The sequence below is a fragment of the Alexandromys fortis genome, unplaced genomic scaffold, assembly GCF_014885135.2.
Source record: "Alexandromys fortis isolate MF-2015 unplaced genomic scaffold, M_Fortis_MF-2015_v1.1 scaffold_38, whole genome shotgun sequence".
NCBI lineage: Eukaryota > Metazoa > Chordata > Mammalia > Rodentia > Cricetidae > Alexandromys > Alexandromys fortis.
In genome coordinates this window covers 8471133-8610640 of record NW_026067916.1, presented here as the reverse complement: position 1 = coordinate 8610640, position 139508 = coordinate 8471133, and the positions used below count along the sequence as shown (strand labels likewise).

Here is a 139508-nt window from a genome sequence, read left to right as displayed (position 1 = left end):
TTTTCAATTGACAGGTTTTTCTCAGTCTCAGGGAAGGATTAACAGTATTACCTCCATTTATAACCTCCAGCTGTCCTGAGCCGAATCTGCCTTTGGTGGTGTCTTCCCTGTATTCCTTCTTTAAGGTGGGAGTGGAACAGAGCCTTGGTCTCTGACTGTCCAAAAACCACCCAGTCCATTTGACCTCCAAACCTGGGAAGGTGTGCTGCCACCAGGGTGTCGGTGTCTGGGACCTGTCTCTGCTTCTACCCTTTGCTTCCTGGTTTGGTCCTACCCTACCCTTCTTTTTTGTGTTGAACTTGGCTGCTTTTTTTTTCATATTGAAAAGATGACATTGCCCCAAGGGCCAACAAATAAATAGGAGTTGGAAAAAAAATAACTACAGATGATCATAATCTTTTGAAACAAAGGCATGGTTGCTATTTCCTGGAACAGGCACTAGAGAGCCATTTGTAGTGAGGGCTACAGGCTGGACATAGCCCAGTCCCGGAGACACATAGATTTAATCCTAACCAGGAATGAGCCTAGTTTGTGTACTACAAGATGGCTTTCAAGCCTAAAATGAAAAGAGATTGGCTCCTCACTGACATAATTGGAGGAATGTTGCTGCCGTGGCAGGGGCAGCAGCAGCAGCAGCAGTGGCTTCAACAAGAGGGCGAACTTAGAATGAAGGCAAAGGTGCCTCCCACCACCACCTGGCCAGAGACATCCCTCCCGGGTACACGCAGCAGCTTGCCTTCAGCTGGTTCAAGTTGATTCCAGATCTAGCAAGTTGATATTCAAGATTAACCTCCGCAGTTGTGAAAGAGTGGAAAAATATTTTCAATCTTTTGTTTTGGCGGAGGATGCTATGAGGTTTTTTTTGTTTGTTTGTTTGTTTGTTTGTTTTTTACTTTTTAACTTAACAAAATTAGCATTGTCTTTTTTTTTTACGTTCTGAGAATTTTATTAATTCATAGACCTTTCCTTTGTTGTTCCAGGGATTCAGGCTTTGCTCAATATTTGCAAATCAATAAAGAGCTTAAACTGAGGACAGAAGTCACATGATCATCTCAACAGAGGAGAAAAGGTCCCTGACAAGCTCACCACCATCCCACTAGGACAAAAGCTTCAAAGACACCAGGAGTGCAAGAATGGTAGGAATACCTCACACACACACACACACACACACACACACACAAGAAAAGATGTGTAGGGGCTGGAGAGATGGCTCAGCGGTTAAGAGCATTGCGTGCTCTTCCAAAGGACCCAAGTCGATTCCCAGCAACCACATGGTGGCTCACAACCATCTGTAATAAGGTCTGGTGCCCTCTTCTAGCCTGCAGGCATACATGTAAACAGAATATTGTGTCCATAATAAATAAATATTTAAAAAAAAGAAAAGAAGTGTATGACTGTTTTAGTTAGACTTTCTATTGCTAACAAGACACCACAACCAAAAGCCAGTTGGGGAGGAAAGGGTTTCTTTGACTTTCACTTCCACATCGATGTTCATCACTGAAGGAAGTCAGGACAGGAACTCAAACAGGGCAGGATCCTGGAGGCAGAGCTGAGGCAGAGGTCATGGAGGGGTGCTGATTACCGACTTGCTTCTCATGGACGTGCTCTACCCACCTTCTTAGAGAACCCAGGGCCAGCAGCAGTCCAGGGATGGCACCACCCACCATGGACTGGGCCCTCCCCCATTGATAACTAAATGAGAAAATGCCTTAGAGATCGAGCTCATGGAGGCATTTCCTCAGCTGAGGCTCCTCCTTCTTTGATGACTCTAGCTTGAGTCAAGCGGACTCACAAAACCAGTCAGCACAATGACCTACCCAAAGCCAACATTATGCTAAGTAGGAAACACCTGGTAGTATTGTCTCACTAATCAGGAATGAGTTCCCCACTCAGGCCACCCTCACCACAGTCTCTTCCTACTTTCTAGCGTCTTCAGTTACTTCAGGTTATATACTCAGGAGGAAAGATCCAGAGCTAGGAACCTCAAAACAAGGAGCATGAAGGGTTGTTTTGGGAAGACCTTCTTTAATGATTATTGTTTTACACACACACACACACACACACACACACACACACACACACACACACACTTCTGTTGGGACTAATGAATGAGTCCTGGCCTCCAGCTGGTTTTCCCTGCTAGAACCTGCTAATTGAAGTCACTAGAAGCTGTGCCTATCTTAGAGGATCAGAGGATGGGATTTTCACCTGTTGGCCATTAAGCCTCCATGGTGCTATTAAAGAGGAGCTTTTGGTACTAGTGTTGGAAGGTCTGTGTGTTGGTCTGTCTCAGCGTGTGTTTCCTCAACCTTCAGCCCCTTGCCTGAAGCTCGTAAACTGGGTTCTAGCGCATAGAGCGCAGAGGAGGGCCACGGTGCGCTGCACACTTCCTGTATATATGTAGCCTATGAGTCCATTTAGAGCTGGTTATAATTTCCTGTGTTTGCAGAGCTGATCTCTTGGGATTGGATAACCCATTAGGGACTCTGGCCCGGAGGAAAACTGATTCTCCCTCTCTCAGCAGCTATGGATTGCCTGGAGCCCTGTCATCAAGGGGTGGGGCCTCATGAAACACACTCCAGCTGTGTGATCCTATCGACTGCTGCGGTTATTATCCAAGTCTTGTTCAGACAACCATATTGTTAAGATGTCATGGGTTCAGGTCTTCGACCTTTTAAAAACTACATTTCTAGCAAGAGCAAAGCTAAACAGCAAAAACAAAAATTGATAAGGTCATTTTAGCTGTGCAGTAGTCCTTAGGTCAAATATTCTTCTTTGAACGAGGATGAAGGAAACAGTTCTTACTTCATAGCTTCTGCTAAGATTTAACAAAATCACGGTAGAAAGCGTTGAACTCAGCAAACATGGCAGCTCTCCTATAAAATTACATATTTATCTTCTGATCTTTCTGTAGTTTTGTTTGTTCGTTGTTGTTTTTCCTTTATTCATGTTTGGAAGCAATACACACTTTTTTTTTAGCACAACTTGTAAAAACGTAAGTGAGGCTCCTAAGTATTCTAAAGGGGAATCTCAGTTTATCCTCGAAAACTTAGCTCTCTCTGTGCCCCACGTCCCCAGTGTCAACAGTATTCCATTGTCTGCTCAAAAATCTCTGCCTTCATTAGTCGCTTTTAGGAATTTAAGATAAATATTTGCATAAGAAAGAGTTTTTATTGAAATGATCCCAAGTCAACATATGCTGTCTCATTTTCAGTATTTCCCCCTAGGAAGCGGAGTGAATAATAAATGGCCAGCCAGATGTTGGGCTGATTTAACTGCTTAAGAGAGAGTTTGTATTCCAGGCAGCTAGCCGTAACCAAACCTCAGCTGTGTTTTGATCTCAACACACATACTTTCTCTACCTTCATGAATTCAGAGAACTTCACACATCAACTTCGGCTCTTTCTTTTTTTGGCTCAAATAGCATTCAGTAGTAAGAGTGTACGTAGTTAAAGCAGAGGAAAGAAAACTCAATAAATTTCGCTTGAATCTGACATGATAAATGGCAGGGCTCACATGGAACTACCTGTAGGTCAAGGGTTGGCTTATTATAAATACAGAAGCCCAGGGAACTGAAAAACTATATACCTCCAGGGACATTTTGCTGACCTTAAGCATAAAATACTTTACTTTTAAATATTATAACTATGCAGGTAATTTTAAACAAATATCTTTTAATGGTAATTTCAGTATTTAGTGTGTGCCAGACTGTCTTTCCAGAAATTTTGAAGTATTAATTCATTAATATGTTGTAAAGGATTGCTGGAAAATGTTCTAATGCAGGTCTTACATTTATAGAAACAGATTCTAAGGCCAGAAAGATCGCAGATTCCTCAAGGTTATTTAGTATGTGACGAGCAGCGGCTGACACACATGGAACATGGGTTCTCAAGTGTCTGTGTGGCTCTCCATGTCTACCAGGAAGCAGGTGAGTGCTGACTTCTTCAGAAGCAAAGCTGGCTTTAGACATCCCTGGTATTTCTGAGTTGGCTTTTTCTAACAGTAGTTAATGTATTCTAAAGCAATTTATGTTTCTGGTCATTGTCATATGATCTACTAAGTTACTGAACTCAGCATGGTGCTGTCGAAAGCAACAAATTGTTACGTTCTAGGGACCAAAAATACGTAACTACGTTAATTTACATAGATGACAAAAATTAGATGTATGTTTAGTAACAATTTCAAAATTGTGAGAAATTCTGAATTTACCCTAAACCAATTTTTTTGGATTTTTTTTTTTTTACAATAAAACTCATGTTAGCAATTGAAATAGAAATGTTTAATAGCAAGAACTAGATGATACAGCCCAAAGATCTAATAACTTGAGTTATACTAAGGACTGGTTATAGAACAATGTTGAAAACCTTTGTTTTCCATAATAAAACCACTAAGTTTCTAAGGTGGGATGTCCTTCAGGATGCTGTGAATATACGTTGTTCCTATTGGTTGATCATTAAAACTGTTTTGGCCTATGGAAAGACAGAATATAGCTAGAACCAAACAGGAGAAGGGCGGGGTTGAGAGGAATGTGAACCAGCCGCCTAAGAAGAGAGAAGCTGACGAACCGCCTAGAACACCTAAGGTAAGGCGACGGCCAACAACATTCAGACTTCAGGAAAAGTGGTAAATTTACTAACGAGTACTAGTCGGTAATAGCTTAAGCCATCGGCCAGGCAATTATGTCTAATATTTGTCTCTGAGTGATTGTTTCATAAACGGGTGTGGGAACCGACAGTAAGGAAAGAAACCAGTCTCGCGGGACTAGGCGAGACAGAAAGTTCCAGGGACCTGTTTCTGCCTGGGCAGTAAAACCATAGCGGTTCTGAACCCAAGGGTTTAGGTGGTGAAGGTGTGGATCGTGCAGCCAAGAAGAGTGTATCGTGTGTGTTCAGTACGAAGGTCTCAGTGAACTCTCGTGGTCTAACACGGGTGAGTACACCTCGAAATGCCTTGGATCTGTTGCGTCCTTGAACTAAGCTTTGGTCTTTGCATTTTCAGAACCCGTTTGCTGATTTTAAGTTTTGTCACTCCACCTGACCCTGTGCAGACCTTTGAACCACCGTTATTATCTTTATTTTCCTCTGGATTTTTTTCTTACTGACTTCTCATTTATCTTGCGATGCTTCTCCTAGAGTTCTCACACGAAGCTTCGTACACTGACTGATCTATCCGGGCTTATTTCTCACCTCTCTTCAGCAAGTTTTCTTCTGTTTTCAGCCAGAAGGGGTACGGCTACAAGGTAGGGGTTCAGTCTGGAGATGCAGTCGGCAACTGCATCTTCCTGCAGCCCCTTCTTCATTATCCCCAGACCTGTATTGTATTCACGTGGCCCCAGAATGTTAAGCCTTCGGTCCCAGGACAGCAGCTGCTCCCTAATGCTGCCTCTGTGATCTGGCTGCCTTTCTTTCGCCTGTGAAACCAAACTTCGCTGTTAAAGTGCTTTTGATTAAACATGATCAATGCGGTTTCCGTTTTGCCGATTAGGTTCCGTCAGTTGTCCTGCTTAAATTAAATCGATGTACTTATAAAATATCTAAATTCCTTTCCCAAGGAATCCGATGAATGAGACATGGGAGAGGAAGATAAAAGATGAGAAAAACACACACACACACACACACACACATACAAGGCAGTAAAAAGACTATGTGAATGCTATGACTATAATGATCAGAAATAGATAGCTGAAGCTTACTAGCCTTCAGAATTGTATTTGTTAGAGCCTTTCTGCTTCATCTCGTTTAAAATTCGTTTAGCTCTATTGTATTCCTTATCAGATTATTATGAAGGAATGTTAAGGAATTAAATTTATGGATAGAAGTGATGAGCGGGTTTTTCTATGGCCATAAAAGTGGCCACCGTATTTTAAAACTTTGTACTTTTCGTCTGAGTTTCTTTCAAGGCCATTACTTAGCACTGCCTCGAATCTCACTTGCATCCTCCCACAGTTCTGAGTCAGTTCAGGAACTGCTTGCCAACACCGCCTCTTTTTCCAAAAAGACACACTTGTTTTCTTCTTTTTAATGTCATTCTTCTTAATCACTTCTAGAAGACCTGATATTAGCATGCGGGGGGGGGGGGGGGGTAGCACACTGAAGGTGCCACAAACCTGGTTAACCTCACGTCCAAGATAGCAGCTGTCTTGTTCCATGTTTTCCAGACATGTTCCCAGCGTCCTGTAACGGGATATTCTTTTATTATGTACACACCGTTTTAATGTCGGTTAGTAGTTTGCGTTTTCTTGTTCTTTAATGTTTTAAACATTTCTTCCTGTGTGCCATGTGTTAGGAAAAGTACGTGGGTAGGAGCTCTTCGGTAGCAGTTGTATGGAGAGACCTTGGGTTTCCTGTTCCTAAATATTTATGTCACATACATACACATACACTGCAGAAGACAACCAAGGCAGAGAAACTGAATTTGTCTTTCCACATGAAATTTAGCAAACAGTTATTCAACAAATATATTGGTAAATGCAATGCTTCTTCATTTTGCCAAATATTATAAAGATAAAAACAATAACTAGTACTAACGATATATACTTTTAACTTCTTGAGTCGAAAGCTTTCACCATTCTCAAAAAAGAGAGCAGTAGCTTCACTGATCGGTGTTGTATGTACTGGTAATAATTATAGTAAATATTTTATCATGACTCAATTCCTCTCCTGTTTCATTGTTCGCTAACTTCTCTTAACTTTTAAGATGTACACTTCACTGTCTTCCCATACGGGTTTGGGCATACAAAAGTTAAGCATACAAAAATAGGAGAAAATGTTACAAAATGTAACATTGAAGCTGCCGTGGTGGCTCAGTGGTGGGTAGAGCGTTTGCTATACAGGCCTAATCGTCAGAATTCTCCAAGTTCAGAACCCATGGTAACACATGTCCACGAGAGCAGTACGCTCACAGCAAGATAAAAGTGGAAACAGGAGAATCCTGGCAAGTGTCACCTGGGACACCCAACAGTCAACAAGAGAGGAGATGTCTCAAAGAAGAGTTCAAACTAACGCTTGGCGCTGTCTTCTGACTTGACACATCCCCTTAAGTTTGCATGGTCTAAATTAATATTGGCCTTGTTCCATAGTACTTGGTGTCGATTTCAGTCCCGACTGATAAATCTGCAATCCAGCTTGGGCATCTAAGGCTCATAGAGCACCATGGAAGAGAGGACAGAGGAGGTTGCTGTGGGAGTATGATTCTAGAGAGGCCAGGGGACCTACATGCCTGTGAGATCTCACCTTCATGGCTGTATAAACATGAAGTGAACAAGGGTGACATGCTAAGGTGGAAGGCGGAGAGATCAGGAGACGTCAAGACATACGGCAGCTAAAGAATGCTGCAAGGAGGAAGAATAGTCTTCCCTAGGGACGAGCCCACCAATTAGCTATTCAGTACCAAATGCTCACCCTTGAGAACGTATATACAAATATCATTTCACAGACTAAGCTGCTGGTATTTGTGTGGTAAGGGACACACACACACTCAAAGTAACAAACAAAAAGAAGTCATGGATTTAAAAGGGACTAAGGGACTGGGTCCATGACAGTGTGCGTTTAGTATATTAAAATCTGAACATATTAAACATTATTTTTAAAACATGTTTTAAATAAACGCACGCATATTTTAAGGTAACTTGTTTGTGGAGGCCAATAATGTTTGTTCAACTCGAAAGCTGTCTTTTCTGTTGTAAAAGGGAAGAAGGGAAGAAAGAAAAGGAAGGGAAAGCGCAGGATAACTTCAAATTGGTGTGTATTTTAATACTTACCAGCAGAGTGTTTGTGCAGATGAAAACGTTAGTAACATTCCCAAGGTTAGATGTTAAGGAAAGGAAAGTATTTGACCTGTTTGAGCATTTCATACTGAATCACTACTACGGGAAGCTAGCAAGGCTCACATTAAGGAGATGGCATTCCGATTTAAAATACAGATTCTACCCCTCATCATATAAAACCATTTGATAGCTGCTGACTTTTTCACTAGTAATATTTGTTCTTTTTCTTTCTTGGATGATCGATTTTCCTACTCTCTTCTAAAAGGGAGTGGGGACTTTAGAATTGCCCTCTTCTCCTTCCACCCTGAGATCTTTCCGGAGAAACCTGAAAGCTAGGGCAAGTTCAAATCTTGTAGATTGACTTATTAATAAAAACACAATAGAGATATCCCCAAGCTAAGTAACCTGAGCTTTGTTAACACCAGTGCGCTGACCTTGCCAGTGGGATAGAATGGGCATCAGCTCGCTAGTCACTTTAGTTACGAAAGCAAAAGAACCTGATTTGCAAAGGTCTACCTTCATCACAGATAAATGTCCGCGACGGTTATGTTTGCACTTGACTAAAAGCTATCTTGTCATCCTTTGGGGAGAATTTGACTTTTAGATTTATTTTTCAGAGAGAAAAATCAAACAGCTGCTTTTAGTTTCAATAGTTTACTCTTGTTACAGCGTGGCAGCCCAGAGACATTCTCTACCAAGGTTTATCTGCACTTGTGAAAGCTCAGATAAGAGGCTGCCAGATATTTGGCTTCAAAAGAGATAAGTACAAATGTAACCGCAGACTTTATTCATTTGTCACTGGCGTGGATGTCGCTACAGAACAAAGCAAGGGCTCTGTCTCTCCTGAGGAAGAGGGTACATTAGCAGGAGACAAGAGAGGAAACACCAGACATTTAATTTCAAAGACAGTGATCCATGTTCCCAGAAGGAGTACAAAATTCACAATGGAGTCAATACTGCTTTTTGAAATTCACTTCATAAATTAGCTTTCTACTTCACTAGACTTGGGTGTTTTAGGAACTTGGGATTAAAGACTCATGACTTTAAAATGTTCAGTCACCATTATTCTCCTGTTTAGGGTTGAAATAGTGATTTTTGTTTGTTTAAGACAAGAAAAATATTTTTAAAATTGTTGTAAAATTTTGCATAATTGGCAACTGATTGACAGTTCAACATATAACCAGTATGTCACACTCAAAAATGTTACCATTTCTCTGCAACAACAACATTCAAAATTAGTTTCTCAGCTTGAAAAGGAAGGAAGGAGGAAATTGTATTGTGCAAACACTGTATAGGCATGGTGCCCACGGATAGGTAAAGGACAGAAGGAGGAGCTCAGAGGGGACTGTAGCAAGGTGCAGGTGAGGTGAATACATGCAGCAGTTCGGGACCATGGGGGAGAAATGGGCCCAGATAAGATGGAGAGAGCCGGTGTGTTAAAGCAAGGATTTCACACAGGGCTCCTGAAGAGCAGCCAGGAGCCAAGGATCACTCTCTGTAGACGGAGAATGAGACGTGGAAAACGCATTAGGTTAAAAGGCGCGGTCAAGGGTACTTAATCCTAAAATGACGCTAGGGCTCGGGAGTGATATACAGTATGACTTCATCGCCTGCCATTACTTATTAGAAAGATCTATTGACTAGCAACATGGCAGACAGATTAAGCCGAATTAATACAGAAACATCACTGAAGCTTTTGGGGGGCAAGTGGCATGGACATCTGCATCATAAAAAATAGTTCACTATGTTCAAACTATGTGGCTTGCTTTGGATAATCAAGGAAAAGAGAGATAGAATAAAACCTTGAAAGAAAGATTCATATATATGTAACATACTGAGAAGAGGTGTGTGTGTGTGTGTGTGTGTGTGTGTGTGTGTGTGTTGTGTGTGTGTGCTACTCCCTTATGTTTAACTGCAGCCCATGAGGGAACGCTGAAGGCTTTTAGCTAGCAGATGTTATGACGGGCTCTGTCATTTGGAATAACTGCAGTGATCAAACCAGAAAACTGAAGGAACGGAGCTAGCTGAAGCCCGTGTGCTTCTTCTCCCTTCCCGTCAGGCTCCTTCCAGATCCAGTAAAAGATCACACGTTTGCCATGTTTACCTTGCTTTGCCCTTCTTGAAACAAGGGCGTCATATGTGGGCTGCCTTGCTGCTCTGGCTTTGATGTGACCTGTTCTCACCAAAGCACATTTTACAGTTGGTTGCTAAGGGGCATTATTGGAAAGCATTGCATTTGAGTGGGATTCGTGCATTCCTCGGGAAACTGGGTTAGAACTCATGGGAATGGGTTTGCTCTTCCAAGACTGTGTTGTTGGAAAGTTTCTATCTTGTCTCCTCCTCTCCTTCACAGGGTCCCTTGCTTTCCTGCATTGCTGTTGTGTATTGAAGGCAGTGTATGAGGTCACTTGATCATAGTCTTCTAGCCTACAGAACTGTGTACTAAATAAGTCTGCTTTCTTTATAAATTACCAAGTTTTGGGCATTCTGTTACAGAAATGGAAAATGAACTAAGATGGTTATCTATCAAATTATAATATTATCAATCTCTGATAACATTGAAATGGCTATGTATATGTATATGTGTATGTGTATGTATATGTATATATATATATATCCTTAGAAGAGACAAATTAAGATCAAATTAGGATTATTCTCTTTTTTTAAATGTTTATTTATTTATTATGTATACAATATTCTCTCTCTGTGTGTGTGTGTGTGTGTGTGTGTGTGTGTGTGTGCAGGCCAGAAGAGGGCACCAGACCTCATTACAGATGGTTGTGAGCCACCATGTGGTTGCCGGGAATTGAACTCAGGACCTTTGGAAGAGCAGGCAATGCTCTTAACCACTGAGCCATCTCTCCAGCCCGATTATTCTCATTTTTTATAGGTATCCCTGCTAAGAAGAGTTTATGTTCGTTGAAAGTGGAGTGCCACTTAAACATTCACACTCGTCTGGTGGAATAGCCAATTCAGAATGTACAGATTATAAATAAGGAAAGAAGAGAGACTGATTTCCAATAAAACCGTATCTCTGTATTAAGGGTTCAGTTCCAGTATCTAAATTCAGTTCTTGTTCTAGTAATCTGACTATGAAAATAACCCCAGTTCTTGGCTTGATGCTTCCCATGAGTTCTGAACGTTTCCTCCCAAGAGGTGAGCATCTTGTCATCTCTTGGGTCTAGGATAACATTGTGGCATGCTTTCTTCAACAGCGTGATTCACTGCAGAGAATCCTTATTGTAGAGAAGCTTCCTGAAAGATAATATATGATTGGCATTTTTAAACACGAGTCTAGATTCTTCGTTTGCATAAACAAACGCATGACTGCCTGAAATGCATAGACACGAAAGGCTACCGGGCGGATTTTAACGGCTTGATTCTGATGGGACACAGGAAGGCACAGCACTGTCTCTGGTCTGCTGGCCCTGGCCATTGGTCGAGCCTTAATGGCAGCAATTCTGTAGCTCATGAGATGAGGCGCTGCACGGGGCTTGTCATTTAAAGACGGAGCTGGGTGGAATAAATGAAGCTTCAACATCTTTGCACTAAGATAACGTTAATTTTGCAATAGGATTTTCATAGAGTTTGATATCATACGTCAAGGGAAAGAAAAATAATCACAGCCTTTTTCAATTAACTATGAATCAAAACTAACTTCTTTCTCTAGACAGCACATGAATTTCCTGCTGGGATTATTCTTTACAGAACAGAAGCAAATTAAGGATTAAAAACTGAGGCACTATTACAGATTCCGAGAGAGAACTATGTTCAAAGTGATTTTTTTTAATGTATGGTGCGGGCATCCCCCGTCTGTCTGTCTGTTTTTGTCAGTGCTCTGGGAAGTGCATGCTGAGTGGTGACTCTATTGCAAGTACTGCTTGTAGAATTGTGCACACTCTTCTCTCCTTTCGTGGAACTAATTAGATATTGAAAAATGGGACATGATCCCCAAATAAACTGTATTTTTAGTGTACTGGATGGTCAAGCTGGCGTGGAGAAATAAATGACAATCAAAAATTGATAGGAGTGGGCTGGAGAGATGGCTCACTGGTTAAGAGCATTGCCTGCTCTTCCAAAAGTCCTGAGTTCAATTCCCGGCAACCACATGGTGGCTCACAACCATTTGTAATGAGGTCTGATGCCCTCTTCTGGCCAGCAGACATAAACACACACAGAATATTGTATACATAGCAAATAAATAAATAGATAAATAAATAAATAAATTGATAGGAGTAACCAGAAATTTGCAACGCTGTGGACCAGATCAGGTTTCATTGAACCTTTGCACTGTGACAGTGATGTGAATTAAATTAATCACAAGATAGAGTACAGAAGCAACAACAGTTTATGAGGAAGTAGCATCAGTATACTTCAGACGTGGGAGAAACAGATTCTACTGGAGAGAGAGAGAGAGAGAGAGAGAGAGAGAGAGAGAGAGAGAGAGAGATCTGTTGGTGTCTACAAAGAAGAAACAAAAGAACTAGCCAAGGCAGGCTCCCTTTAAACAATACTCACTCTATTGACTGGCTATTTTAGTTGTAATAGATTTTGGCTATCTGGCAGATTACAAACTAGATCAAACTGGAAGAAACACTAGGAATGGGTTTAGCACCATCAGGTATGAAATTAAGAAAAGGAAAAAGTGATTCTGCCCAACTTATCGTCTAAAGTTACAGATCAGTGAATGAGTAATCTTTCACTGGGCAACACTAGTCCAGGCCTGATTATGTTAGAAGGATTACATTTCCAGGTAGTTCTATTTGTTTGCACAGTGTATGCATCCATGTTGGTCCCTTTACTGCTGAAAGAAAGCCCACACTATGCTTCCAGGCAACAGTGAGTTTCTATTACATTATGGAGTAACTGAACATCTGAAGTTTAAACAGCATACTAATCAGTTAATAATGAAGTTCAAATTCTCTCACTTAAACATAATCTTATTTTTAATCAAGTATTAAGTTTCTACGTATAGGAACTGTGTCATTTGAAAGGAATTTCATGACAATGTAACTGGGTGCACACCAGTAGAATTAAGAAAAACAACTTTCAAATCTGGGCCGTTTTTAAAATGGATTTCTGGATTCTCTTGTTGGAAAGATTCTGTTTTAGAAATCATAAAGGAAAATAGTTTGAACCAAAAATAGCTTAAACAACAAAAAAATCCAGTAAGAGAGACACGAGGTTTCTAATGTCAGATTTCTCATAACTGGAGGGGTAAATGGACGTAGCATAGATACATGAAGCTATGCCAGGCTCTGGATCCTTTAAAAGCCAGGAGACTTTTGTCTGGGTCTATTTGAACACAACAAAACACCATGCTTCATTTCAAGCTAAGGTTATGGTACATTCTGTCCATGTATGTTGAGTTCTCTAGATTGTTCTTTGGTAGAAAGAGACACTATCCCGTAATGCCACTTTTTCCCCCAAAATAACTCTGAGATTCAAAGAAGGCAGTTAGTAGATAAAGCTTAGTAGTTGGTATTATCCATGCAAACTCCTTTCCATAAAGATGAAGATGCATTTAGATCAAAGCCAATGGCCATTCTGTTTCTAGAGGCAGCGACTTCTTACTCCGCTGAGTCAGAAACTAGCCTCCAGGTACTGTATCAATTCATCTATCCTATTTTGGTTATTGACTATTTGCAGATCAAACCGAATGATTGGCAAAGACAAGCAGAAGCCTCAACTATGAATCTTACTTTCCAGGTGTTTGTATTGTAGTGGAAACAGGTATGATTACATCACGTGATGATATGTAAAACGATAAAGGAATGTTCAAATGGCTCTTGTGGATCCCAGACGAAAATGGTTTTGCTCTCTTGAGGTCTAGACGAGATTCCCAAAGGTGATGACAATTTAATTAGATGTAACATATTAATACCAGCTCCCTGCATGGGGGAGGGAGGGAGAGTGGCATTTGAGAAAGCGTATGCAGACTTGTGAAAGTCTGTCATGTTTAAGGAATGAAAATTACTTCTGCATGATGACAGTGGAGCCTAGCAGGCACGTGAGTCACACAGTTTCTAAACACTGTTGGGGATTTAAGACTCAACTACTTTAGAGAACTGGAAGTTGTTACATGCTTGATTAAATTGTCTATTCAGAAAGACAAAGTGCTGGCCAATAAGAAGCAAGTATTATTCCTAATAAAGGGCATAGTACAAAAGTTATATATACCCCAAAAAGCTATATATCCACAAGCATATTCAAATTCCTCATGATTTGATATTGCTCTTAGTTTTCAATTCTTGGGAATAATTTTTTCCTTCTTTTTTGTGAAATTTTCATAATTTATAAGTTTTCATGACAGCTGGATAATGACACAGTTGGAGCACATAAGAGGTGTTCAAGAAATATTTTACTACTGATGAATTATTAAAAAGAAAAATAATTTATACTTTATATATATAATTTATATATAAAATTTAGTACACAATAAGAACAATGGTTAATTTCTTTTTCTTTTGATGTTTAACTGCAAATAAATGAAGGAGTGGATGTTTGCTTTTTTATAAAAAAAAAAAGAAAGAATATTTAGTTTCAAATTGTCATAAGAAAGTCTTGGGAGTTAAGAAATGATTTTTTCCCCTGGGGCAATAATAAGGTATGCTAAACCAATCTGCAGAAAATAAAAACATTGACGGTGATGTTGTCTCTCTAGCCAGTGAACCTTTATAACTATTTCAGATAGAAGGGATGAAATAGTCTGTCAATGTGACCTTGGAAACATGATCTCGACCTGCTATGAGGAGTCTGAAAAACCTGCAGCACTGTGTGGGGGGGCCGTCACGTTTAGAAAATAGCGATTATTACATCAATAGAACACTATGTAAAGGCTAGATACAAACTGTTAGATGATATCTGTGATGATCAGTACTTTCGGTTGCTCTGTGTTCTCTGTAGTTTTCATTGTCATGGGCATGTATCACATTTTTATTATAAGTGTAAGATGCTAATACATACATGCACACCTCTTACCAAGAAATGCATTTGTCTTACATTGATAATACACAAAACACAGCCCTAGCTAACATTAGCAGACATAAATGCAAGGCGAAAGTGGTGGCTTTGTCTTAATGAAGACCAAGTCGGCCTTGAGGAGGTCCATGAGGGTAACTGAAGAATCATATGCCTCTCCTCACTCATGCTCCCTGTCTCTGTCTCTGCTGCCTCTGCACAGCACAGGCAATCTGTGCGGCTCAACATTACGTAGATGAAGATAAATGTCTCCCTTTGTTCCACACAGCATCAGAAGCCAAGGGGTTCCGGAGCTGTGCTGATGAATGGCATCCAATTAAACCCAATCTATTGCATCTACAGCTCCAGGGGATTTACTTTTAAGACTCAAAAATGGGAGAGAAATGCTGCGCCTTGTTTAAATGATAAATCAAATGTTTGAGATTATGCAATGGATTAACATGGAGTCACACAGTGTCTCCGTCTGGATTGTGCAAAGATGCGTTGCAGTATTAAGGGAGAAGCAATTCTTCCTGTGCGTGTGAGCTCACATATTCTGTTTTTTTAAAAAGTCACGAAAGCTCTATTTGTCTATATTATATTTTCTGCTTAGATAATCCCACAGCTGATAGGAAAAATTTGGAAAAACACAAATTTAAATTTTCTGCTAGTCCAATACGTCATGATTGATTTCTATTCTCTCTCAGTTAAATCCTATTTTTCTACAAGAGACCTTACAATTTTTTCTAACAAACCTTAGAGGTCCTCTGTGTTTCTACACTAAGTATGCTTTTGCCCACATCATATGGTGGTATTTATGCTGGACAGCAAGAGTGATTTCAAATCCTCCTTTCGCAGTGTCCTGTGGCTATAGATTCTGTGTTGGTTTCTTGCCACTTCGAAGTTTTCGTGTTCATTCTTACTGTTGTGTTTTAAACATATGTTATGTATTTATACATTTATATACAATATACCAAATAGTTCCACATGTATCCTCTGCAGTATAAAATATTTTTATAGAACAAAATTTATTTTTTTTACCATTTATTAAATCACTCTGAAGTTGGATACTTAATCTATTTTTCTCTGTTTGTGCCTTATAAATGTGTTATGGTAGACATATTTGAATACTTTTCTTCTGGGCTTGCTTCCATAGTCTACAGAAGTTAGTGTCTTTGCTTGTCCTCTCCAAAATAGTAACACTTTAAATAAATTCCCCTCCTGACACACCCTGGCCTAATTCAGAGTTGCTGATAAATGGCAGGACAATTCAAGAATTAATATATTTTCTTTTAGTGTTTTTGTCTCTGTGCATTTTAATTTATTCTCATATGTAAAATATTTTATTTTTCACTTCATAGAATCTTAAAGCTTATTGTGTGCTATGGCTGGTTGAAAGGCATGTTAGAGCTTTTGCGTGTCTTGGAAATACATCAATCAAAATAGGGAGCCATGGTGCTACATAGCATGAATATCACAGTGTTTATGTTTGTCTTTTCTCATTTTTTAGGACATGGAGTAGGGATATCAAACCTAGATTTCTGAATAAGCTAGCAAAGTTCTATACCTCTTAGATCCATCCTAGTGTTTTTAATACAAAAGCTTACTTCTTTCTGTACCACACACATAACGTATATGTAGACATGCGAAGAAAGAAACCATTTCCAGTGGTAGCTGGACACACATAAATACTAAGACATGCTTAGAAGTAAAGCAGAGAAAAGCGCCCTGTACTGTGTGAAAAAAAAAAAAAAAAAAAAACAGAACAGAAGACTTTGCTGCAAAGCCACTGCAGAAACTGCAGTGTGCTGACAGAGATTAGAATGAACAGCTTGCTGCTAAGACAGTTGGTTCTGTGCAAAGATCTTCAAAACATGGCCACGGCCTTAGCTTTCACCCAGTGAATATATTTTTTTCTCTTGAGTAAAGTCAGACGAGATTCCTTCTCTCTGGCTGATCTGATAGTTTCAGTGAAAAAGTAGTTTTAGTTAAGCTTAAATATATTTGGAATGGTAACATTTAAACTTGATTATAAGAAGTATATGAAACATAAAACTGGAGTTATCACTTATGATTGTTCTATTTTATGTATGTTCAAATGGGTAAGAATGTGTGTGTGTTAAAATGCGAGATTGACATCTCAACAAATAGATAATATAAATAAACAGATATAAAGTATAAAAGATAAGAAAACACTGATGACAGCTTATGCTGGAGAGGTTGTGGGGTAAAGGGAACACTCCTGCATTGCCAGTGGGAATGCAAGCTGGAATAGCCCCTTCGGATGTCATTATGGCAATTTCTCAGAAAATTAGGAAACAACCTTCCTCAAGACCCAGTAATACCACTTTGGGGTATATATCCAAAGGATGCTCAACTGTGCCATAAGGACATGTGCTCAACTATGTTTATAGCAGCATTGTTTTCATAGCCAGAACCTGGAAACAACCTAAATGCCCTTTGACAGAAGAATGGATAAGGAAAATGTGGTGCATTTACACAATGGAGTACTACACAGCAGAAAAAATTCAATTAAAAAAAACGATGTCTCAGTGGATACAAACATTTGCCCCTAAGCCTAAGGCAGGAGTTCCATCCTGAGAACCTACTTAAGTAGAAAGAAAATCAACACCAGGAGGCTGCCCTCCGCTGATGCACATAAAAATTCAGACTGTAGTAAAAAGTGAGGCTCCTATCACTGAGAAGGACATGGGTCCCTGATTCTGCTGCAGTTGGGGTCTGGGTTGATGTGTGTGGCCGCTGTTAACATAGGCCATCATAGGAACCATGCCTGTTGAAATCACAGGGCCATGCTGAGCTGACCCTGCCCTTTCCTGACTCTGGGAAAGCTGGCCCTGCCCCTCATTAGACATCCCAGGAGAGCTGCCTGTCTCCCACTATAGAAAGATGACACCAACCCCTCCCCATGGCCTGGGAGAACTGATGGTTGGAGAGCTGGCTCCGCCCCTCCCGTGAGGGTGGCAGCCCCAGTGGCTCCAACTGACCCGCTCAGCCGCCACCCAGGTCCACATCCAGGGCATTGGGTTGGCCTTCCCTAACATCTTCCCCTTGTGTGTGCTACTGGAGCGCATGAGGGGACGGGTCCTGTAAAATGGTAACCACGGGATCTCCATGACTGTGACGGGCACGGGTATTGGAGAGGAGTTTTGGTGAGGATCCAGTGATGATGGTGTACCAGAAACCACAGGTCAGTCCAATGATTCATTGCAATGAACATTTGCTGGTAAAGCTGATTGAACAAAAGGGCACACGGTGAGGTGCCATGCTGCGAGTGCCGCGCCCGCACCGGGAGAGCCGCACTGTACCGCGAATGCCTCACCTGCACCGCGAATGCCGCACCTGCGGCGCCTTGCACTCAGCACCGCCTTGCACTCAGCACCGCCTTGCACTCAGCACCGCCTTGCACTCAGCACCGCCTTGCACTCAGCACCGCCTTGCACTCAGCACCGCCTTGCACTCAGCACCGCCTTGCACTCAGCACCGCCTTGCACTCAGCACCCCAAGTGCCGCTCCACCAGCGCCGCACGGCACCGTGAAAGCAAAGAAAGCCAGCCTACAAACCACAATTCCAGAGTCCTTAGACCACAATGAGGACACTAAGAGAGACTTACATAGATCTAATCAACACGGGAAGTAGACAGTAGAAAAAGACAAAATCTCCTGAGTAAATTGGGAGCGTGGGGACATTAAGAGAGGGTTAACGGGGAGGGGAAAGGTAGGGAGAGGAGCGGAGAAAAATGTAGAGCTCAATAACTATCAAAGAAAAAAAAGAAAAAAGAGCGTGCAGGGCCAGGGGTGCCGCACCACACGCCGCCGGTGCTGCACTGGCGTAGTCGCACTGCGGAGTCCCACACCGCAGAGTGCCGCACTGTGTCATTGCAGCAGAACTGCGAGGTGCCGTGCCACAGCTCGAGGCGCAATACCACAAGGTGTAAGGCCCTTCACTGGGAAAAAGGGAGGTGAGACACTGCAGGGTGCGACCCTGAACACAGGGAGTCCGCAAGGTAAAAAAACACCAAGAACCGGAAGATTGGGAAGCCAAAGACCTCAACTCAGACCAAAAAGATGGGGGAATGAGGTGATGTGTTTTGTAGGTTTGGCTTGATTTTATTCATTCATTTATTTGTTTTTGCATTTACGGGAGGGACACTGCATGGGTCAGGGCCAGATGTTGGGGGACTGGGAAATGAGGAGAATTGGTGTGCTTGATGTGAAATTCCCAAAAAATCAAGAAAGCCCGGCCATTGGAAACAAAACTCTTCATGAATATACGGAATCTGTAGAGAACATTTCGATAATTCTTATAAATGAAGAGCAATATGATTTAGTGATAGTATTCTAAAATTGTGCCTTTTAAGTGGCAGTTTATAAGTGTAAATTGTTAATGTAAAGTGTAAAGTGTTAATGTAAATTGAAATCACTGTAAGGAAACACACTAAAAGTATTATTTCAAGCTTTCTTCCTCTCTAAACTCCATCTCTTTTTCTTTCTTTTTTTTTTTTGCTTGCCACATCTAAGTTTTGCAGAAGTTTTATTTTTTTTACAAGACTTCAGTTCCAGCTCTTTTTCTAGAATTGTTCAGTGCACCATCACATCGTGTGTGTGTGTGTGCGCGCGCGCGTGTGTGTGTGTGTGTGTGTGTGTGTGTGTAAATGAAGTTGAGACTATCATCGGATGAGGACAATAGAAAATGAAGATAGGAGGAGAGCTGTGGCAGAATGTACGTTCCTAGCTTTCTGGAACATGGGCTTATAATGGAAACCTGGAAAGTCAGTTTGAGGATGTAGGAGAGCAGCCTGCTTACAGTAGTCTCTTGACAAAGTCGGATCAAAGTCCCTGTGGTTCCTAGAATTAATATATGCCCACTCTGGATGGCCTCTTGCAAACTGCTATTAAATAAGAATGCAGTCAAATTACTGTTCTGAAATTCTTGTCACTAACAGCTAAATCTATTTCAGATGGATAAGTCCATGTATAAGAAGTTTTCTATCACTAAGAAAATGATTAATATATAAACACGAAACTTTGCAAACAGTAAAAGCTAACAAAAGTATATGTGGATTTCATTAACACATACGTGATGTCAATCTCAATTACAGCTCATTAATCGTAAGCTAACTATTTTTAGAGTCATTTATCTGTGCACCGTCCTGAGCTGCACACTCTGGAAGAAGAGGCTACGGTATCAGGACCTGTTGTTTATGGGCAACACTCCTTGCAGGTAGTGAGCATTTTCAGCAAACGAGGAGGCAAAAGCTGGAGCTGCAAGCTAGGTGAGATCTTGCCCAAAGAGCCTTGTACCAACAGTGTCCAAGCACAAAGTGAGGAAATCAAGTATCAACCGGAGAGCGGATTACGTTTGCTTCAGCTGTTTTTCTATAGATATCTTTAAAGAACTTACTTCCGTGGCCATAGGACTTCAGCTGTAGGCAATGGTCTGTCTTCAGAGAGGGGTTGTTAATCCTGGCCGTGAAAGTTCAGACCCAGTCAGACAGCTGGCTGGGGTAAAGGCCAAGGGAAAGCTATGCCGAGGATCAGGATGAAAACCCAAGTTGGATTAAGCAGTGAGTGGAGGAGATGGTAGGCAGACTGTTTCAGGAAGACAGAATACTCAGAAAGTTATTGAGGCAAAAAAAAAAAAAAATCAAAGGCACAGATCAAAACAAACATCAGGCGAAGCTATCCAAGTTCTCGCAAGGAAGTGGAAGACTCTATCTGCAGCCCCCAACATGAAATAAGAAACAAGGTCAGGGTGAGATCTGGAGTCACTGAGATTATACCCTGCAGGCAGGCTGATGATGAACCCCAGGATTGCAGAATTGGAGACTTCTCTTCACATGCTCTTTAAAGAGACCATTCTTACAGCAGGGATCAGGGTTGGAGAGAAGCAACTTGGACAATTGCCTTTTAGGATACCAAGGCAATGAGCAAACTAAAGAGGTTTTCAACCAAAGTGAGGAGGCAAATAAGAATAAGAATGGTTGTTTTCCAGGTTTAGTTAGGAAGGGCGAAGAGAGTTGAGCTAATAATGGACAGTAGGAAAAGAATTAAATAAGGCCAAGACTGTGAGGCTTTAACCCCAACCTCCTGGTGTTGGTGATTTCCAAAGACGGTACACACTGGGAAATAGGACATAATCGAGCAAACTTCAATTAGAGGAAGAAACCTCTGGTCCAGGTTTGGAATAAACTATCAGAATGAAGTACTAGGTAGAAAGATATGTAGAAAGCAATAGTTCTAAGGCAACTTCATAAGATTTTGAGCTCCCAAATCTCTTAATTCCAGGCATAATAAATAGAGGGATTTAAAAATGTAGCTTGTTAATATGAAGTTCACTTTATTATGATAGTAATGAAAACAGCATTTCACTATTTACTAAGGAGCAACAACAATGCAACAAAACACTCAAGTTAATGTGACTCTATATTGTGGATAACACAATGACATGGTCATACTTCAGATTGTCAGGATACCTAATTTTATGGAGAGATGAAGAGAGGGGGATGGATGGATGATTGATAATAGATAGATAGATAAATACATATATACATATATGATGGATGGATAGATAGATAGATGATAGATAGATAGATAGATAGATAGATAGATGATTGATAGATAGATAGATGATAGATAGATAGATGATTGATAGATAGATAGATGATTGATAGATAGATAGATAGATAGATAGATAGATAGATAGATAGATAGATACTACAGTTCAATGGTATCATTAGAAAAAGGAAGATTTGTTTTTTTGGCATGTGAAACTGGCGTGCCTAGAGACTGACGTGAAGGTTCAGATTGGGCTCTAAGGTGGGTGAGGAATATGTAAAGCAAGTGCATGACATCATAATAGGTAAGTACCATTTCAGATCTTTACTCCTAATATATAACCTTTCATGTGTGAAAAGAAGATCCCGAGTTTCAAATGGTTCTATTAAAAACAAATCATCTAAACTTTCACAGTCAACCAGTTTCGAAAGCTCTTTTAAAGTACAAAATAATCAATCTCTCCCCATCAGTCAGGTGCTCCTGCAGCTTTCTAAGTTAATTAACCAAACAGGATGAGTTCCCTGGGAACCAGAGAGGAGGGCCCTGTGTTCATTACTCTTCTCTGTTACTTCTCCTTAGCTTGGGCTCTATCACGTTCTGCGCTCTGTATTTCAGCTAGACTTCTGTGAAGGAATCAGTCTTCCAGGTTCGCCTCCTCAGTCAGAGAGGAAAACAGATGAGAAACTGAGCTAAGAAGAGAACCAAACACAGATGAGCATTGGCTTGCTCCTAATGTGAAGTCTGCTAAAACTGCACCTGGGTTGGCGCTCCACATAGGGTTGACGAAGATTAAGGCGCTCCATCTGGTAAGAACCTTTCATTGTATGTTACAACATGGCAGAAGGCATCCAAAGGGATAACGAGGGATGAGAAAAGGGGAGAAAGAGTGACAGAAAGAGGAAGAGGGAGAGAGAGGGAGGGACTAGTTCCATATAAGATCAGCATTCTACTAATACACTTATAAGGGCAGAAATTTCTTATTAGCTAGTGATTGCATAAAGCTCCGACCTCCCAACATCTCCATTAAGGATTCAGTCTCTAAGACTCTAAGAGAGGCAAGCATGGTGTTCTACACCTGTAATCCTAGCTTGTAAGAGGCTGAGGTAAAAGGATCTTGCACATATTGAGCCCTAGCTAAAGTAAATGAAGTAATAAATAGATTTGTAAGATATGAACTTTCTAGGACTTGGTCAAGATATCACTCTGTAAGATAGACTCCTTCATTTCTTTCCTTAGAAAATATTTTATATTTGTGTTAACTATTTAATTTTGTTATATAAAGCATAAAAGTCATTTAGCTAGATTTTAGTGTAATATGGTTTATGAATATAATCTCAGTTACAGAATAAGTAAATAAAAAGACCAAAGAATTGCATTTAAGAAATCATAGATTTTATTTTTAGTACTGGCTCTCTGACTGTATGATGCTGGCCAAGACACAATTTTCAGTTGCTTCATTTTTTTCTTTGAAACACAAAGAACATGCATTTTCAGTTGTCAAAAGTCATCATTTCTAGCAATAAAAACATTGGGTAATGACTCTATGTAAAAGACTTGAATATCTTTGGAAGGTATCTTTTGTGTATAACATCCTGTAGCATCTGGGGTGACAATAGGAACCATTACTGCTTTTCATGGCTTCAGAATTCTGAGTTTTGTTTCCAGTGGGGCCATTAAGAATATGACCTTTTGTTTCTGCACAATTCTTTTTTTCTTAAACAGATGAATTTTAGTTTGAAGTCTATTTTGTTAGCTATTAGGATAGCTACACCAGCTTGTTTCTTAGGTCCATTTGATTGGAAAAATTTTTCCCAACCCTTTCCTCTGAGGCAATGTCTGTCTTTGAGGTTGAGGTGTGTTTCTTGCTTGCAATAGAAGGATGGATTCTGTTTTTGCATTCAATCTGTTAGCCTGTGTCTTTTTATAGGTGAGTGGAGTCCATTTATATTAAGGGATGTTAGTGAACAGTTATTGTTATCTCTTGTTAATTTAGTTTTCATTGTTGGTGATGTTATTTTGTGTGTTTTTCCCTTCTTTGGGATTTGCTACTGTCAAATCAAGTCTCTGTGTTTTTGTGAATGTAGTCAACTTCCTTGGGTTGGAGTTTTCCTTGTAGTACTTTGTGTAGGGCTGAGTTTGTGGTTAGGTATTGGTTAAATCTGGTCTTGGAATATCTTTTTTTGGTTGTTTTTCTATGGTGATTGAAAGTTTCTCTGGGTATAGAAGTCTGGGCTGGCATCCATGGTCTCTTAATGTCTGCTAAATTCTGGTCCAGGACCTTCTGGCTTTCATTGTTTCCATTGAGAGGTCAGGTGTAATTCTGATAGGTCTGCCTTTATTTGTTAATTGGCCTTTTTACTTTGCAGCTCTTAATATTATTTCTTTACTCTGTATGTTTAGTGTTTTTATTATTAGGTGGTGAGGGGTCTTTTTTTTCTCCAGTCTATTTGGTGTTCTGTATGCTTTTGTATCTTCAGAGGCATATCTTAACTTTAGTTTGGGAAAGTTTTCTTTAGGATTTTGTTAAATATATTTTCTGTGCTTTTGAGTTGAACTTATTCTCCTTCTTCTATACCTATTAGTCATAGGTTTGGCCTTTTCATGGTGTCCCATATTTCCTGGATGTTTTGTGTTAAGCTTTTGTTAGATTTAATGTTTTCTTTTACTCATGAGTCTATTTCCTCTATTGTATCTTCAGCGCTTGAGATTCTCTATTCTATCTCTTGTATTCTGCTGTTTATGCTTGCCTTTATGGTTCCTGATTGTTTTCTTATGATTTCTGTTTTTATAATTTCCTCAGCTTGTGTTTTCTTTATTGTCTCTATTTCAGTTTTCAAGTCTTGAATAGTTTCTTTCAAATGTTTGATTGCTTTTTTTTTTTTGGTTTTTATTTAAGGAATTTGTTAATGCCTTCCAATTTTTTGTTTGTCTTTTCCTCCATTTCTTTGATGGAATTTTTCATTTCCTCTTTAAGGGCCTCAAACATTCTAAAGTAATTTTTTAAGTTGTTTTCTTCTGCTTCATTTATAGTTGGTCATGCAAGTCTTGCTGTTGTATGGTCACTAATTTTTTTTTTAACTGTTGTGTTACTCTTTGTGGTATTGCATGTATTCTTACCTTATCTACCCATCTTTTCCTCTGATTGGTGTAATTGGGGCTGTCTGTGACTCTGGTGATTAATCTTCCATGTGCCAGTGGATCCAAGGCTCAGATGGTTGCTCCTCGTGGTACAGTCTGGGCAACAGTTCCAGGCACTCTGTTGGCCACTTCCTGTTAGGAGGTCACTCATTTGGTGTTCCTGGGGTTTCTCCTGCAATACCAGGGATCATTCGGGCCTGCATCGACAGAGATTGCTTGCTTGGGGCTCTTTCTGCTGAGGTTGCTGCCTTGGGCCTGCTCTGGCAGAGGTCCTGACTCAGGCCTATTCCCTTGGTGGTCCCATTCTCACACTGGGACCCACAGAAGTCTCTGTTTCCTGCCTACTCCCTCAGAGATCCCAGAGTCATGCCTGGACCCTCAGAGCTCCTGGCTCAGGCCTACTTCCTTGGAGGTCCCAGACTCACACCCAGACCTGCACGGGTCTCTGGTTCCAGCCTACTCCCTCAGTGATTGTTCCCTTGTACCTGGTCCTGTGGAGTTTGCTGGCTCTGTCCTGTTTCAGTAAATTTCCCTGGTCTGAGTCCATCCACTCGTGCATAGATCCCTGGCTTGGGGTTGGTCCTGCAAAGGTCTCTGGCTCTGGTCTAGGAGGTCCCAGACTCACACCTGGACTCTTGGAAGTCTCTGGTTCCCGCCTTCCCTTCAGAAGTCCCAGACTCACACCCGGACTTGCGGAGGTCCTGGCCCAGACCTACTTCCTTGGAGCTCAAGTGGGCTCTTTTAAGAGGGCTTGCTGTACAGCCAATCACTCAAGCAACTGACACTGGGTACACACTCCCGCTTCAACCAGACACAACAAATTCCCGGAACTGGGGTAGATAAATGTGGCTCCAGAGCTGGTACTCACTGACATGAGACTAGGCTGTCATGGAAACAAGGCAGGCAAAGTCATCTGCGAGTGCAACAATGCTAAATAGAGTCATGTGGCTCTTGCCCAGTGTTTAAGATTTGACTCATGTGATCAGAGGAGGTTGCTGATGCACATACACAATAAAAGCCACATCCAGACTGACCAAACCTCTGAACAGATTACAGTGTTTTTAAAAGGCACTCACATACTAAATGAAAAGAAAATGGATAATGGATATAGACAGTTCTAGAAAAAAATACAAAATGTAATAAAGCCTTTAGAGAAACAGTAAAGAAATATAAAACGACTAAGTCATGTAAGGTTGGGAAATACATAGGGCATCTGGTCCTGTATGGTGCTTTGTTGACTTTGAACTTTTTAAATGCTAATGTACAAAAAAAATAGCTGCTGAGAGACACTGAATTATAGAAACCTGTATGTTTTAAGAATGTCTTAATTTCAAAATTGAAGTTAGAAAATACGTTGAGTTGGGGAGAGGTTATGCCTTTGTTTACACAGGAAACAAAAAGTTATAGTTCTTTTCAAAATTATAATGATCTGATTTGATTGGGGGAGAATTTCTGAAGGTCTTGGATACAGACATGAAAATGAAACCAAGAAAGAATAACAGACAGGTGATATATATGCTTATCCCTTGACATGGGAACAGCTCTGAGATTGGATGAAACATGATAAATCTGTTTGGGTCCAGAGTCCTCTTGACTTATTATTATGCCATAATAGGTTTGCCTATACAGTCCAAACAAACATATAAAATTAATAAATGTCTTTTGCCTGCTCAAACATAAAACACAACATCATCTTTAACTGACTTATGCACACTGCACATTCCATACTTGCATTAATACAGATATATATGTTATCTTTAAAAGTGTATATGTTTTCAGTGAAAAGAACCGAACACCGATAAAGACAAATATCCTAAGTAATCCAGCCTCTAGGAATGCCTCTGTAAAGTTTCCTCAAAATTCTGCATCCAGAACAACTTGAAAGCTGCTAGCTGATGTGGTGCAGCCTCTCAGACTGCCCAGCAAGAGTTCAGATAAGCTATACGCTTTCCCATCACACGGAGAATAAACAAAGAATGATATAGCTAGCTTTCCCAGGACTTGACCTTTATTCCAATTTTCTCAGGGTCCCCTAAAAATGCCAACACTTCCAGACAACAGGAAGCAATCTAGAAACACTACGCTCACTTTCCCAAGAGGTGGATATGAGTTTTTAGTCATTTAGGAGGCTTGGTTACAAGTTGTTATTGGTAATTATCAGAAAAAAAAAGCTGAACGAAGGAGACTAGGGTCACAGATTTCTTTCTGAATGGAAAAGGGGGGATATAGGATAGAAATGATAGAATAAAAGGATAGGTATTGAATCTACTTTTAAACTAAAAAGCAACTACTAGTCTCAAATATTTTATATTGGTATGGATTTTAGTATATTAATACAAATTTAAGGTTATTTTGTTGCAATGTACTATATATGTGTTTCTACCCTTGTTTAAGGTATTATACCTATAATATAAAGGTTTAGAAATGGAAAGCTATTTAGGTTACTAGAGAAAGAAATGTTAGTAGTTAATTATCTCTAACAATCAAACTTATAGTAATGTTAGGTACGTTTTCAAGGTCAAGCAGATATATTTTAAATAGATGGTCTTCAAACACTTCAAGGGTTTACAGATTATGGCACTTAACATGTTTTAATAACAGGACTTTTCATCACAGTGAGGAAGGTCTGCTCTTGCCAGTACCAATTTACTTCAAAAAATGATGGTGGGCAGCAAAGAACCTCTATATGGAGTTTATTTTCAATGAGACAAAGCTAGCCACATTAATAACACACTACCCTTGCCTTTACTTCTGGCAGAATGTTGTGTAAACTGGACAATCAGGACACAAAAGAAAGTGATTGACAAACAGTTGTCCTTAAAAATTCTTGCTTCAGAAAAAGTCTGCCAGATATTCTAGTACTATAGGCCAAAGATGGATTCTTTAACATTATAGAGGAACCTTTAGTTGACTGTTCAGGCAGTCAGAAGTCTCTGTCATTTTTTTTTTTTTTTTTTTAGTTTTAGAAATTGCTTGTGCTACACTTTCTATGTGCTCAGGTAATATTTTATACTTCTTAGGTCTCTGATGGGGACTGAAAATTCAGAAATAAACGTACATAAGAGATATAAAGTTTAGAAGGTTGAGGAACATAAAAACTTAAGTTGTTTACCAAGGAAGATATTTTTATGTCTAAAAAATAGTTTTAGGATAATAATATAAATTATGACAGAAAATGGTTTAGGTATAAAATCTTAAATTTATCAAAATAAGATAGATAATAGAGGATTTTCTCCAAATATGCCAAATACAAAGGGACTGGCCATTGTGAATGTAATTGTTACCTGATGATTGTGCTTATTGTATAGTTTTACTATGTTAGAGTTAAAACCTTTCCTTTTTATTTAGACAAAAAGTGGGAAGTGTTATGGGATATTTGTACACTGTGAGAAGATATATTGTTGTGATTGGTTTAATAAAGAGCTAAACAGGCAGTAGCTGGGCAGGAGGTAGAGGTAGGGCTTCCGAGCAGGGATAAAAAGAAGCAGGAGATAATCAAGACTTGGAGGAGATGTCAACAAGACATGGAAGATAAGACATACAGAGTCAAAGAAAGATAAAAAGCCACATGCTAAACATATTTTAATAAAAATTGGTTTATTTAAGTTATGAAAGCTAGTTTAGAACAATTCTAAGCCATAGGCCAAATGTTCATAAATTAAATGGTGTCTGTGTCATTGTTTGAGAGGGAACTGGTGGTCGAAAGGAAAGTCCAATTACAATGGCAGTCTTCAAAAGTTAAAGAAGAAGCAGTTCAAAACAATCAGTGAAAATATTTTCAAATCCTTAAAATCTTCCAACATATGCCATATGCTATTTGCAGTTGTTTGTTAAATCACCCACATTCCTGTCCTATCTCTGTCGTCCAGGCTTTTATGTTTTATGAGCCTAAGAGCACAGACTTGTTTGCTTACAGCTGTGTCGCCAGAGCCTTACAATGTCACAGTAGTAGACCAATGCTTGTTTGCTGATGTAAAACAGAAGCCTGTGACAGAAGTCAGTACAAATCACATCTCCAGGAAGCACCAAGGGAACTTGGAGATGTCACTTTTTAACCAGTAAATATGGTTAAGATGCATTAATATGATGGTATTTAAGAAGTAAATGAAACATCACTGCAAATATTGATATGTGTTACAGTCCTGAGTCAGTAATGAAAAACAAATGGAAGCAAATACAGGCTTAGCCCTTGTTTGTAGGGAACGTAGGGTCTAATAGAAGATACCTCGTGAGAGTGTGGTGTATGTGCAAATTACAACAAAATGTGTATCTATAAACAATACATAAGCTGACCGAGGGAAGTGTTCTGAAATAGAAATGCATCATACTTTGGAATGTGTAATTGGGTCAGCAAGGTGGGTGGGGGGATATTTGGTGATTTTTAAGCTGGGTGAACTCAATATTAGTCAGGCAAAAACTGTGGGCGGAGGGATGACTCCCAACAGAAAGATGAGCAGATGCAGAGGTTTTATGGAAAGGAGTGCACTCAGTTTTCAGAGCTGAAAGTGCCCACAGAAACTGTAATGTAGGCAAAAGGAGAAGTGCCTGATGAATTGGATATTCAGAGACAATCGATTTAAACATCAATCAACCAATGAGGAGCTATTCAAGGATTTTTAGTTAGAGAATTACAGTTATATTTTTTAATTGTGTATTTTGTACTTAATTTGGATAGAACATGGAGTTTAGGTGCAGAAACAGGTCTCAGAATTTGGTCTAGTTAAATTAAAGAAATACCATGGCTTGGAAAAGGTGAGCCCATTGGGGATGAAGACATGTGGGTGATTAAAGACAAAGGGCAGGAGGTGTGAGTGACACCTGGACCTGAATGTCCAAAGGGGACAGGTATAGAGGAAAGTACTCTTCTGGATTCTGCTTTGGGCACTATAAGGACAAAATTTGGATTGGGAAAGTTGAAAAAAAAGTAAAAATTGAGGTTCAGTTTTGGATATACTCAGTTCACAACCTAAGAGAGCATCCCAACAAGAAGGTCCTGTGGACAGCGGAGCAGCCTTGAGCAAGTTCTAGGCTCCTTTGCCTCTGTGGTGTGGCTTTAGGGAGATGCTGAGTTCTTTAAAGGTGGAAACACTGTAAAGGAAAACTTACCTTCTTCTCTGTTTTGCTCAAAGCATACAAACTTATGGTTATAAACTGAATAAGCACTGGAGACTTAGTTGAAGCATGGTAATTGTAGTTTAAATACTCTGTTAGTAAGCACAGAAGACAAGTGTTCTCACGATCATCTCCCACAACCTCCCAGATGTTAACAGTGTAAGGTGATAATTATGCTAATGGCTTATTATAATTACTTTATGGTGTATGCGTATGTCAGCCATCAAGTTTACTCCTTAAATATGTATGTTTGTCAACAATACCTCAATAAAGTTGCAAGAATATCATTGACAAATTTAAAAGGTTTTTAAAACACATCAAAACAGAGATTAAAGAATAAATTAAAACATTGTGATTTAAGAGGTGAGTCACATGGCAGGACCCCCCACTCACTAGGACCACCACAGTGGGACAAAACCCTGGGCCCCTCTCCTTGGCTTCTCTAGTCAGCCATCAGGAGAGTTTCCTGCAGGTAGATTGTTCCAATACCCAACCCCATGCACCAGACCCTGGAAGCTACTAGCCCCATTCCACTCACAAACTCACCTATACTTCTGCAACCTCAGTGAAACTCTGAAACAGAGCTGGCTGCAATACTGAGGGGACCAAGAGCTTGCTACAACACTGAGAGAACCAAGAGAGAAGACCAAGAGAGCGAACCAGGAGAGAAGACCAAGAAAGCAGGCTTGGAGAGACCTCAGTGGCTCCCTGAGACACAGACATTGACAGTACAGAGCAGACCAAGAATAATTGCCAAAGCCTCAGACAGCCACTGCAAGAATTAGACCAAAATGCAAAACACTGCTGACCTCATTTGAAGAAAGAGATGGGTAGGCGCCAATGCAAGAATTCACCCTACAACCTAAAAAGCAACAACAGTGTTCACACAACAGGAAGATTTGATCATCCTAACCCAGAAGAAGCAGAAGAAAATGACTTTAAATATAACCTTATGAAGATGATGGAGACCTTTAAAGAGGAATTGTAAAACTTCCTTAAATAAATGGAAGAAAAGACAAATAAAAAATTGGAAGAAGTTAATAAAGCCCTCAAAGAAACCCAAGAAAAAAACAAACAGGTGAAGCAAACACTTAAGGAGTTGAAGATTGAAATAGAGGCAGTAAAGAAAACACAAACTGAGGGAATTCTGGATATGAGAAATCTGGGTAAATGAACAGGAGGCAAGGATAACCCACAAAATACAAGAGATGGAAGAAAGAATCTCAGGTGTTGAAGATAGTATAGAGGAAATAGATTCATTGGTCAAAGAAAACATTAAATCCAACAAATTCTTAACACAAAACATCCAGGAAATCTGGGACACCATGAAAAGACCAAGCCCAAGAATATTAAGGATAGAAAAAGAACTCCTGCTCAAGGGCACATAATATATATTCAACAAAACCATAGAAAAAAACTTTCCTAACCTAAAGAAGGATATTCCTATGAAGGTACAAGAAACTTATAGAACACCAAATAGATAAGAACAAAAAAAAGTCTTCATGCCATATAATTATCAAAACACAAAATATAGAAAATAAAGGATATTAAGAGCTGCAAAGGAAAATGGACAAGTAACATATGAAGGTAGACTTATTCCTGACTTTTCAATGGAAACCATGAAAGCCAGAAGGTCCTGGGCAGATGTACTGCAGATACTAAGACACGATGGATGCAAGCCTAGACTACTATACCCAGTAAAACTTTCAATCACCATCAATGGAGAAAATAAGATATTCCATAACAAAACCAGATTTAAACAATATGAATCCAGCAATTCAGCCCTATAAAGAGTACTAGAAAGAAAACCCTAACCCAAGGAAGCTAACTGTACCCACAAAAACATAGGCAACAGATGACCTCCCACAAGCAAAACCCATAGAATGTAAACACAAAAACACTACTATCAAAAAATAACAGGAATTAACAACCACTGGTCATTAATATCACTTAATATCAATGGACTCAATTCACTTATAATAAGACACAGGCTAAGAGAATGGCTATGAAAACAGGATCCAGCCATCTGCTGCATATAAGAAACACATCTCAACTTCATAGATAGACATTACCTCAAACTAAAGGGTTGGAATTGGTTTTCCAATCAAATGGACCTAAGAAACAAGCAGGTGTAGCTATCTTAATATTTAACAAATTAGATTTCAAACTAAAATCAATCAGAGAAGATGGAGGACACTTTATACTCATAACAGGAAAATCCACCAAGATGAAGTCTCAATCCTGAATATCTATGCTCCTAATACAAGAGCACTCACATATGTAAAAGAAACATTACTAAAGATTAAATCACACATTAAACACCACATACTAATAGTAAGAGAGACTTCAGCATTCCACTCACACCATTGGACAGGTCAACAAGACAGAAAAAATAGCAGAGAAATAAGAGAACTAAAGATGTAATGAATCAAATAGATTTAACAGATATTTTTGAACATTACACCCAAACAAAAAAGAATATACCTTCTTCTCAGCACCTCATGGAACCTTCTATAAAGTAGATCACATACTCGGTAACAAAGAAAACATCTACAGATACAATATAAGTTGGGCTAACCCCTGTTTCTCATCAGATCACCATGGTTTAAAGTTAAAATTTAACAACACTACTCCCAGAAAGCCTACAAACTCATGGAAATCGAACAGTGCTCAATTGAACCACTCCTAGGTTAAGGAAGAAATAAAGAAATTAAAGACTTCCTAGAATTCAGTGAAAATGAAGGCACAATGTCCCCAAACCTATGGGACACTATGAAAGCAGCGCTAAGAGGAAAGTTCATAGCACTAAGTGCCTACATAAGGAAAATGGAGAAAGCTCACATTAGAGACTTAACAGCACACGTGAAAGCTCTAGAACAAAAAGAAGCAGACTCACCTGGGGAGAGTAGAAGACAGGAAATAATAAAACTGAGGCCTGAAATCAACAAAATAGAAACAAAGAAAACAATACAAAGAATCAAGGAGACAGCTGGTTCTATGAGAAAATCAACAAGATAGACAAACCCTCATCCAAACTAAACAAAAGGCAGAGAGAGAACATACAAATTAACAAAATCATAAATGAAAAGCAAGACATAACAAAAGAAACTGAGGAAATTCAGAAAATTATGAGGTCACACTACAAAAACCTCCTCCCCTCCTCCCATTTACCTCCCGCTCCTCCACTTACCCTTCTCCCTCCCCCTCCAGTCCTAAGAGAGGGCAGGGTACCCTGCCCTGTGGGAAGTCCAAGGCCCTCCCCCCTCCATCTAGGCCTAGGAAGGTGTGCACCCAAACTAACTAGGATCCCCAAAAGCCAGTACATGCAGTAGAAACAAGTCCCGTTGCCATTATCATTAGCTTCTCAGTCAGCCCCCATTGTCAGCCATAATCAGAGAGTTCAGTTTGATCATATGCTCGTTCAGTCCCAGTCCAGCTGGCCTTGATGAGCTCCCATTAGATCAGTCACACCATCTCAGCGGGTGGAGGAACCCCTAGTGGTCCTGACTTTCTTACTCATGTTCTCCCTCCTTCTGATTTTCAACTGGACCTTGGGAGCTCAGTCCAATGCTCCAGTGTGGGTCTCTGTCTCTATCTCCATCCATTGCCAGATGAAGGTTCTATGGTGATATTCAAGATATTCATCAGTGTGGCTATGGGACAAGGCCAGTTCAAGCACCCTCTTTTCTACTGCCCAAGGACCTAGCTGGGGACATCCCCTTGGACACCTGGGAATCCCTCTAGAGCCAAGTCTCTTGCCAACCCTAAAATGGCTCCTTTAATTAAGATCTCTTCTTCCCTGCTCCCAAATCCGCTCTTCCTCCATCTCAACCATCCCATTCCCCCAAGCTCTCCAAAATCCTTCCCTTCTCTCTCCCCCTCTCCTCTTCCTCCCACCTCACCCCATGCTCCCAACTTTTGCGATCTTGTCTGAGACTGGGCCCCCACAAGGCCCTAACCTGGCCCTCCTGGAGAGGGGAGGTGAGTTCCCAGAGAGCAGGGCAGACCGGGCAGGAGAGGCCCGGGCAGGCAGATGCCCCCCTCACCGGAGCTTGGGACAATTTTCTAGGTAGATTCCATACATCAAAATTAAATCAAGACCAGGTAAACAATTTAAATACACCAATAAATTGCAAGGAAATAGAAGCTGTCATCAAAAACTTCCCAACCAAAAAAAGCCCAGGGCCGAATGGTTTTAGTGCAGAATTCTACCAGAACTTCCAAGAAGAGCAAATACCTATACTCCCTAAAGTGTTCCATATAATAGAAACAGAGGGAACTTTGCCAAACTCTTTTTATGAGGCTGCAATTACCCTGATACCAAAACCACACAAAGATTCAACCAAGAAAGAGAATTAAAGACCAGTCTTACTCATGAACGTGGTTGCAAAAATACTCAATAAAATACTGGTAAGCCAAATCCAAGAACACATCAAAAAAATCATCCACCATGATCATGTTGGTTTCATCCCAGAAATGCAGGGATGGTTCAACATACAAAAATCTATCAATATAATCCATCATATAAATAAACTGAAAGAAAAAAAAATACGATCATCTTATTAGATGCTGAAAAAGCATTCGACAAAAGCCAACACCCCTTCATGATAAAGGTCTTGGAGAGATCAAAAATACAAGGAACATATCTAAACATAATAAAAGTAATAAACAGAAGCTGACAGCCAACATCAAATTAAATGGAGAGAAACTCAAAGTGATTCCAATAAATCAGGAATAAGACAGGCTGTTCACTCTCTCCATATCCCTTCAATATAGTTCTTGAAGTTCTGGCTATAGCAATAAGGCAACAATAGGGTATTAAGGGGATTCAAATTAGAAAGGAAGAAGTCAAACTTTTGTTATTTTCAGATGATATGATAGTATATATGTCACCCCAAAAACTCTACCAGGGAACTCCTACAGGTGATAAATACCTTCAGTAATGTGGCAAGATACAAAATCAACTCCAAAAATATCATTAGCCCTCCTATATACAAATGATAAAGAAGTTGAGAAAGAAACCAGAGAAACATCACCTTTCACAATAGCCACAAAAAGCATAAAATATCTTGGGGTAACACTAACCAAAGATGTGAAAGACCTACTCTTTACGTCTTTGAAAAAAGAAATCAAAGAAGATACCACAAAGTAGAAATGTCTCTCATGCTATTGGTTAGGTAGGATCAACATAACAAAAATGTCAATCCTACCAAAAGCAATCTATATATTCAATGCAATCCCCATCATAATCCCAACACAAATCTTCACAGACCTTGAAAGAAAAACAATCAACTTAATTTGGAAAAACAAAAAACCCAGGATAACCAAAACAATCCTGTACAATAAAGGAACTTCCAGAGGCATCACCATCCCTGACATCAAGCTCTATTACAGAGCTGCAGTAATGAAAACAACTTGGTGTTGGCATAAAAACAGAGAGTTTGATCAATGGAATTGAATTGAAGACCTGAATATTAATCCTATGAAACCTGATTTTTGACAAAGAAGCTAAAATTATACAATGGAAAAAAGGAAGCATTTTCAACAAATGGTGCTGGCATAACTGGATGTCAACATGTAGAAGAATGCAAATACATTTATATCTATCCCCACGCACAAAACTCAAATTCAAATGGATTAAAGACCTCAATATAAATCTGACCTCACTGAACCTGATAGAAGAGAGAGTGGGAAGTAGCTTTTAATGCATGGGCACAGAAGACCACTTCCTAAATATAACCCAGCAGCACAGACACTGAGAGCACCAATAAATAAATGAAACCTCCTGAAACTGAGAAGCTTCTTTAAAGCAAAGGACAAAGTCAATAAGACAAAACAGCAGCTTACTGAATGGGAAAAGATCTTCAGCAACCCCACATCAGACAAAGGTCTGATCTCCAATATATATATATGGAACTAAAGAAATTAGACATCAAAATTCCAAATTACCTAATTAAAGATGGGGCTCAGAACTAAACAGGGAACTCTTATTAGAAGAATCTCAAATGGCAGAAAGACACTTAAGGAAATGTTCCACATCCTTAGCCATCAGGAAAATGCAAATCAAAACAACTCTGAGATTCCATCTTTTACCTGTCAGATGGCTAAGATTAAAAACACCAATGATAATTTATGCTGGAAAGGATGTAGAGTAAGAGGAACAGTCTTCCATTGCTGGTGGGAATGCAAACTTGTGCAATCATTTTGGAAATTAGTATGGCAGTTTCTTAGAAAATTTCTCAGGATCACTCTTGGGCATATACCAATAAGATGCTCAATCATACTACAAAGACATTTGTTCAGTTATGTTCATAGCAGCTTTATTTGTAATAGTCAGAAGCTGGAAACAACCTAGATACCCCTCAACCGAAGAATGGATAAAGAAAATGTGGCAATTTGCACATTAGAGTACTACTCAGTGGTTAAAAAAAAATCAATGACATCCTGAATTTTTTATACAAATGGATGGATCTAGAAAACACTATACTGAGTGAAGTAATGCAGACCCAAAAAGATGAATATGGGAATACTAGCTATAAAGAAAGGATATTGAGCCTATAATTCATGATCCTAGAGAAGCTAAGTAATAAGGTGAACCTAAGGAAAATGTATATAGATCCACCACAAGGATAAAATAGAGAAGATCGCCTGACCATGTTGGGAGCATGGGGGTGGGGCAGAAAGGAGGGTGGAAATGAAAGAGAGGCGAAGAGGAGCAGTGAGGAGAACTTGAGGGAATGGAATAGTTGAGATGGAGGAGGGCCAGAGATGAGAACAAAAAAAGCGATATCTTGATTGGGGGAGCCATTATGGGGTTAGCTAGAAACTTGGTTCTAGAGAAATTCCCAGTAATCCACAAGGATGACCCCAGCTAAGACCCTAAGCAATAGAGGAGAGGGGGTCTGAACTTGCCTTGCCCTTTAGTCAGACTGATCAATATCTTAAATGTCACCATAGAATCTTTGTCCAGCAACTGATGGAAGCAGAGGCAGAGACCTGCTTCGGAGGACTGGATTGAACTCCCAAAGTCCAGTTGAAGAGTGGAAGGAATCAGAATATGAGCAAAGAGGTCAAGATCAGCATGGGTTCACCTACTGAAACAGTCTACCTGAGCTAATGGGAGCTCACCAAGATCAGCCCGACTGGAAAGGAACAAGTATAAGACTAAACTAGTCCCTCTGAATATGGTTGACAGTTGTATGGCTGGGGCAGACTGAGGGGCCACTGGCAGTGGCACCAGGATTTATCCTTACTGCATGTACTGGCTTTTTGGGAACCTTTTCTCTTTGGATGGATAGCTTACTCAGCTTAGATATAGAAAACCTTGGACCTTCCCAAAAGCAATGTGTCTCACCCTCTCTGAGGAGAGGATGGGGGTTGGAGTAGGGGGGATAGGTGGAGGGAATGGGAGGAGTGGAGGGAGTGGGAACTTGTATTGATGTGTATTTTGAAAGGAGATAGTTTGTTTTTTTGTTTTTTAAAAAAATTTAAAGTAAAAACAAATTGTGATTAGATTACTACACCCACAAGCTGTTCTTCTTACATACTTAGGTTTGGGGCAACTCATCACACTGTTTCATAAACAACACAGTGACAGTGAATTAGAAGAAAGAAGGCTAGCAAGGAACAAGGGCTACTAGCTCTTCTGGTAGCCTTGCTTTGGGGAATATATAGAATCTTTGTAAGTTTTCTCTTAAAGCTCTTCTAGTTTTTAAAACCTTCCCCCCCCCCCCCCGCCTCTCTCTTTCTCCCTCTCTCTTTCCATTTATGTGTGTGTGTGTGTGTGTGTGTGTGTGTGTGTGCTAAAAACCATTGATTTGAGAAAGACCAAATGATCAGTCCTGAATAAGAAGACTGTATTTAGGAATATATACAGATTGATAATGTATTTAATATGAAACAACTAAAGAAAAAGAGGTCAGGGATTTGAAAAAAAGCTAGAGGGTATATGGAAAGGGTTGGAGGGAGAACTAAGAGAAGACTGTGCAATTCTCATAATTTCAAAAAATAAAAAATTGAATTTCCCATTTTCATTTCTAAAATCAATCTACAAATAGGAAAACATTAACTTTTTAAAGCCAACAATTCTTCACTTTTTAAGAAACGTAAGAATGTTAAACTGTTATCTCTGTGCAGGATTATGCTAATGTTAAAACTAGATAAGTACACAAAAACACAAAAGTGCTCCAAAATATTCCTGATGAACATAGATGCAAATATCCTAAAACATTAGCAAACCAAGTCCTACAAATTATTGACCATGATCAAGGCTTCATTCCATAATGCAAAACAATGTACATAATACATCATGTCAATTGAATGAAGAGCAAAATCAATATGATCATTATGAGAAGCAGAAAATTATTTGATATAATTTAACATCTCTTCATGGTAACACTTTTAATCAGTTATGGCAGTAATGTATCCCATCTTAATAGAAATGATACATAGCCCGGCAGTGGTTGCAGACACCTTTAATCCCAGCACTCGGGAGGCAGAGACAGGTGGATCTCTGTGAGTTCGAGGCCAGCCTGGTCTACAATAGCCAGTTCCAGAACAAGCTCCAAAGCTACAGAGAAACCTGTCTCTAAAAACCAAAAATTAAATAAATAAATAAATAGATAGATAAAAAGATGATACGCAACAGAGCCACATCTAACATCATACTAAATACAGCAAAGATGAAAACGTTCTCTTTAGGATCTGAATCAATACCAGGAAGCCCCCCTGTTATAACCACTGTTATCACAACAGTGCTGAAAATCTGATCGGACTATGAAAATATTAAAATAAAATAGAAAAAAAAACTTAAAACACATTACAATTGGAAGTGGTTTATATTGTTTAGCTAAGAAAAAATAAGAGAATGGGAAACAAAAACAAAATTAGAAAAGTAGGATGACAAACTGAGAAGCATGTGCACAGCCAAGAAAACCCTCAGAGTGGAAAAGACAGCTCACAGGACAGGAAAACAAGTTTCATCTGCACAGCTGACCGGAGGGCAATGCGCATAATGGGGACAAAGCTCAGCTGATGGCAGCAAAACTGTAAGCCTGGAAAACCAGCCCAGTCGTTAAAAAACGGAAAGCAGGTGTCAACAGACACGCTATAAAAAAGACGCAAATGGACACACATATATAAAAAAAATATACTCCACATCATCATGGAAGCATAAATTCAACCACAATGAGCCATCATTTCACCATAAGAATGATTATTGTAAAAACCCACAAAGCAAAACTAGAGCTTCAGGGTATGAGAAGGGGAATGCTGGTTCACATTAACCCAGCCATGGTGGAAACCAAGACGGAAACTACCCAGACACGTAAAACAGAACTGCTACTCAATCCACGGATCCCATTGCTATTAATGAACTCTGCTACCAGGGCATCCTCACTCCCCAATTCATTTCAGCACTTTCATTCAATCAAAGTAAGAAATCAATCTAGCTATCCATCGACTGATAATGAAAATGTGCCAGATAGACAAAATGGAGTATTTATTTATTTATTTTTAATTTGATAATTGTATTTATTTATTTATTTTATTGAAAAAAATTTCCGCCTCCTCCCAGCCTCCCATTTCCCTCCCCCTCCCCCCACTGTTGTCCCCCTCCCTCCACTCCTCTCCTGCTCCCTCTCCAGTCCAAAGAGCTGTCAGGGTTCCCTGCCCTGTAGGAAGTCCAAGGTCCTCCCCGCTCCATCCAGGTCTAGGAAGGTGAGCATCCAAACTGTCTAGGTTCCCACAAAGCCAGTACATGTAGTAGGATCAAAATCCAGTGCCATTGTCCTTGGCTTCTCAGCAGCCCTCATTGTCCGCCATTTTCAGAGAGTCCGGTTTTATCCCATGGTTTTTCAGTCCCAGTCCAGCTGGCCTTGGTGAGCTCCCAATAGATCAGCCCCACTGTCTCAGTGGGTGGGTGCACCCATCGTAGTCCTAAAGGACATTGAGCCTATAATTTATGATCCTAGAGAAGCTAAATAAGAAGGTAAACCTAAAGAAAAACATATAGTTATCCTCCTGGATATTGGAAGTAGACAAGATTGCTGGGCAAAAATTGGGATCTTGGGGTTGGGGTGGGATTGGGGTAAGGGGAAATGGGGAGAGAAAAGTGAGAAGGGGAGGATGGGGGAAGTTGGGGGAATGGGATGGTTGGTATAAAGAAAGGATGGATATGGGAGCAGGGAAGTATATATCTTAATTAAGGGAGCCATTTTAGGGTTGGCAAGAGGCTTGACACTAGAGGGGCTCCCAGGTGTCCAGGGAGATGTCCCCAGTTAGTTCATTGGGCAGCTGATAAGAGGGAACCTGAAATGGCCCTATCCTATAGCCACACTAATGAATATCTTGCATATCACCATAGAACCTTTATCTGTCAATGGATGGAGATAGAGACAGAGACCCACACTGGAGCACTGGACTGAGCTCCCAAGGTCCCAATGGGGAGCAGAAGGAGGGAGAACATGAGCAAGGAAGTAAAGTGGAATATTTTTAAGACATCAAAATGAATTAAATTCTGCTAATTGCCACACCGTGGATGGGACTGGAGATCATCATGTTTCTTGAAATAAGCAAGAAACAGGGAGGCAAATGTCACAGTCTTATTCATACATTCAGTTTTTAAATACAGTCTCATCGATGTGAGAGTAGAATGGTGGATACCAGAATCTGGGTAAAGTTGGGGAATGGAGATGAGGTAACCCATAGGTACTAACCTACATCTAGGTCAAAGCAAGGCATTCTGGTGTGCAGTTGAGCAATGAGGTAACTCTAGATAATAAATATGTCCTGCATGCTTAAATAACATCAGAATGATTTATCATAAAGAAATTATGTGTGTTCAAGAAAATACACTTAATCTGATTTGAACATTGTGCATTATACACACTGCCCAAATATCACGAGATGCCCCACAAATACTATGCGTAATTTCGATGTATCAGTTAATAAATAAAAATATTTTCCAAGCGTCACCTACTATATACAATTAATAGGACATTTTAAATTAGTCTCATTTGCTAATTCAAATCTAAATAATTTGATTAAATGTAAGCCCTAAAATGTATAACTCTTAGTGATAACTACATTTTGTATCCAAATCAAATTCTCTTAGAAACAGTGTTAAGTCTCTTAAAAAGAGACCTCATTTTATCTTACTCATTATGAATATTTTTACCACCATTATATGTGAAGCACTGTGAAAAATAAAGAGTGTAGAAATGTTAATAACAGGACATTGCTGGTGTTTATGAAGTACAAACTCAGTGTCACACAGTGCACAGTAAAAATAATGCCCACTCTAGCAAGTCTGACCCAGTCCAATCACAGGGCAGCTACAACCAAGTACAGGTGAGAAGGGACAAGCACTTCAGGGGCTGATGGGGACTCCTGGATTGGGGATGAAGATGCAGACACAAAGGCAACTACATGAAAGGCGAAAGTTTAGTCATGGTAGAAGAAATCTGGTGAGCCTTGGCATAAGGATTACATTTAAAAATGTTAGAGGAAGCTAACATATAAACCTGAGTACTCAAAAATGTTAGAGAACGATGAAGAACTAATGCTTGTCTGGGGTCCCATGTGTTGCTATAGTGCTTATGTGTTTAATGTTTTATATTTTCAACCATAAGTGAGCACACAGTTGATTTATAACCTATTATTATATTTTTCTGAGTTCTATAAAGTAAAAGCGAGTTTTCTTTTGTTTTATTTCTATCTCAGTAGACATACTTAAGGAGGTAACATGTTTATGAAGGTTTCATAATTCCTTCCCTAATTTCTACAAATACACCTTTAACTTGCAGTGAGCATCTTCTTTCATAAATAACACATGCAACAGAGATACTTGTGAATGTAAACAGCAAGAGATAACCACAGGATCCTTAGAGTAAACCATTCGCGGCTACTCACACATGACAAGCGTGTGGTTGATTGAAAGGGTGTGGAGAGCTAGTTTAGAATTGCCTAGGTGAAGGATAGTGCGCTTACGAGATTAATGACAGGGAACCACGAGAGGACTTCTGGACCAAAGCACAGAGGAAATACAGATTGAAATGATTCTTTGGGGTCTTGGACAAATAGCGATTAATTACGGTGCCCCGGTGGACTTCCCCACATACGTGTATGCGGGCAGCACTAATTGGCCTCGGTGGGTCATGATAATAAATGACGTGAGGTTAGAAGGAGGATATGAAGGGATTCAGGAGGAGCTGAGGGGATGGGTGAATGTGCTCAAAATACACTGCATACATGTGCATACATGCATGAAATTGTCAAATACTAAATAAAAAAGTTAAAGCACATGTTAAATATTGGTTTAATTCAGCAACTAAAAATTCACTTCAATACTGATCACTCAATAAAAATAGCCCTGAGAACTTCCACAAGAAAGCATGAATGGGTTACCATTCTTTAAGCATGTTAAGAATTATTGTAAAAATGTAAGACTTGGAATTAGAGATTAGTTAGGGCAGTACAATACAGAAGATGGACAAAGTTGTATCAGGAGCCCAAGCTTTCCGAGTTTACCTATGAAGTTTGCTCTCTTATCCGAGAAATGTTGCAAACGACATTTCTCAAAGAATTCGTGACTCTTTACTTGAAAGAATATATGAGATAGATTGTAGAGAAGGATAAAGTGAATTTTTTGTTTTGTTTTGTGTTTTGTTTTGTTTTGAGACAGGGCTTCTCTGTGTAGCTTTGGTGCCTGTCCTGGAACTAGCTTTTGTGGAATAAAGTGAATTTTAAAAATTCATTGTATAGAATCTTAACCATGATGCTGACATAGTGAATAAGTGTGCATATTCTACTTTAAGCATACCATTAAAAATGATAAGCTGTCTTACTGTGCCTATCAAGTTATATATATATATATATGAACATCATCATTTGCAATAAGAATCTATATAAAGTTAGTTACTTTGGGCCAGGGAGAGACAGAGACAATATGGCAAAGCTAGAAATAATCAATGGCGTTACAGAGCTCTTGTTTAGACAGTTAATAGTTCTTCTACTTTTAAGTAAATACATTCTGCGGACTCATATGTATTGTGAAATTAAAACTTATAAACAATTTTATAACATCTAATTGTATGGGAAATTAGGGACATTTATAATATTTTCTGTAAGGTTGCAAAAATGCAGCAGAGTAGCTTCCTCGCAAATCTACTATGGCAGAATAAACCCATTTTACCCTTGAAGATATTCAAATTCACAGATGTTAATGATTTTTTCAAGAGCCCCGAGAGTGCCAAGGAAAGAAGACAGAAAAATATGCAGTTTTTACTTAATTGTATACAGAAACTATGTATTTCTCGTGATAAAATGTATGTCGATTCTGTCTACTAAACCCATGTTGTTGGGGTTGCCACTTTAAAGTCCTCGAACAGTTACATAAACATATGATTATAAAAGAGAAAGGAGACATTTGGTAAAATATTTTATTATTATTAAGAATAATAATATAATATGGTTATAAAAATAACAACTTTATTAACTACAGAGAATTTATAATACAAGCCATCACCACAGGGTTCCCTTTTTTGGGGTAAGCATCCAGCTATCCCTCTCAATCTGCAGCTATCCTTGTCCTGTTTACATAGGCAGACTCGCTGCGATTTCCACAGGATTCGGTTTACAGCTTCTGAAGACAGAAGGCTTCTGTGCAAACAGACATGAACCTACGCGAAAACGGCACTGTCAAGAGGTAAGGGTCTGGGATAGTTCTATGTTTTTGTTTGTTTGGTTGGTTGATTCTTGTTAATAAGTTCTTGGTACAAACTTCAGTTGAATTTTGAAAGACATTTTCTTCCTTGGACTTAATTATGAAGAGTGATTTATTGCAAATTACTCTTTGTAAAAGGGCAAGTGTATTGTCTTTACCCAAATCCCTTTTATTTTATGAGTTTTCTATAAATGTAAATGAGTGGTTGTATACACACAGTGAGTAGAAGTAGTTATTTTAAATCAATTTAAGGTTTCCCTTTACTTAGCATGATGTAGTAATGACATTTTCTGTTTCGTATTACAGAGCTAGCATTTGTTTTGTAAGAGAAAAGAAAATGCCTGACAGCAACTACTCGTTCTTGACAGTGCTCTTTTTCAGGGATGCTGTAGCTGGAGCATCAGCTCCGCACAGTACCACTGGTACCAGCAGGAAGCATCCACAGCATTTCTGACACATGCCATTATTGTCATCTGTCTTGCCATCCAGTGTTTCCCATTCCTGTAGCTTGAAACACTTAGACGGCAAGCCAGAGTCTGTTAATAGAGACCGATTCACTAGACACAATTACACTGAGGACCTGCCCACAGCAAATTGGTAAAAGTTACCTTACATTTTACAATAACATTAAAGAAATATACAAAAGAATTATCACCTCTCTGCACAGCAGAGGCATACGACTAAGATTTTAGTTTTACACTCCTATTCCTGCAGACAGAAGGAAATGTCTACAATTATGACAGTGTGTAACTCTTACCCAGTCAAAACAAAACCAAACTGGAAGCTCATAATTCAAAAGGGCCACTTGTCCATGAGATAAAATAATATAGACTTCTAAATAAGCTGAATTTTTCCCTCCTCTTCCTTTGAAATTTATTCATAGAAAACCATCCTATATATAGTGTTGCCTAGAAAATAACTCTACCATTTTCTAGCAAGTAAGACCCTATTTATCTTTTTCATTGTGAGCTCTACCGACTTTGACCATTGCAAAGAAAACCTCATGGGAAGAGTTGCTTAACAAACCACATTTGGTGACTTATTGACATATTTGTTTGTTTTTCACTTAAGTTAGAAACACTGATTCCAAAGTATCTAAAAACTTGACTGCATATTGTTTCTAGGTCATTTCTGTTCCTCTTTTCATGGCTAATTACAAAAAATACACTGTAAGAAGTATTGTAAAATGTTAGTATGTTAAAGTATTATAATTAGCATAACAGCTTTATCAATATAATTTATATGTAACATTGAAATCTATTCAATTCAGTAAGAAGCTATGAGAAGGACTTTAATATTTTAATAATATATCTTTGAAATTGATGCTTGTTCAAATGACATGTTGCAAAAGGAATGAAAATGTAACAGATGTAAAATGATAAGGACAGCAATTCACTGGGTCTCTCTGCATCCACTGTTGATCAACACAGCACCTATGCTACCACAAACATATATGCATTTGTATGTGTGTGTGTATATACCACGCATGCACACACATATATGTCAGAGCTTGTACAAGAACTTCTGGATTGACTCCCCAAAAATTCTGAGAATGCATTAGGGCATCTTTTGAAACTTCAGATTTCAGATGCTCTAAAAAAAATTCAATCTCAAGAATGGGAACACTGGATTCAAAACAATCAAATTATAACTTTTAATAATCTTGATGTACACATGAAGACTGAGAACTTAGACGCTGTTTTATTACTTTTTTGTATCCTGCTTCTGTATATACAACTCTTAGCTAGTCATGGCAAGTAGAATAATAAATACAATTTGAATGTTATCATATAGATTATAAAATCTAAATGAATATTCCATGTCATTAAGAGTTTTGTTAAAAAGAAATGAGAAAATATGATATTTTTCCAACATATTTGATTTTTCAGAAACAATTATACTTTTGAAAGTCATTGAATTAAAGAATTTAGAAAAACTATTTTACTTCATATTTTTTCTATTACTCAAAGACTAAGAATTTTTAGATTAAGGAAAGTATTTTAATTTTTTTCTTCAAAATAAAATTTAATGAAGGGATGGTCACAAAGCTTTGCAGACATGATATTTTTATTCTAAATCATTTTTTTTTAATTTAAGGAGAGCTAGAAGCCAATCATAGCAGCAAGTTTTAATATTAACCCATATAAATACATTTTTGAAGACAGAGACACTTTAAAATTTCTTCATCGAGACATGTTTGAAAACTGAATAAATGTTTTAAGAAAATAGACCTACCAATATTCTTCATAAATAGGTAGCTCAAATTTGGAGGAAAGAAATAAGACAAATACACAAATTACTTTCTGCTTTTTAGGCATTAGAGAGCACACAAAAGAACTAGGCTAATAAATATAAATAAACATACAGGCTAGCCATTCTTTTATCCTATGGGTCCTGTCCTGACTTTGACCACTTCCCAGCGGAGATCATTATGTGATACGTACAAAGGATCCACACTTATACCTTGTACCTTTCCTGAATATCCCCACTGATTTTCCAAAAACTTTACATTGTAGAATAAATATAGATACATACATCCAAAACATTTAGATATCACACGAGATACATCATGGTTTAAATGGTAATATTGCTGCATGTGTACTCAGCCATTTGTTACGGTCATCTGTTTTCATAAAAGGATGCTTGTGTGCCAGTATTGCAGGATACATGTTGTGAAAAAAAAATGAGTGAACTCTAACATGTGCCATAGGAAGTGTAATATAATTTAATACAGAGTTACAAGTTAGAAACACCAAGTACAGATTGGCTTTTGTGGGGTTAAAATAATGTTTAACTTATGATTGATTCATCATTAAGATATGAACCTGAAAAGCAGCATGGAATGATAATCAACCTTAACCTTTAAATCTCTTATCATCTAGCAACTATTGCATTTTTGAATCCGTTCAAGTATCTTCAGGAGATATGTTACTGCACTTACAGGTACCTTAATTCACTTCAACATTTACAAAATAACACTGACAAACAGAACAACAGAAAACACCCATATATATTAATGAGTTTCTGAACACTCACAACACTCAAGTAGCTGTTTTAGGACTGGTTTAGGTTACATTTTAATCTCTACGTCTCTGAAATCTTCATGTATAGATGGATGCTTCAAACACACTGGCTTCTTCTACGGCTATTACAATTTGTAGGTCAAAATTACTTTGTGCATCCACTTTGCGTAATATGCTACTCGGACAAAAATACCAGGACGATTAGGGATGGCACATCCACGGCCAGGAACAATGACACCAAGAACCATTTTCATTTTGTGTTGCTCACAAATGAGTGGGCCGCCATAATCTCCCTAAGAAGGAAAAACAACAACAAAGCAAATTATTTTGTAAGTAAAAAAACAGTAATTCTTCAGTAGCATTCCCCTGATGACTTGCAGCTAAAAGGTATAGTCATTCAATGACGTCAATTTTTCTTACATTTTAAGTATTGTATATGTCTCCTTGTATGTGGTGGTCAGAAGACAACATGTGGGAATTGGGCCTCTCCTTCCACCTGGGATTTGAACTCAGATCCTTTGGCATGGCCACAGGTGCCATAACCCACGGAACCATCTTTTCAGCATTCTCCCCACTGAGTAATGTCAATTCTATGTTTATTTTGTTGTTGATATTCACCATGTGTTCCATATCAACATTTGGAAAATATATAGATTTGTAAAATATAGACAAAATCCACTTGTAATCACATGATTTAATGGTTAAGCGTATTTTAACTTTCTCTTCTTTCTAAAACACTCTTTGCCTGCTACAAAAAGACTTTCTTAACATTTTAAATAGGAAATCCTTAAAATTGAAACAATAATTTTATATAATTTGGAAATTACTTTTCCAAGCATAAAATATTTCTCTATTCACAGTTGATACTAGTAGCTAATATAGTTATAATTTAAATATTTTACTGTATCATCAGGTAAAGAAATATGACAAATGAATATAGATTAACTTGTGCATATACATATATTATATACATATTAATACACAAATGTTAACTATATGAATATGCATGTATTCATACTGCGCATGTTTGTATAGATAACTGTTAGAACTGTGTTGTATCACTTTTATGCGCCATGCACCCTCTTAAGAGTACAGTTACAGAGATGGAAGCATGGCTCAGTATTTAAGAGGAATGTTTCAGAGGACCCATATCTGGTTCCCACCACCTTCTATGGGTACCAAGCATGCATATGAGGTGTGTGTAAGCATTCAAGCACTCATACATACACATAAAAGAACCACAATGACTAGCTTTAAGCATCCAAATATGAATAAGAATGTGTGAGCCAGGTGGTGTTGGTGCACGCCTTTAATCCCAGCACTTGGGAGGCAGAGGCAGGCAGATTTCTATGAGATTGAGACCAGCCTGTTCTACAAGAGCTAGTTCCAAGACAGGAACCAAAAAGCTATGGAGAAACCCTGTCTCAAAAACACAACAAACAAACAAAAAAGAATGTTTGATATTATCTTCATTTTCCTCTAAAAGCGATGCAATTTTAAAAAAATTAAATAAATGCTATAAAAGTTATGTCTGTATGTTGGGTAGAAAGAAGATATTGATATAGAATTTTTGATAGGTAAATTAAGGCAGACCTGAAAACAAATGCCAAACAGTACAGATTAAAAAAAAAAAAAGACACCAAGCCCCATAAGGTAATAAAATTACAGTTTAAATAAGACAACAGCCACCCCTGACAGTCACTTTTCAAAATGACTGTCTTTGGAGACCTTCTACCACTTCTACGACGTAGAAATTTAGGGTCGTTCTCTTCAAATATTCTTGGCTAATGAAATAACCAAACAACAGATGCAAAGAGGCTAGGAAGAAAAGAGGAATGGAGAGGAAGAGAGGGCCGTTCTCTCTCTCTCTCTCTCCTCCAGTTTCCCCCCATCTACCACCTACCCCACCCCCCATTCACTCCTCAGAGAGAGTAAGGCTTACAAATGAGTGGGGAATGAAAAAAGTTTAGCACATCACTTTGAGGCAGGACCAAGTTTCCCCTATGTCTAGACTGAGCAAGGTATCCCTCCAAAGAGAATGGGCTCCAAAAAGCCAGCTCAAGCACTAGGGATAAATCCTGGTGCCACTGCCAGTGGCCCCACAGACTGTCCCAGCCAAACAACTGTCATTCACATTCAGAGGGCCTAGTTTGGGCCTATGCAGGTTCCTCCGCTGTCAGTCAGGTGTCGTGTCAGTGAACTTCCCCTGGCTCAGGCCAGCTGTTCCTGTGGGCACAGCTTCCTCTAAGACTTCTGCAGTTTGTATGATCGTCTTTTTAGACACGAATGCCTTGAACGTGCTTTGTGGATGAAGCATGGGCTGGCTCATAAGTCAATTAAAAGAAGTGCACAAAAATAACAGAAGGCTTTTTCTAACCTTCCTTTCTCTAGGAATGCCTTGGCATACAAATACTTTGATTTGACAAAAATAAACAGAAAACACACAAGAAAATATGGCATTGTCTTTTAAGGCAATTTTGGTTTAGTTTGGTTTATAAGATAGACTTTTATCAAGAACTTATAATCTTCCTGCTTTAGTTTCCTAAGTTCTAGAATTACAGAAATGTTCCACCTGTAGGTAGGTAGGTAGGTAGGTAGGTAGGTAGGTAGGTAGGTAGGTAGATTAGATGATAGATAGATAGATAGATAGATAGATAGATAGATAGATGATAGATAGATAGATAGATAGATAGATAGATAGATAGATAGATAAGCAGGCTGGGCAGGAAAACACAGAGATAGACAGACAGACAGACAGTCAGACTTTATTAAACAACTTTTTCTTACCTCACATGGTCCCGATCCAATCTTTTCAGCCCCAGCACACAGTTCAGACTCACTGAGAGTCACCTTCCCTTGGTGGTGCTGACGGCACTTCTCATTTCCCATAATATACAGATGGGCTACTCGCAATAAACCATCCGAATTGATCTCTGCAACGGCATAGAAAATACGCAGTTAATGAGCAATGAATAAAGGCAAGGAAATCAGGAAAGAAAAAGCATGGATATGCTAAGTAACTATATTCCCTCATGTCTTAAAAGTTAGCTTACGTCCAGTGTAGCCCCAGCCGTAAACACTGCAAGTGGTCTTCTCTGGGATTGTGCAGCCATAATTGGGTAAATCAATTGTACTGACAAAGTCATCTAGGACTGCAGGCCTGAAAAGACATAATCCAGCATGAGTACTCTGGGAATACCATTCTGCAGAAACATGGACATGCCGTGACATATACAATATTAAGGAGATATTTACTAGCAATAGTCTCTAATAAATGTTCGCTGTGCAAAAAAAAATTACTCTGATTCTTTTCTGAGTCAAATGATTGTCATTAAGCTTCAGTATTAAGGTAGATAGAATATTGTGTGAAATTCTCCTACTGCTATATGAAAATCATATCACACCTCTTTCTAATAGAGGTCACATACATGCGCATGCACACATAAATGCATCCACATGATACATGAGATAATGATGACTCTACGTGAGAAAGAAAAAGAAACTCCGCTGAAAAGCAATGTTTCAGTAATTCGAGTTTCTGGGAAAATAGGAGAGTCTCTCTAGAACCTCACCGAGAAAGCTTCAGCAGCACCAGATCTGAGCCTTCCGGCCCCGAGACCAGCTGGGAAATGTTGAGGACCTGCTTGCGTTTCTCATCCCCTCTCCCGTGGACATCATGAATTCCAAGCCAGGCTTCGTAATCCTTCAAGTCTTTGTTTCTAGGTAGGAAATGAAATACAAACTATAGTGTCTAAGTATAGATCGATCATTATGAATTTCCCTTGTCGTTTTAACTTATAAGGATAAACACTACATTTAATTTTTAATCCAAAGTATAATACATAGCAACACATTTGTTAAGGGAGATCCCCCAAGCACCACAAATGTGTTGAAGCAGAGAAAAGTTTGAAGCTGCACAAATTCCAAGGCTACTCAGTTTCTAACATGTTGTATTACACTTGCTATATAGAAAGACACCTGTTACAAAATCTTCATGGTCTTTACAGGAATCATAATTTGCTTATAAACTTTGTTTCCTCTCAGCTGTATATATATTTGGCTTATCGCTAAGGTTGAAGATATTCATGGAAACCCAGTGGTATGACGAGAACTGAGAAGGAAGCTCTAAGTGCAGCCTCCTTATCTTTGCTGAGGTCATTGTCCTTGAAATTATCCCCACGCTGGTCCTCAAGCCAGATTTAAAAAAAAAAAATGCAGGGATTCAAGGAAGCCTGCTGGTCATCAGAAGTATCTCTCTAGAAATACCAAGTAAAAATGAGAAGTCGGAACATGGTGTTTTACATAATTCAGAGAAATAGTTTCCCCAAGTGAGACTAAGGTCAATCATGATTAAAAAAAAAATGTTAACTGAATGACCAGTAAACACTGAATGAGCACTAAATATGAAAGTATCAGTAAAGCCAAACTTTTATAATCAAATTTTAAAACAAAGGGCTGACAACATGATTCAGTGGGTAAACACACTTGCGGAATCTGATTGCAGAGAGGCACATGGCAGAAGGAGGGGGCTGACTCTCACGAGCTGACTTCTGACCTCAACATGCAAGCCATGTCAAGTACACACACACACACACACACACACACACACACACACACACACTATTTTTCATTTAAAGTAGACTAAATGGCTCCCTTTTTTCTGATAAATTTCTGTAAAATAAATGCTCAACATCAAAATCACAATAGAAGATATATTTAGATGCCTCAAATAAATGTTGATTTAAAAACCTTCTTACCTGGATGGAAAACATTGCCTTGCAGTAAGAACCCAACTTTCCTTTATCAGTGATCCTCCACAGATATGTTTATTTCTATGGAAAGAGAAAAGAACAAATAACATCTTTGTGAAAAACAAAACTTCCTGCCAATTAGTGAAAACCTATAACTTCGTATATCAAAACTAAATGAACTGTCAAGAAGAATAAGAGAAATCTCCTCGGAACAATACGCAGCAGTGCTTTTGTCTGAGGGCGGTGTTTGGTGAGTGTGGCATCCATAACTGTTTTCACACTGTGACTAAATTCTAGGGCATCAAGTTTACAATAGAAAAGTTGTCACTATATGCCAGTATATACTCCCAATGCATGCGTTTATGCTTATGACCACATATAATAATGCTGCAAATAAAGGATACTTTAAATGAATAAAACTGTAGAAGTGTTTAAAATTCAGCATTTGACGATGAAAATAATCATTTGAGATTTCATTAAACAGTTCTGAACAACCACACAATGGTAACGATGTTTCATCCTATTTTTTGCTTTTGCACTGTTTCGTTTCTCCCCTCCCATTATTTAGTAGTTTCAGGTTTTGCTTTTTGTGGGGGCCCTGGATATGCTAAAAGCATATCCTCAGAAAGTTTTCTACACGGAACTACCCCTGCAGCATCTCCATTCAGGTTTGAACTGATTAAAAAGCAACCGGATTTAGATAAATTTGCCAAGTGTAAGATCACTTACTATAGTTTTTCATTTATGAAAGCAAAATAATTGTTCAAGATAAATCATCTAGGAATTTTTAAATATTTGTACAGAAGAATAAGGACTAGTGCACTTATTTGATGATTTCGAAAATCTGTAAATCCATTTTTTTCTGGCAGAAATGTGGAAAGACTACGGCTCTTAGTCACAGTTCCAAGGAGCACAGCTGCCCGTGGCTTCAGCGCCGACACTCAGAACGCGCAGCTGAAGGGACAGTTATTTACGGCTTGCCACACAGGAGGATGACAGTAGATATTGAGCCTCAACTTCTATTCCCTTCAGTGTGTGTTTTGGAAAAATAACCAAACATCTGTGTTTACTAAGAACTTGGACTACTATACATAAGATTTGAACAATGTGAGTCAGATACTTCATTTTTTATGAGAATTCTAAACTTCTTTGTAACTTGCATATTGATTTTACATAGATCATACTAATGATTCTTAAGACCTTTGAGAAATAGACATTAAAATTCTATATCTAGCTGATGATAAAAATCAAAACCACCCAATTATTCTAATATGTTATTGATTTTTATAATAAAACCCTTTTAAATTGCTATTATTTATTTCAGTGATGTTGGAAACTAAAAATGTCATTTCTGTGATTGTGTATAATCATCTTAAAACATAAAGTATCCTAGATTTGAAAATTAATGTGTGGGCCATAGCTATCATGGTGACATTAAGGTACAAATAGGTCTTTTGTGTCATTTTCTTCCAGTTGATCAGAATCAGTGTCACATAGAATCAGTATTAATAAAAACTCTGCTAAAACTTACAAGGATTATCATGTGCATATATTATACAATCCATGGTAAGGGTGGATAAGGACACAAATCAGCTGTTGATCCCCAGATTAGTATCTTCTGTAGAGCACAGTCTTCTTGCAGTCTTAAGCTGAACCATGTTTTTGCAAGTTTTCAGACTATTAAGATTGTTATCATTAATAATTACCTGTATTTCAAACTAACCATCCATCCTACGTTTGTCCGTGTTGGGATGCCATTTACAACCCGCAGCTGTTTTGTTTTGGCACAGGATATGACAGGGTCTAAAAAATAAGACCACGTAGAGAACTTGGTCATGATATTACTCAGTACCTTTTATTTTTATTAAATTCTATGATAGCTAGGCAGATATAGTGTGGCTGCACTAAAAGAACATTTTGGAGAAAGGCCACAGTTGTTTATCAAGTCCATGATACGTACATCCCCCCCCCTTTTTTTTTTAGCAAACAACAAAATACTTGAATAACTTCTTTTGGGCTAAGAAGAGTGTGAAAAAATTAAAAACAAAACCAACAGCAGCAGGAGCAACAACAGCAAACCAAGTGCACACCTCCATGAAGCTCTTGTTCTCATGATGAAGTCACTCTCTCACGTGTCCCCATCTCTCACCTAACAGAAGCCCAGGGCTGGTAAAGAGCTTTAGGGCACGACAGACTGTAGATGCTATGGAACTGTCAAAACCTGGCCTCTTTGTTTCTGCCTTTAGTATTCTCGTGTCTCTTTGAGGGGGATGTGTATAAATGTGACCCACCGCATACTGAGTTCCTCAAATTAAAAGTATGTAAGTACATTTTTCAAAGTCATGTGCAGTTCTTTTGACTATTTCACATCTATAATCAGAACAGTCTAAATTTTAGAATAAAAGCAGATAGAGGTCAGAGAAATGATTTAGCAAGCCCAGCTCTTGCAGAGGAGATTGGTTCCCAACATCGACATCAGGTGGCTCAGCGCCAGCTTCAGGGCATGTGACACCATCAGCTCATTTCCTTGAGCTACTGCATCAAAGTGCCCATACCCCCTCACTGACACACATACATACATGTAGTTTAAAACAAAATGGAAAAACTACATTGACTTTAGATGGGATGTTCCTATAGTGCAAAATACTTTTCATATATACCAAAGATTTCTTCGTAACTTTTTTTTTTACCTTTATTCTATGAGGATAATAATGAAATTTTGGGGACTAATGAACCCTGGCTTTGAGCTGCCTTCCCCTTCTAGAACCTTCGAATTGAAGTTACTAGAAGCTGTGCCTAGCTTAGAGGATCAGAGGATGGGATTTTCACCTGTTGACCATTGACTGCAGTGTATTTAAGTCTATATGGTGTTAATAAAGAGGGGCTTTTGGCACAGTGATTGAAGGTCTGTATGTCGGTGTGTTTCTGTGTCTGTGTTCTCAACCTCTAGCCCCTTGCCCGAAGCTTGGGAACTGGGGTCTAGCACATAGAGTACAGACGGGGGCCACGGTGCATGGCCTGAAATCATTTGTGACAGACAGAAAGTCAATTATGTTTTGTGTTTTGAATACTACTCACGGTCCAAGTTGACAATTGTAGGTGTGGTATCTCCTTCACCTGTAGAAATGAATTATTATGATATATAATAATTTGTGTATACATATTCATTAATCTATATAAAATCAAACCACAACATTGAAATCTTTGTTGTAATTTCCTAAAATCACTGACATTTAATTTACTTAAAAATCAATAAGTTGCTAATAACATCAAAATGAATTATAAATATAATATAAAATTTCTGAATAATTCTGTCCTCTTTCCTGTCTAACATTGTGAGCATCTCCTCTTGTTACTACAGGATGTGAGAAATTCTTGTTTGCATCTCTCAAGGCTGCAAGTGTGTGTGGCCTTGTGACCTTTGACAGACTAGATTCCAAACAGTAGCTGGAGATGACCTCATTCTGCAAGGTATTCAGCACTATACCCAAGGCTTTTCCATATAGTACCATGCATGTTCATGATTGTTTGAGTGGGTACTTCATATAGACTGACTGTCTTTCAGTGCAATTGATCTGTTTGCATTTTTTTCTAAAAGCTACCTTTACTAATACTTGAATGAAGAGAATTGAAACTGTACGTGCTTGGTAAACCTATTCAAGAATTTAGAAAATAGAAATCAATGTCATCTCTGCAGAAATGGGGTAAATAATTATTTTTGTTGAGAGACTATGCCAAAAGTTAGATTTTCCAGATGTTTGGAAAAAGAAGAAGAAGAAGAAGAAGGAGGAGGAGGAGGAGGAGGAGGAGGAGGAGGAGGAGGAGGAGGAGGAGGAGGAGGAGGAGGAGGAGGAAAAGTATGGTAAAAAGAAAACACTAGACACCACACATAACTCTACCTGAACTCTCATGACTTAAACCTTTTCTGTGAACTCTCTACCAGGGTTTAATTGCTGCCTAAGAAAGGCTTAAAGGATGCGAGGACTTAGGAAGTACTTGAACAGCAATGAATGAGACACAAGACATTTCCTGAGTCTTAATGTCTTAACTTTTCAGAATTGATGGCATAGAGTTCAGCCAGGCACGGTTGAGACCCAGCTGGCCGTTAATCCCTGGAAATGCCCTGAGCTCAGATAATCCAGCAACAAAACAATAATGACACATAGACACCTTTGGAATGCAAATGCGATTGTTATTTATGAGAGTACTTGAGAGAATTATGCCCACTAGAGGGCTTTTATTTATGTTCACGTTCCAGGTTGAGGTATTATAGGTGGATAAAGATACAGCAAACATAAATTTAATCATTATTTTATGTGGGGTGTTCCCTGGGAGTCCGCTGAGGCCTAGGTTTTCAGTACATAATAGAAGCAAGCAGTGAGACCACTAACGCAGAAACGATGTTGGGTTTGCTACTCGAGTTAATGATTTGAAATGTTTGGGTAATTTGATATTCATCCCTTACCTTGTCATAACAAAGATTAAGGTACACACTCTATCCTAAATTCCACATTAAATATGATTAGTTTCACAAGTGGTTCTTTCATGGTTGTATCTTTATTTAGTTTGAAATATTTAAAGGAATCTTATATTTGATGTTCTAGTAATCTGTGGCCTAATAACAATTAAGAGTTATTTTGATTCCTCAAGTTCAGCATTCTCAAACTTAAAGATAAGCTGAAATGTCATGCACAACCAGACGGTGGGGACTGTAGTTTTCTGGGTATGTTTGAACATAGTAAGGTCTTTTGGTACATACTGTAAGAAAGACACTGAGAAACTATTCTCTGGATATTTCCGGCTCACTCTTGAACACTAACCACATGTCTTTTCCTTTGCCTACCTTCCTCTTCCTACCCCGCAACCCACATCTACTCAATGCAGACTGTATATTTTGTTTCCATGATTCCCTTAAATATGAAGGAACGCATTTTACAATCTTATCAATTACAGAAGTTTTACTTACAGAAGATTGGATGTGTGTGTGTGTGTGCTAGTGTGTGTGTGCCTCTCAGCAGCCCAGAAACATAGTATCGAGGACCTAACTGAAAACATGAAGAAACCTCATTTGCTGCAGTTTAATTTTGCAGCTATAATTCAAAACAGTATGTATATATCTGATGTCTCCACCCAAACAGCTATTTTCCCACCATTATTTATATATTAATGTGAATAAATATTTACAACATAATTATAGTGTTTTATAAGTTTTCTTTACTCCATACCATAAAACACTTCAGGTTGAAAGACAGAGTATAGATAATTTGTGCAACTTTCTTGTTATATAAGCATTTGTATACAATAGCAGCTTAACACACATTACAGAAGAATGAATAAATAAAATGTGTTTGTACTTACAGGTTCTATTCACCACAGCCCAGTAAAATTGCTATTTATATTATAGAATTTTTGCAAACACAGAGTATATATCATATATAGGATAATAACTTGACCTAGATAATTATAGAACCATAGTTTTTCTACTTCAAAAATCTGAGTTAAAATCAACTACTACACTCTCAACACCTAAGATTTACTTAAGCTACATTAAGAGAGAGTTTGTGTGTGTGCGTGCACAGAAATACACAAAACATCCAGCCATTTGTTTGTTATTGTTGAGTTGATAAGCTCCACACCACAATACATGGTAGATAATGTTCGGCAATTTTAAAGAACACAAATCTTCACATGTTTTGTGAGAGTGCAAAAATGATGAATATTGTCTCTGAGGTTAAATAAATAATAAGAGCTCAAATCTTCTAAAGATAAATTACATTAGCCTTTCAACAGGGAGAAAATATAAATAAATCCTGGCTATAAATACAAGTAGGAAAAATGACAGTGTAAAATATTTATTGAAATTAGTGTTCAGTACACACTTAAATAAAAGTGAGTTATTGGTGCGAGCATTTGATCCAACACCAGTAAGACCCTTGCATCTTTCATCAGTATTGTGCTGATTAGTGGTTTGCCTAGGTTAGTAGAATATCGTTTCTGATATCCTGAAAATCATGAGTGCTTCCTCCTTTAAGCATGCAAAGCAAGCCACAAGCCCTGAGTTCCTCTAGTCTAGACATTTGTCCTAGACTGAGCTAGACTTAACAGGGAAATTGCTATGATCTATTTGAAAGCCAGCGAATTTTTCTTTACCCTTCCATGACTGTATACTATATAAGCCTTTATTATTCTTAATCATAGAATGTTAGAGACACAGTAAAGTCATATGAATGTTCAGGAAAAGGAAAGATGGGGCAGTTATTAATAGGAGTGTGATAATGGGGCCTGTAAGCCTGAGATTTGATCCCCAGAACTGCAAAAAGATTAACAATATCAGTTTTTTAATTTAATAATACTATTTGTATTCTAATCTCTGGTAAAGTAGATTTGTTTGTTTTAGTGTTGAAACATGGAAGTTATCTTATTTGGGAAAACTTTTTAGGATATATGAAATCAATAATCAAGAACAATGGAGATAATTAGAAAAGATCAATTAACTTGAAAGATTATAACCAGAGGAATAAAAATGTGATAACAAAAATACAGCTTCCTTGCAAATATATGAGGAATTCACCCATTTTTATAACTAATTTCCCTGTTTCATGAAACGAGATTGCATTTCCAGGTCCCTGAAGAAAAATTCTCTCTTTAACCCAACATTATTTTTTGCTAAAACTATAGGTGTATTTGCATAACATTTTTTCAAGATGACATTGTTTCTTCAATGCAATGGTTTGTTTTTAATGTTATGTTGATGTGTATGTATATGTATACATGACTCTGCTCAGGAATTGGTTCTCTCCATGAGATCTGGTGACTGAACTTCGGCCATCAAACTTGCTATAAACACAGAGCTGTTGAAAGATTAGAAAAACACTCTCTTACCACCTGTTTTCTGACTTGGGGATTTCACTCAATAAGGTATGTGCAATATATTTCTGTTTCAGTGCGTGTGTGAGTGTGTGTGCACGTGCACACATATTTCATTTGTGAGGATCCGTTTTGGTGGTAAGACACTGTACGTGTCTGAAAGTGTTTCTTAGATTCAGGAGTAGTGGGGAAAATGTTTCCGGCCACCTAGTAAATAGCAAAAAGGGAACTAAGTGTCCTACAACTACACAAAACAGCCTCCTTGAAAGTGTTTGTAGTGCAATCGTGTATGTATTATTGTTACTTTTGATACATTTGTCTGAATTGGCTTCCAGACAGGCTTTCCCACTACACAAAGCAGTGCAGTGGGATGGTAGTGTTGTCTGCACGCTCACTAATCCTAAGTACTGTCAAGCAATTTTATCATTTATTATCTGATATTAAGAAATGATTTCTCATAAAGTTTAAGTCCTTTTTCTTGCTGGTTTTAATTCCTTTTCATTTATTTGTTAATTATATTTATTGTAAAAGGCTGGTTTTGTCATTTTCTCCTGAGTTCTTGCATTTTTAGTTATTGATGTATATCATTAAATATGAGCTCTATGGCACACAGATTTTATAAAGTATATCGAATGATACTTTAATCCTATTACTTTTACATGAATACTTTTTAAAAAGTTATCTTTCACTTAGAAAAGAAGAGCTTAATCTCCATTTGTTTTAGTATTTTGCTAAAGATTTTGGGTCCCACAGACTTTGAAGAAAGTTTACTAAGAGTTCTGCTGTTATCCAGAGAATCATGAGGTAATGTCGGTGCTAGGATGAAGCTTTTCAGTTTACTGGTTTTTTTTTTTTCTTCCAAGTAGGAATTATGTCAGCACATAAACACTATAAAAATAAGCACAATGGCTTCTTTTCTATAAGAGAAGTGATAATAGGGGTCAAGGAAGAAAGGAACAAGTAAGAAAAGGGGAGAGGAAGGAAGGAGAGGGGACAGGCTGTTGGCTGTGTGCATTGCTCCTGAGGAACTTCTTTTTTCGAATCATCTGTAGAGTCCTACATCATTGTAAGCCCTGATTGAGGAGCTGTTTCAGTGGAGATGCAGTACATTTGAAATATTTCAAGTGAGAAAGAGCATGACATGTACTTACAACGGGAAATGGGGCAATAATCCCAAGGAATAAGAGGATTCCCCGTGTAGCACCAAGGTCCATGGGCATCATCGTCAGGATTGCGGCAATAATTCTTGTTCAACTTGCTCGCATCTGGCTCCCAGAAAATATGACTATAAAAACAAACCAGACATTAGGAAGTGACTCTTCCAGCCAAGAGAAGCAAAATGTTACAAGAAGATCTGATCTTCACACACCTCTTTCATTACGTAGTCAACAGAAGCTTTGGCAGCTGCCCTCATGGCTTGGAAACACATTTTCAGTTTAAAAGTTTAGGGAATACGGAATAAAGCTCCATACTTCATACATACAAAATTGTGAGAGATTTGGGGACCTTGAGTCCCCTTGATGCAAAATAACAACTTTATGCATAAAATTAGAGAAGCACTATCTAAAAGCAAAGCAGGTAGATACTGAAGATTAAATTATAAAATACATAGAAAATACAAGTTACTGTAAAATGCTCTTCCTCTTCCACATGTGGATGCATCTTCTCTAGCAACAGAATTGTCACAATGAATGAGAAAAGTTTTCATAAATTGCCAGCTTAATTCTAAATTTTCCTTGGCCTAATACTAGTAAGTTAGAGTTTTCTGGCAAAAAGCTAAGTAACAAATTTTTCCAACTTATAGATGAACTTTTTGAAATAAAAAAGGTGCTGTTCTATAAGGCTATGGTCATTTTTATAAGTTTAAGTTTGTGTTTTCATTTGCCTCAGAAATATTAATTAAAAGGAGTCCTACACAGTGACTTCTGATCAAGTCATTAAAAATTGTAGATAAACATTTTCTGTTATTAATTACTATTATTTTTAAGTATAATTAAACACAATTTAAAATACAAATGGCAAGCTCTTGCACACAGAAACGTGGAGCACCTTTCCAGGTGCAGGTTCACCTTCTAGACTAATCAGAGTACAGTGCACTTCCCGTCTGCTTGATTGTAGTGTTATTTATATACCACCGAATGAACACTGCAAGGGAGGCTCTAAGACAATGCTATACTTATTACGTGTAGGGACACCAAGAATCCAGGAGAAAATTAATTATTGTAAACCACATGACTTGTGAATAGCAGAGGTGGTATTGGAACCAAACACTGTTCTGAGAGCCAACTATTATTGTCTACCTCATCTTTGAGTAGTTCATTCTTAAGCCAGAATGCTACAGTGAAACTCAGTAATTCACCAATTTCCTTCACAATGTCTTGAAGTGACTTTTAATTGGTCCCCCCCCCCATTAAAGCTAACGTCAGTGAAATAAGAATGGTTAGCAACCGATGTATTGGTGCACACCTGTGCTCTCATAAGTTTCAAAACTGAGTCATAAATGATTATGACTCTAAAAACAGCTTGGATTACATAATGGCACACTGACTAAAACGTATATATCCTATTCCTATTTACTTGTGAAGTCAATTAATTTAAAAAATATAAACCATGGTAGCATCCAATTTAGAAAAAATGTTACATTTAAAATACAACCTGAATTAATGTGATTCAATTTCTCTGAGTGCTTGGTTTTTTATACACACATAGAAATATCTTTCATATAATAATGTGATGATAAAATACCACAAAATGACGTAAGAAGCTATGTGACAAGCATTTAATAAACTATTGTAATTTTTTATTCTGGTGTATATAGTCTGAGGAATTTACTAACAGTCTGTTTTAAGCAACAGCTATGTGCAAGTTTTCTTTATGGTTTCACAAGTGCTAATACTGTTTCTAGTTCTATGTGGATGCTACCATCTTTAATAAAATATCCATCATAAGTATATACAGTTCTTCAAAAATATGAATATTTTCTTAAGTTACAAGACTATTTATGTAGTGACTTTAAAGTTTTATTCACTATGGCTACTATGGAAAATCTGTCTCTATAAATTCTCTTAAAGTGAATATTTAATATAAATATGCATATAAAATCACTTATACATTTATGTCACAAACCACTATTATTCTTAATTTTACTAGCACTATCACCCTTGACCTGCCAACTATACTCTCTTGTTGAGTTATGTAATTCTTTTGTCACTGTGACTCCATGAAATTTGGAGTTGAACTACATATCTACATTTTCTTTTCCCCCATAGTATCTGTTATATTTCAAATACAATATTAAGTTTTCAACAAATACATACTAGTTTGATTACATATTTAAAAATTTTCTATAGACAAAGAACAAGGGTATGGGTCATATAGACAAAATCCATCTGTTGTTTATATTGGCTCTCTCTATTAAGAAGAGAGGGAAATCACTGTGTATATAGTTGAATATACATAATTACTACTATCATCAAATTTTGTAAGTAGGAAGAAAGAAGTCTATGTACCGGTGTAAATCCTCCATATTCTTGTCCCACATTGAGCATGTAAGTCCAGACCTTGTTTTGGATAAGTTGCCCATGTAATTTTTCCCATTGCCGCGATAACAATCTAGGCATAAAATACACAGGACTCAATACTTTCAAAACATTCACACATTGTAAGCATGTTAAGCCATCAAAATCAACACAATAATAAAAACACAAGCTAACATCTGTGGAAATTAATGAGAAATATTCCAGAATAAAATATCTCTAGTCTCAGTCCAGTTTTGATTCCAAAATTGTAAATGTTCATATCAGTTTGAACACCCCAAATAATAACACCTCTCACATAAAAAAATCAAAAAGGAGGCTCCTTATTACACCAAAGAAATAAAAAGTTTTAAGTGATCTTTGTAATTCCCAGAATTTTCTTTAGAAATGTTTCATTGTGCAGAAAATTGCATACAAACATTTGTACAAAAATAACATAATAAAATTCTATTCCAGTGAGTTACTTGTGTTTAGATTTGGGTTTCTCGTGATGTTGACATCCTGAGTCACTCAGGACAGCTGTTGCACAAATGGTTTCAGTCTCAGTCACTACGAGAGCAAGTTGAAGAAGACAGGAATAATGTCCAGGCGATAGCCTGTGCTCTTCCGAGTGTGACATCCTCAGCACGTGACGTCAGTTTGGCGCATCATTGCTGATGTAGCCGGTCACTTGGTTAAGTGATGGAAAGGAAAAACTTCTCTTTGCACGAAACAGTAACAGCAGATCCTACATCTGCCAGGCTTTAAAATGAGTAACCATCCTATTTCCAAACAAAATTTCCCCAAACGCTGAGGCATATGATGATGGGTTTTCGTGAGTCAGGTTTAATGTGTTGCTCATAGAAAGGTTATTTTTCTATTCCTAGTAATTCTTCTCTCCATCTGCCTCTTCTACTTATTATTAATAGAATTAGTGGTATGCATAGAGACTTGTACATTCCATTTATATTCAAGGAATATATACATATATCTCACACATATATACACAACATATATTTCTCATATATATATATATATACATGTGAGTTATATGCGCATTACATGATATGTATGTATATGTGTGTGTATTTTTATCCCCCATTAGATTAGATTAGAATTTTCTATGAACAATCATATGTATATAATTAGTATGTACGTGTTATCTTTAATAGGTAACAAATACATATATACCAAAGAAATACATCAAAATTAATTACTTTATTATTTATTGACTGAAAATTCTTTTTGTATACCGAGTCTCTATTTCTATATCTAGGACTGTGTGAAACTGACTCAGATGAGAAGTGGTCTGGTCTTCCACATCACGCTTCTTTCTCCATGAGATGATGGAGAGAATTTCCACAAAAATTTAACTATTTGTGCTTCCCAATTGCCTGTTCTGGTAGCCACTTCTCTCCTTAGGCAAATGCTATTTTTTTAACTTTTCTTCTTCTTCCTAATTGCATAGCAGACTGTTGGCGAATTTTTTTTAATTTTTTTAAAGACAGGCTTTCTCTGTAACAGTAGCTGTTCTGGAACTAGCTTTTGTTAAGTTTTAAATCTTTCAATTTATTCATTGAGTCTATATTTTTCTGAGGTGTATTTTTGTATGCTTTTTCTATGATAATTTTCTTTCTTTTGGTTTCATTCATCTCAACTCTTTTAGTATAGAATATTATATATTATATATTCTGATGATTAAATATATAAAACTCTATCTTCATAACCTAGCAGATACTGGTGCAACAAGATATTAATGGAATTATATATATTTTTTTACTTTCTGTTATTGTCCAACCGGAAAATGTTTTCAACTTACTCATCTACAGATAAAACTTATACTTGTTATTAATTACCCAAAAGGACAAGAGTAACATCAGTTTATATGAGTATATGCATATATATAGATTGCCTTACATGTGTGTGCATATATGTGTATGTAAAGAAAGAGAAAGGAATTTGCAATATATAGTGGCATGTAATAAAGATTTGTGTTAAGATTATAGAATGTAGACTTGTAATAATGAGTAGATGATATATGATAGATTATAGATATAAAGGAATAGATGATAGAAGATAGATGATAGATAGATAGATAGATAGATAGATAGATAGATAGATAGATAGATAGATAAATAGGCATAGCTTCTGATGTAGCAATTGAATGCTGAATTGGCTGACAATATTTCCTGAATAGTGGCTGTGTGCTTTCTTCATAGCATGTGGCTGACAAAGTCTAGCAGACTCTTGTATTAGGTAAAATATATTAATACATAATAAGTTTTTAAATAATCAAGGAGAGAAAAGATGGGAAAGTATAAAGGTTGTTAGGAGAGTCTAATTCAAGCTCACTTGTACTAGTTGAATAATTTGAGCAAATTTCTTTAGTCATTAAAGTAAACTTTTGATCTTTATTAAATATATTCATTAGATAAGCACTATTATCTATTTAATCATCAAATAAAATATCCATATATTCTGATCCCTGATTCTTTAGTAGATGGCCATGTGTGTGAGAACATCTCAAAATGCACCAGAAGTTCTCCAAACAGCTGTCTGTGTCCTTCTTCTTCTACCAGGATTTCACAAACCGTCTCAGTGAATGAGACAGGAAGGCTAAAGACTCAGCTGATAGCTAATGTCCCTTAATTATTAGCTTTAACTTTATTTCCAGCTGACCTTTAAGCATGGCAAATGGTGAAATGGATGGAAAGGAGCCCCTCCCTCTCTCTGCCTACAGACTGTGGTCAGAGCTGCTCCTGAACACTGACCCTGGAGGAAATGTTGAAGAACAAAAGTACATAGGGGCAATGAGCTGAAGAAATGGAGCTGGAGGTAGGCTTGGATTTTCATGACAACGGCCATGACTTTTAAGTTTACGTGAACTTATATGATCATTAAGAATATAATTTTCAGAGCCGGGCAGTGGTGGCGCACGCCTTTAATCCCAGCACTTGGGAGGCAGAGGCAGGCGGATCTCTGTGAGTTCGAGACCAGCCTGGTCTACAAGAGCTAGTTCCAGGACAGGCTCCAAAACCACAGAGAAACCCTGTCTCGAAAAAACCAAAAAAAAAAAAAAAGGAAAAAAAGAATATAATTTATATAATTTTCAATTTATTGTACACCAACACGTGTATAGAGAACATCATTATTCACCAGTGACCAGTTATTTCCACAGAGTGAACTTCAATCCATCTACTACTGCGCCTTGAATCAGCTGTCTTAAGGTACCTATGATTCCCAGTCAAAGACATTTTCCTTACACCGTGCTATGAGGTCATCTTCGCTAAGACCCAGGTCCCAGGCACTTCCTTGTGCAGGATCTACTGAGACACTGTTTCTTTGGCCCGCCTATCTGAAACTCTGAGAATTCTCTTTCCATAAGGCATCCGATGCGATCCAGCTGAAGCTCCACTCAGATTGCCTAACTTCTCAGCCTCCTTTATCAGTCCTGAGAGCCCCTGCAAGGCAAACGCCATTTACCCTATTGTCTTTAGAATCTCATTTGCTGGCCCATCTCCTCATGAGGCCACAGCCAGAGTGACAGAATGGATTTCCTATTAAACTTTTGAACTACTTGCATTTACATTTTCCTAGAATGTTCTTTTCATGTACGGATGGGAGGCATAGATCTCTGTCCTCCTAACCGTCCTTAAATTCCCCTATCCTTTACACAGAAGAGCCACCCAAACCTTGGAAACATAAGAGATCAACACCCTCACTTTTCACTTGCAGCTCATTTTCTCTCTGGCATCTGGGCACAAATTTACATAATAACCCACTAGCATTTCATGCTTCTGCCTACTAGAAAGCAGTTCTCCAGAGCCAGACATTTAGTTTTGGGTACTGGTACTGATTTTATAATTCCTTAATAACCACATAATCCCTTAAATAACAGCTAACTAAATACATGAGTAAATAAATATTGAAGGAATTAGTGAAGAAATGGATATATAAAACACACCATTCCTGTTCAACGATCTTCCTTGCGAGCCTCGAGCAGTTCAACACGAAATGTTTCCTTCTAGGCATTTCCCCTGGTTTTAATCATGCGCTTACTACAAAACGTCAGCTATTACCTTGTCCACTTGACACATCACACTTGGGAATTTGCGAGCAGTAGCCAACTCGGATGTTTGGGTCAGTGGTAAAACACCACGGTGATTCAGCCCCATCTGGATTGCGGCAATAATTTTCTCTAAGGTCCCTGTGGAGAGGAAGCATGTTAAGGTAAGTCTCCTCACAAAGTTCTCACCACTACATTTCCCGGATCCCAGATGTATGCCTGGCTTGATTAGAACAGTGATAATAACTTGGAACTCTGTATGCACCACACACACCAGGGCTGTTAAACAAACACTGTCCTCCAAACCTCAGGGTTCTTCATGCAGCTGCCTGAGGGACTAGAGAGACAGCAACGCTCAGTTATCTCCACTGAGTAGCAAAGTTTGACTCCCACTATATATATTTAATATATGTAACAAATTTATTAATGATGGGGAAACTCATCATTCTCTTTGTAGAAGAAAACTTACTAATAGCTGCTTCTCATTTAAAATGGAATTTGAAACTATGCAAAGTTTTAATAAAATCAAATGGCTTCTTTTTTCCCCCTTGATTTATGTATTTATTTGATACATGTAGTTTGGTGCGTAGATTTCCTCTAATCAAAAAGTTTTTCTCAGGGGGCTGGAGAGATGGCTCAGCGGTTAAGAGCACTGACTGCTCTTCTAGTGGTCCTGAGTTCAATTCCCAGCAACCACATGGTGGCTCACAACCATCCTTAATGAGATCTGGTGCCCTCTTCTGGCCTGCAGGGATACATATGGGCAGAACACTGTATACATAATAAATAAATCTAAAAACAAAATAAAATAATTATTAAAAAAAACATTTAAAAAAAGTTTTTCTCAGTTTAGAGAGGTTACTTATTATCTTTATAGATATAGCTAAGCAATTAAGACTCAATTATAATGCATGTCCCTAACAGTAGAGTAAGTTGTCCATGTAGGTCATGTATATCTTTCATCACTGTTTTAATTAGAAACGTAGAGTCCCCTAGCCTAAGATATCTATTAAAGTTCTTTAGATTTCAACTTATATTACCGGTATTTTTATCTGCTTATTGTGGCGCTGTTTGCAGTTACCCTACAAGCATAAAATCACCATCCATGTTTTTATTTCTTTTGATAAGGTTTATATTGAACAAAACATGGATGCATGCATGTACAATCTTCTAGATAGGATTGCAATTATGTCAGCACAATTAAGAGTTTTTCAATCTCATTAATATCCAAATGAAATCCAAGAAACAGACAAAGTTGTGAGGCATAAGCTTGCATTTAGTCAGAAAACTAATGAGTAAATCTGTTGCACGATAATGCTCTTGTACACTGGAAAGTTTTGTCACTCATATTGGCTTAAAAAATGCTGATTGGCCAGTTGTCAAGCAGGAAATATAGATAGGGTGACCAGACTAGGGGAATTCTGGAAAGAGGAAACGCAGAGATGCAGTTGACAGCCAAATGCACAGGAAGCAAGATGAGAATGCCTTACTGAGAAAAGCTACCAAGCGACATGGCTCAAAATAGACAAGAATTATGGGTTAATATTTAAGTTGCAAGAGTTGTGGTTAGTAATAAGCCTGAGTAATAGACCAAACCATTTATAATTAATATAAGCTTCTGTGTGTTTTTTTGGGAGTGAATGGCTGAGGGACTGGGTAAAACAGAAACTTCTGTCTACATAAATCTATCTTGTCAAACTCAACCTTGACAGAAACTCATTTCTTACTATATATTTTAAATTTAATAAAATTATAATTGCATCATTTCTTCATTACCTTTCCCCACTATACTTTTTTCTTTTTATTTCTTTTCTTTCATATATTACATAAACTGCAGTTTACCCTCTTTCTTGCCTGCCAGTCCCTCCACCTGTCTCTCTTCTTCCCCAGACCTATTCCTCCTTCTTTTCTTTCAGAAAGGGCCAGACCTATTCCTCCTTCTTTTCTTTCAGAAAGGGCAGGCCTCCCATGGATATCAACAAAGCATGATATAACAAGTTGCAATAAGAGTAGGCACATCACCTCCTTTTAAAGTTGGATGAAGCAACTGAATAAGAAGAAAAGAGCAACAAAAATTGGCAAAAGAGTCAGAGAGAGCCCCAACTCCCACTGTTAGGAGTTCCACAATACCAAGAGACACAATTGTAACACATTCACAGAGGTCCTATGATGTGGGAGGTCCTTCTGTCTGTGTGTTGCTTTTCTTGGTTAATGAATAAAGAAACTGCCTTGGCCTGTTTATAGGGCAGAACATAGGTAGGCGGGTAAACTGAACAAGTTACTGGGAGGAAGAAGGGCAGAGTCAGAGAGACACCATGGGGCCACTGCCTGATTCAGACATGCTTTGCCAGTAAGCCACTGCCATGTGGTGATATACAGATTAATAGAAATGGGTTAAATTAATATAAGAGTTAGCCAGTAAGAAGCTAGAGCTAATAGACCAAGCAGTAACTTAAATAATAAGTTTCTGTGTGATTATTTTTGCTGTAAGCTAGCTGGATGGCTGGGAAGAACAAGAGGCCCCCCTCCTCCAACAGTCCTAGTCAGACCCATACAGGGTCCCTGATTGTTGGATTAGTCTCTGCGATCCCCTATGAGCCCTGGATAGTAGATTCTGTGGGCCATTTTCTTGTTGACAAAACTCAATAAAGTGTCAGAGAAGATGACCAGTGTCTAGTCACACCATGGGAAGGGATCAACCCATTCCCCAAACTCCTACAATTATCAAATTCATCACTGGAAAACATGAATAATTTTTTCCTTTAAAATATCATAAATATCATTACATTTTAAACTTTATATATATAAAGTATTTATATATGAAACATTTTACATTTAATTCACACAAGTTTACAATACTAAATATATAACTGCTCAGTTAAATTATCTTGCACTTTTGATTCAAAGCAAGATAATTAAGTGAATCTAAAATTGCAAAAGCCTTCATGGGCCTAGTTTTAGAACCAGCCCCCCAAATTGCCAGCTTAGCCTAGAATAGATCCAAGCAGATATAGAGAGCTGCCCAAATTGCCTCTATATTTTGATGTGTTTAATCGAGGAGTTATTTACAATTCCTGTAGTGAATTGATTACTATATAATTCATGTGTACTCATCATAAATAGCATAGCTCAGTTACAGTATTATATGTATGGGAGCAAATCCTGTTTAACAGAAGCAGAGACATCTAAGCAATATTCCTGTTTCTGCTAGACTGGAAAGGGTAAATGGGAAACCAATATTGTGAGCGTTCAAATATTGTGTCACATTTTAGTAACATTATAGTGGCCCAGATTCTGGAGAGGCATTTATGCCAGGTTACTTTAGTCAAATAAGTTTAGTAAAAGAGGAAAATTTAAACTCCTGTAAGATACAGAATTTAACTCTTGATGGTTCAGCTTCAAGTAAGCAGTTTACAACCCAAATTTCTATAACCATCCTCTTCTTAGATAAAAAGGTAACCTGGTGTTTTCATATGCTTAATAGCTAGTATTATTCTTAATTTATATTATATATTTACTTATTCTGACATTTTAAATTAAAATATAATTATATCACGTCTCGTCTACCCATCTTTCCAGATACTCTTCTGTGCTCTCTCTCCAATCCCTCCCCATGTCACCTCCCAACACTCAAATCAACGGCCTCTTTTTCTTCTACTATTATTGTTATATATGGGCAAATATAAATACGAACTGCTTAATCCATTTTTATTGTTTGTGTGCACCTGGTTTCAGGGCTGACCATTTTGTATTGGGTACTCAGTCAGGGGTCAGGGGGCTCATCCATGGATAAGGTTAATTACCCCCTCAGCAGTCATGGACTGTAGTTTCTCTGTCTAGGAAGGGGCCACGTGAGATTCTCCCCCGCCCCCTGTTTAATTGAAGCCTGAAAAGAATAGCCCCCATTTTTCTCTTACGTAGACCTAGGCCATCAAATTATGAGGGCTGCTAATACAAACATGAGCAGACCCCATCTGGCCCATTTCCCTGGGAACCACTGAAGTTTGCGGCATTTCCAAAATCGACTCACTTGCACTTGAAGTTCTCAGGGGTTACATCATGCTGGTGAGGGTACTGAGAATCCCAGCGCTGGCAGGGAATTCCATTCCAAATGGTATTGGTGGTTCCCCTGTAACCTTCTCCTTGGCCTTGGACACATTCAGTTGTTTCCAGAGGGACAGCTGTATCATTCACAGAACTGTGAGCTGTTGGTGCAAAAAAAAAAAAATGAGCTTAAAGAAAACCTTTCTTTCATCATGCCCGTCACCCTTGCCACTGCCCACTGCATGTGGTACTAGGGATTTTTTTTTAATCATTCTAAAGTTTAGATGAAAATTAAATGAAGTAAGAAATCGACCTAACATATTACTGTTTCCTTTCCAGTTTTTCTTACATTTCAACCCTAATTTAATTTTTTTCATGAAGAGTACCATAAAGATATCGACTTCCATATATCTCTGTAATATACATGCTGAAATCAGTTCCTTCCGAAATGAATAGTGTCATTCTGACAGTCAAGTTTCTTCAATATACAAAAACTCAACAATTTAATCATCATCAACTTTCTTTTATATGGTAAACATGGAAGTTAATACAGTATTCTTTTCAACTGAATTTTGGGGATTTACAAAACACAGTTTTCCAACTATCATGCATCATTGTGTGTGTGTGTGTGTGTGTGTGTGTGTGTGTGTGTGTGTAGACATGATGCTCTTACTGTGTAAAAAGAATCATGAAATTTATTTTACCATAAACAAGAGTCATTCTTTCCGTGTTGAATGTACTATCCACTGAGTATAACTGGGGGCATTTTTGGAGTTGAGTGTGAGGGTGTTCACAAGGATCTGGGCCCTCAGAAGACTGAGGGGAAGACGGAGGTTTGAGACCAGCCTGGACTATGCTCACACCCTTCCTCAAAACAAAGCACCAAGGAAAATGCATAAAGCTTTGATTGGTTTGTTATAATCAGAAGTAAACACCCCAGGTATCTTTGTGACAGATGATCATGCAGCAATCTCTGGATAAGGACCAAGTTTGGATGGAACCATATCAGACTGTTCAGATTGAAGTGAATTTCTCTGTGGCTTTACACTCTAGAACTAGATGTAGGGTCACCTCTACAAATACAGAATGGTCTCTACGTGCTGTCTATATGCAACAGTATAAAATTAGTAAAACAACTTCTTCTCTACATTTATTTCTCTTTTACATGTAGGCAAATGCTTCATTTCATTAAGTTCTCTGAGCTATGTCCATGTAAGTTTATCATTGTTCTATAAAGTTTTGTAAATACAAACAGTGATAATAACAGTTACACAAAACACCACTTCTCCTGGACAAAAATATAGGATTTGTGGAAGGTGGGCCTCAGTATACCTGTGGCCATGATTATTTTAATCGAGGTGGGAAACCCCACACATGAGTGGCATGGTTCTGTGGGTACTGGATGCAGAGAAGGGACTGAGGAACCCTCATCCTACTTCCTGCTTTCTGACGCAGATGTGACATGAGCCAGCACATCGAGCTTTGCCACCTTAACATCCCCCCATGCGGACTGTGACTTTAAACTGTGAGTCAGAATAAACTAGGCTGCCTTTGTCGGGGTGTAATCTCACAGCAACAGGAAAAGAAGCTGAAACGACAGGTTCCCCTAATTTCTCTTCAAACTTATCAAAATAATAACTTTGCTCTAATTCAATGACAGTAATCAATATTTCTTGTATCTCCTTTAGGAAATAGTACTGCAGTTCAGAAATGCCCTAATTTATAAAGAAATGAAGATAAAAATGTTTGGTGATTGAACTCTATATGGCTGTTTGATAGCATTGTATAAAATAACAGTGTTACTAGTGATAGATAGAAAGGTGATGCATAGATGGATGACTAGATAAAGGATAGGTGACAACTTCATAAATAATAAAAAATTATCATTCTATTAAATGACTTGGATAGAAGTTTGTACTGAGAACTTGATTTTGATATTAACTAAAATGTTTTGCAAAATAAGATGGATTTCATAGTCCCTGGTAAAACTATATTTCATCAAAGTTAGTTCTATCAAGTTAGATAATATAGAATCAAGTAATTGGAGGAGACTCAATGTGGATGTCTTGGAATGAAAATAACTCTAAGATAAGCAGACCTTGTACTAATACATTGCACATCTTATTATGAATATCTTACTATTCTATTATAGGAATAAGGACAAAAACATGTATTGAAGAATCCATACTTCATCCTCCATTGCTATGGTTTGGTTATGGCCATTTCCTCTGGGTTTTTGAAATCTGGTTGCCATTGATTGTATTGATTTTGGTAGCTGGGGACTTTTAGAGCAATCAAGTCATCAAGTGACATTCACCCTTCCTTAAAAGACTGGATTCCTGTTTACTGGTGACTAGCACTGTCCTTGCTATGTTGCTCCTGTGCACCACAGCTCAGTCTCCCTGGACATCAGTCAGTGCTACATTGACTACACGAGGATTGATACTTTCCCTGAGAAAACAGCTCAAACTTTATTTCAAAGAAATGAATATGCTCTGTCTTGACAGATACTAACAAAAGAAGGAAAAATTAAAGGGTAATGTAGTCAGACATAACTGGGAATTTGGCCATTACCTGATGATGTAATACCTTAATATGTTACAAGGTTCTGAAGACTGTTTTCTCTACTGTGTGAAGCTTCTTTTAATCAGAAAAAAAGATGCCAGAGGGATATCTGGAAGCAGTACATTCTGCCTCAGCTCCCTATTCATTTTCAATATGACCTTAAATATTAAATTTAAGACCTGTGAGAGCTGTAATCTGAAATACTACATAGAGATTTCAGTTCAAAGATGAGTTGAAATGCGCTCGGTGAGAAGATTATTAAGATAAGTAAAGAAGACTGTAACTTATTAGGAAATCAGTCTCTGGCAAAAGCAATGGGTGGTTGTGGGCAATAACATAATTATCAGAAAAACTTGAGGAGAAAATAAACTTAAAATACCAATAGAAAATAAATAAGTTCAATGAGTGAGCACATTTTTAAATTTCAGGAAAACCAACAGTAGAAAAATTGTGACTCTAATAAAACCAAAGAGAAAAAGAACCTGAAGTTGGATGGATAGGAAAGCGAGGAGTCACAGAGGAGTTTGCAGTGGGGAAGAATAGGTCCAAAATGTATTGCAAGAAAAAGACTAATTAAAAGAAAGAAAATCAATAGTCTAATGATTATTAGATTAGGCACATATCTCACTAATGTTTACCACTGTAATGTCAGAGTCAAGTTGAGAAGCCTGTGTTGCTAGAGTTGACTTTATCACAGGTGAAGTGGTTTCCAACAGGAGTTGATGGAATAACATTCCACTTTTAAATGTAATTATAAGATGCTCATCCCTTGAACTGTTAAGCTGACTGTTCATTTCAGCTTCCATTCACATTTCTAACTACTACATTGGTTTATGTCATTATTAGGATGATGATGATTATTATTCTCATCATAAGTATCGTGTGTGATGTTTTGGTTTTTTAGCACAGGAATGGCTTTCTTTTCAGCCTCCTAAATGGGATTACAGACATAAACCACCATGCCTATCACTTCAGGAGGATATTTTTACAGATTTTGATGGAAAATGATGTTCAAAAGTCAATATTCACTAAAAATAACAACAAAACACATTAGTATATTACTATAAAGGTAAAGTTATGAGGATTCAGTCACTAAAATACCTTGCTCACAAGCTTGAGCTCTTGAATTCAAATCTGCAGCATCCACATAAAAGCCGAGTCTGCCCATGGGTACTGGAACCCAGCACAGTTTGTGGGATTGCTGGGGACAGGCAGATCCCTGGGTAGACAGTCTAGCCAAATCAGTGGGTTACCAGTCAGAGACCCTGTCTCAACAACTAAAGAGAGAAAACCATGCTTTGAAACTCCGGTCACCACAACACACACATAGATGCAGATGTATTTGCATACACACGTGCACATGTGCACATACTCATACATACATATGCCACAAATACACAAACAGAGGGTTTGTATTGCATAAAATATTCTAATTTAGTTCAGAAAACAAAGATTTTAATAATTGAAATTATAAAATGCCCAGATGTAAGAAATTAATATTTGAAATAATTGAAATATTTGAAAAATCAATATTGTGTCAATAAATATTATGTTTCATTAAGCTTCCTAAAGGTGAAAAATAAGTAAGCAATGATCATCATTTTTACCTATTAGTTTAATGAGCATCTATAACCTTATAGGATCTTAAATACCTTAGTTTTTATTTTTCCTTATTTTAATTTATTGGAAATATATCATAGTTTTAGCCACAAATAAACGATACTGAATTCAGGGTTAGTACATCTCACATTCCGCTGCTAGAAGCGCCCCCATCAAGAACGACATAACTCTACAGTGCATACAGTAAATAATTTGGATGAATGAAGATATGTTAGTACTAGCACTTAGGGCAACTAAGTAATTTTCATCAATAAGACTTATTAAGAGACGCTTTTGAAGCTGTTCAATAAATATTATCTGATAAATGATATTATACATGATATATGATTTGCCCATAGACCATTAAACCATAATATAAATAAAATAACTTATTTCTGAACTACAACAAAATGGGTTCCTTCTGTGGCCCTACTGTTTCAACACTAAAACCTAAAGCAAAGAGAAACAAATGCTTCACGATAACTGATTTGGAAAGGGCTGTCAAATACTAGGAAAGGCATTCCTTTGTACTCAATCCTTCAACAAAAGACTCGGATTGAAGAAGGTTCAAAGTGTCTCTGGTGACCGTACCAAGAGTAAAGGGAAGAACAGCATCACAACCCAGTATCTGCTGGAGCTGATCAACTTGATGTAAAACAACATACTTTTAAAATACATCATCACCACACACACAAATATTTGTGCAAGTTCACGCCGGGCATACCAGGAACTCTTTGGAGAATTCCTCAAAATAAAATATTTTGCCAGGGGTGTCAGTGGTGGCCAGACTTTGGACACAGATTCGAAGATATTTAACTGTTCCTCTGTTGCCTAGCCTAAGAGGAATGCTTGTCCTTGGTGATTGACACAAAAGGGGGCTCCCACATCATCTCTGTTTGGAAATACTTTAAATGAACACAACATTCACTATTGAAACTTCAGCTGCCTTGTTACAAAACCATCAGATACAGTGGGAACTTCTTGGAACATTCGACTAACTTTGCTGGTTTGAAGTCAGGGTCATCTGGTTGCCAGAACATTTGAGGGCAGTTTGCAGGTTTAAATAGATGTGTTTAGATAAAGAGGATTGATTTATCTAATTCTTAGGGTAAACATCTTTTCCAGCTAGGCATAAATAGAAACAGATCACTAAAAACAAATGAATCCGGCCATGGTAGACTACACCTGTAATCCTGTATTTGGCGGGCTAGAGAAGTTGGTTCATGAGATCAAAGTCAGCTTGGACTATCTGAACTACATAAGTAAGTAAGTAAGTAAACAAATAAATTTCATTAATGTTCTCTGTGAAAATCTTGCCAGGTCTTTGCAGAGAAACTGTATTTTTTAAATAAATGTTTGTGAATAGGAGCTAGAGTGTAAGGGTCTCAAAGAGCCACACCCAGGGCTTTCTAAGCTCTATCTATACAGACAGCCAAACCCTTACATTCACAATCCTTCACCAAGTCACAATCCTTGACAAAAATAGGTCAGATTTCCCAAGAGAGCTAAGAAGCCTGACACCTGCACTCTCAAGCATGTGTGTGTGTGTGTGTGTGTGTGTGTGTGTACATGTGTGCAGAGATCAGAAGAGAACAGCGGGTATTCCAGAGGAAGAGAGCGGTACCTGACTCTCACATGGATGCTAGGGATGCAGGCTCAGGTCCTCACACTTGTAATCACTCTTACCCACTGCCCCCGATGTTGCTCCCTGGCTCCAGACTCCTATTATTTTTTCAATAGTTAATACTAAATCACTTAACACGCCAATGGACAAACACCTGATTATCTGCCGGAGTTCATGCCCCCTCATAGCTTCCTAACCATAGCTACTGAGGGGCAATGAAACACAGAATTCACCTCATGATGGTCCTCGGAGGCTTAAGTACACTATATAAAGCCACTCTCCTGTCAACAGTACTTGTACTCCGTGGACCACAAAGGGCAGGATCAAGCCCACTGTAAATTTAAAGAGCTTCTTGCTTTAAAGTTGACATGGGAAAGTAGTAAAGGCCTCCAAAGTACAAACCTCAAATTGCTTGCACGTTTGCTCCCCATGTGAAGCCAGTATTCATACTGAAACATTTCTCTGGACTTTCTCCAAGACTCTTCTGGTACAAAATACACAGGAGACAAGGCATTCATGAAACGTCTTCAAGTCTATAGTATTATTTCTTAGGAGATGACTTGGAAAAGCCATCCAAGTGAAAGACTTTTCCCTTGAGAAGGGCATTGATAGTATGATTTTTTTTCTTCCTGACTGAGAATATAATAAATACAGTTTTATTTCTATTAATCTCTGCTCTGGCCTTGAACGTCCCAATAAAACTCAGTGAAACAGTCAGTATTCTTTTTAAGAAGGAAGATGGTTTGTCATAAATATGTTCCCAACATCTGAGTACACTGAACTCTTATAGACAATAATACCCTCTTTTAAAGAGGCTCATACTGAGTTTTACTACAAGGAAGCCTTTCTGTATTTGTTATCAATGGCTATTTTGGAACAACAAAATGTCGAGGGCTCAGTAGTGTAAGCAATGGTAACTTATTTTCTCACAGTTCTGAAGACTGGGAAGTTCAAGAACAAGGTTCTGTTCCACAGGTTCCTAATGAGGGTGGGTAGATGGCTGGCTTTTTGCCTTGTTCTTGAATGATGGAAGAACATAGGGAGAGTATTATCTTCCTATTGTTATAAACCATTATCTCCACTAACTTTTGGCTCCTTCTTAGAACTCTACTTAATGTTAAATCCCTTCTAAAATGCTTATGCCAAAATCTAATCATGTGGGGATTTAACGCAACAGTATTTAAATTTTGGGATCGTAACATTCAGTCCATTTTCATACCACAAACAGATTCCTGAGCTATGGAATATCTGGGCAGCACATACTTCTAAAATGTTCCCAATCAAATACAATTTATCTACAAATTTAAAAAAAATAAGAAGGGAGAGAAGAAAGAGTTTAACAGAAATGAGATAAGACAAAACCAAAAGAAAATCTATTATGCCAATAGGCAGTAAAAAAAACGCAATAGCCCAGTAAACCCTGAAGCCTATGTGTGAGCTAAGGACATGGTACAAAGCTGTGTAAAAACACATTAGGTCTTGTTTTTGTGGAAATCAAGAATCACAGAAAAATCAGAAAAACATAAAAGAAAAGTGAAGAACTCAAAGCCCCTAAGAATCAACCTTCATTCATTAACAACTTTTTATTAAACTCCTGCAGTAGCCAAATACTCAGCTTAACGGGAATCTACACCTTTGCATAGAGACTAAAAATAAAAAAGATATTTGAAATATTCAGACTAATTAAGGGTATGAAAGGGGATGTTTTGGTGGTATGAATATATTATAAAGGATAGGATAAGGGCACTGTGGCACATATCTTTAACCCTAGTACTCAGGAGGCAGAGGCAGGCAGATCTCAGTGAACTGGTCAGTTGGGTCTACATAGAGAATATCAAGCAAACCAGGACCACATAGTAAACCCCTGATTCATAAATAAATAAATGATATTTGACCGAATCAAGGATAAATTTAGAAATGATAGTGGTACACACCTGTGATCTCAGCAGGTAGAAAGCAGAAGGATGTTCTATGTTTAAGCCAACTGGAACTATACAGTAAGATCTAGGACAGCCAGAGCTACATCATGTCATCTGTCTCAAAAGGAAAAAGATAAAGAAGGGGGATGGGTAAGAAGGAAGAGGAGGACGGAGAAGGAGAGAGGAGGAAGAAAAAAGAAGGAAGAGGAGAAGAAGTTGGAGGAGGAGAGGAAGGAGGAGGAAAGTGTATCTATTGGGGATGGTAGCTAAGATAAAATTTATAGAAGTTATGACTGTAATCTAGACAAGAAAAGAAAGAAGATGGTTGTGAAAGGCAGAAGTAGCATTAGTGGAAAGGAACTGCCATGGGAATTCAGAGTACATGAGACATCAGAAAGAAAAGGGAAAGGTGAAAAAATAAAAAAAAAAATTGTACCTGAGACAGCAAGCAAGACTCCTGGAGAGAAAACTGGCAGACTATGGGGTCACGTAGAGCATCAAAAATGTAGGAGAGGAGCAAAAGATGCTTTGTTTTATCTTCATTTGGGATCAAAGAAAGCCTTTGAAGTATTTTGATTCTCTCTCTCTCTCTCTCTCTCTCTCTCTCTCTCTCTCTCTGTATGTGTATATGTGTGTCTGTATCTATGTGTCCATGTGTCTGTGTGTGTCTGTGTGTGTGTGTATGTGTATGTGTGTGTTATGGTACAGCTTAAGGATGAGAATTAATGTCACCAGAATTTTGCAAACATATTAGTTTCATAGTATGAAAAAGAAAATGGAAAAGGAAAACAATGAAGTAGTGATAACTGCTCTCATAAAACTATTCATCCAAATACTGATGATGAAAAATAATATTTTGGGGGACTATGGGGATAGTGATGAAACAAAATAGCCAATGAGGACATTCACAGAAGACTACACAGATAGCCTAGGTAAAGTACCAACTAGGAAATATGGAGGATAGTCACAGTGATGGGATTATCCTAGGATTTTATATTCTGAACGAGTTAAAAAAAATTGCTGCAATCATGCCAATGAGAATTTAAATTCCAGAAGAGACCCTTCTAAGGGGTTAATAAAGAAATTCAAAGAGAAAGATCTGACAGAAGTCCTCAGGTTGCTAAAGAGATTGAGATCAACTGGAGCAGGCAACAGGTGTATTTGCTCCAGTCCATGCACTCAAGGGACCGAAGCAATGGCCAGGGATCTAACTCAACAAAAAAAAAAAAAAAGTGTTTTCATGCACACTTGACATTTCTGAGAACCCCAGGGGTCTACAGAATCAAGACTATCTCCATAGTAACACTATAAGGTCATTTGTGTACAAAATGCTGAAGGCACAGCAAACACAACATGTCTGGTTGCCTTCTTTTAAGATGGTATTAAGAAATTTACGAGAGAGAGAGAGAGAGAGAGAGAGAGAGAGAGAGAGAGAGAGAAGACAGAAAGGAAGGAAGGAAGGAAGGAAGGAAGGAAGGAAGGAAGGAAGGAAGGAAGGAAGGAAGGAAGGAAAGAGCAAAAGACTAAAATGCCACAGATTTCTTTAATTCTGAAAATTACATATTTTCTTATTAAAACTACATGTGTTATTAGCCAATGTTTTCACCATTACTAATGAGCTGACATGCTTTTAATTTCTAATGTGGTCAGCACTGCTCACATAACCCACAGAGATATGTTGAAGACCCCAATGACAGAGCAGAGAATGCTTTCAGTCCTGATGTGGGATTCCCCTCTGCATGCTGTGAATATGTTTTATTGCCATGAGTTAATAAAGAGCTGCTTTCAGCCAGTGGCTTAACAGAGGAAAGCTAGGTGGGAAAACTAAACTGTATGCTGGTAGAAAGAAGGCTGAATCAGTAGAAGCCCAGGAGCCCACAAGAAGCCATGTAGCTGCCCAGATCCTTGCTGGTAAGTCACAGCCACGTGGCCAGTGAGTGATACACAGATTAATAGAAATGGGTTAATTTAAGATATAAGAGTTACCCCAAATCTACAGAGAAGCCCTGTCTCAAAAAAAAATAAAAAGAAAACAAAAAAGATGTAAGAATTAGCCAAGCATTATCGAAAATAACAGTTTCTGTGTGTTTATTGTGGGGCCAGGTGGGACAGAAGCCTCCCCCAACACGATCCAAGAAGTTTGTAAATTGACGTAAACAATCAGTGAAGCTTCTAAGGGACATCAGTCACAAGGGTGGTTCATGAGTACCAGACAACTAATGTGGCCAATACCATCAATCTCAGCCAACACTCTTTCTGACTAATATGCAAAACCAATATGCAAAAGATGAGCTTGTCTCAAAAAAAGCATAGATGAGAAAGCCAATATTCCATGCAGGCACCACACAGGCTTGGACTGCCGAACGTTATACCGTTAAAATATCTGTGGGCTTCTGATGTTTCTGGAGATATCCCTTTGTGAGGAAGGACAAGAATACTTCAGTAGAGCACTCTGGCACACTTTTGCAGACAGTGAGCAACTTCCATCCTGTACTTCCAGAGACACGCTGACCATAGAACAAAGGCTTAGAAAGAGTGCCAGGGGCTGGAGAGATGGCTCAGAGGTTAAGAGCACTGGCTGCTCTTCCAGAGGTCCTGAGTTCAATTCCCAGCAACCACATGGTGGCTCACAACCATCTGTACTGAGATCTGGCGCCCTCTTCTGGCGTGCAGGCATACATCGAGGCAGAATGTTGTATACATAATAAATAAATAAATCTTTAAAAAAACAAAACAAAAAATCCTCTTTAAAAAAAAAAAAAAAGAGTGCCAGGCACTACCTTGGAGTTCATTTATCAGTAAAAGAATAGCATTCAAACTGTGGCTCTGCAAGTCGTGAATTTCTCTATCAAGAGAGTTTAGCTATGCTTTGGCAGTTCATGCGAAAGCTCTGAAATTTCAGTGCAATCACTTTGTCCAGCTCGGTCGCATTCCCATCCTTCGCAACTGCTCATGTGTGTGGCACGTAGCAGTTGCTCAGCAAATCCATACCCCACAGAAACTGTCACCCGGCTGACACGACCTCACAGCCAAGGCTTTTCTGTCACACCCACTAAGGACACTCCCCAACAGCACACGGAAGAGTGGATTTACGTAAATCCCATCCAAATTTGGCACTTCCCATCCTTAGATTAACACCTCTCACATAATCATGTATACAACATCCTGGGAAACACACTCTTCCTTCATCCCACCTCCAGGTCCTCCCAGTGTGACAGATGTACTTTACATTCAACCTCTTGAATGCCATCCACACCTCCCCTCCCCACTTTGTCTTCTCTCAGCCTGCTCCTCTGATTTATACTCTATTTTTGGTAGCCTGTATTTAAGATACTTTTGTGGGAGCATCTTTTATTTCTCACCTCCTTATATTGCTCTGAAATAAATTCATAGATTAAAATTGAATTGCTAAATTTCCTATGATTGTATGACATACACAAACATAAGCATTTAGGTGTACATATATGTCTATAAGATAGCTAGAGATATGGAATTATTAATAATCCATGTTGATAAATGCCATAAATCTGTCTAATGAATCTTCAAAATATCTCTTACATTAGTGTCTCTAGTGTTTTTGAAACCTCAAGGCAACGAATGCATTATGGTCAAATTCAGGAGGTCTTAGATATGTGTGCCCTTGTCCCAAAAACCAGGAAAGAATAATAACAAAAGTATCATTCTTTATTTCTTTTCCCAACATCTTTTTAAAACATCCTCGTGACTTGGTTTAGAACCACAGAGAATAACATTTCGGTTTCCCTGTATACAGATGCAGTCAAAAGGTGATCGTGTATGTGAGAATACATGTGAATGTGTGTGCATATGGTGTGAGTGTACACTCACGGGTTAGTTCGCCAAGCATTCATGTGTCTACTAACCCTATTTCAGGAGGAGGCTTTAATAATGCCTAGGAGAGCAACAATAAAAGAGAAACAATCGGTGTATTGTATCTCCCTGATCTAAAAAGATGGGGAAATGATTAAATAAGTCAATGGGTGGAACTAATCCAGTCTGAACAGAGCAGCACTGTCATAGGAGTCAGCGTAGATTTTAAAGGACAAAGTGGATAATTCAATCTCCCCGGAACACTATGTCTCAGCTGAGAGGCTTCCAGAAGCTGTGATAGATTCACATGTGCTCTGTCCCTTCTCCACGACTTGCCCAAACCCTTTCTCTTACTGGTGACTCTGAGAAAGAGACCGACAGTTCAACACCCTGAATAATGTTTTAGGATATATTCAGAAGATATGCCTCATCAACCTGGTTCAGGGAAACATCCAAATCTATACCCATAGCCTCATAATTTCGTGTTATTCTGGGTGTGGCTATACCACTTTATATAGCTCATCTCCTCATGTATCTCCATATCAATACATAACTCTCAAGCCAATATACAGCATTATTGTATCTTCATAAATGTATGCAGTTGTGATGATCTTAAAACATGTTAGATTCCAGCTGCAAAAATAAGAACTTTATACATGGAAAGGCATGTCTTTATCTAATTATTATTACATAGCGTAATAATTCCTCAAAGAAGAGGAAAAGCCCGAATTAGATATAAAAGAGACGCCACGCGCACAAATTTAAGGGGATATCACAAGTTAGAGGACATGAGATTTAGCTTCTTCCCTAAGCATTTAGCTCAGTGTGAGCATCTAGGAATAGAACTTAGGGACATAGCAAATTGAAAGAAAATGTAGGCCATGTTTGAGGCTAGCCAGAGGGAAGAAATCACTCTCTCGAGGTTACAGACACCATGAGAAGCTTCAATGAGGCATACTTTCCCCGCTGTGGGTCTACCTTTATCCAAGAGAAGTTTGCTATCAGTTAATAGCTCAAGCTACTCCTCCGAGAGACAAGGCAGAGAAAGGGTACAGGAAAAGGTGTAAACTCAAAAGAGATTGCAGCCATACAAATTTCGGAGTGATGTGTATATTCCCTGCTCATTTTCTCTCTCTTTAGACTTAAAAAAAATTTCTCGGTACATTAAACTGCAAGTATTTACTACCACATGTATGAACATGTTTATATGTGCACCCTTATGCATGCATCACTTTCAAAACAATTTTATATGAAAATTGAAAAGATTGGGAAGAACGACACAACAGTCTTTGAATATTAAAACTCACGCATACCAAGATACGAGGTATAATAGTCGCTGACCTATCTTCTGAATAATTGCTGCTTAGGTCCAATCTGTTAAAGGGAAAGGAAGCAATAAATTTGACCTTAACTTACCGCACATTTTAATTGCGCAATATTCCCAAGGGGTGTCAGGGTCAAGAGTATAGCACCATGGCCTCGGCTTGCCATCAGGATTGCGGCAATAATTATCATCAAAGCCCTTGTCGGGATATCTGCAAACCACACCAGGAAAAGTGTCACGTAAATCTGCCTGCAAACACCATCCACAGCCCTCGATTCCCAGAATAGCTTTCCACTTAGCCTGGTAGCCAGAGCGTGGAAAAGATGCATTTCCCACCTTTTGCTTTATAGGGTCTGCCAGTCACTAACTGCCCAATTTCATTTACACATTCCACTAAGGATTCAGTATCACCCTCTTTGTTACTAAAGTAGGTCCATTTTGGACCTGTCCCCCAGTTAGGATCGCCAATTGCATCTCTTTTTCCACAGAGTCCAATTAAAGACAAATTTCACAAACATGACCTTGTGTAGAATGTTCATTAAGGGAGCAGGTTCTCTTCTATGGCAGGCTTAAACTTCAAACCGAAGTCCGGTTTCAATAGCTCTGCTGCTAATGACAGCTCAATTTTGGAAATGGAGCCTTGCTAGGTCATGCCCTCCCCTCCACCAGAGCAAGAGACAAACTCCATCACACCACTTTCCCCACATCCCACCTCCCTTTAAATTAGCAGCACCCTGCACTGGTGGTTTGAATTTAATTGCTACCATATCCTTTCTGGTCTCACTTAAAAGAAATGACACACATTTAAAAAAAAATAGAGTTTTCGTTCCATTTACAAGAGCAAAAAGAAGAAACAAACAAAAACATACAGAAAAGTTAAAAAGGCAATTTACACCAATTTCTAAAGGAAGGTGGAGATAGAATAACTATTTGCCTTTCAATCATTTATTATAAAATTAATTCCATTTTGCTTCTTTTTTCCTCAACTGAAAATTTTCACATGACATTTTGGCCATTTTAAAATGCATGAGGCTAAAACAGCCAGAGGATTGTTTTGTGTTGTCTTTCTCTCCACGGTGGACATGAACTGTGCTAAGGTACTAGACATGTGGCCTAATTATCTAAAGATGCTAGAGGAAATTTGGTTGTACTTAGCGATATACTGTCTGCCAAAAGGATGGGTCTATCAAAGTAATCATTATCTCATTAGCCACATTGTACAGTTTGTTTTTTGTTTTGTTTTTATCTGTTTGTTTATTGCTATGGGAAACAAGAGAAGGCTCTGCTACTGCTTTCATTCTGCGTCTTTCTGGCAGTTTTGGTCAACAATCTTCCTTCGTTTAGCAACTCAACTGAAAGGGTAGCTACTGATCTCAAATGTCTAACCATGAACATGTCTTATCACGCCAAGACTACGTTCTGCAGACCCCAACAACTGTAGAAAAGCGAATACCACATTACCTGGCTGTGTGCTATAAAGAAAGGATTTTTCACGGCGGTTTGTTACAAAATGAACAGCAGTATGTAAAGAGAAAGCTATGGGAGCAAGATCTAATGAGATGTTACCTTTCGGGCAAGAATTTGTGCCGGTGAGGTGTCTGATGATCCCAGCGCTGACAGGTCTTGCCGGACTCGGTGTGATCCATAGGACCTCGGTAGCTTTCACCATTGCAGGTCATGCATTCAACTAATAAAATTAAAATATGCTATGTTAATTGTTTCTGGTAGTAAGATCAATGCCATTGTTCTGTTTAGAACAGTAAATTAATCAGTTATTAAAAATTCAATAGCCATACACTCTGTCTTAATTTTAAATTGGGATCTTATGCCCATAAATAGCAACATAAAATAATACCTATGGAATGTACCATGTATTTTATATTATATTTAACTTAATTCCATCCAGATTTAACATAAGGACATAATGCTGCCTACTTTTCGGTAATTATTCAAAAATACATAAAAATTGGAAATATAAGATGGACCCTCGCAGACTGCTCCCCTGTGAACTATGGTGTAAGATCTTAGTGCATGTATCACGAATACACTAGTGGTTCTCACTCCTCTTGCCATCTCTACACACACGCATACGATCTTGGGACTTAAACTAAGCAGGTATTATATATCCATTAAGAATTGACATACTTAAGAGAGCAACCAAACAATTGGTCAGCTACAACTTAAGAACACAAGCTTTTGCACGCAAATTTAAGGTAATTACAGCTCCATTTTGTTAGTAGCAATTCATGCCGAGCATGTGGGCAAGCTAACATTCTTACCTTACGGAAGATGACCTGCTACTGAACTCCATGCGCCCACTCTTTAAAAATGTATAAGCTGATCTAATTATGCAGGATCATACTGATGGCTCTGTGGGTTAATTAATTGTGCACCTCTGGCTGGTCTCAAGTCACACTGAAAACTGAGTCCCATCAACTAGCTGCAAATGAGATTTCTCAAACAGAAGGTTGATTTGTAGCACAGCAAGCATCCTGTGGAATAAATCATGGCATGGCTCTCCTACGAAGCCGTCTGGCTTCCCCAAACACATCATTTGTATCTCGTGAGCACTGATCATCTAACTTTAGCTGGAGTGAGGAAAGATACTAATGTTAAAATTAATTTATCTGCTGGATTCTTGCCTAATAAATATTGGGAGTGTTTCGCTTTGTGACATTAGAATGGTCTCTTCTTCTGAAATGTTTACTTTAATAACATAACGGGACATTCACTGTTAACTGTCTGAATATATGATCCATGTATTGCAGTGCCCATCTACTTTCTTTTCCTATAGGATAGTTCATGAATTAAGACAAAGGACCAATTCTGCTCCTTGCATGTGATGCAAAGATTGCGCAGGATACAGTCACTAGGCACCGGAACTGTGAAGGAGGGTGGCGTCACGAAGAAAGGTGCTCAGTTCAGTCGCTGTCATCCACACCGAAATGTTTCACATGGGTTACAGCTTGTAATAGTTCAGCTTTCATTTGAATGGAACAAGTTTATTTAGTGCTCCCCATTTTTTTAAAGGATGTTAAGCCTTGATATTTTCAAGGAACGTGGCACTGTTCTTGTTGCTTGTTCCTTTGTATTCAGTGAGAAGTAGATTACCTATTCCCTTGTAATGTACAGCTCAAAACTGTTTCTGCAGCTTGTAATAATATAGCTGCCAATTCTAAAATGTAATAGAACTATTTTCTTGGAAGCATTCCTATGGGAATTATTATAAAATATTTTTCGACTTCGAGTTTAGCAGCATTAGGAAAAAGTTGCTACACAGATGAAATTCGTGACTACATGACATGAGTACTTTCCAGAACGAATGTGGGAGATTAATGTGCCTCCACATTAAATTGCATAAAAGTCACCTTCAGCTCTCCTTAACTGTGAAGCCCTTGTTGAGCAGGTTTGGATTGAGTAGCAGTGATAAGGTCTCAGAAGACCCTGATGTTGCTGGCAGCAGAACCCCACCGTGTGATAGGATCAAAACTTCTATGTGTTTGAGGGAATAGCTTTCAGAGACTAGTTTTTCTTGGGTGTTAAAGTATGGATAAAATTTAATAACATATACAGGAACAAATAAGAAGTAAATGGTGGTAATATATAATAAATTTTAAATGTTTAATACCCTTTTATTAGTAGTTCTATGGTTCATGGGTGTATGGAAAAAACTGCTTATTTTGAATTTTTCTTCATTAAAATCCACATAGAACTTAGCTCACTTTGGCTTGAATTTAAAATCTCCCTGTTCAACTCATGATGCCTGAGCATGTTTAGTCAAAAGAGCAAGTGTGCACTCACTTCTAAAGGCTGATTCCGCTGTTATCAGACTTCCAGAAAGCACTTATCTGCACACTTTGTGACACCGTGCATGACAACACCACATGTCTTCCACACCAGTGGACGACGGTCTCCTCTAAGAGATGTTTCATGACCTCAAACTGGTGAAGGATGTTAAGGAATTTCCTCCTAAGCATAGCTAAACACAAGAGTGTCTTAAAAATACTTCTTTTCTAGACTTATATTTGACATCACCCTTGAGAATAAATGTCAATGTGTTTGCAAAAGGGGAGCGAGGAACGAAAATCATATCCCAATAAGAACTAGTAAGGGAATGCAGGAGTCAGGCTGTACAAAGTTTGGACCAAACTACCTGCCCTTCGAAATACTTTCTCAGACCAAACGAAAGCAGTAAATACACTCGCCAATGAGTCTCAATCTCAGAAAATTATGCCTGTGGAGAATTTCCCTAAACGTAGAGGTTTATGTTCATCCGTGTGTAATTTAGAGACCAGTATGCATTACAGACTTATTCATACAAAACAGACTTATTCATAATGTTATCACAGATGCGTTTATTATTTTTAAAAGGAAAGGAAACAATGAGGATGTTGAGGGAACAGAGTATGACAAGGGATGGAGAGGAACAGGTTACAGAGACACACTGTCTAGCACATGAAGTCGAGAGATGCAACTTAACGAATGACAAACATATTCTCCTTCTCCATGACAGTTAGCTAACAACGCCTTTGCTTCCGTGATAAATAGCAACATAATATAAAATAGATATTCATGGAGGATATAGAAAATACTGCATTAATAAACAGGTATGACATCCTACTATAAAAACGGACAGAATTCCAGAGGTCTCTTCCATTCCCCAAGTACTTCAAAATCCTAATAAATCTGAAAATGATTTAATTCATATTTCATCTGGATTTGTGAAATCATAGGAGCTTTGACAGAACTGAAAAACCCAATTAATTCTGTAGTCAAATGACTGAGAGAAATGAAACTGTACACAATGCTAAAATGATCACTGTACCGTCTTGCTGGTCACCCAGCTTTCCAGTGCAAAAGGGAATACAGAACATGTTCACAGTGAGAACACAGTGCAGGAAGTGGCTAAGGTGCTCGCCTTCCAGGCAGCGTGGGACCCCAGTTTGATCTTTTCAAACACTGTTTTGAATGGCACTGAGTTGCAGACATGCCTCACGCGTGGTTGCAGTCACCCCCAAAATAAATTGGAAATTTGTGTTTGGGGGAACCCCGGCATATTGTCTCTTGAATCTATCCAGTATGGGCTGTGTGGCTTCAAAACAGCCTTAACCACATTTCTTCAGAAACAGGGGCTGGATGAAAAGCACCAGGACTATCAATCAAAGACAGTTTTATCTAGGGCAGTGGTTCTCAACCTTCCTAATGCCTCAGCCCTTTAACACAGTTCCCCATGGTGTGGCGACCCCTAACCACAAAATTATTTTGCTGCCATTTCATAACTGTCATTTTGCTACTGTTATGAATCGTCATGTAAATATCTGATATGCAGGACTTTCTGATACATGACCCCCAAAGGTTGGCCTAGAGTCTAGGTCCTCTCAGGGGGTCCATGGTAGCAGAATCAGAGGTAGGCGAGCTTCAGTGAACAAGTAAATGCCCACTGTTCCTTTTCACAGAAGATTGTTCCAGGTTGGTGTAATTCACATTGGTAACTGGCACTGTTACCTTGCATGAATCTGCTGAAGCCCCAAGTTTGTGGTATGTTGTGAGAAAACGCTCCCATTGCTATCTATGCTTGCACTTGAATGAACAGCGTATTCATTGTAACTGATTCATTGCTGTTAATCTTTAAGGTGAATTACAGTTCTATACACGGGGGGCAGGTAGTGCCCCACGTGGTATTCAGGTTCATTTACCTTCTGAACACTGAGGAATGTCACAGACTTCGTAGCGTACCTCTGGATTGCTTGTGAAACACCAGGGTCCCCCTTCTTCCCCTCGAGGATTTCGACAGTAGTTTTCCTGTAGGTCTTTATCGCGATAGCTCGAAGGCAAAAAGCTAGTTTTAAAATGATAATCATCACAGTATAAGAGCATGCAACATTAGTATGGGCCTATTAATTATACTAGTTACTGGGTATACTTTCCCCAAAAGTAGAGAAACATCTACTCATGTAATTTAGCATGTACTTTAATTTTGCTATTTCCAATATGCTTAAATACTTGAATTTTATCAAAATTTACCTAACTGAACTATCTGTATCCCACATCAAATCAGTAACTACTAGCCTTTGAATTTCCTCAAGCCCAAATATTCTGAAATATAATCGTGTTTTAGAAAATACAATTTCAACACTCCAAATCACAGGTAACAATTTCTCTGACTTAGAAAAACTTAAGCCACCATCTCTGCAGTTGACTTCTTTTTTTAAAATATATATTTATTTATTTATTATGTATACAATATTCTGTCTGTGTGTATGTCTGATGGCCAGAAGAGGGCACCAGACCTCATTACAGATGGTTGTGAGCCACCATGTGGTTGCCAGGAATTGAACTCAGGACCTCTGGAAGAACAGGCAATGCTCTTAACCACTGAGCCATCTCTCCAGGCCTCTGCAGTTGACTTCTAGATCTCACCTTGCACTGCTTATCCAGGGTCATCATCTGCTTATATACTGCTTTCCTTAGGAGGGAAATCTCTCTCTCTCTCTCTCTCTCTCTCTCTCTCTCTCTCTCTCTCTCTCTCTCTCACACACACACACACACACACACACACACAATACACACAAACACACCTTGTTTCTTCACAGTTGAGGAAAAGGTTGATGACATAGCATGAGCCAAGCATCCAGGATCAAAATAAGCCCGGGGAGCCATCTTCAACTCTTTCTCATACCAACTGTGAGGTCCCAGCAATATAAGTTAAGCCCTCTGAACCATTTGCTCAGTAATCCACTAAGAACCCAGCACTTAAAAGAACTTAGATCTCATATGGCTGCTTTGAGAACTTCATGGAGATGATGAGACACTTGACAAATGACACCAACAATTAAGAGACCCAACTCATTGTCAGTGCCGTAACAAGGAAGCCGATGGCTTATTCTCTTCCCAAGGTTTGATAACAATGGCTGAGATTGAGATTTGGTGTTCTCAGTTTTAGTCATTGGGTATATTGAGATCAATTTAATAGCTTTGCCAAAAATATCTAAAGATGTAGTGGCAGTCTGTGACCTAGAAGAATACTCCAGCAAGAGAAAAGGAGAAAGCAGTCTCTGTAATGCTTATAGTAGTGGATCCTTATTTGTTCACTACAAAGCCTCACAACAGAAGACCATTCTTCAATAGGCAATGCCAGTAAAAACATTTCAACCCAGTCACAAGTTTAGTAGTTAACTGGGCTTTTGCTAAAAGATGTCTCTACATTTATTGGCCTCACTTCTGTGCATGAATACAAGTTATAAAGATCTAAGTCTCGCATTAAATATGATTCAAATGAATTTTCTATCCAGCGACATGAGAGTTGGGAAGCAGATAGGCTAATTATCCAGGGCTGGTCTGCGACATGAATCGAAAGATCAATCACCACATTTAAAGTTATTATGTACTAAGCAAAAAGGAAAATGAGAGAAATCGTTTTAAAAATAACGATGTTATACCACAGAATGATTACTGGCAGGCATCCTGTTCCAAGCAACATTTCACAATAGAAAGTTTTGTCTGAGCATGAAGGAATGCCACAGTCAGGCCTTCAAAAGACATAAACTGGTGCTCAAAAATTAAATAGCCAATCTAAGACATTACTAAACATAGGCAAGGAACCAAACTAGCATTGTAAGAATTAAGCAATTGCAAGGTGTAGCTCCACAAAGTGTTCGTATCCTTACTTCGCCAGCATTTTAAATAAAGGAAATAGAAATAAGACATTAGGTCATGTGACTGATGGAAGTTATAATGCAATTAAAGGTAATTATAATTTTAAAGCCTTCACAAGAATCGATTTTGAAAAGTAAACCATTATCTTTTCCTAGTTGTAGTCCCGCCATTCTAGAATTTTGTGTCTGTGTCCTGGGTTTGTAATATTGTCTGAAATATATTTTCTTTCATTGATTAGCACTTCTCCAAATTTACATAGTAAATTTATAACAAAATACCTCTCTGTCAGAAATAAAACTGATTTTCACTTTATATATTTGATGAAGTAACTCATCAACTACATTTACTTAAGAAGTCTATTGTAAATTTACATTAGGAAAAGGCAGTGGTAATATTAGTTATGAGCCATCACTGTATCATACATACTTATCACCTGGTTGGTGTGGGAATGATGCTCCCCAGACAATTATTTAGTTAGTTACAGGTTTGTCAAGAGAACAATATCATACTGAAGACACTAGTGATTTCAGAGAACTGGATGAGGGGAGGTGGGAAGGATCTGCCTGGGAGGGGAGGCGGGGAAGAACTGAGAGAAGGGTATTCCATAATCAGGATGTAAGAAAAAAATATCTGTTTTCAATTGAAGGAAAAAAGTTTCAAATCGTAAAATAAAATTGCCCAGTATAACCAAAGAAGGAAGAGATTTTAGAAAGTGTTCTTTTAAAAGTAGAAAGTAGCTGGAGGATGGGTGGAGGGAAAGAGAGAAGGGGACGGGGGAGGAACACGGCCAAAAGAAGAAAAAAATTCTCACTGGAGTTAAAGTCAGAAAGTGAAGAGAAAAGATGTTCTTGTTTTTATAATTATGAGTCAATTGACATCAAATTCCTCTTTGGGTCATAGAGGTTAAAGAGCTTCCCATTTCTTTATTTGGTGATTTTGACCTTCCCCCAAGCTAGCTGGCTTTCTTTTGTGTCACAAGGTGTTCAGGCTGATCAAGCTCAACATCCCACACTTGGTCAGGGTATGAAGCCTCACCCGCCCTTTCACTTATAGGTGTTCATTAGATGAATGTTTATGAGAACTCGTTACACAAAAGGCCTGTGCCAGCCTGTGGGGTCTGTACTGAGCTGTTACTCACACAGATACTATTTTTATCTCTGTCCTTGCTGTTAGCAAAGTTTAAGAGAGATAAGTGAAGAAATATTTAAAACTGGGTTATGTCCAAATATACTCTAAACCATAAACTAGGTCTTCTGGGTGCTAGCCTCCCTCTTTTTTTTTCTTTTTAATATAAACTGTGTTCATCAAAAACTTGATCTATTCTATCATCTGCTTCATTAGTGAATGCTAGGAAGCCAGTGATGGATATAGACGTAGATATCGGGTCACCTGACTCTCTGTGAAGCTTTTGTACTAATTTCAACATCTATCATCATCTTTCCATTAAGCCATTTGTAAAATATTTCAGTTTAGAAAGTCAACAATAAATCACTCTGCTAGACAAAAACATATTTCTTTTTTAAATTAAACTTTAGTTACCACCTCATTTTACAGAGTTAGGCTATCATGAAGCTAGCCCCCCAAAACTGCTAATTGATGGAAATTAACTATTGTTTTCCTTAAACAAAAGGGAATTTGGATAATATATAAGATGCCTATGTTCCTTGGCACAATATCTACTTGGATAGGAAAGCCAGTTCCCAGGGAGATTCATTTCACATTTACTCCTCGAGCAGAGAATGACAATCATAGAGAATTCGGGTTAAAATAAAACCTCAACTGAGTCTAGAACTCTCCTGGTCTAAGGCTGGATTGATTTTGATCGGATTTCTTTGCTAGTGAAAAGTTAGGTCTAACTATCAACCAATGAGTTTTCTTCAGTATGCACACAGGGAGAACAAAATTCATTTTATTATTTCTGATCTAGAGGCAATATCATGTTTTAGAGGCATTCTTTTAAAACTGTTGTAAATTACTTCGGAAAATCGTCGTTTCCTTTTATTGAAATACTACTACCGACTCGATCATCTTGGACAGTCACTAGCTAGGGTTCGTCAGGCAAAGTCCCAAGGTTTCATTACAGCATTGGACAACCTAACTTTTATATTATACTTCAGTTAGTTAACTCATATATGTTTGCTAAAAAAAAAATCAATCTTGCAAGCATATGCTTTTCAAAAGTAGAAAGGAACTGGAGGTTGGAGGGGAGGAAGAGGGAGGGGAAGGGGAATAAGAACATGGGGGAACCGGATGGGTCAGTTTGCGGGAGGGACGGAGAGGGAGAGCAATGAAAGATATCTTGGTAGAGGGAGACCTTATGGGGTTAGGGAGAAACCTGGGGCCAGGGAAACACTCAGGAATCCAAACGGATGACTCCTAGCAATAGGGGAGAGGGTGCCTGAACTGGCCTTCCCCTGTAATCAGACCGGTGACTACCCTAACTGTCATCATAGAACCTTCATCTAATATGATGCGCATCAGATGGAAGCAGACCCAGAGATCCACAGCCTAGCACTGGGTCGAGCTCCTGGAGTCCAAGTGAAGACAGGGAGGAATAATTATATGACCAAGGTGGGGTCAAGATCATAATAGGGAAACCCACAAAGACGGCTGACCTGAGCTAGTGGGAACTCACGGACTCTCGGCTGACAGCAGAGACCAAACTATGCACTTTGCCTGGGACCAAACTATGCACTTTGAATGTGGGTGACAGTTCTGTGGCTTGGTCTTTTTGTGGGGTCGCTGGCAGTGGGACCAGGTTTTATCCCTGGAGCGTGAACTGGCTTTTTGGAGTCCACTGCCTAAGGTGGTATATTACGGGGCCTTGATACAGAGGAGAGGGGCTTGGTCCTGCCTCTACTTGAAATCCTAGGTTTTGTTGACTCCCCATGGGAGGCCTTACCCTCTTTGAGGAGTGGATGGGAGGTAAAGGGAGAGGTGAGTAGGAGTAGGAAGAGAAGAGAGAGAGGGAACTGTGGTTGTTGTGTAAAATGCATAAAAAATTTTGATGTAGAAAGGATTGAAATGTGTATTCATCAAGGGAAAGACATCACATTTTGCTGTTACAGACATGTCAGAAAGCACATACTACAGGGAGACTCACGATCTCACGCTGGAGGGTTGCTGCATATTCTGGGTTCCCTGTGAAACTGCCTTGAAAACACTAGACTGTTTGGGATACGTTTGCACCACATAACTAGGAACATAAAGCCATGTGCTGTGTTATTAGTCTAAGGAATAAATGAAAAAAAATCAGGTTAACTATCTACCGGGTTAACTGTCTAACATGGTAAACTTAAGCCTCGACTGAAGTTTCTAACCAGATAGAGCTGTTTCAAACTAGTTTTTATTGAGACTATTTGTGAAATAGGTCTGGACATTTGATTATCTGGTGCATATGAAATGTTGATGTTTTTCCTCCATGATGATCAAAATCTCATAAGCCTATGAATATTATCTTTATTGATCTTTAAATACTTTTCTTATACAATAGTAAATAAAGTTTTCTCCAGTGTAGATATGTAATGTGGAAGAAAAGTGTTTCTCATGACTTTAGCAACAGGTGGCATAAGGACCAGCAAGCCAGTTAATCTGTGGCAAGAGAGCTTTGACTAATGGGCTCCAGTGTCTTGTGCCCTTCAGAACCAATTGAGGACCACTATCGCCACCCCTACTCTGAAGGATCTAGTTCAGTCGATCTGTTTGTAACTTTGGTGGTGGGACATTCCAAGGTTTGCAGTGAGTCATTTTAACTTGCAGCCAAAGCCGAGATCTACCAAGGTTTAAACACACCTTTTGTGAGGTCTAAATCATGGATTCCCGTGAATTCAAAGTACCCTCTCAAAGGCAAAAAGCAGAGAGAATCATTTTCAATAACAAATTGAGACACTGCAGTTAAAAAAAAGTGCTAGGCCATATTTAAATAATAAATTTGTGAATCTTTCGATGGCTCAATAATAATCTGTGTAAGTTTTGGCCTTGTGCAGGTCAGCAAACTGACTGAGCGATGGTGGCAGGCTATGCTATCCTGAGGACTAACGAGTAACTAACTGTTCACATGCAGACAGGCAAGCTTGCTTCCTCTTTTCCCCATGCTGTTCTTACCTGTGCTCATGGGGGATCATGGAACTCCAAGGCTGACACTTGATGCCACTCTTGGTGATGGATACTGTCCCCTTGTAGCTGCTTCCTTTGCCAATGATGCAGTTTCTAATATAGTCTATTGATTAACAGAGAGGGGGAAAATGGTTAGAACTCTGTGAAGCACGTGCTGTACTCGCTGGAGAGGAAAAATAAGAATCCACTTATGCACGTGAGTCATTGACTGATGCAAACCGTTTCCAGCGATACTGAAAAGTCTTGCATAAAGCTGGTACTAGTGTTTTAAAAGTAGGAAAGCAAAGCAGGCAAGTCAAGCAGTCATATGTTTTAATTTTGAGTGTATAATAGAAGCTAACCACAGAGATCATTCTTCATCCTTTTATTGAATGAGTTTACAAACTCTGCTGGGTAGACCACTGTGACTTGATGAATAAATACACCTAAGTAAATATTAAAAACACAACTTAGGTGACTTCCAGAATCTAGTTTAAATTCTGAAATAAAATATAAGAAAGTGAAAGTGATTTGTCTTTCCTAGCTCGGCAAAGTCGTGTGGGTTTGTTTGGTTTCGCGGTTGTTGTTACCTCTCTGTGTGTGTATTTGTGTGGTGGCGAGAAATAACTACGCTGGTCAATTATCATTCTGCACTTTTAAATAACATCAGCTTCTAGCACAGGGAACTGAATTCTAAACAGGAGCATGTGAGTTTTAGACAAGAGGATTTGCAGCTGGTCAACTGGAGGAAGACTGAATAGAGGGACTTCCTGTTTGGTCACAAATTAGACTTCAGATATGTAAAATTATTAGGATATGTAAAAATTGTTCTGTTTCTTACTATTGGCTTTTACTTAAAGATCCAGTAAATTGACATAGAGGTGTCTATATTTGGCATCAATATTCTAATTCAAGGCTATAATAGGTTCTTACAAAAAATTAATAAAATAAGGATCATTTCATAAGTTCAATTAATAATTTTCATGTCACATAATGAAATATTTAACCTGTTAAAAGCATATCTAATATTCTATAGTTATCTCATTGGTATATTTTTGCTTTTAATCAGTGTAAATATTTACATATTATATCATATATAATTTCACATAATAGACAAATTAACAATTTCAATTGTTCAATTAAATAATTTTAAAGCATGCATACATGAACTCAACCTATTTGCCCCAAATCTTCGTGCCAACCGCCATTATGATGAGCCACACAAAGTAGTTAGAATTGAAAATACTACCTTACTCTTAAAATTTGCCACAATAGAGGGTATGCTGATCTCATAACCTAAATGACTCATCAGAAAATGAATGTAGAAAAAACAAGCTAAGGAGGAAGAGAGATAATTAAAAGAAATCTGGGAAGCACAGCCTTTTGTCTAACGCGGTGTCCCAACAATCATAGTCAAGGCACCAGGTTCTTCTGCCTTAATCAGCAACTGACTGGGTCACAGATCAGAACCTGACCAGGACACCAGCAGGGAAGACACAGTGGCAAGAAAATGCAAGTGTAGAGATTACCCTTCATTTCATCATGTAGTGCTTAGAAAGAAGGCCATTACCTTTGTTTTCATAGAGGTCAAACTCATGGCCAAATCCCTTCTTCACTCCACTTGACATACTATTGAAAGGGAACCAGTGGCATCGTTTTTTTGTCTTATCAAAAACAAAGGCCCTGAAAAAGACAGCTGAGTGAAAAGAAAGAATAGCACAATTCAACAGTTTTGGTTTTCGTTCTTAATGGGCACATGGTTTACCAAGGAGGATATACAGAATGGGGCATTATTGCATATTAAAATACAGTGGTGTGTGTGTGTGTGTGTGTGTGTTCCTAATTTTGATGGAACAAATAGGAAAAACAAAACAAAGATTTTTTTAGGTATCAATTAGAAAACCAGATCAACACTCTGTGGAAAGTTTTGAATTTAATCACAATGACTTGTAGAAAAACTGAAGATCCCAAAATTGCATACAACAACTACCTAGATGATTTCTGAAGACTTTTAATAGTTTTGTAAGTGTCCAGTTAGTTAGAAGGTTTTAGTTATATGCAAGTGATTGCATTTGCATATCATCATTAGCATGCAAAGCTTATAATATACAAATATTTTCTTAAAATAACACATCCCCTGGGCCTGATGATGTAGCTCTTGTCCAACTACAGGGATGCTGAGATTGGAGAAATATACTGAAAGCCTATATAGACTACAGAGTAAGTTCAAGGCAGACATGAACAGTTTTGCAAGACCCTGGCTCAAAACAAAACAAAATATATAAAATAGCTAGGAATATAGGTCAGTAGAATTCATGTCCTAGCATGGATAGAGATTTAGATGTCCCCCTCAGTCTTGCAATACAAAACCTAGAATGATTAGGTGCATTAGGCTGAGCCCCCAGGCTCCTGGAACAGGTAGCTTTGCGCTGTTCTTACACTCGGTCAAGGAAGTTTCTTATCAAAGTAGACAGTGCTTAATGCACAGACTTGTGACCGCTGAAGTACTGAGAACAGTAACTGTAGGAACCTGGCCCCCTCACAGCTCAAAGAACATTCTAGAGAAGGGGGAAGAAAGAATGTAAGAGCTGAGAGATGGGGAGGTGTACTGTGAAATAATGCCAGCCCTGGACATAACCTGGCCGTTCCACATAGCAATTCACAGCAGCTCTTGCTGCCCACACAAGACCAAGCCAGTTGAAAACTCCAGCATCGAATGATGACCGGCTCCTGAGGAACTATGGCCAGCTGATGGCTGCTAAGGGAGAAAGGGTCACTTTTCTTTCAGGGGTATGGCCACTAGTAGATTGCCTATGCTTCACCGGACGATCCAAAGTCATGCACAGATAAGTACCACGAATTGAACTCAGTGGGCAGTTTTTAAAATTGATTTTTATGGCGCTCTACATTTTTCTCTGCTCCCCTCCCCTACAACCCTCTCCCAAGGTCCCCATGTTCCCAATTTACTTAGAAGATCTTGTCTTTTTCTACTTCCCATGTAGATTAGATCCATGTGTGTCTCTCTTAGAGTCCTTATTCTAGTCTAGGTTCTCTGGGATTGTGATTTGTAGGCTGGTTTTCTTTGCTTTATGTTTAAAAGCCACTTATAAGTGAGTACATATGATAATTGTCTTTCTGAGTCAGGGTGACCTCACTCAAAATGTTGTTTTCTAGCTCCATCCATTTGCCTGCAAATTTTAAGATGTCATTATTTTTTTCCGCTGTGTAGTACTCCATTGTGTAAATGCATCACATTTTACTTATCCATTTTTTGGTCAAAGTTGTTTCCAAATTTTGGCTATGACAAACAGTGCTGCCATGAACATAGTTGAGCACATGTCCTTATGGCACGATTGAACATCCTTTGGATATATACCCAAAAGTGGTATTGCTGGGTCTTAAGGAAGGTTGTTTCCTAATTTTCTGAGAAATCATCATGCTGATATCTAAAGGGGCTACATCAGTTTGCAGTCCCACTAGCAATGCAGGAGTGTACCCTTTACCCCACATCTTTTCCAGCACAAGCTGTCATCAGTGTTTTTGATCATGGCCATTCTTACAGGTGTAAGATGGAACCTCAGACTTGTTTGGTTTGCATTTCTCCGATGTCTAAGGATGTTTACAATTTCCTTAAGTGTCTTTCAGTGGGCACTTAAAAAAAAAAAAAAGGACATGAATTTTAGAGCAAGATGTATTGGGGGGCCTGAGAAGAGTTTGAAGCACTGGGGACTGGACGTGACTGAGATATATTCTAACCATACAAGAAATTCTTGAGGAAAAAAAACTGTATTAGGCAAGTCACCAAGCCCAAATAGTGTCTTAAAAAAGAAGAATCTGAGTGAAATGTTTGGAAACTGTCATATAATATCCTTGTTTGGGGAGCTATCAAATGTAAAATTTACTAAATAGAATGGACATCTAACTATAAGGTTATTCTAAGTCAATACTCCCAAAATAAGTTTATCATATACATTTTATTTCAAAACTATTAACATTAGACAATACAATTTAATTCATACTCTTATGGAAGACATGTGTCCCATTATCCCTGCAGCTAATATACTGCTTTTCACATTGCTTACTAAAAGTATTAACTAAAACAAATTGATAAATACCGCAAAATACTTTAGATTTTTCTTAAGGTAATTTCAGTCAGAAAACTAGTTTTGATTTCCAATGTATAGAACCTTTCCTTCCTCCGATTATAACAGCATAGGCTCTTTATGGTATTCCTTTATGTGAAGTGTGTGGGACCATCACATTCCCGGTGTTGAATTTTTCTCTAAATTTACCTCATCCTTATCTTCAAGCTCTCCATTAAATATTCACAATGAAATGTGCTTCTTCTATTGCTTTTCCCCTACATTGCAACTCTGAGGAGAGAAGACCCAACGCCAGCCCAGTTGCCAATAGAACATCTCCATAGATTCATGCACCTCGAACGCTGATTGAGAGTAATCTTTCCTGCTTTATTTCCCCCAATCTCGAGGCTTATACAGAAAAGTCAGACTGAAACCCAGTTATCCTAGGGACAAGTTTACAAATCCAGTTCCCATTGTAGTTGCCAGGAAATGTCTTCCTGGGAGTGGCAGCTGGCTTTGCAAACACAGAAGAGATAGTCTTTCCTCTGCCCAAGTCTGCTGAAGACCTTCTGTGATCATGTCCTGCCCTACGGGCCCATAATCCTCATTTCTCTGAGGCAGCAAACACTAAATGGAAACCGCTCACATGACACCACTGAATTCTGTATCCTCGTAAAAGGCCACTGTCAAAACGCATAATATGCAAGAATTGAACATTCATAGAATGTCTTCAAAAATATCATATTTAATACCATCTATAAAATGTGTTCCAAGCAGGCACACCAACACTGAGCTACATCCCAGCCACATCATCTTTTATTAATGATTTATTTATTATCAGATTATATGGGTGTGCTCAAGGGAATTAATGTGCACCACATGTGTGCAGATGTCTCTGGAGGCCAGTACAGGACATCAGATACCCTGGAACTGGTACAGGTGTCAGGTTGGGGGGGGGGGAGGCTTAGGGAAGTCCCTTATATGGGTTCTAGGAACCAACCAGGTCCTCTGCAAAAGCAGCAAGTACCCTTAACCACCAAACCATCTCTTCAGCACCCAGTGTTTTTTTTTTTTAAGAGACACTAGAAAAGAAACCAACAAAACACATTTTTAAGTATGGTGCATTTGTGTGTGTGTGTGTGTGTGTGTGTGTGTGTGTGTGTGTGTGTGCCTTTGTAACCCAGGCTAGTCTTGAACTTGAAATGACCAACTTCCTCATTTGGGGATTCTAAGAGTGCACCACTACACCTTGCTCAGGAAATCAATGTTGTTACTGCCATTTCGGATGAAATTTCCACCTTGTTATTTCAAGGTTGTAAGCTTTCGCCTTTGAGATCACTGGCAAGGCAATGGGAATTCTTAGTGAGAAGGGGGCTGTCAAAAGATAAGACCCTCTTTACTTGAAGCCACTGGAGCCTCGGAATGGCTCCGCCCCTCTCCGCCATAGCTTTATCATCACCTCCCCAACTTCTGTGAAGCAGTCTGGGCTGCTGACACCAGTCGCTCTAGGGTTATAGGAGTCTATCAACACTTTTTATTGAAATCCCTACAGAGATGATAGAAGTTTCAGGAAATTTTGGCTGTTGCCCAGTTCCTACCCAGAAAATCCTTGCAGTGTTCTGCTACAGAAGAAAACAAGACACACAATAAAATAAAATAAAAGAGAGAGAGAGAGAGATAAAATTCAGTCCAGTTGAATTTTCGCTCCATGTTAATTGTTCAAAATACATAGCCAATGCAACTGTTTACTTTGAAAGGCAGTTTACAGAGCTGCACATGCTCATTCAGTTTCCACCGGCTGAGAGCTCAGTCTGCTATTGTAATGAGTTAAAGCTAGGCTCAAACTTACTCTAAAGGACCCATTGCATTGACTAGCAAAAAGGAAGAGAAAATATGATCATTACATACTTACTTTATTTGAAAATTATTCAATAAAGAAAATGAAGAGGCTTACTTGCAAGTGAACGGAAGTCCCTTATTCCTGATACATCTGTTGGCGCACTCATCCGCTGAGTTCATTTTTTTGGTTTTAATCTTCAATAATGGGTCTTCCTTGGTGAGAGTAGTCTTTGCTGACTTTTTGAATTCATGAAGTGTATTTCTTCTTTTCTTCTGTCCTTCTATTAATGCAAAAATTAAATAGTTCAACATGAAAGAAAGGTTTTTTTAATATTTATAGAGGGGGAAATGTCTTAAGGAACATCTTCAAAATAATGATTTTGTAGAACAACATAGCATACCTCTAGGGGGTGGACAGAGTTGGATGAGGATGTGTAGGAGAAAGAGAGAAGAACATTATAATTATGTAAAAACAGATAGTTGCTATATAAATCCACTAATCTACATCCTTTCAAATGAAGAATGCATTGAAAAATTAGGACAAAGTTCACCCCAAAGAATAAACAACTTTAAAGAATAATTATTTCAAAATTAGGACAAAGCTCACCCTAAAGAGATGATGTTCTCCAGACAACACAGAATGAAACATGGTTGCCAGAGGCACATAGATGCTTCGTAATTAAACTGTTCATTCTCCTCTCAGTGGTTCCTTATAGAAGCCACACTGCTAACTAGGTAAATCTATCCAAAGGCAAGTGAGAAACTTCTCACTAAAAACTGCACTGTACAAATTCTTCAGACTTGTTCTTTAAGTGCTTCATACTATACTATACGTATTTTAGCCCCTCTCTTCTTGGTTTTGTGCAAAAAGAATGTATTCCGTGTTTGGGACACTATTTCTCAATTTCATGAAACAATTTGTATTGAGAGCAATCCAAACACTGTAAATCAAATGTCTGTCAAGTTTTATCCTTTAATGTAGCGATACCAATTTTCTTCATGAAGGGGCAAGAACTCTAGAGAGCATGAAACTTACTATAAACCTGAAAAACTGAACCAACAATTCATAAAGATCTTAAATTTATGTATAATTTGAAAGTAATAAGAACTTATCCCTTCATTCTTTTTTGTTTGTTTGTTTGTTTGCTTTTCAAGACAGGGTTTCTCTGTGTAGCTTTGGTGCCTGTCCTGGAACTCCCTCTGTAATCCAGGCTGGCCTTGAACTCAAAGAGATCCACCTGCCTCTGCCTCCACGGTTCTGGGATTAAAGGTTTGGGCCACCACCGCCAAGCTTACTGCTTCATTCTTAATTTCCCAAAAGTACCCCATTATAATACTGTTCAAACTAATTTGCACCAATCACCTATTAGACCACAGCGATTGCGATACAAGTGTGGGACCATGCACATCTGCACATCCACTAAGTTAATAGCCCTTAAGACAATGGCAGTTTAATACATTCATTTTTAGCTGGAGGTAAGTAAAGACATAGGGAGAAATGAACTGAGCGTTTCAAAGACCTCAGACTGGAAAAGCGGAGGCCCAGCTTCAAAGCTAGCACCCGGAACCATTCACACAGCCATCTTTTATCTAAGAATTGCTAAGAATGTATGGGGACATGGGATTTGTAAACATTTCCTGAAGATTTGGTTCAGAGCTATCAGCTGAAGAGAAGCTTGGATGCTGCCACAGGAAATGAATTCCTTCTCCTTAAATGTTGGGAAGTATGTCAGGAAAAAAGGGTGAAGCTTTCTGTTCGGGAAAGTTGGGGAGATGGTTCCCGGAGTGCAGTGCCAAGCATGGCATCATCCGGTTTTCCAGGAACAACTGGCACCGGTCAGTTGGCTAAGGATGCAGATGCTGCACTTTAATGGCTATCTTAACCTGAAGTCAACAATAAATGAGAGAAAACACGCACTTCTCCAAGGTCTGAGTTCTTTGCAAAACTCCAGAACACAGACACTAACAGACTGGTACTAACCCCTGCAGTAATGCTGTCCCTTGGGCTATAAGATGATGTCAGAGCTTTTGTTTAAACAAAACCTTGATACATAAAGTCAATCAAATAATCTATTAGTATGTTATTTCATGAAATTGGGGTCAAAATTCCTTGCATAACATTGACAGACAGCTGAAGCTGGAATTATTACTGACTTGCCAATTGACTTTGTGTAATTACATGAAGTTTTAAGATACTGATTGTTCAGTCTATAAATAAAAAAGCTAAATTAATCAATAGAGCTGTTTGAGCTATATTCATTAAGTAAATATTATGAATACAATTAGGAATTGCAATGAAATGGGTTTTTTTAGAGTTCTGGTATTATTTTTGAAATTTTGTCATTTAATTTCTGACACAACTGTTATTCTTACAAGAAAGAAAGTCATGATACTGGCAGATTGACATTCCTATCATTGACTCTTGTTAATGAGAGATAATTTTTTCATTATGAGTTTCTCTTTCTGTGGCCTTATTTCACTACTTCTTTGGTGCTCCTAAATATTTCATACCATAAAGATAATTTAAGTTTCCTTATAAGTTTAAGCATTTCCTGTAAGTGGTAGAAGCTTACATTGAGCAATATTTGTTTTAAAAATAGCTTCTGTCAAAATTAACCATATATATACACACATATATATACTATACCTATATATAACACACATATATAGGTATAATGTATATGTATATATATATAAATTTTCCAACTAAGAATATAGCATTGTTCTTATGTACAATGTGCTTTTGTATGTGTCTAAGCGTATTAAAAACACAAAAGTAATTTCAAAATAGCTTTGATAAGCATTAAGTTCCTAAGGCATTTATTTTAGTAATTATCAATCCGAACAGAGCCGCTGGCCAACGCTATAAAAGAGGGAAGACTGATCTGTGGAAAGGAGGCGCTGATTAACTTTACAGACCCTCAGTTGTCCTACTGAACTGGGTCAGTGCATGAATTGGCCTCATAAAACCAGCTACTCTCGCTTGCTAGGAGAGGTTGCCTGACTACAGATCAAAAAGCGTCCTGAAAACTAAGCAAATCCATAATCTCGCTCTCCTGTGTGATATAGCAGCCCCAGAGCTTCAGTGTCAATAAGAACCGATCAGAACCAGATACCAGGAGTCCCCTGAAACTGGAATGCCCGAACTTCCCCTCAGAACTCAGTCTCTAGACTAGATCACTCACTAATTATTCCAGAATATGAAGTTCAAAGTGTGTAGACATCATTAACTTCTTGCGTCTATAAAATTAATTACTTCTTCAATAAGAGAAAAAAAGGCAAAACAGAAGCCACTCAAAATCAGCATTTGAAAATGGAATTCCTTTGCTGGAAATAGATTTCACTGCCTCTTCCACATGTAGCAACTGATGCTTGTTTTACTGAAAACAATTAAAAAGCCAAGCTTAACCTGGGGAGGGTGGGGACTCAAAATACGTTTGGAACAGTTTTTTTTTTTTTTTTTTTTTTTTTTTGCCTACTATTTTTTGATTGTGTCTGTTAAAGTTCAAAAAGGAAATACTGAAGTGGAATCAAAGGGTAAGAGAGCTCTACAAATATGTCTGCTTTCCTGTATTTTCAATTCTGCTCCTTTCTCTTTTCCCAGCTTAGGGAAATATTCTGGAAGGTACATTTCCTGCACAACCTGAAGTCCCTGTTTTAGAACCGAGATCACGAGGATCCTGGTGGAAACCTGCGCACAGAAAGCAGCGTCAAGCATATGAAGTAGACACAGAAAGATGCCTTTCTCCCACGGCCCCTGGGCCCAAAGCTCATTTCTCTCAGTACCTCATATATTTCCTTCTGTGTGGAAGAACAGTGGACTTCAAAGGCAAGCCAGGCCAAGGAAGGATTTGCGGGGTGTGGAAAGAGCAGGAGCCTGGCTCCCCGTAACTGAAGAAAACTACCCACATGATTAGTGATTAACAGTTTGAACTGGCAAGACGTTAAGATGAAAGTGTACAAAGAATTGATGGGGGCAATGGCTGCGCTTAGAGAATTTTAACTCCTAAAGACAGGGGTCACAAAAAGAAGTCACACTTTCCACTGTTACTGTCTAGGACTCAGACTTCACTCTTTGACATCAATATGCTCCCTCTTTTTGGAGGAGCTAATCTCGTGGTAAATAAAGACAGTGAGAATCAAGAGCTTAGACTGAGTATTGGTGGCAGAGAAGCAACGTGAAATCTCCTGAAGACTTGCTGGACAGAGTGCTCAAGGTAAGCATGGGTGTCTCCCCTTCTTTCTACTTGCTTTCTGGGACTCCGCGTTATAGATGTCCTGCCCTGATCTCCTTCGCCTCTGCCCCCCTCTGGCTGCAACTCCCTTCTACAGAGCAAGTAAAGTAACCACATTGAAGTGCAGCTATTTGTGTCCTGTGCATGCAAAATTTTCACTTGCTCCCTCCGATGGTTTCGCATGACATACAAGGCTGTCTTACTGTCCCATCTTCCCTTTCCAACCACAGGCTATACTCCCACTAGGAACGCAGTATGCCAGCCCTTAGAATTGATCTTCCCTTGCTGTCTATAAGTCTTTCTGAAGCATCTCTTACACTTTCTTACCTCTGGGATTCAGGCAACTCCTGAAACAATACTACCACAGTACCCATCATGCCGTAGCTCATCTTCTCATATTTGACTTAGGTACGACAAGCATCTTTAACCAAGCTTGAAGACTAAAAGTAAAGGACTCTCCATTATACTGTATCAACATTTTCTAATACAAAAAATAAAATGTTTTGTTTTCCTTTTTGCTAATGTTGGTTCCTTTTTCCCACTTAGCCAAACGATTATTCATAAGTATGCTTGAACTGATTGCAGTGTTGAGCTTTAGTATAAGAGAAAAATTACATTTTCCATTCACTTAGAATTCAGAAATTTTAGGTCAGTCCCATAGTTAACAAAGATAACTTTTAAGATGTTCAAACCCTGCTTTTTACATGTCAAATAGATTGAAGAATGCAGGTGTTAGGCCTAAGTGAGTTTTAGCTTCATTTCTTAGCACTATAGCTCAACAAACACAATTCCTCTTCCACCTGATCACATTTGCCTTCCCTAAGATGCTTGAACAACAGGTGCTCATTTAATGTTTAATTTCTTAAATGGAGTATTCCACATATGCTTACAGTGTTCAGTGTGAGGGACTAGACGGTAATGCTATGTAGTAGATAAGCTCCTATCAAAACCGCTTGCATCATCCACACCAAATATTTCTCAAGAAACCTCTTTAAAAAAGCATCATGACGTCTTCTGCTCACGACTGCCTCTCAGCATGTTAGAGGACCCGCTTGCTGTCGGAGGAATAGCCACTCAAGTAACAACGACACAGTAAATATTCAACGTCACACGGAAAGTCATAGAGCAAAACTCTCATCACGTGTTCGAAAAAAAAAAAAGCTACCTGTTTCCATTTTGGAAGTCACTTCAAACAAGGAGACTGGGGAAACCAAGCTGAAAACACAACAAAGATGGGCCCTCTTTTGATGACAATTTTAGTATCGCCCACTTCAGGAATTATTCATTGCATATATCTGGAATTGCCAACAGCCCCCTCCTGGCCTGCCGGCACTCTCTCAAACTGCTCTCTGTATACTCAGGAAACAAAGTCATCTCAGCATTAGCCAAAGTGAAATATAATTACAAATGTCTACCTCCTGCCAAAAGCATGTAATGCTCGCCAAAAAAATAAATAGACACTGTCGTTGGTCGATCTACTGTTTGAGTTTTCCAAACTGAGGTCTTGCATTAGCTGAGCTGAGTTCAGGGAACCACACTTCGGGGCAACAACATTTCAGCCTTTGAAAAGTGAAACCAACAAACTGGACCAAGATCAAAATTAATTCTAACACCCCCCCCCAACCTAGCAATGTCTTAAAGGTCTACCTTAGTATGACACATCTCTAAGTTCTCCACCACCTCTTCAGGAATATTTGCCTACACCCTTTCAAAGGACACTTTCCAAGGTGTCTTCTTTGAAAAGGAGGGTCCCTTCTCAAGGCAGAAAAAACACAGGTGGGTTCAATATTTTTATTAGCACTAGCTACTTCTTGTATTACATGAGATACTAGATCAGAGGTGCGATCAATGTCATAGTTAACTTATCTTAAATTATGAGGCCATTTCCTTGTTCTCTTGTTTTTAAAAGGTCACCTAGCTGCTGTCATGGCCCTCACTACAGTCTTTATTTTCCTGCGCCTACCCTAAAGTTCCCCAGCTTCTCCTGCTGGCACCCCAGTCTAGCCACTGCAGCAATGGCACAATACATACAGATGTGTCCTCCACTCTAGCTACTAAGAGAAAACCTCCTTTACCAGCATTTGAGACCCCCCCCCCCCCAGATACTCAGGCAATCTGAACGAGACCAAGGGTCTCCTCCCCAACCTGCAAACCAAGGGAAGACGGAGGGACAATTCTGCTGCATCCATACAAGCCACAGATGTGGTTCCTCCCCGCGCTGCAGCATCCAGGGCAATCATCCATACCCGAGAGAAGAGGAGCTTGGAAGGAAAAGCTTTCTGTTTCATTTTTATAACATGCATGTACTCAGACCTTAATCTGCCTCCTCCAAGTGGAGACCTGCGCAATGTCATAATTTGGAGCTGGAGGATGGACGCTTATAGGAAATTTTCCTTTTGGGAAATCGTGGGTCCCTGGTTAGATGGACTATCACTCTCCCCTCTTCAAGCCAAAGTCTGTCTTCGTTTTTTGTTTTTTGTTTAAAAAAAAAAAAAAAACTTGGCCAAACCAGCAAAGTTCCAGCCAGGGTTAGCACTTCATTCCTATCCCATAATTCCGGACAGCTTGGCTAAATGAGTTGGGGCTCCATGGGGGTGGGGGTATCGCTGAGGGATGCTAATTATCATTTTACATGTTTTTCAAACAGAAAGGAATGCCAAAAGAAAGCATAATGAGAGGTTAAGAAGCCCCGCACCACACATGGAGTTCAGAAAGGATGCTGGAAGCAGCGTAGAGAGCTTCTTGGAAGGAAAGAGCCGGGTCCGCAGGAGAGTTCAAGCACCTCTGTGAAGCAGAAGTAAACTTACCTGCGTAGGGGATGGTGACAGGAAGCAGGAGGAGGTGCAGGAGGACGTGCTGCAGCAACAGGACCCGCAGAAGTTTGGTCCCCCACATCACGCTTGCAGTTCGCGCAGGCTGATCCCTCTGCAGGAGATGCCGGGCTGAGAGAATCCTGTTGCGAGCCGGTCGGTTCTGAGCTGCTTTTATTGCGATGAGCTAAGTTTGTTGTGTGATTAACTGGAAAGATCCAGGTCTGAACTCCCTCTTACGGTAAGAAACTGTTTAACAACAGCCCTTTACTCTCTTCCAGCCCCTTCCTTTCCTCAACTCCCCCCCCACAACACCCAACAGAACCCAGCTCCCCCTTCCACGCACTCCACCCCCCCCCCGAAAGAAACTTACAAAGCAAAGGTCACCTGGCCCGAGGCCAGCTGCAATTTGGAAGCTCGAGCTCCAGATCCTTGTGGCTCCTATCCGAGCAGAGAAGGGAGGAGCAAGGCTCAGCCCAATCGCTAAGTCAAGGAACAGGCGCAACAGCAATTCGCCCCGTTTGAACAGGAAAATGCATGTGTTTACATATCTATCTGGGAAAAGAGGAAGGGGAAGCTGCATGAGAAGAAAGCGCAGAAGCCCTCTGCCAAATGAGCCCGAGCGCCCAAGTCTGCGAACTTGCAGTGCCTGAGCGACCCATGCATGGAACATTGACCCCAGTTCCCTGGGTTTTAAAGACAGTGGCAGCAGAGGGAGGGAGCCAGGGGGTTGAGCTTAGGACAGCCCAGGTAGAAAGTGGGAAGGTAAAAAAGGGTGTGGCCTTGAAGGATGAGACTAAATAACAGCAGAATTGCAAAGCGTCCAGGGTTTCAGGCCAGAAAACTGCCCAGTCCAATGGGCTCAGGACAGGCAGCTCTCCTCAGGAGATGTGCTACACCAAACCAGAACAGACGGATGCCAAATACATTTTTCAAAGGTCTCCCTTCTGATGTATCTGGTGATGCTTTCTCTTAAGGCGTCTAATGGGTAGACATGCCCATTGCTTATCCCTGACAAGCAAACAGATGCTCGTCCTTCTGAGCTTGTACCCAGTCACATACGAATGCCTGCCACTATGTGTGCCCTCAGTCTGTCACGTGTGATCCCTTAAGCTATTTTAATTCATAAATACTGTCTGCGCCTCTTTTCTCCTGCACACCCCCCCAACATCACACAGTCTGAGGGGGAGGGAGGACGCACTTGCGGGTGGTGGAGGGGCCCTCATCCCCAAGTATCACGTTTTGGTGAGATCATTGCGCAGACTTCTCCTTTTATTACCAACACGGGGCGGGGGTGGGGGAGTGCTCTGATATTTCAGACGACAGAGCACTTTCTTTCTCGTGGGTTTTGAGGAATAGCTGCCTCTGTGTATTTCTGAGGTGGATACCTATAGGAAGTAGTACCTCTTCGGGGAATGGGAACACCAACAGAATGTGAGACTCTGAGACTCTCTCTCTAAAGTAGCCTGCTGACCTACAGAGGTAACCAAGGGCAAAATGAGAGTCAGTAACGGATGACCTTCCTCTACCTCCATCAGCAAAGGCAGTTAGTTCTTTTCACCCTCCTCCAGAACAGCTACAACTACCTGCAGAGACAAGAGAGAGGGAAAGACTGGAGAAAGGGAGACAGGAAAGAGAGAGGGGGAGAAGAATGAGGAAGATAGGAAGAGGGAGGAGGAGGGAGGATGAGAGGAAGGGAAAGGAAGGAGGAAAGAAACTAGGCTGTGCGGTATTTAGCCATGAAGGAGAACTCCTTTGAGGGATTTTGGTGGTTTTTTTTTTCATTTAAATACTGATTTTAATTAGGAATAACTGTCATGATGAAATAAATAACATTATACATTACTTCTTTCTATTTTTAAACATTTTTAATCATCTTTTATTTATTTTATATTCCAACCGCTCTCCTCCCAATCCCTCCCTCCAACTCCCTCCTACCCCTTCCCCATCCACTCCTTCAGTCTCTACTTAGATGGAATCAGACCTCCCATGGGAATCGACAAAGCATGGCATATCAAGCTGAGGCAGGACCAAGCTCCTCCCCACTACATCAAGGCTGAACAACGCAGCCCACCATAGGGAATAGGTTCCAAAGAGCCAGTTGACGCATCAGGAATTGGTTCTGGTCCCACCACTAGGGGTCTCACCAAAGACACAATTGTCACCCGGATGCAAAAGGCCTGTGTCGGTGCCATGTGGCTCCCTAGCAGGCAGAAACAGCTGACCTGAGCTTGTGGAAGCTCACTAACTCAGGACTTTGTTTTTGAATTTTATGTATATGAATGCTTTACTTTCTATTTACCACTTGCATGCCTGTTCCCTTCAGAAGCCAAAAGAGGGCGTCTGATTCCCTGGAACTGCAGTTAAACAGTTGTCAGTTGAACCCTGGACAAACAAGTTGTGGTCTTAACCTAACTGCTGGGTCCTTTCTCCAGCTCCCTTGAAGGATCTATTTTATATTACTTGTTTCCTGTTGTTTTTTTTCTTTCAACACTTTTTAGTGTAAAGACTAATTCAAACACACCTTTTTTTTTCAGTTCCTGTCCACTGTTCCAATTGTCTATTTTACTTTTTTTAAGAGTTCGCTGAACTTTCTAAAAACATCTAAATTTCAGTATATAACTGACCCTGACTCCGAGCTGCCCCCAAGCAACTCTAATGCTGTGTTGGAAAGAAAAGCGATTTTTAGAAAACAATTTTCCCTGTAAATTTTGTAGGGAGAACAAAGGGAGTGAAACAATCAGGACTCCTGTGTGTCTGTGAGTTTCTCCTCTTTCAGAGAATAGAGTCTTTGGGGTTTATAGATCAGGGAAGGCCTCATGAGGACCTTGCCTTTCCTGAGTGTCTTGTCAATCTACAGGCAGTTAATAATTGCTGGGGGAATAACATTTTCTTCATGGGTTGCCCACACTCTTTTGAAAATTCTGATGAAACTCATTGGATCACACCATCCATCAAAAAAAGTGAACACTTGAGGAGAAAAGGACTCAATGCAAAGAGGAAGAGAGGGCAGCAGAGCAGGAAAATGACAAGAAAAGGATAATTTGTGGGTGAATTTGATCAAAATATACTCATGTCAAAATGTTACAGTAAAATCCATTGCTGTGTGTAATTAATAATTGTTAATACAAGCATTTAAAAAAATTAGGAACAAATAAATCTGTGATAAACCAGAGCATCACAGGTATATTTTCATAAATTTTAACTGTCAGAAAATACAGTAAACACCCTACACCTACTTAAATATGCATTGTTTTTAATTTATTCTGACAAGTTATTTGGTTCATTGAAATTTTAGCTAATATTCACTGGTCTTTTAGTACATGCAAAACATTTTAAGTCTTCATATTGTTTGATTTAAACCTTGGGATAAATATAAGAAAAAATTATTATACTCCCCACATTATAGTCAAAGAAACGTAAGTAAATTATGTTTATACTCAAGTGAAATTGCCCAAGATCACAAAATAGTAAATATTCAGGTATTAGTTTCACTTAGACTGATCATACTCTGTAGTCAGGGATACATTTATTTAAGGCTCATGGGTAGCTGGAATTACATGTTCAAGATTGTAATGACCAAAGTTAGTCAACAACTGAATTATGAGATACTAAATACTTGCAAAACGAATATTGGTACAGGCTGTCTTAGTTGCCTTCTGTTGCTGTGAAGAGGCCCCGTGAGCAGGACACTCTTATAAAAGAAAGCATTTAACTGAGGACTTGCTAACAGCTTCACAGGGCTCGTCAATTATAAACATTGCGGGAAGGAGATGGGTATGGCGCTAGAGCGGTATCTGAGAGCTTTACATCCTAATTGGCAGGCTACAGGCATAGAGAGTCTCAGCCTAGTGTAGGCTGTTGAAACCTCAGAGCCCACCCCCAGTGACTCACTTCTCCCAACAGAGACACATCTACTCTAACAAAGACACACCTCCTCATTCTTAGCAAATACTAACCAAGGGCTTAGTATGGAAACATGTGAGCATATGTGGGCCATTCTAGGCCATGTTAGGCCACAAAGCCTAATATCCCAGCTACATGGGAAGCAATGACTTTAAGGTAAGCCTATGAACATAGTAAAATCCTATCTCTAAAAACATTTTCAACACATAAATAGTTTAAAAGCCTCCAAATCTATAATGGAATGCCTAAATTTAATAAATTACTAATACAGCCATTGTTTGACCTGCCCATCTCTCCATTTTCTAAAACATAAAAATTTGACTGATTTTTATAAGCCTTTAAAATATGTTTGTAAATATTTTAATACAATGAAAAGTTTTCTAAGAGAATATTTTACTTGCCATAATTTATGTGATTATGTTAACGATAGATATCCATTGTCATAAAATATCATTTTAACTCTATCCTAAAATCGGGTTCCCCTGCACATCATATAATCTAGATGGATTGAAAGGAAAGGAGTATACTAGTGTACATTTTGCATGCCGTCTTACCTTTAGAACACATGCCTGAGGTGAGAAGACAGCTCTGTGGTAGAGTTCTTGCCTTGTATGCGTGAGGTCCTAAGATAAATTCTTGGAGCACGGGAAACGACAATACCACACACACAAACATACACACACACACACACACAAACTGATATTTTTTCAAAGGCCTGTCCTTGTCAACTATAAGTGATGTACATATAAAGATGATCCTCAATAAGTTAAATTTATGATGTGATCATGTGATCTCAGAACACTACTAAGTTCCTGCATAAGGAAAATCATTCCATTCATTAAGTGCCCGATATACAACATTTGACATTCTACCTTCTGATTGGCATTCTTTATATTCAAGTTATTCAGATGACTGGTTCAAATTCTAGCTGGGCTACTTGTTAAATTTATTAGTAGATAATTATAATTAATCTAGTACTTGAGCCTCCCTATCAGGCTCAAATACCAAAACAGGATGCTACTAAACACTTTTTACCTATTATCCCACCTTTTTTTTTTTTTTTTTTTTTTTTTTTTTTTTTTTTTTTTTTTTTTTTTTTTTTTTTTTTTTTTTTAGGGATGTTGTGTATATTTCTTGAAACACCATTTAGAGAAACTCTATGTTAAGATTCCCAACATTCCTTCCAGGCTCAAGCTTTTTTGCTTGCACATATGTGAATTTTTTGATGCTTCCACACACCTGAGATCACTGATTCTGTTTTCCTTCCTGTGCTTTCTCGATTCCTTCTCTTTTCTGTTTCTGTCTTTACTGTTTTTCACTTAGACCTCTCTATTGGATAATTTATGCTGATTGCCCCTACTGTAGGAAACATTACAAAAGTTATTACTACCTGGAATCACGAAATGTTTTCAGACCGAGAGAGAAAACAGTCACACGCAGACATGTGGAACACTGCATCATTTGAACGTACCTTATTGTAGACATGACAGCGCCACTCTCTAGTTAGAGACTGTCCTGCATGGTTTACACGGGTGAGTTTGAGGATTTAAGTTGCATAGTTGCAGTTGTGGAAAAAGAAGAGGCTTCAGTCATTGTGTTGGGTGGCCACATGTGTGGTTAGCAGTTCCCATAATAGATAATGAAGATACACAATATTCCTGTCATCAGAGTTAAAGTTCTATTGCTCTGATAAACACAATAACCACACACAACTTGTAGAAGAAGGGGGTTTATTTCAGCTTGCAGCTGCATCCAAAAAAAAAAAAAAAAAGAGCTTATCCCGGGATGACTGTCGTTTCTGTCATTCCTGTCGAGCAGGATAAAGGCAGGCGCTCAAGCCGAAGTGAGGGAGGAATGCTGCTGACTGGTTTGCTCTCCACGACTTGCCCCACCTAGGACTCCCTACCTGTCTAGGGCCAGCACCATCAGCAACGAGCTGGGCCCTTCCACTTCAACCATTAGTTTAAAAAAAAATGCCCCACAAACTTGCCGACAAGCCAGTCTGATGGATGCAATTTCTCAGTTCAGATTCCTCTTTCCAGACATATCTAGGTGTGTATTCTGCAGACAAGAACCAACCAGCACTCCTACCGTTTCATAGCAGCCCTGGATATAATGCTAATAATCTGAAATGGCCCATGAAATGCCATCTTCGTGTGAATGTGGGCTCAGCCAGAAAAGGAGAGCCAGTCAATGACGATCAATGGTGCAAAATAACGACAATCAAAATATAAACAACCCAGAAATAGTAAAAAAGTGTTTGTTGGTGCCATTATGATGTGAAATCCTATACGTCCTGACACTATGAACAAATATAGCTGTGTTATGACCATAAAGCAACAATGACAGAAAAGAACTCGCTGTTTGGAAGATTTGTGATGTTCTCCATGTGAGAAACAAGCCCAGGGAGCACAGTCATGAGAAAAATGGTTTTTAATAGCGATTTTTCCGCAAAACACCTGTCTGCGGAGGAGTGTGGCGCAATCCACAGACCAAGAGGTCTCTGAAACTTGCGAACACGCAGGTCTTTGTGCTCTGCGGAGGAAACACACGGCTTACTGGAAACAAGTAAGAGGATTTGGGGGCACGTTATAGACGTAAGGCAAAGCTGATTTTCTTAATTAGTTCAATATTGATGAATCTCTAAAAGGACTCCACCGGTTAACTCAGAGACTCGGCCCCGCCCCCAGGACTTTGGTCACACCCTCAGGAAATGTGTTGCAGAACCCGCGGTGAGACCACAGTGCAGCCTCCAGGAAAAGCCAGCAAGGGTCAGAGCGAATCACCAAGGGTAGCAATCGTCGCGTTCAAATGACAAGGGTCACTGCTTCTCTGGAAATTTGCTAGATAGACAGGCAGGAATAATTTTTCATACAGCTCACTAACACCGATGAAGCAACAGTACCATAGTACGTATGAGGGGATTGTTCTCTAACAGGCGCGGCTTGAGACACGCTTGCCTTTCAGAGCAGAGAGAAGACAGGCGTGGAGAGCCCCGGGAAATCTGAGCTGAAACTAAACTCTGATGCTGCCTCTTAGGTTTTGTATTCTGAGCCACGTGGGACTGTTCTCTGGATCCAGGGGCCTAGTTAACTAACACTCATCACCTTGAGCTTAGAGGCCAGCTTTTATGTATTTCCAGGTGTCGCAGGCTTTGTTAAGTCTGAAGTGCCCGAATGTTATAAACCCTAAGCACTCCGCACCTGGCATGTGAACCCAGGCATACATATCAGTAAAACGCAGGAATTGGGGGAAATCGCCTTCTTTTGTCTGACTTTAGAATCCAATGAAGATAAAAAAAAAAAAAAAAAAACCTTGGTGTAAAAAGAAAAAAAAACATTGCAGTCTTCACAGTGAGGGGATTTTCAAAGCAACTGTTTAATCCATTCATCTTGCATCTTAAAAGCCATGTCATAAAATTGAGGTTTCTCTTTCACTGTATGTACATGTTGCATGTTTATTGTGGTCTTGGGGATATCTGAGGGCAACTACATTTGCCAGATGGCACTAGGCACAGGAATTACATTTCCAACTTGGGAGAAAAAGCTCCACATACAAACACACACACACACACACATACATACATACATACATACACACATACACACACATGAATACATACACGCACACACATACATACTATATTGTACACAATTTATCTGGTGTGTTGGCTATACTCACAATTACTTACAACGTATTACCTAGTTGATATGATGTTAGCCTGGTGGCTATATAACATAGTTTGAATGGCTGGATGTATGTCTGGTTTATAATTTACGGCAGTCCTTTAGGTTTGTACAAAGTTTACACAGGCGTCCCTAATCTATAATGTTTAGAGTCCTCCCGGTAAGTGGTAGAGTCCTTGGCAAACTTCTTCCTTTTCTCCCTGAGTGCAGGAATATTAGCTTTCCTTGGGCCCGTGGCGATGGTGGAGAGCTGAGGGGCTATGAAATCCACCGGAAACATTGCTTTTCTCTAGCTATGGGGCATTGGGTGTAAAACAGAAATCCTTGCTATCCTGTGCCTTTTAATTATTTAACGCTGCCATGGTTAAACAATTTAACCCTCCACATGGTTTTACAAGTCACAGCAAAGCTATTGGGAAACAGCAGAGTTCTAGACCACGTAGAGTGTAAGGAATAGATGGAGTGCCTTTCCCAGAGCTGTAATCTAGACCAGAAAGAAAAGAGAGAAAATAGTGAGCCAACTGTTCCAGCAGCACACCTCCAAAACAGATTCACGCGTCATCTACTGATTACGTGATGACATTAAGCAGAACACCCACTATGAAGAACAGTAGATTATAACTTCCTTGAAAAACAAAATAAAACCTTGAGGCGGGCAACGTGAGTCAGGGGTAGAGTGCCTGATTTGAACTGTTTTCACCTCCAGACAGACAGACAGACAGACACACACACACACACACACACATAGACACACACGAACCTGGGTTAAAAAAAGAGGGAAAAAATCCTTTTCCTTGCCTGGATAAACAAAATGTGTTCTTTGAATTTGTACAACCTCTTGTGCATGGCTGATGAAATAATTTATCATTTTGATATAAATATGTAGGGTTGCAGCTTTCTCCCCAAGGAGTGAAGCAAAACGTGTTGGTAAGCCATGCACCTCTCTAGTTTCCCCCATTGAAAGCCATGCTCCCCATCTCATGGTGCATCTTATTCCTGGCAACGCAGCATTGTCTTGAGTGTTACTTTCCAAAAAAAAAAATGTACTTTACTTGTTTATTTTTCCATGATATATAGTTTCAACACCTGGCTATTAATGGCTCTTGCTACGGATTTATTTCTTTCCAGTTTACTGTACATACTGAGATAATGTAAAGTCCAGACTCAATAGTTCAAATCGTAATTATGTAATCTATTAATTGGAAAAACCTAAAAAAATAATTTGCTGTACTTCTTTACAAACTTACAATAGTAGAAATTGCAACAGATATTCATTGTAATATTTATAACATAAAAATAGTTCTAATACTTGGTTACAGAGCATAGGAATGCAAAACTCAAGGGACACATCTTAGTATATACTCAGTTTTAGTTATTAGAATTATTTTTGATGCTAAAACATTTAAGATATCTCAAATGGAAAACACCTAATTTAAAATCAAGAGTGAAGACATGATTTTGGCATAGGGGTAGTAGGAAATCCCTTAGTGTTTTACAGTTATTTAATTCAAAATATCTGCTAATATTATAATAAACTTTATATGAAAACAAATATGAACTAGGTTTTCCATGTTTCCATATACTAACTCATGTTGAGAGGAAAAAACAGAAATCCATTTCATAAAATATTTCTAATGAAAAATTATTAAGTAGATATTTTTACAATGTAAAATAGTTTCAATCATGCCCAACTTTGCTTTGGCCTCTTGCCTGGATAAATGTAATCAAGTTTTCTGTTTGTAAAATTCTCGAACAGTTTCTCACTCTGTATCTTTGCTGTCCTGAACTCTCTATGTAGCCCAGAGTGGCCTCGAACTCATGGAATTGCACTTGCCTCTGTCTCCTGGGAGCTGGGATTAAAGGTGTGTGCCAATATGCCGCGACTTAAAAATAATTTTCTTGCAGTTATTTAAGGGAAATAGGGTCTCAGAAATTAAGAATGTTTGTGTTTTTTCCCATGCAAGCAGTCATATCAATAACACGCTTGGTCCAAAACATTAATTCAAAAGAACAAGGATAGCTACTCACTGTTGTCTGTAGAGTATGTGATTGAACTGGTACATTTAGCTCATAAACAGGAACTCTAACAGTGTCTAACAGCATATATTAGCAACTACCAAAAACTACTGTGATAGTTTCAATGAGAATGGTCCACGTAGGCTCATAGATAGATTTAGATGCTGGTCACCAGGGAGTGGCAATATCTGATAGGATTAGGATATGTAGCCTTGTTGGAGGAGGTATGGTGTGAAAATGGGCTGTGGTGTTTTCAAAAGCTGAAGCCAGGCCCAGAGGCTCTCTCTTCCTGCTGCCTTCAGATCGGGTTGGAGAACTCCCAGCTTCTGCTCCAGCGATGTGTCTGCCACATGCTGCCATGCTTCCTGCCATGACGCTAATGGAATAAACCTCTGAAACTATAAGCAAGACCCAAATAAATTCTTTCTTTCATATGAGTTGCCACAACCATGGTGTCTCTTGAAAGCCAATAGAACACTGACTAAGACTTCTCTGCAGACTCTGAGTAGGTATTACTCAGATCTAGCATACTCAGTCTTTTGTATTTGTCTTTAAACCAGTGCTTCTAAGCTTGGGGTTCATAACCCCTTGGCAAACCCTCTCTCTCCGAAAATACTTTCATTATGATTTGTAACAGTAGAAAAATTACTGTTATGAAGCAACAATGAAAATAATTTTGTGGTCGGGAGCCACCACAACATGAGGTATTAAGGGGTCACAGCATTAGAAAGGTTGAGAACCATGAAAACCACTACTTTAAACAAAACAAGATAATATTAAATTCACTGTTTAGTTTTAGGCAAACACATACACAAATGCTTAAGTAAAATCTGTTTATACAATATCTTAAATTACTATAAGGGTAACCACTACCGCATAGTGATCTACTAGATCTTTACAAGTCACTAAGACCTGCCAATTTGTAAAACGAATGAAGCTAAAAAAGGGTTTGTTCTCTAGAACTCTAAAAGATTCCAGTTCTCTGATATACATCTTCATATGTAGATTCATGACAAAATTCAAGATCTATGGCTGCAATAAAATCTATGGAGTTCATTCAGTGTTGGCCAATTTTCCCTTGGCACAAGGCCTTCCCTGGAGTGTAGTTGATACACCCAGCGACACTCCATTAAGAAGGCTGAGTTTTCCTTTTGCCTATTGTTTGTAATTGCAAAACTTACAAGGTACTGACAGTGTACACCAGAATTCAATTTTATAGTTCCAAAAGCATTCAATAGTATAAATAAGCATACATTTACAAATTCTACATTGAAATCATTACATCTTCTCATGGAAATAGTTTTAGTGACATGTCTGGAGTCACACACAAGTCATTAAGGTTTTATACAAGTTCTGCAGTCGGTGTACGTGAACTTAATTATGCTCTCTTTATATCCTTATAAGTTCAACATTTTTATATTCATTCATTGATTCAAAATATTTATGGAGCACCCTTAAAACTTCTAATGATTAGACAGGGATGTTTTTGTGTATTGTAGTATTGTATTAGACGATACCTCTCAAAGGTCCTGATGTGCTAATTCCCAAACTATAACACCTTACACAGCAAAAAACGACTTGGCTTGCATGTGACAAGGAGTGATTTTGATGATGAAATGATCCCTGGGTATTTGTCAACTTTGCATCGCTGTAACAAAACACCTTAAATAAACAATATAAATACAAGGGGTTTATTTTGGATGACAGTTTTGAGCCTTCCATGCTATTGGCAGGACTGGCACCTTTGCTTTGTGCCTAAAGCAATGTAGCCTTTGGGAAGAGAGCATGGTGTAGCAAAACAGCTCACCAGTGACCAGGAGCAAGAGCAGAGTGGAGGCAGGCCCCAGAACCTCCTCCACCACAGGGCACATTCCCAGTGACCTAGCGATTTTGCACTGAACCTCTTCTTCTAAAGATTCTACCATCTCCCTGAAGCACTGACCTGGCAATCAGCTTTTTTTTTTTTTTGGTTTTTCGAGACAGGGTTTCTCTGTGGTTTTGGAGCCTGTCCTGGAACTAGCTCTTGTAGACCAGGCTGGTCTAGAACTCACTGAGATCCTCCTGCCTCTGCCTCCCAAGTGCTGGGATTAAAGGCGTGCGCCACCACTGCCCAGCCTCAACTTTTTAACATAAGACTTTTGGGGTATCCTCAAGGGCCAAAACTCCAGCACCTTTACACCCTCATGTGCCCACCCTGTGACATATTTACATCAGAGAATATTTCCCAACCGTGTTCAGCAAAATGTATGATGGCTAAAACATCAATACAAAGTCACTGGCTTTAAAGACTGTCTAAGGTAACCACAGACTAAATAAAGTGGGCTTATAAATGCTGGAAATGAGTAAGAAATTATTTACTGGAGTCTCCAGGAATAAATGTTGGCTTAAAGTTAACTTGACTTTAACCTGGTCAGGACCAATGTCAGACTTAAATCCTAAATTTCAAACGGAATCTAGTTGAGTTCCTTTTCAGCACCGAATTTGTAGTTACCTGTTACCACGCCAATGGAAATGGCGTATGTCCTACCCCAAGTGGTCTGTTTCATTGTACCCTTTCAGAGTTTAGTTATTTCTATGCTATGTGCAGAGTGTTAGGAATAGTCTTGATTGAGTGATTGATATAATAGTTTCTTCTAAAGAAAGAGTCTGTCCTCATTAGGTTCCGATGGCAATCTCAGCCTCCCAGCCTTGTCTTCCTTGCCTGTGCAACGAGGCATTCACTGCCTTCTGAGAGAAGCGTGTTGCGATGTGCTGTTTATTCAAGTGATCTGGAGAAGGCCCCAAAATTACACTTGACTTTGCAGGCCGGATTGGTGAACAATGGTGCTATTTTGAAAGACAGAGATCTCTATCACCGCAAAGGGAAGTTGCAAAACTAACTTGTCCTTTATCTAGTCAGATTCCTTAGGAAGGAGGAATTTACAGCTCGGTATTATCCTAGCTGGAGATGCTTTTATGCTCCTGGCACTCCTCCAGTACAAGTTTATCTGATACCCTAAGGCTTCCCAGAGCCTCCTCTGGGATGGAGACCCGAAGTGCCTGTGCAAAATGTAATAGAAAAGTTGATGTAGCAAAGAGGAAAAAAAAGGACACATCATTTATTTAAAAAAAAAAAACAGAAAAAATAGTTTTAGCAATTGGATCAAGTCTGGAAAACACAACTTGAGAAAAGAAAAATGCCTGGTCAGGTCCTTCAGAGCCCGTGAGTTGAAAAGGAAGGAACCGACAGTGTGTTTCTCCCTCCTCTCCTCCTTGTCCCATTTACTATGCCCTCGATGACTGCTGTATTTACATATCTTATTACAAACATAAATCATAGCGGAAAACATTCTCCAGTTTCTCCACCTGCCCGGAAATGACAATTATACTCCACTGTGTGCTCAACGTACTGATGGACATGAAGTCATTCAAAGAAATCGGCAACACAGTTCCCACTCAAAGAAGGAACCATGCCACTCAACACTAACCTAAGTGTTGTTATTAAAGTTCAGATACAACATATATACAACAAATGTATATGTATATAGCATTATCTCATTGTCTTCGACTTTGTATTTCTCTGTTCCAAATAACATTGTAATACTTCAACTGATGAGCAAGTATAACCCAGTTTACACACCTTTCTTCCTTCTTGACTTCCTAAAATTCAGTCAGTCTCAGTCATTTTTGCCAAATAGTTGTACTTTTCCAGTTATTCATATTTATTTATATATTCAGTTTCTGTAAGTAAAAATGCCATTTTAATGAATGTAAGAAATATGAACATGAAATTCTTGGGCTATTTCTCATATTAATTTTCAATAAATATTTAGTTGCATAAACTCAAGACCATAAACAAAAGGGCTTCAATTCAATTTCTATTCTAAACACATTCTGTATCTCAGGCTTTCCAGTATGTTTTTATTCCCATAGCAAGAATATGGGATAGATGCTACAAACAGTAAATCAATGACCAAAATGCAAAAAAAAAAAAAAAAGGTAGCTACAGGTAGTTGAAGGTAAGGGTTTTCTTCAATTCTGAACTTGAATTGAAAGTAGAAATTGGATAAAACTATATTCATTGATAACAAGAAGTTTTCCATCTCTTAGGGGGAAAGATAGATGGGTTAATTGTCTTAGCCATTTCTAGAATTTCCCAATCCTTCATCTAGCTCTATGTCACTTTTGGATTATCTCTTGAATTTTGTAAATGATTACACACATTTCTTGGAAATTGAAATAAGATATTTGTTGTAGCACCCTAGTTAAACCATTGCTTTTGACAACACTTTCAACCACATATTGACTATATGTCATTCATTCTCTCCTATTTCTTCCTCAAAGACCCAAAATTCACCATCATTTGTAGTTTTTTCTGCTGTTAAATTGTTGTAGCATTAAAAAATTCTCCCTCACATTGATCTCAAATTTAGTATCTTATAACTCTCAGAAATTCCCCATAGTTTCTCATAAATTCTCATAAATTTGCCTTTGAAAGCCAAAGGAAATAAAATTATTCCCAACATCTGAGGTGATCAGAAGTCTTAGGATGCATACCATGGTAGTCCTGTAACTACTCAGCCATGCTCTTGTTCAAATGGCCTCTCAGTCCTCTAGGTTCAATTGTAAAGTACTGTCTACCAGGAGTGAGCCTCTGTGCTTAGTTCTCAGCATCAACAGAAGAAGGAGAAAGAGGAAAAGTATGAAGGAAAAAAAGGAAGAAGGAAGGAAGGATGGGAGGAGGAAAATAAAGACAGAAAAAAAGGAAGAGGCAAAAGGAAAAATGAAGGAATTGAAGGAGAGAGGGAAGGTAAGGAGAGAAGAAAGAGCAAAGGGGATGGATGGGAAGGAGAGAAAAGAAAAGCAGGCTGAGGAGAAAAAGGCTAGTGAGACAGATCAGCTCTCAGAGCTGTGCAAGCATGAAAACATGAGCTTGGATTCCCAAAGCTGTGTGAGCATGAGAACATGAGCTCAGATTCCCATCACCCATGTGGGGAATACTGCATGCCTCCTAGTGCTTGGGAGGCAAAGACAAGTAGATCTCTGTGTACTGATGGACCATCAATCTGGCTGAATTATTTAGATCCAGGTTCAGTGAGAGACCCTGACTCCACAATATAAGGTGATGAATGAACACATACACACACACACACACACACACACACACACGTTGCATTAGGAGCGGCGGCGGGGCTGCGTCCCCAACACCCCGGCCGCTTGGCTAGCTCATGCCCGAAATAACAACACACAAACTGTATTCATTTAACTGCTTGACCCATTTCTATCTAGCCTCTTCTAGGCTAATTCTCACATATTAATTTAGCCCATTTCTAATCATCTGTGTAAGCACCCCAAGGTGCGCTTACCGGGAAGATTCTAGCCTCCGTCCATCATGGTGTCTCTGCTCCAGAGTGCAGAGCTGTTGGGTCTCTCCGGGAGCAGAGCAGAGTCTGACCTCACTTCCTCTTCCGCCCAGCATCCTATTCTGTTTACTCCTCCCACCAATGCTTTAACCTATCAGGGCCAAGCAGTTTCTTTATTGCTCAGCCAATGAAATCAACAGATTGATATATGACACTCCCACATCACACGCACACATACACACACACAGAGAGAGACAGAGAGAGAGACAGAGACAGAGAGAGACTGCTCTTTTGTTCCTGGCCGCCCAGTCCCTAATAATCACACAGAAACTATATTAATTACAGCTCTGTTTGACCAATGACTCTAGCATATTCCTAGCTAGATCTTTCTTCTTAAATTAACCCATTTCCATCAATCTGTTATCACCAAGGTTCCTAAGGTTGTGGCATGTCCTCCATGTCCTCCTTTGGCAGCTACATGGGGTCTCTCTGACTTCACCTACTTTCTCTATATATGTCTGATCTGATTTCCCACCTGGCTTTACTCTGCCAAGCCATTGGCCCAAACAGCTTCATTCATCAGCCAATAAAAGCAACAAATGTTGAAGGACATCTCTCTCTCTCTCTCTCTCTCTCTCTCTCTCTCTCTCTCTCTCTCGCACACGCACACATTTTGGAACATGTATACCTATAGACAGGCAGAGTAGAACTTACTTTGTCTCTGTTTATAAACTAGAAACCACAGTGGTGTCAGGTAGATTCAGTGATGACCCATAGCCACTGTAGGTAGCCACTGTGGGTAGGCACTGTAGGTGGGATCACATGCCATTCCCATCAGATTCAGACATCCCTTTTCCATGCTTCATCACTGCAGTCTCCTGGGCTCTCAGTGCCCACTCAGTATCACTCCCTCAGCAGCTTTGAGACACTTCCTTTACCTACTTGGTGGGCATTTTTGAGTAATAAACTATAAATGTGGCTAAATATATTTTATAGCAGTATTAAAATGATGTACTAAAACATTCCCACATAATAAATTATCTTACGTGCAGTAATTTTAAAGTATGATTCTCCCATGTAAACTTTTCTTTAGCTCAGGCTTACAAGGTCATGCCTGTCAGTCCATAGATTTACACGTGGTTCAATTGCATAGTGCTAACAGGTAAATACTTAATCATAGACGTTTTGGCTGTTTATCCAAAATGAGATTTACAATAGTCCAGAAAAGATATGTATCATTAAGAGAGTTGTTAAAAACACAAAAATGAGGAAAAGAGAGAGTGCTACAAAAGTATACATGAATCATGGAGAAAGGTCTTTGAAATATTTATCCACATTCAAAACCAGAAATTCTTGTTTTTCAACAGGAACAAAATTCAATTACAATAGCATTAAAATCAAGAATAACTGTCCAGTAATGTGTTTTAAATTAACACAGTGACACCTTACACTCTTTTCATATCTGCTCCAGGACTCTCCTGATCTTCATAGTTCACAAAAATATAAACAGCCTTGTCAGATCTCACTAAATTTATTAACATTTGGCCGACTGCCTGTGCAAAAAGCAAAAGAGGAAAAAACCCTCCTCCAGAAGGAAGTAGAAAATGAGTAAGAAAAATAAGCACTCAGTTCAACTGGCAGAGCCCAAAGCAGGTTTCCTAAGTATTTATCTGTCGTATCCATAGCCTCTCCTTTAAACACACACATGTGCACACACACACACACACACACACACACACACACACACTGCTACCTCCTGCCTCCTGCATACTCCACTCTGTTCTGAGGGTGGCAATCAGAATCTCGCCAAGGTAAATCTTTGCCATTCAAATGAAGGAGAGACAAACCCATACTTGGCCTTGAAGCTGCCACTTAACCTGATGCTCTCTCTATATTAATTTTGATCTCTATCGCTTTCTGTCCTTTTTCAGTTCCAGGGCATTATTAATACCAGGAAAACACTAAACATATACACCGACTTATGCTCCCACCGCACACCCATGTCTTGAATTCATACAGTAGTTTGTAAATAATCCTTTTGCTATGTTGGTTCAGATAATCATATCAGATATTAAATATTAGAACAACAGTGTTCTGTAATAATAGTTAAATGGTCAAATGCTTTCCAAGTTTTGCATGCTATGATTTGCATTTATTTACATATAATAACTTAAGAAGATATTGATGAAAATGAGTATGCATATAAATGTGTTTGCATATATTTAAGACATATTTAGATAAAATACATAAATTCAAAAATATTTTTCAAATAGTCAGTAGTTGGGCACTAAAACATCATCTTACCAAAATTGTGTTTGTTTTATTTACAGAACTGTTGGCAGCTACTCATTAAGCATGTTCAGCAGGGTAACATTTTTCTAAGATAAACTCCACAAAATTTAGATTAAATCTCATTAGATTTAAGAATGAGAACTATCTGGGGCTAGGGATGAAAATCAGTGGTAAGGGCATTAGCATGTTAAGCACAGGACCAGAGACCAATCCCTAACACCAAAAAGAAGAAAAAAGAAAACAATAAAAAAAATCACTTCATTAAATCATTATTCATGAGCTACCTCTGCTCAAGCAGGCCAGAGGCAGTGACCTCCACAGGAGCAGGAGAAGGTACAAGGAAGCAAGCATCATGGGGGCAGGTCTAATTCAGAGATCTCTGTGGGACCAAGCCAGGGTCCTCCATAGGAGCAGGCCCAAGCCATGGACATCTGTAGGAAAAGTCCCAAGCCAGTGACCTCCTCCAGAGCCAGTCCAATGCAACAACCTCCACAGGAGCAGGTAGAAGGGAGCTACTGCTGAGGGAGCAGGCCTGAGTAAGAGACCACTGTGGAACCTGGTCTGAGCCAGAGACCTCTTTGAAAGCAGGCCCAAGCCAGCAACAACAGTGGGAAAAGTCCCAAGAAAGAAACCTTTTTGGGAGCAGGCCCAAGCAACCTCCGGGATTGCCAAGTGATCACTAGGAGTGCCAAGCAACCTCTAGGAACACCTAGTGATCTCCAAAGTGACTGGAACTATGGCCCTGATTGCACAACAAGGAGCCTTGGATCCAGTGGAGCCTGAAAAAATGATCACCCGAGATACAGCCCCAACTACAACAATCAGAGGAAAAGATGGGTAGACAAGGTAACAACATCCTCAACAACACAAAGAGCAACACAACACCAAGAAAAACTAATGGTTCTACAACAGTAAGACTTGAACACCCCAATGTAGATGAAGTAAAAATAATGATCTAAAAATAACTTTAGGAGAATGTTTGAGGCCCTTAAAAAAGAAATAAAAGATTCCCTCAAAGAAATGGAAGAAAAAAAACAAACAAAAAAAGGAAGAAAAAAACAAATCCCTTAAAGAAAACCAACAAAAATTAATAAAACAGATAAAAGAAACCATTCTAGACTTGAAAAACAAAATAGAGACAATAAAGAAAACACACACCAATGCAATTCTGGAAACAGAAAATATGAGAAAATGATCAGGAACCACAAATGCAAGCAAAAACAGTAGAATACAAGAGATGGAAGAAAGAATCTCAAGCACTGAAGATAAAATAGAAGAAATAGACTCATTGGTCAAAGAAAACATTAAATAACAAAAATCTTAACACAAAATATCCAGGAAATATGGCACACCATGAAAAGATCAAACCTAAGAACAATAGGGATAGAAGAAGATGTTCAACTCAAAAGCACAGAAAATATATTCAATAAAACCATAGAAGAAAACTTTCCCACTTAAAGAAAAATACGCCTATGAAGATACAAGAAGCTTACAGAACACCAAATAGACTGGACCAAAAAAGTCTCCTCCCTACATAATAATCAAAACACTAAACATATAAAATAAAAAAGAATATTAAGAGCTGCAAAGGAAAAAGGCCAAACAACATATAAAGGAAGGCCTATCAGAATTACACCTGACTTCTCAATGAAAATAATGAAAGCCAGAAAGTCCTGGTCAAGCATTATGCAGATAATAAGAGATCACAGATGCCAGCTCAGACTACTACACCAAGCAAAGTTTTCAGTCTCCATTGACTGACAAAACAAGATATTCTGTAACAGAACCAGATTTAACCAATACCCAGCACTACACATAGTACTAGGAGGAAAACAGCAACCCAAGGAAGTTAGCTACATCCACAAAAAAAAAACATAGACAATAGATGATCTCACAGCAGCAAATCCCAACAAAGGGAAAAATACACACAGTAATATCACCAACAATGAAACCTAAAATAACATGAGATAGCAATCACTGGTCATTAATATCCCTTAATATAAATGGACTCAAGTCACCTATAAAAAGACACAGGTTAAAAGATTATTTAAGAAAATAGAATCTATTCTTTAGCTGCATACAAGAAACACATCTCAATCTCAAAGACAAACATCGCCTCAGAGTAAGGGGTTGGGAAAAAATGTCCAATCAAATAGACCTAAGAAACAAGCTGGTGTAACTATCCTAATATCTGACAAATAGACTTCAAACAAAAATCAATCAAAAGAGACAAAGAAGGATATTTTATATTAGTCATAGAAAAAAATCCATCAAGAGGAAATCTCAATACTGAACATCTATCCCCCAAATACAAGGGCACCCTTATATGTAATAGAAACACTACTGAAACTTAAATCACACATTAAACCACACACTAATAGTGGAAGGTTTCAACCCGCACTCTCACTACTGGACAGGTCTGTCAGACAGAAACTTAACAGAGAAATAAGAGAACTAGAAGATGTTATAACTCAAATGGACTTCACAGACATTCCTTCCAAACATAAAAGAATGTACCTTCTTCTCAGCACCTTATCAAACCTTTTCAAAAACTGATCACATACTAGCTAACAAAGCAAACGCAACAGATACAAAAAAAAAATGGAATAACCCATGTATCTTATCAGATCACCACAGATTAAAATTATTATTCATTAGCAACATTAATTTCAGAGAGCCCACAAATATATGAAAATTAAACAGTGCTCACCTGAATCATCAATGGGTCAAGGAAGAAATTAAAGACTTTCTAAAATTCAATGAAAATGACCACACAACATACCCAAATTTATGTGACACATTGAAAGTCACGTTAAGAGGAAAGTTCAGAGCACTAAATAAAGAAGCTGGCAAAAAAAAAAAAAATCCCACACTAGTGAGTTAACAAAACACTTGAAAACTCTAGAACAAAAAGAAGCAAACTCACCCAGGAGAACTAGATGGCAGGAAATAGTCAAATTGAGAGCTGAAATCAACAAAATAGAAACAAAGTAAACAACACAAAGAATCAATTAGACAAAGAGTTGGTTCTTCCAGAATATCAACAAAATTGACAAACCTTTATCCACACTAACAAAAGGGCAGAGAGGGAATATTCAAATCAACAAAATCAGAAATGAAAGGGGGACATAACAGGAGATGAGGAGGAAATCCAGAGTATCATCAGATCATATTTCGAAATCCTGTACTCCACAAAATTGGAAAAATAAAGGAAATGGACAATTTTCTGGAAAGATATCACTTACCAAATTAAATCAAGACCAGATAAGCAAATTAAATTAGTCTATAACTACTAAAGAAATAGAAACAGTCATCAAAAGTCTCCCAAACAACAACAACAACAACAAAAAACCAGGACCAGATGGTTTCAACTCAGAATTCTAAAAGATTTTCATAGAATAACTAATACCAATATCCCTCAAATTGTTCCACACAACAGAAATAGAAGGAACGTTGTCAAATTCTTTTTATAAGGTTATAATTACTCTGATACCCAAACCACAAAAAGACATTAGAAAGAGAATTACAGACCAATCCCACTCATAAGCATTGATGCAAAAATACTCAATAAAATCCATCAGAAACATCATCCACCATGATCCAGTTGGCCTCATTCCAAAGAAGCAAGGATGGTTCAACATATAAAAATCTGATGATATAATTCACCATATAAACAAACTGGGAGAAAAAAAAAAACACATAATCATCTCATTAGATTCTGAAAAAGCCTTCAACAAAATATCACATCCCTTCATGATAAAGGTCTTGGAGAGAGCAGGGAGACAAGGAACAGACCTAAACATAATGAAGGCAATATACCCCAAGCCAACAGTCAACATCAAATTAAATGGAGAGAAACTCAAAGCGATCCCATTGAAATCAGGAACAAGACAAGGTTGTGCACACTCTCCATATCTTTTTTTATGTAGTACTTGAGGTTCTACCTAGGGCAATAAGACAACAAAAGGAGATCAAGGGGATAAAAATAGGAAAAGAAGATGTCAAACTCTCACTAATTGCTGATAATATGATAGTTTACATAAATAACCCAAAAAATTCTACCAAGTAATTCTACAACTCATAAATACTGTCAGTAATGTAACAGGATGATGAGATAATAGATTTATAATTGTGAGTTACTGTTTTTAGACAAATATATTGGTATCGATTCTTGTATATTGATACAAAGTTAAATTATATTGACTATTGTATGCATGCATGTTTCTACCTCTGTTTAAAACATTTTTATGTATTGACATATATTGCATTGATATATATATTGTATATATTTACCATATTGCAATGTACATTTCTACCTCTGATTAAGATACTTATATAATGTTTGTGTATTGATATATATTTACCATGTTGCAATGTATATTTGTACAGTGTTTATATTTGGAGGTCATTATCCTCATTTGTTACACAGTTGTTTATTGTCTTAGTCTTTAAGTTAGATAGATATTGAGAATTATATAGATTAATAGTCATCTAAGTTTGTCATTTATAATTAGACTAATCAGGTTCTTTACATATATAGAGATTATACTCAGTATAGATAGACAATCTTCAACCTCTTTGGAGAGCTGTAGAATATGGCCTTTAATATAACTCAGAGTTTCGTGATAGTGAGACACAATTGCTCCTGGCAACACCGCTCTATTCCCGAGAGAACGTTGAGCACCAAAGACACTCCACTGGGAGCTTGTCTTCTTGGCAGAACTGGCCTTTGGGTTAAGAAAAGCCCATACCTCAACCACTGACAAAGATACAGAGCGTGCATCAATGGATACAACAGGACTGTCATATCCTGCCAAGACAGGGTAAGATAGTTTTGAAAAGTTCCTTGCCTTTAATAATGGTATGTCAGTTATGTTAGGCCTTAGCCAAAGTTGGTTGACTCAACATTGCAAACGAGACTTTGGGTGATTGCTCAGGTAGTCAGTTGTCTTTGTCAATTGTTACACATTTGGATCGTTTGTTAAGTAATATTTATTGCCTTCTCGGATCTTTGATGGAGTTGAAGATTATATAATTGTAGTTACTCTCTACATTATTTAGACTCCTTGAGATAGAATGTTTAGCAAAACTTTTGATTCTCAATATTGTTTGTTATATTTATTATTTGTTATTATTGTATATAGTTATATTTGGTTTAGTTCTGTCTTATTTAGACAAAAAGGGGAGGCGCCAAAATGTAACGGCGTAAACAAATGCAGACAGATTGTAAAAATATATACAGCTTTAATGGAGAAATAGACTTACAGAACCACTGTTCCAGCGGAGACCAGGAAAGCAGAAGCAGTGTCTGGGAGCACGCTTGCCAAATTTATAGGCTAACATTAGCCCGAGGCGAACAAGCCCCCTAAGGGGCAGGACTTATCCCTACAACAGGATACAAGATTAACTAGAAAAACTGAGTAGCCCTCCTGTACACAGATGGTAAGTGGGCTGAGAAAAAAAATCAGAGAAAAATCATCCTTTGCAATAGCCACAAATAGTATAAGATATCTCAGATAAGTCTGGAAGACCTGTATGACTTAAAATCTTTGAAGAAAGAAATGAAGACACCAGAAAATGGAAAGATCTCCCATGCTCTTGGGTAGGCAGAATTAACATAGTAAAAAACAGCAGTCTTACCAAAAGCAGTCTACAGATTCAATGCAATGCTCATCAATATCCCTGCAAAATTCTTCACAGACCTCAAAAGAACAATACTCAACTTCGTATGGAAAAGCAAAATACCCAAGATAACCAAGACAATCCTGTACAATAAAGGGACTTCTGGAGGCATCACAATCCCTGACTTCAAACTCTACTACAGAGCTGCAGTACTGAAAACATCCTGGTATTGGCATAAAAACAGACAGGAGGACCAATGGAACCAAATCAAAGTCCTGGATATCAATCCACACACCTACAAACACCTGATTTTTGACCAAAAAAAGCAAAAAATACCAAGCAGAAGAAGGAAAGTATATTCAAAAAATGGTGCTGGCATAACTAGATATCAAATATGTAGAAGACTGAAAATAGATTCATATCTATCACCATACACAAAGCTCAAGTCCAAATGTATCAAAGACCTCAACATAAAGCCAATCACACTGAACCTCATAGAAGACAAAGTAGAAGTAACTTGAATGCATCGGCACAGGTGATCACTTCCTAAATAGAACCCCAGTAGCACAGAGTCTGAAAGGAACAATCAATAAATGAGACCTCCTGAAACTGAGAAGCTTCTGTAAAACAAAAGACACTGTCAACAAAACAGCAGCCTACAGAATGGGAAAAGATCTTCACCAACTTCATATCAGACAGTCATACCTGACCTCAAAAATATACAAAGAACTCAAGAAATTGGTCATCAGAAGAACAAATAATACAATAAAAATATGGAGTACAGACCTAAACAGAGAATTCTCAATAGAGAAATCTAAAATGGCTGAAAGTCATTTAAGGAAATGCTAATCTCTTTAGCCTTCAAAGAAATGCAAACCGAAACAACTCTGAGATTCCATCTTATACCTGTAAGAATGGCCAAGATCAAAAATACTGATGACAACTTATACTGGAGAAGATGTGGGATAAAGGGAACATTCCTGCATTGCTGCTGGGAGTGCAAACTGGCACGGCCACTTTGGAAATAAGTATAGCGATTTCTCGGAAAATTAGGCTACAACCTACGTCAAGACCCAGCAATACCATTTTTGTGTATATACCCAAAGGATGCTAAATCATACCACAAGAACGTGTGCTCAACTGTATTCATAGCAGTATTATTTGTCATAGCCAGAACCTGAAAACAGCCTAAATGTTCCTCGACAGAGGAATGCATAAGGAAAATGTGGTACATTTACACAATGGAGTACCACACAGTAGGAAAAAATAATGATATCTTGAAATTTTCGGGCAAATGGACGGATCTAGAAAATATCATATTGAGTGAGGTAATAATATGTACTCACTCATAAATGGCTTTTAGCCATAAAGCAAAGAAAAACCAGCCTACAATTCATAATCCCAAAGAACCTAAACAACAAAGCGGACCCTAAGAGGGGCATACATAGATCTAATCTACGTGGGAAGCAGTAAAGAACAAGATCTCCTAAGTAAATTGGAACCATGGGGATCATGGAAGAGGTTAAAAGGAGAGAGGAGAGGAAGGGAGGGGAGCAGAGAAAAAAAATATAGCTCAATAAAAACAATTAAAAATTTCATTGCTCACCCCTAAAGACTTGCTAATGTGGTTTCTAAGATGTGCTTCTCTCTGCCACATGGTCAGAAGTGAGTTCTAGGATCCAACTTCAGAACATGAATTCTCTGTATGAAAGAGACGAAATTTGTAATTGAAAGATTCATGATGGAAACTTTCAAGGACTGCATGTCCTAAAATGGAAACTTTCAAAAGTTTCATGTCCTAAACTACTTTTAAGGGATTTTAAATATATTACTTATTTTCAAATAAAAGACAAAAAGCAAATTTAACCGTAGCATTCACGTTGTCTGCATCCACATCTCTCATCTCGAAAGTTAGTCAGTAAACAACTAGTTTCTTCCAATCCTACACCAATAACAGCTGAGAAGTGCATCTCCACTTCATTCTGAACGTCATACCATCATTTTTTTCTTTCCTTTTTTGTTGGGAGGGGGCTTCAAGATAGGGTTTCTCTCTATAGCCCTGGCTGTCCTGGAACCTTGCTTTGTAGACCAGGGTGGCCTCGAACTCAGAGATGTGCTGGTTTCTGCCTCCCCAGTTTTGTATTTTCTTATATACTGTGTTCCTTATCATTCTGGGTCAATTTCTTCCCTATGCGCTGCCTCTTCGACTCCTCTCCAGACATCAGTCTCTTCTTCCGTTGCTCAAATGATGATCTCAGATGCTTTCCCTAGAAGCACGCATCATTGTCATCACTGCTCATGAGAAGTCATTTTGTTCACCAAATCTTGACTCCTCACTCTTTGACAGAAACCTGCTTATTTCAGCTCTTTTGTGTCTGCATTGTTTCTTTTCCATTTTAAAAGAACACATTTAGTGATTCGTTTCCTCTAATCATAGTTTTAAGCTCTCACAACACTCTCATAATAATGTTCAGCCAAGACATCCAATATCTAAAGATGACATTTTTAGTGTGACAGGGCATCAAACACTTAAATAAATCATGACTGAAATGATTTTAGATAGTAAGTCTTAGAAATGACACAAAGCGTGATGATTCGGGAGTCCAATGGGATAGAAAAATTAGATTGGGACTCAAAGGCTAAGAAGGAAAGATGGGAGTTGGTAAGTGAAGACCAGAATGTTTAATGAAATGATTTTGGAAAAACCAGGTAGGAAAAATTCCAGGTAGAGCAAGTAGAGTCTGACAGCTGCATTTGCAGGATCTGCCTCTTCCCAGGTCTGCACTCTTAGCTGTCTTCAGCCCTGATCATCATTACAGAAGCATTTCAAGGTCGGATTGACATACCCCAGTGGGAACTCCCCCAAGCTAGCAAAGCAAGCTCTGTTATGTCATCAGCAATGGACATTTTTTGGAACCACTATCATCGGACTCTTGAATTAGCCAGGATTCACATCCTCACTTCTCAAAACAGAGCTGTTTTTCAAGAGGAAGCATGTTTTAAATTCTCATTTGCCACTCTCATCCGAACTCTTTAGATGCGTCAGCCCAGGCTAGTAACGTGACTTCCTTAAAACAGCTGGAAAACAGAGGTAGTGTTTCTTCCCAAAACTCAGTGTTAGTGAGACCAAGTAAGTTTTGTAAGGGGCAAATGAATTCACAGTTTGGTTCACCACTTACTACCCTTGGAAAGTAATGAATTACTATTTGTTCTTTATTATCTATTTTCTCGACTCATCAAAATGGTCATCAGCAAACAGATGTACCTGCTCGGTGACTTTTGTACGTAATAAGGAAATTGTCACACAGAAAGAACCTATCCCCCATTTAAAAACATGTGCAGTGTTTGTATTTCTAGGGCTGGATAAGCTCACTCAGCAAATGTTTCCAGTTTTATCTACTTACCTCAAAATTTCACTTTTATTTACAGCTCAATAAAAATTTCCATTAGGTATACTAACCACATTTCATTATCTTTTCATCAGCAAATGCACACATAGGTTGATTCTATTTCCCAGCAATTATAAGAATGCAACAGCAATGAACATGGATGTACAAGCACCTCGTAATAGATATAAGGTCCTTCATGTGTATTCATGGGTTGCAGCAGGGGAAGATGGAAACAGAGGTAGAGATAGAGATAGAGATGGGGATGTAAGCAAAATGAAGATATGAAAAGGCTGCTTGGAAGCCTAGTATTTTTCAAGGCAATTTAACAGTGTAATTTGAGGGAATAATAGAATACATGTGATATGAGAGAGAAAATAAATAGTTTGTGTTAGAAGTTGAGGGTGAATAACAACAGAGGCATAAGGAAGGGGGGATTGAGGGTAGGAAAACCAAACTAAGAATGTGTAAGGAAGACTCATTAGAAACGCATTAGCCATTTTTCAGGGCTTCTTAAGAGAAACAGCCTGTACAGTGGGAAATGCTGTGCCCAGGGTATAAGGGCTATTAAAGAGAAAATCTCCATGCATGAAGGGAGTTTGTCCCTATGTGTTATTGGTCAGGTAATTCTCAAAGGTCTCCAAACTAACAAAAGCTATCACCTTTGCTCTTGATTGCCCACTGCTAAGACACCACACCCTTTGGTTAGAAGACAAAGAGAAATCAATTTCCAACCGATCTAGAAACGCCCTCCACGACTGGATCCATTCGGTAGGACTGGGAAGTGCTGTGGAGGTCCCTGGCAGAGAAAAGACATGGGCGAGCACTGAACCCTGCATGTTACAATATAGAGACCAACCAGGAAAGCTGTGCTCACTACTGCAATAGCGCAATGGCTACTCTGGGGTAAACAACTGCTCTGATTGGATTTGATGTCTTAGACACAGGACACAACTCACACCTGTAATTGTAAGCTTTATCATAAACTTATGACTATAGTCTCTCTCTCTCTCTCTCTCTCTCTCTCTCTCTCTCTCTCTCTCTCTCCCTCCCTCACACACACACACACACACACACACACACACACACACACTGTGAGGAGAACGGAGGAAGAGAGAGAAGTATGGCTAAAACCAAAATTAAATCAGGGTGTGGAACCTGGGGCCCAGTCATTTCTAAACCATGTGTCAAGATTTGATAGCAAATACAGCAATACAGTGAAATGGAACCAAAAAATAAATTTAAAATCAAATACGTAAGGAAGCCATGCAGTTTCTGCAAACACTTTCCTGTGTTGCTTTGTGCAGCGACACCGCAGCCTTGGATCAGAACACAGTAAACATTTTGTTCTCTGTGTGGTCTTACACACTATGAACCCTACGAATGAGGTCCCAAACACCACACGCACACTCACACTTTTATGATTTTATTGAAGTGGAATGGATTGATTGTGGCAGTTAATGATGTAATATTTTCCTGCTTCATTCTCTGGCATCAAATTCATTTATCATTGGGTTAAATCATTTTGTTTGATTGGTTGGTCAGTTTGTTTTGTTTTGATTTAATGGCTAGTTGAGCCGTTAACTGGAATTAAAAAGAAACTTAAATGATTTTCAATTAGGGCAAATATTCTAATGATTTATAAAGTTACCCTAAATATACTTCTGCCATTTTGTACTACATGTGTATGAAGAGTGGCATTTTTATTGTTAACAATTATAAAACAGAATTATGATCAACTCTAAAAGACTTGAAAGATGCTCTATACCCTGCAGAATCAAATATTCAGCCAACATTGAATTCTTTACTGAAAACAAATATGCATATTAATCTCATTAGTATACAAATTTTCATGTCTATAATAAGTGGTAAAATAATATATATATATCAAAAATTGCTTGAAGGTAATTTTCTCCATGATTTAATTCTAGTAAATGCTGATTGGCATACTCGCACGATACATCTCTGTATTAAGGTAATGCAAAAATTTCTTTTTGTTTTTGTTCTTGAATGAATTAATTATTCAATCTTATTTCATCTATTAAGTGTATTCATAAAGAATCCTGAAAACTTAGCTTGTCTATGCCAACCAAGGTCAAGGTCCCACATATCTCAGACTTGTTATACATCAGCAGGAAATTTTCAACTTCTGATCCTCCTGAGTTTTGTAATTACAGGTGTGTGCCCTTACTTCTGCCTTATGTAGTGCTAAATATTGGATCCAAGGATTCAAGCAATCTATAAAATTAAGCTACCTTCCAGCAGAAAGCCGACTTCTGGAGGCCCTAGAAAACAGAACTTCCAGGGTGGACTGCTTGCTGTGAAAGTGTGAGGATTGTGATTCGGACCCCAGTTTCCCCACAAAAATATGTGTCCAGGGTCAGACCAAAATTTCTGAAGTGGAAAACTTTTAAGTAGTTCTAGCTAAGAATAGGTTTAAAAATTCAGAATCTGGGTCAGCAAAACATCTCATCAGTGTTTGTCAAACCTGACATGAGTTTGCTCTCCAGAGTCTATGTGAAAGAAGAGAAATGACTCTTAAGGTCTTCTGTTGGCCATGTGTGAGTTGGTACTGATACACACAAATAGATAGATGATATTGATAGATAGATAGATGATAGATAGATAGATAGATAGATAGATAGATAGATAGATAGATGATAGATGGATAGATAGATAGATAGATAGATAGATAGATAGATGATAGATTTTTAAGCGAATCTGAAGCTTATTTCAAGTCTGTCTTGTAGGAATGGGATCAGTAGAGTTGGATTGCTGCAGTAGGTTTTTATGCTCACGAATCTTCCCTGTTGTTTATTATTATGCTTTGAATCTTCATTGTTGGTTCCCAACTCAAATAGAGGAACGAAAGAAAACCCAGGGAAGAAATATGTTGTTTCCACAGATGAATCATGAACTAAACAGAGCTGTGGTCAAATGTAATGACAACTATTCATGGTCTGGAGACATTGTCAGTGACAGTCCCTGTGAAGTAGACCCAAGACAATGAGCATCTAGTAACCGAAGCTGAAGAAGTTTTGTTTGTAACAGAGGAGATGCGTCGCTCTACACGTTAGTATACGCAACCAGTGGCTTCTCGATGTGTTGCCAGGAGTCTGCTACCCCACTGTTCTGAGCTCTTCTTATCCTGTTTGCCTGAAAAACCGAGGCTATCTTCTTCTGTGTTATGCAAGGCAATTTGCTTCGTGTTGGATAGATAATGTTCTAAGAAACATTTAGCTTCCAAAACTGCCATAGAGAACAGTTGCCTTATTTATTCTTACTCTGGGAATGAACGCCTGAGTCCATTGCAAAGCAGGGAGGCTTCTGATCATCTTACATTGGGAAAAGATCCTTCTCCCTTAAGCTGTGACCTCCTGGAGGGAGAATTCAGACCTTGGATTCCTCAGTGCTGTTGGTGTGTGGTGCATATTCTGCAGGGTGGTAGGCAGTTAAATAGTTGTGTGCACAGCGTCCCGAAGATGCTGACATAGTCTGGGGTGCGCAAATTAAAGAGGACTATCAGCGGGATGCGAAACGACTGAAATCTCATTACACTGCCCATGACTGGGTTTCTAAGAGTGCGGAGGTTCACACGGAGAAGTCTATGACCCCTGGCACCATGTCGCTTGAGTGACTTGCCATTCTGAAAGGACAGCCATCACTGAGCCAATTGGGGCAGAATCCTCAGTTTAGTCCTGCAAACCCCACACCACCCATGGTCAGAAGCCTGGCAACTTCCCCTGACAGCTTTGCCAACAGACTAACTATAATACCGTGGAGCAGGTCATTGCCCTCAAAAACGCAGGCCGCCATCTCTTTTTCAAGTTCCGTTCCCTGTGTTGAAAGTTCCAGCATCGGAGGGTTTCGCTCTAAGGGCTTTGTTCGGGGGCACTTTATGGTTCAGGATTTTGTTTTATTTATTTATTTTTTGCTTGTTTTGTTTTGTTTTTATCCAAGTCCAAGGCCAGAGAAGTGTATCACCCCTAAAGTAACCCCGGCACTTCATGCCAAAGGAATTTCTGACAAAATGAATGGTTTCCAATGCAATAGCTTACTGACCAAGTTCCCAGCTTGCAATCTCCCTGGAATTTGCAGCCTTGGATTAAACCTCTGCAGAAAGCTCCTTTCTATGACGTTGCCATCTCCATTGTCCATGCTAATCCTGGAAGACTACGCAGGGTAAGCTCATTTGGATGGCTCGATGTGTGGTCACATTTCAGAGCTATTTTCTTCTCGTTCTTTCACGTTTTTGTGTATCTATAAGAGAGTAAGGAAAATGCACCAAGGCTTCTTTAAAATCCTAAATTCAAGACACAGCAGAAAGAACACAGGAAGTTTTACTGAGTAATTGAAGTGATTACATGCAAAGCACTTTCCCATAATCAGTGAGTTTCAAAGGAGGAACAGGGTGATTGACAGTGTTGGCCACCCTTGAAACTACCTCCTGATTGGAGAGAATAATTATAAGCAAGGAGAAAGAAACCCAGTTCACTCTTTTCTCCTCTCTGTTTTCTCCTCTCTTTCTCTCCACATTTAATCTGAGAGAAGAAAAATTATAATAGCAATTAAATTTCCGACCAATCAGAAATCTTCTCGGGGGGGAGGGGAATAAAAAAGCAGTCATCCTTGTTGTAGCAACCACAAGAATTTTTCTCTGATTTTTTTTTTCTAATTGATTTACTGGGCACCTTTTTTTTACTCCAGTCTGTGGGAAAAAGCAGAAGATAGGATGTTGTAGGAGCGTGGTGTGAACTGCTGAACCGATCAGTAGGTGTGCTCTGCTAGTGTGTTTCCGAGTTCTCAAGAAAACACAGGGGCCAAATGTCAAGCTATGATTCAACCCTGTGTGTTGAAGTGCACACCTCTGCACATGCGTGCCAAGAAGAGCAGGGTTGTTCCAGAGGAAGCAGGAACAGCACTGTTTGGCTCCAGGAACAGAAGCACTCCAAGAAACCCTTAAGCAGGCACCGGCCCATGAGAAAACACTCTTGCCTTCCTGTCTGCAATGGGTGCCCTGGCCCTTTAGAAGAAGCTGGGTGATTTTGTGTTGTCACTGAAATGTTTACCAGCCATCCTGGCAGAAGAAAGATCTTCTAAAGAGATGTTTGAGCCTTTCTCCTGAACTATCAGACTATTGAAGTAGCAGAAATCCCAACGAAAAACATCACACAGGATCTAAGGGAAAGGCAAAAATCCTGGCATGAGGCAAAAGAGGAACTGGTCTCCCAAGAAGAGATTTCTTTACCCTGGTAATGATAACTTATAACTGCAGCATAAACCAAGTAGGACCAGAGATGGATGGAACCACATCTTGATCAGGACTGCTTAATTATGAATATCTCTAATCCTTCCATGACACTGGGACCTCGCAGCAGAACTGCAGAGCTGATTTGGAGTCACTTGCCTGTTCTAGTTGACCTGGTGTGCAACATGAAAGCCTCCTGCCTCACTCTCCTCAATCACTTGGATTCAGTTGATGCATTTGAGGCAGAACCCACACCCTAAGAACTAGAGAACACTGACTTTTTCGCCAACACCCGTCTCTTCCACTCCAAAATTTCTAATTGGAACCTTTGATATGCTTTTCTTTTTTTTTTTCCAAACCAAAAAAAAAAAAGAAAAGAAAAGAAAAAGAAAAACCAACAAAAGTAATAACCTTCCAATTTCCTGGAAAATTCCCAAATTCTTTTGACTTCTCCCAAATGACTCTAACAATTGAAATTAGACTGCTGAGCCTCATGATAGGTATTATGCATAGGACATCTCCTTTTACTCCATGTGTGTTTTCCCTAAGTCCTGAGATGAGTAATTATTATTTGAACATGGAGACTCCACCTTTAACTCTACCACTAACTTGCTATGACATAAAATGAAGTCCTTTGCTATCACTATACTACACTTTGTCATTTCATCAGATGTCAGTAGACTCTTGGTGCTCTGGTTACGGTGCAGAGTCAAGAATTGTGGTGAATGCTTGATGATGGACATAGCACTGTCTTGTGCAGAATGGGATGCATTATTATTAATGGCATTATAATTCTTTTCTCAGGGAAGTCTTACAGAATGGAATTCTACTAAATCCAAATTAGAATAAACCTATGATCCACATTCTTTCCCAATAAGAAAAATGGGAAATTCA

General features: G+C 38.7%; 1 protein-coding gene across 2 annotated transcripts; it reads right to left on the bottom strand.

Annotated features, from left to right (window-relative positions):
* Positions 1–42997: 42997 nt before the first annotated feature.
* On the bottom strand, positions 42998–107248 carry Hgf (hepatocyte growth factor). Of its 2 annotated transcripts, none has more exons than XM_050139772.1 (18): positions 107114–107248; positions 100187–100352; positions 95721–95833; positions 94160–94274; positions 88096–88238; positions 83966–84086; positions 82492–82610; positions 69527–69701; positions 65510–65637; positions 61425–61527; positions 59067–59200; positions 54127–54165; positions 52755–52851; positions 51055–51129; positions 49870–50016; positions 49351–49457; positions 49085–49230; positions 42998–46590 (listed from the first exon to the last, which is right to left on the bottom strand). In XM_050139772.1, exons 1-18 carry the CDS (start codon positions 107199–107201, stop codon positions 46423–46425), a joined length of 2184 nt encoding a protein of 727 aa, XP_049995729.1. In that variant the 5' UTR covers positions 107202–107248; the 3' UTR covers positions 42998–46422. The 2 variants fall into 2 exon arrangements, with proteins under 2 accessions (XP_049995729.1, XP_049995730.1); XM_050139773.1 differs by having other exon boundaries at positions 88096–88223.
* Between the last annotated feature and the right edge of the window lie 32260 nt (positions 107249–139508).

Bases quoted from the DNA above. Each gene is read 5' to 3' on its own strand.
- Hgf (XM_050139772.1), bottom strand. From the start codon at position 107,201: ATGTGGGGGACCAAACTTCTGCGGGTCCTGTTGCTGCAGCACGTCCTC. The intron at 51,130-52,754 runs GTAATTATTAAT...CTCTTTCCATAG, and splicing joins ATGGTTAGTTTGAAATACAG to AAATAAACATATCTGTGGAG. The intron at 50,017-51,054 runs GTAAGAAGGTTT...TTTCCTACCTAG, and splicing joins AGGCAATGTTTTCCATCCAG to AAACAAAGACTTGAAGGATT.